Source organism: Zalophus californianus, chromosome 4 (assembly GCF_009762305.2).
Source record: "Zalophus californianus isolate mZalCal1 chromosome 4, mZalCal1.pri.v2, whole genome shotgun sequence".
Lineage (NCBI taxonomy): Eukaryota > Metazoa > Chordata > Mammalia > Carnivora > Otariidae > Zalophus > Zalophus californianus.
In genome coordinates this window covers 190,159,380-190,296,426 of record NC_045598.1, presented here as the reverse complement: position 1 = coordinate 190,296,426, position 137,047 = coordinate 190,159,380, and the positions used below count along the sequence as shown (strand labels likewise).

At 59.2% G+C, this 137,047-nt stretch overlaps 4 protein-coding genes and 2 long non-coding RNA genes across 12 annotated transcripts in view; 2 read left to right on the top strand and 4 right to left on the bottom strand.

Annotated features, from left to right (window-relative positions):
* The window catches only part of LOC113910684, an 11,581-nt gene extending 9,087 nt beyond the window's left edge, over positions 1–2,494 (top strand). The window contains exons 3-5 of one of the 2 annotated variants that reach the window (XR_003516196.2): positions 851–1,050; positions 1,651–1,975; positions 2,348–2,494. This is a non-coding gene — a long non-coding RNA (uncharacterized LOC113910684). Of the gene's footprint in view, positions 1–850; positions 1,051–1,278; positions 1,976–2,347 lie in introns of both variants that reach the window. The other variant, XR_003516190.2, reaches the window with a different exon arrangement.
* Positions 2,495–17,370: 14,876 nt separating this feature from the next.
* Positions 17,371–27,060, bottom strand: RHPN1 (rhophilin Rho GTPase binding protein 1). Of its 3 annotated transcripts, none has more exons than XM_027615806.1 (15): positions 26,790–27,060; positions 23,802–23,917; positions 22,609–22,740; positions 22,255–22,330; positions 21,599–21,676; positions 20,937–21,061; positions 20,660–20,826; positions 20,324–20,517; positions 19,795–19,951; positions 19,602–19,715; positions 19,117–19,311; positions 18,568–18,644; positions 18,254–18,400; positions 17,978–18,139; positions 17,371–17,652 (listed from the first exon to the last, which is right to left on the bottom strand). In XM_027615806.1, the coding sequence occupies exons 1-15, from the start codon at positions 26,868–26,870 to the stop codon at positions 17,503–17,505; spliced, it is 1,971 nt and encodes a 656-aa protein (XP_027471607.1). In that variant the 5' UTR covers positions 26,871–27,060; the 3' UTR covers positions 17,371–17,502. The 3 variants fall into 3 exon arrangements, with proteins under 3 accessions (XP_027471607.1, XP_027471616.1, XP_027471622.1); XM_027615815.1 differs by having other exon boundaries at positions 19,602–19,712; XM_027615821.1 differs by lacking the exon at positions 18,254–18,400.
* A 31,887-nt stretch (positions 27,061–58,947) lies between these two features.
* On the bottom strand, positions 58,948–98,111 carry LOC113916405 (zinc finger protein 345-like). Its single transcript, XM_027582656.2, is given in 3 exon segments — positions 58,948–60,264; positions 78,548–79,131; positions 94,453–98,111. Coding segments are annotated over 3 exon segments (1,953 nt in total). The 5' UTR covers positions 95,047–98,111; the 3' UTR covers positions 58,948–59,489.
* On the bottom strand, positions 60,463–64,546 carry LOC113916412. 2 transcript variants are annotated; one of them, XR_003517928.2, is made up of 3 exons: positions 64,510–64,546; positions 63,120–63,223; positions 60,463–60,871 (listed from the first exon to the last, which is right to left on the bottom strand). It is a non-coding gene; the product is annotated as an uncharacterized LOC113916412 (long non-coding RNA). The 2 variants fall into 2 exon arrangements; XR_003517930.2 differs by having other exon boundaries at positions 63,120–63,226; positions 64,510–64,540.
* Positions 98,112–107,475: 9,364 nt separating the features above from the next.
* On the bottom strand, positions 107,476–109,971 carry GPIHBP1 (glycosylphosphatidylinositol anchored high density lipoprotein binding protein 1). The gene is made up of 5 exons (XM_027620655.2): positions 109,782–109,971; positions 109,288–109,392; positions 108,663–108,770; positions 107,981–108,097; positions 107,476–107,838 (listed from the first exon to the last, which is right to left on the bottom strand). The coding sequence occupies exons 2-5, from the start codon at positions 109,337–109,339 to the stop codon at positions 107,603–107,605; spliced, it is 513 nt and encodes a 170-aa protein (XP_027476456.1). The 5' UTR covers positions 109,340–109,392; positions 109,782–109,971; the 3' UTR covers positions 107,476–107,602.
* A 19,698-nt stretch (positions 109,972–129,669) lies between these two features.
* LOC113916971 (lymphocyte antigen 6H) lies at positions 129,670–132,080 on the top strand. 3 transcript variants are annotated; one of them, XM_027584321.1, is made up of 4 exons: positions 129,670–129,790; positions 130,315–130,441; positions 131,166–131,285; positions 131,571–132,080. In XM_027584321.1, the coding sequence occupies exons 2-4, from the start codon at positions 130,375–130,377 to the stop codon at positions 131,804–131,806; spliced, it is 423 nt and encodes a 140-aa protein (XP_027440122.1). In that variant the 5' UTR covers positions 129,670–129,790; positions 130,315–130,374; the 3' UTR covers positions 131,807–132,080. The 3 variants fall into 3 exon arrangements, with proteins under 3 accessions (XP_027440122.1, XP_027440111.1, XP_027440131.1); XM_027584310.1 differs by having other exon boundaries at positions 129,691–129,838; XM_027584330.1 differs by lacking the exon at positions 129,670–129,790 and adding an exon at positions 129,910–130,054.
* The last annotated feature ends 4,967 nt before the right edge of the window (positions 132,081–137,047 follow it).

The window sequence follows — 137,047 nt, the reverse complement described above, 5'->3', positions numbered from 1 at the left end:
AGGGAATGAGAAAGGGAGGCACCAGAGGACAGCAGAGTGGCCCTTCACGGCCGATTTGCAACCAGAAAGCAGGCAAATTCCCCAAAGGTCTGCCTTCCTTGTGTCTTCTGAGGAAGTGGGTGGACAGGAAAGGTGACCGAAAGCCAGGAAGGAGAAAGACATGGCTTCCAGGAAAAGGGACTCTTGTGCAGGACAGAGGCCCGGGGAAGCAGCCACAGGACAGTGATGGGGTCATCCCAGGACAGGGGACAGATTGCAGATAGTAAGGCTGGGGAAAGCCCACGGGCGCTGCAGGCACCAAGTGTGGGGTGAGCCACTTCCAGCAAGGACCGAGAAGAGTAGGTGCACATCAGGGGTCGGGAGGGGGGCCAGGGTGAGGGGTGGACTTGAGGCCCGGGACCGCGAAGCTGCAGGTGCCGTCGTCCCCGTGATGGCTCACTGGAGATGGTGCTCTGACCACGGATGGAGGGTTAGGGGCTGAGACCCCTATTCTGTGGGAAGAAGGCAACTGGGAATGACCACACCTGGAAAATCAAGAAAGAGCCACAATCACAGACTATTCAGAAATACGGAGAAGACGCCCATGACGCCAGAGGCTGCCGAGGGCGCCGAGCGGCAGGGGCAACAGGGGCGCTCACCCGTGGCTGGTGGGTGTGCAGAACGGCACAGGCACTTTGGAGGACAGTTTGGCAGTTTCTCACAAAACTAAACGTGCTCTTCCCTTAAGATCTAGGAATCATGCCCCCTGGTATTTACCCAAATTGCGCCCACACAAAACCCTGCCCACAGGTGTTTATAGCAGCTCTATGCACAATCGCCTGAACCTGGAAGCAACCGAGATGTCCCTCAGTAGGTGGACAGATACACGACCTGTGGTGCATCCGGACCGCGCGCGGACCAAATGAGCTCTCGTGAGGGGAAAAGACGTGGAGGAGACCTAGCGCGTGTCACTAAGTGAACGAAGCCAATCTGTGTGAAGGGGGTCTCTGAGGGGCTGGGATCCGCTTTCCCCAGAGGGACCCAACACGCCTTCTAGTCCACAAGCCACAGGTGGGGAAACGGGCAGGGGTAAGCCGGGCGGGGCTGGCACCCCCCCCCTCTTCTCGCCCCCCCTCCTGGTCTGTTCTGTCTCTCCACCTCTCCCCACCTGGGCTCCCCTGACCAGCAGGGCAGCTGCTTATTCCTGACTGCAGGAGGTACTAACTCAGGTGCAGGGTCTCATTCAGCAAGGCCGCCAGGCCCACAAATGAGCCCACTGACTGGCCCCCTCTCCCCCAGGTCCAAGGCCTGGCCTGCCGTCTGGTAGCCTCTGAGCAGCTGAGAGAAGGGCCTGGGAAGGACCCAGAAAGGGCTCGAGGGGGTACAGCCCAGGGGAACCCCTCCAGCAGGAGCAGCCCCCCACCCACCCCTTCAGTGCATGTGGGGCCAGCTCCTTGTCTTTGAGGCGCTCAGACCACCACCGCCCCTCCAGCCACCGGACCCGCCTCTCGTACACCCACTTGATCTTCCTTCAAAAGTCGTTGGAATTTGCCTTCCCACCCTCGCCATGCCCCATAAGGGTGCACCCCTCCAGAGCCCAGGCCACGTGCAGGGGGGCAGCCTCCTCCCAGGCCCTGCTTGCATCTGCCCCTAGCCCTTGTTCACCCCTAGCAGTAGCAGGGGCACAGAGCTGGGCCCCGAACACGCTCACGCTGCCCGAGCCTGGCCTGCCTTAGGACTTGCAGCTTCCCTGCCTGGAACACACTTCGCACCCTGTCTGCAACCCTGGAGGAATTTCCACAGATGCAAGGAGGACAGCTGACCACCCTGACGCCCTGGGCTCGGACAAGCCCGGGCTGTGGGGCTGGCCCGGAGGCTCAGGGGTCCCGGAGGCCCGCACGCTCCCCAGCCGGGCTCCACAAGACCTCGGCACACCTCCTCACTGGGGCTGACCACAGGCCTTTCCACCCGCTGTCTCCACAGCCCAGTGTTGGAGGTGGGCAGCCTGGTCCTGGGCTTTCTTTGCCCCCTCCCTGCCCCAGGTGGTGGGGGTGCGGCAGTGTCTCTGCAGGGCCCGAGGCCCCCCTCAACCCTCCTTCCCCTGCACACTAACTGCACTGGGTCCCGGGGAGGTATGCTGCCTCCTCCCCCCAACACTGAGTGGCTCCCAGTGAGCTCATGGTCCGACATCTCCCAGGGCCCCCATCTTCTTGAACCTCTGACCTCCTCTGCCTGAGTCAGACCCCCGGCCTGTGGGCAATGCCACCCCCCAGCTGTGAGCGAGGGCACGGCTGCTTGGCGGGGGCACCGTGATGGTGGGGTGCAGGGGTGAAACCCAGCTGCTCCCTCTCCTCTCCTGTTCCCACAGCCTCTCCTGGGAGACCCCAGCCCCCAACGGACTGGCAGGCCCAAGGTCAGCGGTCTCCACATTGACAGCATCCCTCTACCCCAGGGCTGGTGTAACGGGGAGGGACGGATTCGGCTCGATAAGGCCCATCTTGTGAGACAATAAATTTGGCCATTGACTCAGCAAGCAGACATCGATAAATGAATGGTTAATATAAACATTGTCCTTCTCAGATTAATCTGGGGCCGCAGGGGCGGGGCACAGGGCACGTGGGAGGTGGAAACATGAGGAGGAAGCCGGACAGGTATGTCCACAGAGTTGGGGCTGCTCCTCCATCGCTCCCCAGCAGGGTCCCGGCAGGTGCTGGCCCAGTGCTCTGAGGGCCTCCAGATCTTGCAGATAAAAACCGAAGAGGCCCAGTTACCTTTAGATTTCAGACCAAAAAAAACCTTTATTGTAAATATTTCCCGTGCTCCATGTGGAGAATATGTATACTAACAATTACTCATTGCCCCGGGTGACGTGTGCTTTAGCTGGAGACCCCGACATGAAGGGAGTCTGGCAACTGCAGAGGCTGACAGGGTCCGGGCCGCCCCCGCACCACCCCCTGCCCTACTCGTCCCCAGCACCCTCCCAAAGCGATGGCCAGCAGTCCACCGAGCGCTGGGAGCCAGACCAGGGCATGGGTTCCCAAGAAACGAGGGCCTGGAGGGTCACGTCATCATGCTGGAGCCGCACGGCTGTGACCCGACTCCCCTCCACGGGCCTCATCTGTGTGCCCCTGCTTCCCTGCCCAGACGGAGGAGGGGACGCACTGGGGACCTCTTCCCGGGCTGGTGCTGGACGCTGGCCACCTCTGTGGGGCCCTGAGTATCTCAGGGGCTCGGCACCCACCCCCCTCGCCTCCCTGGCCTGGAGTTCCTAGTCCGAGTCTGGGCACCACCCAGCAAGAGCCCTATAAATAAGTAAACTGTGTCGTATAAATAAACTGCAGCCTGCTGGGCCGCCTGAGCTGGGGGCAGCTGCTGTGCCTGGCCAGACCATCTTTTGTGCCCGCGGCTTGCCCGCAGCCTCCGGCAAGAGGGAACGAGCTGCCAGACACTCTCCCTGGCCCCTTCTCTCTGGCCAGCGCCCCACAGCCAGCGGTGCTGGAGCCCAGGGAGGCCGGGGGCTGGACCCTGTCCCAGGCCTCCCGTGCACCCTCTAGCCCAGCTAATGGGCAAACTGAGGCCCAGAGCCCCAGCAGGGTCAGCCTCAGGGCCCCTCCACTGGGTGGGCCCCGAGGGCTGAGGTTGCCAAGCGGCCTGACCCTGGCTCCCCATGGCCCAGGCACCTGCTCCGGCCGCCAGCCAGGCCGGACTAGCTGTGCTGCTGGGGGATGGCCCTGCTGCCGCCCCTCCTGGCATGTTCCCTGAGTCCTAAATGACGTCCTGCCCAAACAAACAGTCCTCTTGGGGGCCCTTGGAGGGGCTGCCCTCAGAGGCCCCCAGTCCAGACCAAGGTGGAGGAGCCTGCAGACCTCAGGGTCCGTGATTGATGGAGACCTGGGGCGGGGGGCGCAGCCTGCCCTAAGCTGGGCAGATGGAGAAGCAGCTGTCAGCACCTAATGGGCCCTTGACAAATAGGATGGGGGGTGCTGAGGGATCTTCCGATCTGTCCCTGCCCCCCCGCCCTGGCAGGGCCCCAAGGGCAGGGTAGTTCCAGCCTGGCAAGAAGGGGTCATCACGGGGTCTGCACGGGACGGGACACAGGACAGGGCCCTGCACCCCTCTTCCCAGTTCTTTGACGGGCTCTAGTGGCCCCGGGGGGAGGCGGGGGCTGGAAGAAGAGGGCAGAGGTGCCCCCCCCCCCAGCCTCACAGGGGGATGCTGAGCTCAGCGCTGGCTGACCTAGGGCTTTAGGGACCATTAAAAACGCTCTGGGCTGCTGGCCTCCCGGAGACATCAATTTGCTGCTGCTGCCGCTGCATGTAGTTACGGCTGCCAGCCCCTCCCCCGCGCCTCCTCCCGCAAAGCCCCCCTCCTGGGCTCTCCCTCCCCACCTGGCCTGCGCCAGACACCTGCCCCTTCTCAAAGCCTCATGGGTGCGGCCTGGAGGACAGGCCGCTGGGCGGAAGGTGCCAGCCACAGGTCAGATGCTTTTGGGGGCCCCAGGAGCCGAGCCCTGAGAGATGGGGTGGGGGACGGGGGGGTGCCAGGGGCTCCAAAACAAATGTGCTTAGTGCCGCGGAGCTGTGCACTTAAAAAAGGTTAAGATGGAGAATTTTCTGTCACATCTATTTTACACAAGAAAAATTTGTTAAAAATCGAGCTGTCCTGCATCCCACAGCCTGGAGGCCCTCTGCCCGAGGGAGAGGCCCCATGCCCTGTGCCTCCCACATCTGCTCTGCCCTCCCAGCCTGGCCTCCTCCCACGGCTCTCCTGGGCGGGGGGTGGCGGTGCCAGAGGCGTCCTGGGGGCCACGGGGAGGGGGGATGCTCTGGGCCAGGCTGGGACTGGGACTTCCGAAGGCAGCCTTCCTCAGCCCGAGCTCAGGAGGGCGCTCGGGCCTGTCCCAGGACCCGTCAGGCTGGGGGACCCGCGCAGGAGCCCAGGGAAGCAGGGCACTGGGGGTCCAGCAGGAGGGTCTTGCAGACACTGCTCAGAACTGGGGGGGGGGGGGCACAGTGACTTTAGCTGGTTTATTGGAGCTTTCAGCTCTGCACTCAACGCACCCTCTTGCTGCCTCCGTAGGGGCGGATGGCTCCCCCGACCCAGCCCTCGGTGGGTCCCCAGACAGGCCAGGGCTGACCCCACGGGGGGCTCCTCACCTGCCCCGCCTGCGCCCACCAGCTTGGGGCTGCAGGGAAGTCGGGGGTCCTCAGGCCTGGGGAGGGGACCTCGGGCGGGGACTTGAGACTGAGCAGGAGGACACACTCCATCCGGGGCTGGCCACTCTGAAGGGTCACAGCTCTCCGTCCTGACAGCTGACCGAGGGCCCACAGACGCTGTAGACGCGCCCTCGGCCACCGCCCCACGCTCTTCTAGCCTGTATGAAACTGCTTGTTCTGTTCTCCCAGTTCCAACAACGGCCACTTCCGGGGGAATTCATTGATTTTCCTCTTTAGGAATGTTCACAAACACCAGTTCCAAGAACAGGTAAATCCCAGTCCCCACACCGCGTCAGTCATGTGGGGACAGGTGGATGCAGCCCCCACTCAGCCTCCTCCCCGCACAGGGGCGCCATCCGGCCTCTCCTCTCAAGCCCACTGTGCATGTGGGAGTCACCCACGCAGGGGACGTGGAGGCAGAGGCTGAGCCTGCCCTGGGGGGCGGGGGGGTTCCAGCTAAACCCCAACAAATTACCCTAAAATGGCCCAGAGGGGAGTGTCTAAGTCTACCAAGCCCTGCGCAAATGCTGTGGGACCCTGGACAAGTCTCTGAACCTCTCTGGGCCCTCAAGCAGAAACCAAAGTCCAGCACCACAGACCCAGGAGGCCATGTCAAGGCCCCGGGACACCTCCCAGCTGCCCCTCCAACCCACGACCCACACAGTGGCCAAGTGACCTGACGGCAGCTCTGGCCTTACCAGGCCCTCCTCCGTGGCCCCTGTGAACTGGCCCCTCTTTACTGACAGCCGCCCCTGCCCGCTCCCCACACCAGGCTGATTCCAGCCTCTTCATTCAGCCTGGAGAATTTTTTTTTTTTTTTTTTTTTTTTTCCTAGGCTCCACGCCCAACACAGAGCCTAACATGGGACTTGAACCCATGACTCTGAGATCGAGTCCTGGGCTGAGAACAAGACTCAGAGACTCAACCGACTGAGCCACCCTGGCGCCCGGCCTAGAGAAGTCCCGTTCATTCTTCTGAACTCTTCGTCGTCGCCAGGCCGAGTGGGGCCTCCCGTCTGGGTGAGTCCATCCTCCCGCCCCAGCCCAGTCCGACCCTGCCCCTGCGAGCAGGGAGCTTGCTGAGCCGACGGCCGGAAGCCTGGGCTCTCCCGCGGCGGCCCGTAAACCCACCCGCAAGGGTTTAGTTGTTGGCTCGTTTACTGCGTATTAAGTTGGACAGAAGGCTAGATCCCGTGCGTGAAAAGCAGGCCCAGACACTGCACGAGGCGAGCGGGCACGTGTGAGCCCAGCTCTCCTGCCTCGTCCCCATGCTTCCACTTTGGGGTGGCCAGCATGGTCCCCGGGGAGAACTGAAAGGTCAGCTGTGCTCCAGTCTTGGGGCAGACGTGTGGGCTTCCCCATCTGGAATGCCTTGCTCCAGATCCTGGGAAGTACCTGAGATGCCCCCCGGGAAGTGAGGTCAGGCAGGGGGAGGGGGAGGGAGGGGGCTCCTGGATTCTGTTCCCCCACCCCCCAGAGCCTGGACTTTTGACCCAGTGCATGAGAAACCATGGCGGGGCAATGGGGGCTGTTGAGGGCAGAAAGGGCTGAGGGCCAGAGAGGGGGAACGGGAAGCAGGGGTGGGGATCTTGGTGGGGGGGCCTGCCTACCCCCTACACACCCCTGATTGCCCTACTGCCCTGGCCGTGACTCCATTCCTTACTGACTGTCGGCCCTCCAGTGGGCCTGTGGGAAGGCCTGAGGCTGCAGAGTTCTGGCCACAGCACCCCCACCTCACCAGGGCAGCGCCTGGCCCAGCTGCCTGGACCCCGGTGGCAGTCGGGCTGGCCAGTCTCTTCTCAGGGTGCCCCCTGTGATGTGGGCAGGAAGCCCCACCTGCCCGGCCAGGACTGTCACAGGAAGTTGGGGAGGTCGTGGGCATGCTGTGTGCGGAGGTCTGTCCCCGTTTCTTGGGGCCTGTGGGCACCAGCCCCTCGGACCAGGCAGGGCCCTGGCCGTCTGCTATCAGGGCCATTTGGCCTCTTTGTGGACAGCCCCGTCCACAGGGGCCCTCACCCCTCCATGCACCCACATTACCTGGGGCGGCCCTGCCGGTTAGAAAGGTCTCAAACTGCGAGTGATCTGGCCTCGGAACCCCCCCCCCGGGGCCTAGTCGGATGCTGAGGTCTTGCCCGTCCCTCCCACCCCACAGATGATGCCTCCAAGGTTGGCGGTCAGCTGTCCCAAAGGGAAGGCTGGAGTCCTGGGAGTGAGGCCTGTCAGAGGCTCCCAGGCAGCCTTGGGGGTGCCCACCCTGCCGGGCCCTGAAGGCCGCATGCGAGACCGGTGGGGTTGGGAGGCTGGGGAGCCTCCAGCTGACCGCCAGCTTTGCTCTCAGGGTCCTGCCCCCCTGGTGGCTGCAGGGCCCAGCCATTGTCCCGCTGCGGCTCCCCAGGGGGCTGAGAACAGCACGCCGGATGATCCGCTATTGATGAGGCAGGGACAGGATGGGGCAGGCCGGCCCGCCTGGGTCAGCAGATCCGCCCCGGGCTCAGGATGTGCCTGGTCATTGATCGGATGGACGCTGGCCTGGCTGGGACCTGAGGGAGGTGGGGGGCCGCCATGCAGCATTATCGGGGGTGGGGGGGTTACAGGTGTGGAGATGAATGCCCCTCCCTGCCCCCACTGTGTTCCGCTGGGTCCACCCTCGGGGTCCCTGATGCTTCCCTGGCAGGGTCCCAGTGGGGAGAGCCGAGGCCTGCCCAGCACTGGGAGGCTGGCATTCCTCTGGCTCCAGCGGCCCAGCTCCCAGGCCTGGTGGGCACCCCAGGATGCCCCTGGAGCACTGTCTCTGCTGGGCAGAGGGACCCTCACCCCAGCAAGGAATGGACCTGTGACCCCCCATGCCCAGTGGGCACGCAGCTGGCCTCTCCTCTGGGGCTCCCTGACCTGGAAGGCCTGACTCCCTCCTGCACTGACAGCCTTGGGCCCCTGAGACCTTCTTAGGTATGAGGAAGTGCAGACGCCCCCCCACCCTCCGCGGAAGCTGCGAGGGAAGGGGACCCAGCTGCGGGGGTGGCGAACATGTGCACCATGAGACAAAGCTACAGGCCAGGACAGGCAGAATCAGGGAGCAGAGAACCCGTGGAGAGACCCAGAAACAGAGTGGGGAGCAGCAGAGGTGCCAGGACAGAGAAAGTGGGGCTTGTGACCTGGGCCCCCACAGCTCCTAAGTGCCCCTCAGAGGCAGGACCAGGCTCAGGTCACCTTGCGCCAGCCTCCACGCCAGCCACCTCTTGGCCTGCCCTCCGCCAGCCCAAGTGACTCATGGTTGGCGCGAGTTGTCCTCCAGATTGATTATTGGAGGCAGGTTCATTTGGGGGGGTCTGGGAGCCTCTGGAGCCAGGCGGCCAGGCCACCCGGAAAACCGCAGACAGGGCCTCGGCCCCCTGGCCCACACCACCCTCCTGCCCCAACCTATGCCACTAATGAATTGGGATTTGGTCCACAAAACCACAGCCCGCCGCGACCAGACCGTCTGGCTCCAGCAGGACTGGGCGAGCGGTGGGTGCGCAGCGGGGGCCGTGCCGCAGAGCCCCCTGAGTGGGTGGCCCCACCGGCCAGGCCCTGCGGGGCTGGGGAGCAGGGCTACCCCTGTCCTGTGTGCTCATGGCTCAGGGCCCAGTCACAGCCATCCACTGGGAGGACCCCTGAGTGGGCCCCCCTCCTAGTAGCAGGGTTCGGTGCACGTGGCTCTCCTACAGCAAGACCCAGGCTGGCAGGTGGAGTGGGGGGCCTGTGGGGTTCTTCCCGCTGTCTCAGTGTCTCTGGGCTCTACTCTGCCCCAGGACCTGGGGCCTCAAAACTCCCTTCCACCCACATCCCCAGGCCCTACGCCCAGCCTACCACCCCACCTGCTCCAAACCCACCCCCTAGCTGTGGCCCCACTCTGCCTCTCCCGGGCCCCGGACTCCTGCCCTGCCCACAAGGGCCCTGCCTCTTCCTTGCCAGGCCCCAGCAGCCCACCCACTCCTAGGGGGCAGGGGCCGGGACTGAGCCCCATCTGGGCAGCTGACAGCCAGCAGGGCAGGCCCAGGACGGGAGACGGGACGAACGGGTGAATGAATGAGGTGAGAACAGACCCACACGGCAGTGGAGGGCAGCACCCCAGGAGTCTCAGGGAAGAGGACCTCCTTGTAGATTGCAGGGCAGGCTGGGAGCCCGGCAGGTAGACCAGAGGCCACGTGGCTGGGACTGGAGCAAGCTTGGCCAGGGGCCCCGATGAGAGGGACCCAGCTGGGGGGGGCCAGCCGCCCCTCCCTGCCCTGCTGGGCCCTGGGCTTCCCCGGGGGTCACTGCCTGCCTGAGACCCGGCCCAAGGGAGTGGGTGATGGGGGGCAGGAGGGGAGCTAGCCTCGCCTCACTGGGGGGGCTCCGGGGCGCGGGCCACTGACCAATGCCTCTGCGGGCTCCAGGCAGGATTCCAGGAGAAAAAGAGAGAGAGATGCCAGGGGAAAGTCCATCCAGCCTCGGGCCGGTACAGACCCCACACAGGCACAGAGTGTCTCAGCAGCTCAGTCCTGGGCCTGGCCCCTTCCTCTTAGTGGGGAAGGGCCCGCTCCAAGTGCTGAGTTCCAGGGTTAGCCAGAATCTGCGTGCTGCCCCAGCCCCCGGTCCCTGTGGCCTCCAGGCCGCCCCGCACGAGGCTGTGTGTGAGGTCAGAACCCAGGGCCTCCAGCCCAGTTGCCCACCTGGGTGGTGGGAGGAACATGCCCGCCTCCTGCTCTTGTAGGGAGCCTGCCCCTCCTCGCAGACCACCCGCAGCCCAGCGCTCCCCACCACAACCGCGGGCCCTGTGACCACAGCCTGTATCCATGGCCAGCAGCACCGTCACCAGCAACACTGACTCTTGGGGCCACAGACTCCAGGCCACGCACCATCACCGCGGACCCCCTCGCCATCACCCAGCCAGGCCAGCCCCTGCGCCCATGCGGCCAGGTCGGACGCCACCCTCACCAGCGCATCACCACTCAGCATCCCCCATGCCGTCCACACCACCTTCACCACCCAATCTTTGGGGGCCCTGGGTCTGGGTGTTGGGGGAACCCACGCCCGACTCAGCTGGACCGTGTCCAGGGCTGGGGTCTCCGAGGGGCTCTGGGGTCAGGAGCCCCAGACCAGCCAAGATGCAGTGCCTGGGGCGGGGGCGGCAGGTGTCACTCTCAGAAGTAAGCACCGTGGGGTAATGAATGGCCGGTGGGAGGGGGCGCCGCGGTATTTAACAGCGGCCATCGGATTGTGCGGCTCAGCCTGTAACCGGCACATTATGAAGGCTAATGGATTTTTGAGGCCAGATTGATTTTTCATTAATTTGGTAAAAATCTTTTTCCTCTCCCCTATAATTCTGTCTTAAAACGCTCCTCCTGACAGCTCGATAAGTCACTCTCGCCTTAATGCACGTCTGGCTCGTCGTCGGGCGGGGAGGGTAGGGGGTGGGGGAGGCGGGGGAGCTGAGGAGGCTGGGGGGGCTGCCAATCATCTCCAGGTAAATACTGCATTATGTATGGCCCCTGGAGCTGTGGCCACCCCGGAGGGCTCTCTCCCAGGGTGGGCCTGGGCATCAGAGCCGCCGCCGCGGGCTGCTGACAACGAAGCCCACCTGGGGCAGAGCATGTGGGGGACCCCGCTCCCAGAAGGGGCGTCCTGCTGAGGCTCGCCTCCCTGACCCCAGAGGGGCTGATGGCGAGTGGCACCTGCCCAGGACTTCGGTCCGGCCTCCTTCCACCAGCCTGGCCGGGGCACCTCCGTCCTCCAGAGAGGGCCTGCTGGCTGGCCCAGGGGGCACAGCTGACCCCGTCCTACCCCCCCCCGTCCGCCTGCTCTCTCTCCCCACCGTCTCCTCCTCCTCCTCCCCTCAGCCGCACCTGTCTCTGCTCTGGTACGTCGCCCCCTGCTCCCCTCCTCCCCCCAGGTCTCCAGCCCATCCACTGTCCACCGTCTCCCAGAGCTTCAGGTAACCCTCCCGCCCCAGGCCATGCCCCACAGCCCGTGTCCAGGACTAGTGGGTCCTGGCTTGAGCTGACCCCATGTCAAATCTGTGTGACCTCCTGGAATCACGGGAGCCCCACGGCCTCAGCCATGCTCCTGGGGCTGACTCTCGAGGTGTGGGAGGGGAGGGGGAGGCAGTGGGGCAGGTGTTCCTCTAAAGGATCCAGTCTGCCGGCCCCGCCACGGCCCACACGGCTGGGGGAGGACCCGGTGAGTGGCAGTGGTCCCTCCTGCCTCCCTGCAGCGGACCTGGTCCTCCGCGGCTGCACGTGTCCTGCCCGTGGGCACACACGTGCGTGGGCCGGAGCCTGACACAGGGTCTATGGGGCCGTGATGGGTGGGCTGAGCTCCTGAGACACGGGGAGGAACTCGGTCGTGAGCTTGTCTCCTCAGGAGGGATTCAGGACTCTCGGGTGGCACGGTCCTCCTCCGGTAGAGCTCCTGACAGCCTCTTGTCACAGTCTGAGGTCAGGCAGGGAAACTGAGGTCCAGAGACATGTTCCCAGCTGCTTTCTCTGCAGTCTGGGAAAGGGTGCCCTCTGTGTGCCTGGGGTCAGCCCCTCCCAAGCAGAACCCTAGGCTCCAGATGGGCGGCTCTGCCCATCCCTCCCTGCCCCACTCCACTCAGGGCAGGTGAGGAGGATGCCCCCGCCCTCAAGCTCACACTCCTCAGGCAGGGAGGGTCCAGGCTCCCTGGAGGAGAGGCAGGGAAGGAGGAGGGGACGAGATGGGGGAGGAAGCGGGGTTCCCAGCAGTAGGAGTAGCCCATGGAGGGGAGAGGGCTTGGGCCCCTGAACTGGCCCAGCTCGTGGTGGGAGTAGGGAACAGCCTCAGGAGGGGCAGGGCTGGGGCTGGGGGCCCCATCATCACTAGAGGGCATGCTCTGGGTCAGAAGCACAGAACTGATGGCCCCCGGCACCTGCCTGGAAGGCATGTGCTCCCTGGGGGGCAGGTAGGAGCACCCCAGAGGTAAAAGATCTTCCCCAACTGGTCAGAGTGCTGGGTGTGCTTTGGTCAGTGAGAACTCGGGCACGTCACTGTCCTCTCTGCCCTGCCCCCTCCAAGGCACCCTGTGTCCCCAGGTGACTCTCGGCGCCCAGGGCTGGCCGGGTCTGCCCTGCTCCCTCCAAGCAGAGGTGCTTCTATGGAGGCAGATGCAGGCAGGGGCGGGAGGCCTTCTGGGCTGTCCCCAGGGGACTGTGGCTTGCTGGTGGCCCTGATGGTGTGTCTAAAGGCAGTGCCCTGGAGCTCCCTCTCCTCTCCCTCACACCAGGAGGCAGCTGGCCACAGAGAGCCCAGTCTGGGCTGGAGGTCACTCAGGGAAGCTGGAGTCAGCCCTTCACCCTGTCCCCTCCTCGGCCTGGGAAACGGAGGCGCCCAGTGGACAGTAGGGGCAAAACCCAACGCTCTCTGGCCCACGTTCTGCCCTGGCCAGGCCCACCCTCACCCTGCTGGGACGACGGCACTGAGCCGGTGCCTCCCCGGGGGGCCCAAGCCCCTCCTGACGCATCCCCATCCTTCACCCTCCAGCTAGTGGCCACATGGACCAGAGAAAATTCCTATCTGCCCCGGGAAGCCTCTGTACCACCTCCCCCCTGTATCGGAGCACTCTGACCTCGACCTGGGCCACGTGCCCCATTAGCACCGTTAGCACCTCTGCTCCCCTTCCTCAGACGGTCCCAAATGGGTCTGTCTGCCCACATGGGAGTTTGCTGAGGTCGACTCACCTGCATGCCAGGTGAATGCACAGACCCCCTGGCCATGGAGCAAGAAAGTGAAGCTTGAGAGGATGTGGCCACGGGGCTCTGTGCGTGGCAGGGGCACTGGGCTGAACCTGGGCGGCCCCCCAGGCCCCATACCCCTAACACACACAGCCAGGGGGTTGGCTGGGCTGTCCTGAGGCGCTGACGTGGCTTCACACAGGCCCCAAGTGACCGCACAGTCCTGGGCCATGGCCTCAGCAGCCACGGGAGCACCACGCTAAAGACCCGGCTTCTCCCTTGCTCCCCCGCACCATGCCTGTTCCTCGTACCCGCAGCCACCCAGCCCAGGCCCCTCTGTGCCAGCCTCGATCCCCTGACAGGCAGGGTTGGCCCGGGAGCCTCCAGCGGGGCCTGGATCAATGCCTCACCCCAGCCAGACGGAAGCCCGAGAAGCAGTGACCGCTCCCACCCTCTGCCCTCTGAGGACACAGGAAGCGGCACTGCAGGGACCAGGCGGTCTGCAAGGTGGTGAGACAGGCTGAAGCCCCACTGCCTCCCGGGGGCCAGCCACGGAAGGCTGTGGGCCGCGTGCTCTGAGGATGAGGGAGGTGGGCAGTGGGGCAGGGCGGGTCCATGGCTGCCTCCTTCCCTCCGTTTCCACCTGGACAGCCCCAAATGCAGATGTTCGGGCCATTGTGGCTCAGCACCCCGGGGTGGGTGGGCATTCCAGGTGTGGGGTGTGTTTCTCCTGGGCAGAGCCCAGCACCCAACGTGGGTCATGTCCTATCCTACAGAAGGACACACTGAGGCCCGGAAGTGCGAGGCCGTGTGTGAGGTTGCTGTCCCAGCTTCCTGTGGCCGGTCTAATAAACGACCATAACCTGGAGGCTTTACAACAGCAGAAACATGTTCCCCCGCAGTTCTGGAGCCAGAAGCCTGAAGTCAGGGTCTGCGGGCCCCACGGTCCGGTCCCTTCCGGCTTCTGGTGGCCACAGCCTCTGCCCCCAACTCCACAAGGTTCCCCCTTCTGCCTCCTATGGACACAGGCCCCGGGGCTTAGGGCCTGTCTGCGTCATCGGGATGAACTCATCCGCAAATCCTTTACTCAATGACACCGCAAAGACTTTTTCCAAACAAGTTCGCAGGTTCCAGGTGGACGTTTCTCTTGGGGGTCACTCTTGAGTCACTGCGGTCAGGGAGCAAGTTCGGCTGAGGGCAGCTTCTCCAGCAAAGGCCCTGCCTGGGGCAGCACAGCGGCCGTGCGCTCGCTGGGCTCAGGCCTCTAAGGAAGGATGAGCTGACTGTGGCCCGGCCTCCTGGCCTTGGGGCCACCTGCACCACAGACCTCTAACCCAGCCTCCGGGGCAGGGCTGCGTGAGCCTGGCTCTCCTGCTGCTTCTCGCACTTGCTGGTCCCCAGGTAGCTTTCGGGGCATCTCACCACCTTATGAACCGATGGTGGGCTCCCCAAGTGCCGCCTCCCGTGACCTCAGCCCAGGGGCCAGGGTCCAATGGGGCGAGGGTGGGGTGTGGCATTGATCCAGGCCCAGCTTTGGAGGCTCCCGGGCCAACCCCACCTCTGAGGGGATGCGGGGCCCACTCAGGCTGCCACGGAGGCGCCTAAGCTGAGGCGGTGGGGGTGGGGCGAGCTGGGTCATGGAGGAGAGTGAGTGGGGAAGGGACAGGGGAGCGGAGGGAAGGGGTCCCCCACCCTGCGGCCCTCGCCCTCCGCCCCCAGCTCTCTGGTGTGGACGGCGGGGCCCCGCCCCCACCCCGTGCCATCCCGCCTGCACCTCCCACGCAGCCAGGGCTCCCTGCCGCCGTCCCTTTCCTCACATTAATCTCTGTGAGGCTCACTGCTGACCCAAGCGAAACGGAGTTTGCCTTTCCCCCTCTCGGCAGTTTTCTGTTGGCAAAGCAAAAAGGATCACAGCGCGCACTCACCCCCGACCTCCCTGCCCAGGGGGGACCACTCTGGGAAATGAGATGTCCCTGCGTGGGCACACGGGGCCATCCGCGCCCACATGCCCTGCTCTGGGTGCCCGGGAGAGAGGCAGGGTGCTGATACCCGCCCCCCCCAGGGCACACATGTGGGACACTCCCACCAGGTCCCTGAATCTTCCCAGGTATTCATGGAACTTGTAGAAGAGGTGGCGTGGTCCCTGCCTGTGGCCCGTCTGTGACACAGACATGGATGACGTGGTTGAACCAGAAAGCGGGGCTAGAGCCCGCACCATGAGGTGTGGCCATGGCTGAGGAAGGCCAAGAAGGTTCCAGCAGGACCAAGAAGGCCAGAGAGCACAGGCAGGGGCCTGCGTGGGGCAGGTGGGCTCCCCACACACCTCGGAGCAGAGCAGATGGGCAGGGCAGGCACACCCATGGGCACGTGGACAGCCGCTCCGTCTGAGAAAGGCCCTGGTTAAGGAGGGCTCTCCTGCGCGTGACCCCGTCACCAGCAGGCGCCAGACAGCCCCAGGGCCTCGTGTGTTGCTGCTGAGCTGCCACGTGCTCAGGCTTGTGGAGCACTCACTCTCCATGTCCCTGCCAAGGCCACCCGGGTGGGGTGTGGGCCAGGACTGACCACCGCGGCAGAGCTGTGGGTTCTGCTGGGTCCTTGACCTCATTCCCAAGGGTTCCACTTGCTTCCAGCTCAGCTGCCTGGGTGGCCTGGGGAAACGCTGGAGCAGGGTGGGGGGACAGGGTGGTTGGTTCCTGCCTGCCGAGGTGTGGGTGGGCGCAGGGTGACACCCCCTCTCAGAGCCCAGAAAGACAGTGGCAGGCCTCTCAAGTGGCCGGGACATGCGGGCTGGGCCTCCCAGCTGGCCCTGCATAGCTCACCGCATACCTCCCTCTCTGGAAAAGGGGTTTGTCGCAGCCGGGCCGGGGCTGGGGCTGGGGCCGGGCCTGGGGCGGGGAGAGGTGAGACTCCACTGGATGTCCGTCCCTGCCCGGCCTGGAGTGAAGGGTGGGCCCAGCACTGCCTCCTGCAGCCCAGAACTTGACCCTAGGAGCACCCAACCCAGGGGGTAGCGCCTTGGCATTGGGCCTCGGAGACCCCACTGGGGAGCTCTAAGCGCCGGCCGCCCTGACCCCTCTTCAGGAGAGGGAGCCTGGTCCCAGCCGCAGCGGCCCCAGCTGTGAGGAGCCCCAGGCACAGGGGCTGGAGGCCGAGGGCGGGCACCATGCACTGTGGCCCCGGGGGGGGGGGGGGGGGCGCGTGGTCTCAGCCAAGGGCCCCTCCCCACCAGCCAGGTGCAAGAGAGGGGCGGCAGCTTCTGACCCCAGCCCACGTGCCCCTCTTGGGTCCAGACTGGCCGCCAGAGGTACGGGAGTCGAGGCTCCCTCCTGGACGAGACCTGCCAGCCCCGTCATCCCTGATTAGCGGGTAATGGCCTCCGTGACGCACAGTTTAATTAATCGAGTTAGTAAGTGCTGAGGTGACCTTGGCTGGTTCTGCTGCGAGGGGCGTTCTCCCAGGAGGGGCAGGCGGGTCGGAAGGGACGCACCTGGCCGCCCTCGGCCCAGGCTCGGGCAGGCGGGGAGCCCTGCCCTCCTCCAGAAGGCTGCCCTCCCCGGCGTCCGGGGCCCCGCGCCACCCCCACTCAGCCCACCCTGCCGTGAACACCGCGGCGGGACGGCGGGGACCAGCACAGCACTGCTCCCGCAGGGGGGGCGGGACGAGTGTGCAAGGAGAGGTGTCCCCCCCCCTCCCCCCGGCTCGCAGGTGGGCTTCGGCGCTCTCCCGCGCCGGCGGCCGTCCCTCCCCCGCCCCCCATGCTGCCTCCAGCCGCCGCAGGCGCGGGCAGCGGCCGCCCCCTGGTGGCCGCGCGGACTCCCGGCAAACCCGGCCCCCAGACCCGCCCGCCGCTCCCCGGGGCTTCTCCCCTGCCCAGGCCCGCGCCCCCACCCCTCTGCAGACCCAGGGCCCCGCCAGGGCGGACTGAGGGGGGCGCGGGGGGCCAGGCCTGGCGGGAAGCACAGAGGAGGCCTGGACAGCAGCCGCGGGGCTGGGAGTCAGGCAGGATGGGGGGGCCGCAAGAACTGAAGCAGAGGTGACAGCAAAAGGCGTGGCGGGGTGGGCCTAGCTGGGACACTGCCCAGAGGGCAGGCGATGCGGGTGGGGTAGGCACCCCAGAGCCCCGTCTGGCCCCTGGGTGCCGGGTGGGCTGGGCCAGTGGAGGGGTAGTGGAGGGCCCAGAGGCTTGCTTGGGGCCAACCCAGCCCTGAGGGAGGGTGTGGCCAGGGTGTGGTCTGTTCAGGGGCAGGGGGAGGGGGGTGTGAGGAGGATGTGGGCTCCAGGGGCCCACTGCCAACGTACTACCCGACCCTGCCCCTTCAGCTGGGGGGCTGCCCTCCCCAGGTGGGCACATGTGAGGAACAGGCAGCCCCGAGGCAGCATCTGGCATCTGGGACTCCATGCCCAGAGCAGCTGTGACTGTGGGTACAGCGCCCGGCCGCAGCACTGGGCTCACACACACCTCGTGTGACATGGTCTTTAATGGGCAGCTCTAGGCACTGGGTGGGGCAGCCAACTGGCCTGAAAGCGCCTCAGGACGGAGGAGGACATATGGAGGGTGTGGGGGCGCTGGGCTCCCAGAGGGGGAGGGTGGCACACAGCTCAGGGCTGTGGGGACAGCCTCCCTGTGGGCTTGGCCTTGCGGCTCCAGCCAAGGAAGCACCTGGGGCTGGCTCGTGCAGGAGCTGGTGTCCCCCACCCACACTCCTTCTGGATCCTCAGGAGCCCTCCCAGGGCTGGCCGGTGGTGCCCCTGCAGCCGGGATAGAAAGGGGTCAGTCAGCACCTCTTGCCCAGCCCGGGGAGTGACCAGGGAGGTGGTGGCTGGCCTGTCAGGGGCGAGCTGGGGGTCCCATAAGGACTGGGTGCCACGCCGGGGTGGGTGAAGGCCACGAAACAGCTCTTACAGCAGCGCCTCGAGCCCAAGCGTCCAGGGGCGTGGGCACACAGAGGCCCGCAGAGGGCAGGGGCCGCTGCCACCCAGGAAGCCACCCCTGCAGGGGTCGCCCACGTGCATGCAGCCTCCTCTTCCCCACGCGCTCTGGGCATCTGGGGATGTTGGGGCCCCGCGGGCTCACCGTGCCAGGGGGCTCCGCCCTGGGCAGCAGCGTGACCACCTGCAGGCTCACACCCTCGTCACCCACGCCCTTCAGCCTCGCCACCACCTCGGCGTGCCTCCACCACTTGCAGGGCTGCCCATTCAGGGACACAATGTAGTCGCCCTCCTGCAGGCCGGCTGCCTGCAGGGAGACAGGGGAGGTCTGGGAGTCCCGCGCAGGCACCTGCCACCTCTGCCCAGGGGCCCCCGCTGCCCCCTTTATACCAGCTGCCTGGGGGTGGGGCAGGGGCCTTACCGCGGCCGGGCCCCCGGGCATGACAGCGGCAACGAGGACAGGCGCGTCTCCGCGCAGCGTGAGCCCAAAGCCGGCCTCTCCGCGGGTCACGCGCACAGGCCCGGCCAGCCGCCAGTGGTTCTTGGCCGAAAACACTGACAGGGGCCCCTGGGGGGGGGGGGGGGCAAAGGGGGGTCAGCTGCTGCTGGGCGGCCACAGCACCTCCCCGCTGGGTCAGAAACCAGGTGCCGCAAAGGGACTGAGCAGGGCTGGGCCGCCTGCCTCAGCCCGCCTGTGCTGAGGTGGGGAGGGTGACCTGGGCAGGGGCTGCTCACCAGCCGCTGGAAGATATCGGTCACCTTCACCCTGGAGAAGCTGGGCGCCCTGACCTCTGGCTTCTGCTGTGTTTTAGCTGACAGGAGAAAGGTAAAGGGGGGACAGAGCTAAGTCTGAGGCTCACAGATGCTCAGGCCCCCAGATGCGGGCAGGACCTGGGTCAGCCAGAGCAGAGGGCGTAGCCCAGGGAACAGCCTGCTCGATGCATACCGGCCCCCCTGCAGCCCTCTGGGGCCTGGGTGCGCCCCCACCCCGGGGGGGCCCCCCTCTCCAGCCGCTCCTGCCGGCTCCTGCAAAGCAGGGGATGCCGGGTGGCTGGCCTGTGGAAATCTGCCTCCCAGGCCACGGCTGGCAGCCTCCCGGGGCGGGAACCGGCCTCAGGGATGGCGAGACGAGGAACAGCAAGGGAGCAGGCCCACTGGGCTCCTCCCAGGGGCTCGGCTCCTTCAAGGCCCATGGCTCCGTGGGCTTTAAGGGCAGCGACAGGGCCTCAGCCCACGGATGCCTGCAGGCTGGACACACCCGTCCCGAGGGGCCGGGCAGCTCACGCTGGATGTCAGGAGCCTCGGCGGTCTCCAAGAAGTCGTCCTCGCGGTCAAGCTCCGAGTACTTGGCCAGCGAGCGCTGCAGTGCCTGGGCCAGCACAGCCTGTAGCAGGTCCACCCTGCGCAGGGCCCGGCACACGGCGTGCAGCCGCAGCGCCTCCTCCTGGCCCAGGATGCTGCGCTTCAGGTGGGCCTTGCCTGCGTGGGACGGAGCGGGGACATGGCACCCTGTGCTTCGTGGGGCGCAGGGCCCTAAGCCCACCTGGCCCGGACCAAACCCCAGTTTCCCCCACCCCTGGACAGGTGAGGGCTTCTGGGTCCACCCCGAGGGCCTGCTGGCCGCGCTACGAGGAGCGGCCACATGTGGAAGCCTGGGCCAGGGAAGGGCTGTGTCCCGTGAGCGTCCGCACGCGCCCAGGCTACTGCCTTGCGAAGGATGGGGCGCTCCGTCCCCCTCAGCAGGCACCCTCCCCACGAGGCCGCCTCACCCAGATTCCTGCGCTCCTCCTGCTCCTGAGGAAACACAGCGCCCCACGGCTCCGACGTGGCCGGGGGCCCAAGGAAGGCCTGCGGCAGCACTGGGAAGTCCTCCTCGGCTGCTGCTGGGGATCAGAGAGGACTGTGAGCCCCTCCACGCCGGGGCCTGTGCCAGCACGCAGACGGGTGGGCCAGGGCACTCACGGGGGCTGTCGCAGAGGGCCACGGCTGCATGGTAGTGGGCCAGGGCGCAGAAGTACTCCGCCTTGACGTGCACCAGGGTGGTCCAGGGGAAGGGCACATAGTCTCGGACAGGTGGCTGGGTCATGGTCTGGTGCACCTGCCTGTACTCAGCTGCCACCTGCCGGTGCACGTGGTGGGACACTGAGGTCTCCAGGATGAGCCCGGGAGCCTCAGCCCCTGCCCTTCCCCATCCTGGGGCCTGGTCTCTACCTGCCCTGACCCAAGGCCTAGGCATCCCGCCCCACACCCTGCGCTGAGCCAAGCTCAGGGCTCTGGGCCCCAGTTTCTGCTCTGATTGGTGCTGCCCCAGTGGCAAGGACTCAGGACCAGCCCCAGAGACCAGGACAACAGCTGGCTTTGGGAACTACCAGGAGACCCAGCCTCTGCACCCCACCCCTCCCTGCATGGACCTCTGACCCAGGCCCTCCTGCTCATCCAGCCACCACGGCTTGGCCAGGTCTCCCGTGGGACAAGGGCTCCCTTTCCTCACCTGGGCTGCCTCCTGAGCCAGGCGTAGCTGGGCCAGGCAATCCTGGGGGGCTTCAGGAGACGGCAGCAAGAGACCCTCAAAGATGCACTCTTGGGCCTGGGCAGTCATGAGTCCCTCCAGCATGGAGAGCGAGGCTGGGCTCATGTCAGGGCTGGGTGCTCCAGAAAAGTTCTCCCTCAGGAGGCTGAAGGCCCCTGCGGAGGGGCGCTCACAGCAGGTGGGCAGGCTGGCCCGGCAGCACCCCCACAGCCCCGCACCACCCCCGCCCCAGCTCTGGCCCCAGACATGCAGACACATGCACCCTAACTGCGGCTGTGGGGTCTGGGCGGCCCTCACCAGCAGCCTTCTGAAAGGCCTCGACAGCGCGCCTGGTGCCCTCGGGGCAGGAGCGGTCCTGGCGAGCCCCGATCTGGGTGTGGAGGGCCCCAATGTTGAAAAGCACACTGCCCTTCTCGAAGGCCAGGGCCCGCTGCTGGGCCGGGACGCCCGTGAGCGAGTCGTACCTGTGGGTTGGGTTAGGCTGGGTGGCGCTCCCACAGCAAGCAGCCGGGAGTCTCAGGGCTCTGGGGAGCTGTCGGTGCGAACCACGGACACCCACCCACCACAGCCCTACCAGTGGAAGAGTAGCCCGAGGTTCCCGGGAGGGGCGACGAAGCGCGCGTCCAGGAAGCAGAGCTGGTTGTAGTAGGCCATGAGCAGCTCCAGGCCCACCTCACTCCGGTTGGGGGTCCGAATGGCCTGCAGGGTAGGCACCAGCTGGGCCCCAGCACCCCAGGCCCAGCCCATGGCATGCACAAACCCCCCTCGGGGAACCCCCTCGGAGTCAGAGCCCCATGGGAGCGCGCCAGGGTCTGGGGGGGTGGGGAAAAGGTCACGCTGACGCACATCAGCCCTCTCTGGGGCTGTTGTGGGCCCCATCCTGGGCATGGAGCCTGTGAAGAGCACAGGGAGAGGCCCAGGCAGGGCCCCTGGGAAGGGATCGGCACACAGCAGCCATTCCCAAAGGGCCGGCAGAAGGTGGTGAGGACAGAGCTTCCCTAGTGTGCACAGAACCATCGCGTGCCCTGCGTGTGTGCCCGTCTCTCCACTGTCCCCAGAGCTGCCCCAGGTGGGGCCTCCAGCCCTGTGAAGGCCTGCGCTCGGCTCCTTTTTTCTGTTCCTGACTGAGCCTCGGTTGCCCTTATTTGTGAACTGGGAGTGGCTGGTCTCCCAGGTCTGGCAGGGCAGGGAGGGGAGGGGAGGGGAGGGGAGGGGAGGGGAGGGGAGCCCACCCACCTGCCGCAGGTCTCCCAGCTCCTTGATTTCGGCCTCGTAGGAGGCACTGTCCTCTCCAAAGTGCCCAGAGATCAGCTCCTGGTTGGGGGAGGGGCAGGTGCCGGCCTTCTCTGGTCACCCAGCCCCGCGCGGGCAAAAGACAGGTACCAGAAAGGAAGCCCCGGGCCCCTGGAGAAGGGCTAAAGACTGGTGTGGGGGGGGGGGGTCCCTGCCCAGCAGACACGGGGTTCAGAGGTGCAGAAGCCCTCGCTAACCCCTGTAAAGCAGGGGCTCTCTGCCACCTGACAGGCGAGGTGCCTGCTGGGCAGTGGCCAGCCATCCCCAGGCAGCCTAGCTCACGAAACCCGAGGAGATTTCCGCAGCAGAGTCTCTGCCTGGAGGGGCCCCCAGCCGGTGGGGTTCTCAGAGCGAGGGTCAGGGAACCCTGTCGCCATCTCAGGCTTCCACAGGATGACCAGCTCTGCCGTGCCTACCCCATGGTGGGGGGTCTTCTCCAAAGTCCACCCAACCAGAAGCTCCTACAGCCCGGGCAGGCTCTTCCTCCCTCTGGACCTCTTTCCCCATCTGTTCAATGAAATGGCTGGACCGGAAAGCCTCCAAGATCCCTGCAGACCCCAGGGCAGGGTGTGACCCCAGGGCCACAGGTCAGCGCTTACCTTCAGCGGGGTGGACCAGTCCAGCTCCCTGGTCTCCTTCAGCCCCAGGGGGATCAGAGGCACAGTGATTCCTTCACTGGAACCAGAGCCATGGAGCCCAGACTCTGAGGTTGGACCCTGCTGTCCCCAGGGGCCACTCCCTACTTCCCCAGCTGCACGTAACCCCTCTCCTCTGACTCTGATTCACATGTTGCACACACAGCCCACAGCACACAGACGCTGCTCTGGATGGTGTCCTCACACGTATGCACCCACTCAGCCTCTGACCTGGATTCCATGGTCCCCCCCCCACACACGTGCAAGCGCACACGCACCCCTCAGGCCGGCCGTATCCTTGCACGGGCACACACACACCTCTCAGGCCGGTCAGCCTCCACACTGCTGCCGTTGAGCTCCTCCAGTTCCTCCTTCAGCAACTGCAGGCTGGAGTTGACGTAGCTCAGCTCCAGGGCCACTGTCTCCCTGACCCAGGCATTGCTGGTGGCTCTGGGGGAGGCCAAGGTGAGCTGAAGCCCCAGCTCTGCAGGCGGACTGCACGCACCTAGGCCTCGCCACAGCCCTTGCCCTGGCCTGGGCTCCAGAGGCCCCTCCCAGCATGCTGTGCTCACAGGCCCAGCCCCACCCTATGACCTCCCTCTTCTCCCGAGTCCCCCTACAGTTGGTGTCGATTCCTGTCCACGCATACAGACAGTGCCTCTGGCCCAGGGCACATCAACCCAGATCCAGACCTTCCAGGCCACAGGCTCTCGCCTCCCACCACCGCTCTCCCTGGACGCAGGCCTCCACAGCAACACAAAACCAGCCTTCCTGGAAAGGTGGGGGTCAGACCCTCTCTGTGCCTACATCTGGGCACCTGACAGAGGGGCGATGGGTCCCCAGGAAGGCCAGGCTGAGAGCAGGGATGGGCTTGGACAGGGATGCAGGATGACCAAGGAAACGGAGGAGCCCCTTGGGCCCGGCAGACCCCCATCCCAGGACCCTTCGGCTGGCTCTGCACACAGTGGCTGGGGCTCTGACAGGTCGGACCATCTTCCTGGGCCATCACCCACAGAGTGGGCTCATGCAGACATGGGTGAAGGTCTGAGCAGATGCGCGGCTCACTGTTCTAACGGAGAGGCACCCCTTCAGCCCGGAGGACACTTTCCCGGGTCCCCAATCTTGGGACACCTGTCACAGCTCGGCCTAAACGGTGCCTGCAGGTCACCACATACAAACCAGAGGCTCCCACACCGCACACCAGCTCCCTCCAGCCCCACATGGCCCTTGGCTGACCCGGAGCTGACCCCTACCAGTGAGGTCCACCAAGGTAGGAGCCCAGGTGGTCTGTGAGGGTTTCAGATGAACGCTGCCCCGAGCCCGGTGAGAGGCCCAGCCCTTCCTCCTGGGAGTCTGCAATGGCCACTGTCACCCGCTCACACGTCCCTCTCCCAAACCAGACCGTAAGAACGGGCACCAACCCGGGTCACAGCATGGGCCGGGCTTGCAGAGGGCCTCAGGGGACAGTGGCACCGCTCTCTTAATGGATGGGGGCGGTCGCCGGCACTCACCTATAGAGGTTCTCGGCACCCGTTCGCATCCGCAGCTCCTTGGTGATCTGCTGGTGGACCCGGGCCCTGCGGCTCTGAGGGCGGCCACGTGGTATCTGGGCCAGGGGGTCAGAGCCCTGTGGAAAAGCTGCAGGTCACAGGGCCCAGGCCTGGCCTCTGCCAACAGCTCCCAAGTGCCAGGAGACTCTCATGGGTGGGAAAGGCGCAGTCCCCACAGTGGAACCTGAGCTCCACAGAGCAGCGGGGCGGCTCAGGCCTGGCTGGGTGTGTGAGGACAGGGGGGGGTATGGCCAGGAAGAACACAGCAGGTGGGGGACGTGGTGGGGACTGTGGCCCCGTTCTGTGGGGCCGGCACCAGTGCAACGGGGCTCTGGGAGCCCTGGGCAGGAGGTGGCCAACGGTTCACCACGCAACCTTCTGCACTTTTTTTTTTTTTTTAAGATTTATTTATTGGGACGCCTGGGTGGCTCAGTTGGTGAAGCGTCTGCTTTCGGCTCAGGTCACGATCCCAGGGTCCTGGGATCAAGCCCCATGTCGGGCTCCCTGCTCCATGGAGAACCTGCTTCTCCCTCTGCCTCTGCTGCTCCCCCGGCTTGTGCACATGTTCTCCCTCTCAAATAAAATCTTTTAAAAAAATATTTATTTGAGAGAGAGAGAAAGAGAGCGCTTGCACGCACGCATGGTGGGGGGAAGGGGCAGACAGAGGGACAGAGAATCTCAAGCACACTGCCTGCTGAGTGTAGAGCCTGAAGCAGGACTTGATCTCACAACCCTGAGATCATGACCTGAGCTGAAATCGAGAGTCGGACGCTTAAGCAACTGAGTCACCCAGATGCCCCCCTTCTGCACTTTTGAATTTCATTCCATAACCCCCATAATCCACTCAACCCACACAATTCTATCATGAGCTTAGGCATGGCCATGCGGGGATGACCTAGGCCAGCTTTTGCCAAGGTGCTAACGGAAAGGGGCCTGCCTACAGGGTGCCGGAGGCTGGCTTTCCAGCCCACCTGCTCTCTGGGGTGCTCAGCCCACGTTGACCCTGGGATGGGCTCCAGCCCAGCTAGCTATTTACTTGTGGGGTCCCTTTGGGCAAATGCTCAAACCATAGGCCCAGGGCCACTCAGCTCATAGGCAGCAGGTCAGGCCCTCTGGCTGCCCACTGCCCACCTCAGCCATGGTTCCTCATTATATGGGGCAATCCTGCTAGCTGCCCACATCTCGGGGCCCCGGGCTAGGAGAGCCATGTGGCAGTGAATGCAGAGATGTGAGGGCCCCTAGCCACAGTGATGCTGCAGACGGGTGACTGGAGGCTCCAGCCAGGGGAGGTGAGGGGCTTCCATAGGAGCAGGGCCTGGGAGCTGGAGCAGCTCTCGGGCCCCAGGCCACCACGCCTCCTCCTGGCCATTTAGGGACCTTCTGTTTGGGACAGTCACCAGCCCTGGAGCCAGGAAGAACTTCTCAGAATGCACCTTCCCTGGGCAACATCCCCAAAGATGGTCACACGGCCCCTGAGCACAGTGGGGATGAGGCCAGTGCCTCCCTGTCCTGATGCAGGGACAGAAAGTTGTCCTCACGCAGTGCTGAGGCCAGCCTCCTGCAGTGTCCACCATCTTCCACATATTGGAGGAAATGTGGCCTATCTTCCTTGGCGTGCCCCCCCCACCACTCTCAGGCACAGGGAAGTTTCAGACCCTTTGGGGGCTAGATCTTGTCCCAGTTCCTCGAAGAGGGCACCTTAAAGAAGGCCTCACACCCTCCCACAATGAAGGCTCCTGGTGCATGGCCACCTTCGATTATGACTCAACATCTCCCCCACACTCCAGCGTTCTCAAGAGAGATCGGTCAGGGAAGACCTCCCTGGGCAGCGTCCCCTCCAGGAGGCCTGAGAACCTGGGGAGGGAGGAGCAGGCCACAGCCAAAGCTACGTCCCTCCCTTCCGGAGGTCCAACTGCAAAGCTCCAGCAGGCTCTGGGCCAGCAGCCATGTCCATCTGCCTGGGGAGGGGGTGGTCCATGTGCTGGGCAGAGGAGATCAGCTGAGCAGGGCTGTCTTCATCAACACCGTTCATCTGGTCTCCGATGTCCGGTGCTCCTGGAGAGATGTGCTGGAACGGGGAGGCCGGGCAGCCTCCGAGCCAGAAGCTACTCTGAACCCTGTAGCACCCCTCGTGGGCCTGGTATGAACACGGGGTTGGCCTCTTGGTGACCCCCAGGGAACGCCTAAGCTCCAGGCTGCAGAGAGGGGCAGCCCCCTCCTTCCCAGCACAGACTCCCCAGGTCTCCACCTCCACCCGCCCTATGCAGAGCCTCCCCAGTACTCCTGGAAATGGTCCACAGTCCTAGTCAGCGCCCCAGGGTTAGGGACCTCAGAGGGGGAGGAGGTGCGTGGGGAGCGAGAAAAGGACAAACTGCCCAGCTGTGAAGTCCTGCAGCCACTTCCTGTTCCCGGGAGGCTCCGGCTGCCTGCCTGGGGCGGAAAGTTTCATCAATTACAGAGCCAGGTGCCCAGGGCAAAACTGAGCAGCTCTGGGGAGAGGGGGGAAAAGCTGGGAAAGGAGGAATGACGGGCTCCAGGAACGAGCACGAGGGCCACGGGCTGTCACACACCAGAGCCCAACACCTGCCCTAGAACGGGGCCCCGGAGCGCCCCCCGGAGCGGCGGGGAAAACGGAGCTATACTTGCGCTCCCACCCATTCCTGGGCGGCACAGGATGAGCCCCAAACCCGCAAAAGAGAAGCCCAGCACAGGCACGCAACGCGGGGTCGGGCTCTGCACCGAGCCTCAGTTTCCCCAGAGATAAGCCCGGCTTGCCTCTAGGGGCGAGCGAAGCAGGGAGCTGCCACAAGTCTTGCCGCGCGCTTAGACCTGAGAAGCCAGCGCCGACTCCGCAGCCCCGCGCCCGCCGGCGGCAGGTGGCGGGCAAAAGCGGGCTGGGGGTCCCGGACCCCTCCTCCGGAAGACCCCCGCCCCCGCGGACGTGCCCACCTTGCGAACGCTGCCTGCCTCCTCCAGCCTCGCGCTCTCCTCGCCGGCGCCCGGGCCGTCCGGCCTCTCCTCGGGGATCATCGCCGCCCGCCGCTCGGGCCGTGCCCGCCTGGAAGCCGAGGCCGACGCAGGTCCCTCCCGGGCGCCGCGCCGGGTCCCCCGCTGTTCTCTCCTCGCGGGTGGCGGCCGCGGGCCGGCTGAAGGGGCGTAGCGCCGAGCCGAGCGTGCGAAACTTGTCTTTGCCCAATCGGCGGCCGCGACGGCTCCAACGAACAGCAGTCACAACCAACCAGAGCGCGAGGAAGGCGGGCTTGGGTCGGCCAGGCCCCGCCCACGCGACCGCGGAGTCCCAGGGGAATGCGGTCGTCCCTGGCAACCGCCCGGCCCGACGCCGCGCGGCCGGGCGGGGCGCAGACTGCGCATGCGCCCCGGCATCCGCTGTGCGTGCTGAAAAGTTAAGAGAAAAAGGAAAGTTAGAGGAAAAGGAAAAAAGCAACTCCCAAACGCAGCCAGCCCGACCTTCCCGGCGCTTGCGTGCTCGGCTCCGTGAGCCGACTCCACGAGCTTGCACCGCGCCGTTGGGTCCCACCCACCCAGTCAACAGGGCCCGCCCAGGAGCTTGTCCAAAGAAATGTTCGCAACGGGGTTTTTAACGGGAGTGTTAGAGCGAGCGCTGGTGCGAGTCCTTCGTCAATGCCCGCTCTCTTCGCTCGCAGACGCAGGCTCGGCCCTGACCCAGCCCGGGTGTCGTCTGCGCGGTCCACTCTCACGCCGGCGGAACTCGCTTCCAGAATCTTGCTTCGAAACCCTCCCTGGAACCCGACCCTGCAATCTGCTTGCAGAATCGTCTTCCACAAACAACTTGTAGAACCAACTTGGCCTCCAGGACCAGCCTGGCCAGAGGAACTGGCCTGCTTCCAGAATCAGACTCTGTCCAGAGCCTGCACTCCCTGAAGGGCTGTCCCAGCAATGGACCTCCACGCGGGTCCCTCCATAACTTCCCTGGGTCCCGGGTAGCTCCGGCACACACTCAGATTTCCTGTGGGGCTCGCCTCACCAACAACACACCTCTTGTAGGGGCAGAAACACCAGTGCATAAGCAGTAACCAGGCCAGTGTTCATCAGGTTCGTCTGAAGTTCCAGCCTTCCCATCCTAACCACCGGCCTGGGTCCCTGCGGTGTCACGGTGCTGAGCCACGGCCTCGCTCGCCCGCCACATGCACGCGGAGGCCTGCAGCCCAGGGAGCTAAACCCTGTAAGCTAAGCTTCCTGGCCCGCCCTGGACACAACATCTGACACAGCAGTAGTAACAAAACAAGACAGGGAAAATAAAAAGTAATCACAGAATATTACCTGACTCAGCTGTGCATTCCTTTTCATAGCCGTAATAATGTAATCAGATGTCCTCCTGGCATCTTGACCTCAGGTCAATTATCACTTGATTCTATTAGGAGGAGGGGAGAGGTGAAGGTGGAGGGAGACAGGGCAAGTGGAGGGGACAGATGCTGACATTTCATCCTCCTGAGGCTGTCAATGAGTGACCCCGAAATTAGGAAACTGCAGAAGCATGTTGTTCAGAACTGTGGGATTCAATACCACAACTCACCAACTCCAGGGGTCACAAGGGGCTGCCCCTGGGGAGGGGCAGCCGGGCTGGGGGAGGTTGCTGCTTTGCTAAGCAGTTCTTGCAGAACTATGTGGTTGGTGAACCTGGGCACCTTCAATAATAAAGCCATCCCAAAGCTTGCTTTTTAGAGAGTGAATGTTTAGAAATTGGCAACGGAAAATATAACCATTTGGAAGCGAGGAGATATTTCTAGAATAAGGAAAGTTAAAATACAAACTATACCTAAAACATAACTAGGAAGTAAATAACATTATATAAAACGTATGGAATAAACCAAAGGCAATTCTGTAAACTTAGGTGAGTTTATTGCCTATACGTAGGTGTGTGTATACATGTATTTCTATATATGACATAAATTCACCAAATCAAAAAAAAGTGCAAAGAGGAAATTACTAAAGATTAAAAGTTGGCATCAGTCATATAGCAAAAAAGCTGAGTGGGAAAAAACAAAGTTGATAAATCCTTGAGTGGACCCATCAGTGAAAAAAGAGAGTGTAATCAACTAGGACTGGCCTCTGACTGCCTGAGATCCGGACACAGTTGTTTAGCCACGGGGAGTGAGACGTTTATTCTTTGTCCCCAGGCCACCATTCCGAAGTGCCCACTCCCAGGCCCCTGTCCCACCTCGTAATAGAGACCGGTCCCTTCTCCTCAGTGTTCCAGGGAGGAACAAGAGAAAAGAAGTGTCAAAGAGGAAAGCACCGCATTCCCGATTCCTTCCTGTCGGCTGGGAAGACAAGAATGTGTTTGGGGTGACCGAGGGTAGTGGCTGTCTCAGAGAGGAGATACAAATACACCATGCTAAGGCAAAAGAGGATTAAGCAAGCCACGGGGAGATTCTGCAGACTCAGAAAGCATTATGAATGTAACCTGGAATATCTAAAGAAAATGGCTGATTCTGTGTCAAGACTTAAATGATCCAAGTTGACCCAAGAGAGTGGAGAAGATAGGAGCAGACCAGTAGCCGTGGACTGAACGGCTGAAAGCGGCTCCGGACTCTCAAAGGCACGCGGCGGGTTTCTCCAGCTGGCTGGGAACACGTGCTTTCCCCGCTAGTCAAACAGGCCAAGTTACCAAAGGGGTGCTGGTCCCCGACCCAGCTCACCAGGCTAACTTGCCAGGTCTGAGGAAGAGAGGGCCCAAGACGCCATGGATCGCTCCCATCAACAAACATAAGCTGCAGACTTTGTGGGTGGCCTGGCCCCATCTACTTGCCCCACCCCTATCAGTAGAGTCTCGTTTGGCTCCTGGGACCACTTCCTTTGCGAAGCCACATCCTCCAGGGAAGGATGGCCAGGCTCAGCCCCAGAAGGTGTAGACTGCTGCTGCACAACCAGAGGGAGTTGGGGCCATGGGGAGGGGGTGCTGTCAGAGGCCGGGGCCGTTAAGTGGCCTCAATGCCTGGACACAACACACAGACTCACTGCCCGGACGCCTGTAGGACACGGTGATCTACAGAGGTCCCCGCAGGCCTTCTGCCAGTGACTGATCTGCACCCGGAGGCTGAGGATGTAGTGGGTCAAGAGAGGAGTCTTCAGGGTACACTTGGGAGAGCCCCATGGGAGGAGACCATGCCCCCCACCTCTGGATGCTGTCATTACTGGGCGCATCACCAAGAACTGTGTGGTCATCTTGCGACGAGGGGGAAAGCACAGACATACTGAAGGTGGCAAGGAATCCTGGCCCTTCTCCTCCTCTGGTTTCTGGCTTGCTGATATAACCAGTCTCCTCTCCATCCCGGTCACTCCAAGTTGGGCTTTCTGATGCTTGAGCCAAAAGTGTCCCAACACAACACAGGTACACCACTGGAATATAAATAACAGCAAATCAGATCCAGCAGTGTGCTAAATGCATAATTTGCCTGACCAAGTAGGTCTCACATCAGGAACCCACCAGCCAAGGTGATCTCAGATTTACAGAGGGGAAGCCGTGCGGGAATCTCCATAGGCCCCCAGCACATCTGAACAATTCAGCCACTATTCTGTAACAGGTTCTAAGTACAACAGAAATGGAAGGGAACTCCTCAGTTTGATAAAGACAATGTATCAAATGCAGACAATGAGTATATTACATACTGAAATCTTAAAACCACCCACATTTAAATCAGGAACAAGATATGAACGCTGCTACTACCACTATTCTTCTGCGTGGTTTTGTAGTTGTCAGTTAAGGAAATAATAATAATAATGCAGGAAAACAAAATCTTAGGGAAAGGAGACAAAATTTTCTTTATACTCAGGTGACATGATTGCATAAGTTGAAATCCCAAGAATATCAGCCAAAAGAACAATCAGAACTGATTAGAGAATTTGGTAAGGTAGCTAGTTTTACACTAACTGTTAGGGATGGAACTGCGCCCCCCCTTCAAATGCTGAGGCCCTGCCCCCACTGTGACAGTGTTTGGAAGGAAGGCTGGGGGGATGGCTAGCCTTAGGTGAGGCTGGGGGGTGGGGCCCCACAGCAGGATCAGAGCCCTTGCAAGAAGAGAACGCCAGAGCTTGCAGCCCCCAGCAGGCAGGCCCATGGCGGGAAGGCAGGCCCTGCAAACCAGGGGGAGGGCCCTCGCCGGGCCTGAGGCAGCGGGCATCTTGATCTTGGACTTAGCCTCCAGAACTGTGAGCAAATAAATCTCTGTTGTTCTAAGCTGCCCAGCCTGTGGTACCGTGTTATAGCAGCCTGAACAGATTAAGACACTATATAGAGACCAATTACTTAACACACACACACACGACTAGAAATAGAAAAATAGAAGTTGGGAATATTTTCAGCCACAAATGTGACCAGACCATCTGATGTCTAGGAAGAAACTTGACATGAAATGTACATGATCTATGAGATGTATACAATTTTACTCAGCAATTTAAAAGCAGACTTGAACCATGGTTGGACATACCATACACCTTGATGAAATATGTACTTACCATAAAAATGTCAACTCTCCCTAGACGGGCTTAAAGATTTCCATGTAAACAAGCAACCTGCCAACCGTGTGAGAAGAAAAAGGAGACAATTCGAATAACCTCAGGATTGGAGGAACATTTTACATTGAAACAGAAAATCCAGACACCATAGAAGAAAAGACTGTAAAATATCAAGATTTAATGTTTCTATCTAACAAAAGACATCAGGAAAAAGTCAAAAGAAGAAGAGAGAGGAAAAAATTGCAACACATGTGATAAAGGAGTGAGCGCCCCAAATAACAGAGCCCCTAAAACTGGTTCCAAAATAGTCAAAGGTAACCACAGACAAAATGAGGAAGGGTTAGGTGTCAGTCTGCGTCCAGCCAGGAGAGTGGACAGCACCCCGGGACTTCCAGAGGAGACGGAACACGGCACCAGTGTGAGGGTGTGGGACAGTGTGGAGGAGCGGAGGCGGCAGGTGGGGGCCCACAAAGTCCAGGACCGACGCTGCCAACGCTGTTGCTGCAGGAGGCCACAGCCTCCCTTCCCCACCCCGAGTCTCACCGGACCCGCGGGCGGGCGGCAAAGGCAGACGCCAGCTTCGGCCTCCGTGCAGTGGGGGTGGATGGAGGATGGCCGGTGTCAGGCTGGGGACCAATAGGTGACATCCCACCCAGGATACAAACACGAAATCCACATGAAAATGCGCTCTCCTGCACTGGGGGTCAGGGCAAGGCAAAGCCAGGAACAGTGGGACTCTTGGCTTTTGGAAGCTCGCCAGACACTGGAGAGGGGGTGGTCATGAGCCCAAGGGTGCAGGCCGGCCCACGTGTGAAGAGGCAGCGCCTTCTAGTTAAGTCATCTGGACAGAGCTATTAAAATCTAAAATATGCATGCTCTGCTTCCGCGAACCTGCTTTTAGAAGTCACACCTTCTGAAGTAAAAATGTCAGAATTAATACAAAAATAAAACAGAGTAAAAACATGACTGCAAGCCCAATGCTCCCTACCAAAGGTCCGGCCAAATCTAGAATGGCACGTCCATGCCGCAGGATATGATGAAATTGTTTTAAAAGGAGAGCTATACTGGGGGCTCCGGGGTGGCTCAGTCGTTAAGTGTCTGCCTTGGGCTCAGGTCATGATCCCAGGGTCCTGGGATCGAGCCCCGCATCGGGCTCCCTGCTCCGCGGGAAACCTGCTTCTCCCTCTGTCCCTCCCCCTGCTTATACTCGCTCGCTCTCTCTGACAAATAAATAAATAAAATCCCTTTTAAAAAAATAAAATAAGAGCTATATGTAATGACTTCAAAGGAAGCCCACGTCATATCATTAAGTAAATAAAACAAACTGCAAAATAACATCTATGTGGAGGAAAAATCCCACGTATTTTAAAAAGAAAGACAAGGAAGAAGACTGCAAATACGCCTCTTTGCTCCCGTAACCGGCAGCACCGCCAGCCGAGTTTGGCCACACACGCTTCCGTGTTATTGGACTTGTCACAGCAAGAATGCACTACTGTACTTTCGAGGTTTAAAAAAAAATGAGACGGGAAAACGAGAGAATGGAAATGAGGAGGTGGAGAATTTGGGTTAGAAAAGGCAGACGGATGGCTGGTCGGTAGTTGGAGGGGGACGAAGGCCACCAGAGGGGTTTCCACAGACGGAGGCAGCACGGACCGGTGCGTCAGCCTCACACGGGCATACAGATCCATACTTTGCAAATCCGAGCCCAACAGGCTCTTGACGTGAACATGAACACGCGGGCCGCCAAGCCAGGAGGAAACTCAGGCTCCCTTCTGAGCCTCTGTGCATCCCACAGGAGGACGTGGCTGGCCGGCAGTTCAGAGCCTTGCCCACAGGCCGGCGGTCACACAGTGGGGTCCGGAACCTTCTGCCCACACCAGCCCATCTCCTGGCCGTGCGAGACGCTGTCGGAGACCTGGGATCACCAGGTACTGGTCTAGGTAGAGAAACGGGGCGGGGGGGGGGGGGGAAGCAGCCGATTCTAGAAAATCCTCCCCATGCCTGGATTGGGCCACTTCCAGGTCTGTCCCCTGAAAAATTCGGGTTTGGTTTTTTTGGTTCAATCTTGAATGTCAAGCAAGTGGTGGTACTTCCATGACTTACTCTCCGGCCTCAAGTCTCAGTTAGGTGACAGTGTTGACCCTGTTTATTTACATCTGCATTTCTTCAGAACGGGAGGCAGGGGAGGCAGGCTTTGGAGGCACAGGATCGGGGAAAAGCCAGATCATTTAATTACGCATGTATTTGTCCACGTTGTGGCATGCTAAGATTCCGGAGCTTTGGCATGTGCACCTGTACTTAGAGGGTACACGACACAAATTGAAAAACAAATAACAGTGAAGCACGAAGAGAACATGATATACTGCGGCGTGCGAGCCACTTGTCTGTGACAAATGGAGAAGCGGGCTCCGCAGGACCACAGGAAGCCTTAATCAATGGCAGTAATCGCCCCCGATGCATCAGCGGTGGGGGTGTCACCGAGGGACGCCGGAGGAGAATCAACAGAACATGAAAAATGAATTGTTTGTAAATACTCTCAACAATTTTGTGTTTGTGAGAGAGCCATTTATCACTTGGAGACCGCCTCTAGTAAAAGATGCACCTGGCTTCCTGGCAAGACGGCGCCATCAATCCAACCTAAGTCAGGGACCAGCTCGGGGCTGTCAAAGGCCCCAGAGGACAGACACACATATTTATTCTTATTTGAACACAAGGTAAGAGTCATTTGGAGAGAAGTGGGAAGAGCCACTGGGAGGGACGGCTTGCAGGGGGCACAAAAGAAAAAGCCATTTGGGAACAGAGAGAACTCCTTAAAGCTCCCTTCTTCAAGAGGGGGCCTTGCGCAGGGGCCCTGGAGGGAGGGGGCTCTGCGGGCACACACTCTCGACTCTTCCCAGGCCACATTTATGCTCTTTCCCTCCTGGATATAAAGGTGCCAGGTGTGCACATGGGGAGGGAGACGTCCTGCTCTGAACAAGGCAGGTGACCCACCTGCTGGCTTCTGGGGAAATGGCACTTTTCGGCAATGAGGTCCAAGGAAACAGGAAGGGGGGCAAATTGTTGTCCTTGTAAATTTGGTAGAGTGGCCTGGCCCCAAGGGCATTTTTCTGGCCACTGTGGGGAACTCGTTCCATCCTTAGAAGGGTTCCAAGTTAGGGCCCCAGGCTGTCCCTGAGCATGGCTGTCAGGCAGACAGCTGGGAGCACCTGTACGTCTTCCACCACGGAGGCCTCCTCATAACCCGCTGCTGTGCATTCTACAGCTGGAGAAGCACCTGGGGCTGGAGGCTGGCAGGGAGCTCTGGAGGGGCAGCAGACAGGTGAGGAGCAGTCTGCTGAGCTGGAGAAACCTGGGGAGGGCTGAGGTCCAAGGACAGCCAGTGACCGATGCCTCGTGTCATGCTGCCGACGGCTGGAGGGATGGGACCAAGGATGTGGCGCAGAGCAGTGCAGACCTTGCCAGGAGACTTCTCAGGGGGGCACAGACAAATGGCTGCTCTGATCAGAATCAAAAGCAAGCTGGAGAGGAAGTGGACGCAGGAAGTGAACACGTCTGGGGAGTTCTGCTCTGGCTGTGACCCTTGGCCGTGGGGTCAGGGGAGGGCCACAGGGCCAGCTGGCCTTTGGCAAAAGTACCAACAGTCCAACCACAGAACAGAAGGCAGAGGAAAGGGGGACACGGGCATGGCGCATGCGGGGTTGGGAGGCTGCAGAGGCTCCCTGTGGACTGTTTCTATGTGTTGGTGACCAAGGAAGCAAGGACCCCACTGACCGTGGGCTGCCGAGGGGCAGAGGAGGTGGCAGGAGAGTGGGGCTCTGTGTGTGTGTGGGGGGGGGGTTGCAGGGGTGAGAGGGCACTGGCCAGCCAAATGAGGCCTTGAATTAATGATTGTGCCATACTGATAGCTTGTGCTATGTGGGGGAAAAAACCCCTTAATTTCCCAAACTAATTCGTTTGTGACCTAAGCCAGAAAGATTCAGATTCTAGATGGAGGTCACTCTGACATCACCACCGAATACCTTATTGTCAGATAGTCTGGGATATAATTTATAAAATGTTTTTGACATCTGCCCAGCCAGTCACCTGAGAAGAAGGCTTTTACCTCCCATCTGGGACCACCTAGACACAGCTACCCTCAAAAATATATATCATCAGAAAATATGCATCATTCATTTACCAAGCAAAAAAAGGGGGCATTATTCAGTGGAACCAAAGCTTCCTTCTCCCTGAAAACCCGTTTCGATTTTCCACGTATGACTAATTTTTAATCTTAGTGACTGAGCAGTAATGCCATTGTCACTGATGCTGACAAGGGGGTTTTTTAAGAGGCATATGATAGATGTTGCCTTCATGGTACCCCTTTTTGGTTATTGTTCCTGTGGTGTTCTGAATAGAATGAGTTCAGCCTCCATGGGGTTCGAGCAAATCCAGGCACAACTGTAGATTAGATGCCATCTTTATGCAAAGCTTCGGCGGCACGCGCTCCTGGCAGTGGGAGGCCCTCGCCCGACGGAAGGCTGCTGTCCGGCCATTACTCACTCAAGCAGGAAGACAGCTCCTCACTTAACATCCATTTGTTCAGAAGGCAGGAAAACGGCATCTTTAATCATCTTGCACAAAGGCACTAGAACTTATAAAACAATCAGACTGTAATGCAGAGAAACGTGTCCTCCCCTCTGTTCTACTGTCAGGTGGTTTTCCTGCGCCGGGGTTGGGGGGTCAGAAGACAGCCCCACGCCGCCAGCCATGCAGACTGGAACCCTGCAGGCTCCTGGTATCCACCTCCCTCCATCCTCACTTCGGTCTCCCGCTGGATGGAGGCGCTCAGCTTCCTGCAGGCCTCCCTGCCCCAGGAGCCGGCTGCCCTCTAAGGCCCAGTCAGCTCTACAATGCCAGCGGAAGGATGTGGTTATGTTACCTGAGCCGGCGGTGCCCCCGGTACCTGCGCAGCCACATCCACGCCCACCGGGCCTCCCCGCCCCAACAGGCACACACACTCACATGCAGGCTCACAGTTTGGCCGGTTCCTTCCGCAGGCACCTGTGACTTTCAGGAGGGATCCTCCCAGCCAATGAGTCAGTGCTCCCGCGCCCCTTGGCTGGAGGAGCCCTTCCTCACTCCGGAGGCCAGTCTACCTTCCCTCACGGACCCCAGCAGGGCTGAGACCACAGCGCGAGCTTGCACTCCAACACCCGTGAGCCTGACCTCTCCCCCTCTTGTCTCTGGTTCTGCTCCCTTACCCCTGCCTCCCGGGCCCACCTCCCAAATAAACTCTCTGCACAAAGGGTGTGCTGCTGAGGGAACCCAGCGTCAGACACTTGCATCCACGGTGCACGAGGGACCCACAACTGTCACACCATTTGCAGCCACTGGCTGTGGCCTTGCCCACACCCCCCCCGCCCCCCTCCCGTCTGCCTGGAGCCACTCTCCACTTTCCCGACTCAGCTCAGGGTTCGCCTCTCCCGACTGTCTCCCCAGACTCGGTCAACCCTGCTGTGCTTCTGGGGACTGAAGAACACGCTCTCTGCCTCACACCCCCCCAGCCAGCCCAGCGCCCAGCACGCCGGGCTCACGTCGCACACCAGCTGCGCCAGGTGGGCACCGACAATGGCCCTGTGAGCTTCTTGCCAGCATTACCCCATTTAGCGTTCAAACAGCAAAAGCGGCACCATGTCCGCACTCCTCCGCGGCCCGAGACCCAGCACAGCGCGCAGGGGGCCAGGAGTCGCCGTGCGGACCTCTGGCCTCTCCTGTGCGCCCCGCCCCACCAGCACTGGCTGCGCATGCGCCAGCCAGCCTTCCCAGGTGTCCCCCGCGGCAGCCCGGCGCACGCGGTGGCAGCGACTGCGCAGGCGCGGAACTGACCTCGGGGAGGCGGCCTGGCGGGGGGCGTGGGTGCCGTGGGCCCCCGGGGGGTCCAGGGAGCCTGGGAGAGCCGCAGAGAGGATGGCACCCGGCCTGAGGGCCCAAAGGCCGGCGTGGGGCCCAGAGGAGGCCTTACCCTGGGTGACTTGTTCCCGCAGCTGACCTCGTTCCTCTCTGTGACCGGGCTGTGCCCTCGGTGACCCCGGCTATGCCCGCGGCATTGGTGCTTCCGTCGGGGTGCCTCCTGCTCGTGTGCCCTTTCCCTCTCCTCTGCAAGACTGTCCCTGCCCCCCTCCTGCTCCAGACCTTGCCCCTGTGCGGGGAGAGAGGGGCAGGGACCACACCTGCAGCCCAGGGAGAGCACCTGCACCAGCCCCAGGGTTGGGGGAGTCCCGCTCCGTCCCCAGGGTTTCCCCTCCCCAGGGACGCTGACTTACCCACCCCATGCCCCCTTCCTCCACCCTAAGGGGCTTCCTGCCCTGGACCCTGCCTGTCCAACTCCCGCTAACCTTAGGGAGCCGGTCTTCCCGGCCCCTCATTCCTGACTCCCCACGTGCCTTCCTCCTCCTTGTCACCTCGCTAGTAACGCCCTGTAATCTTGTAACACCTTGAGTTTACAGGGTTTTGTCCTTGTTCTTCTGGTCTGACGCTTCTAAAGCTTAAGTACTCAGCTAGAGTTTGCAAACGGGCTCTTTTCGGTGGAGTCCATACCTGCATTCCCAATACCTGGTTGTAGTACTTAATACAAGCATGATGACATATAAAACCCAGGAAAATGCTCAGGACCTGTTACTGGAAACTGTTCCTAGAGAGACTAATAATAGAGTGATAATGGGGTCAAGAATGAATACCATCTGTGGGCCGTCAGGTCCAGCACAGACCTCATGGACAGTGTGCCTTTTCTCTTGGCTGTGGGCTGAGTTAGCTGCTGCTGTGTTTTAGGTGTGGACTCAGCTGGCTGCACCGTCAGCTCCTGGCATGACAGGCTGCCACGTGGGTCGAGGCTCACCTTCAGAGCTGACCTGCTGCTGGCCCCGGGGTCTTCCATGATGCTGCCCAGGCCCCTGTGTTTTCTTAAAATCAGGGATATGCAGTTACAGATAAGGGAGGTGTCGTGGGAGGTGGTCAAGTGTCTGATTTGAAGCAGTTCTTGGTGAAAGATAAAGTTGCCGGGAGCCTGGGTGGCTCAGTTGGTTGGGCAACTGCCTTCGGCTCAGGTCATGATCCTGGAGTCCTGGGATCGAGTCCCGCATCGGGCTCCCTGCTCAGCAGGGAGTCTGCTCCTCCCTCTGACTCCCCCCTCTCGTGCTCTCTCTATCTATCTCATTCTCTCTCTCAAAATAAATAAATAAAATCTTTAAAAAAAAAAGAAAGATAAAGTTGCCCTCATGAGATAATAGGATACTTTTGGGAAGAAGAAGTGGCCTTTGCTGGGTGGGTTGCAATTTTTGTTCAGCACTTGTGCGCTCTTGTAATCGCTTAACCTAACTGAGCCCTGCCGGCAGTGTGGAGAGTGGGATGGGGGGAGTGTGTGTCCGCAGACAGACACCGGTGGTGTGGAGCAAGGACGTGGCCATCAGACTGGAGAAGGAGAGGAAGGGGTGATCTTATCACTTCTCTGTGCAGTTTGTGTTTCTTCCCATCAAAGACATTGTTTCAACGTCGGCTTTGCCTTTCTCCCCTTGGGAGTCACATTGAAACATTTCTTTGATTAAAGGAAGAAGAGAGTACTGAGCCCATGAAGCTAGAAACTCAAAGAAATAGAAAGCGAAGGAACCAAACCAAAAGAAAATCCAAGAAGATGTGGAGAACAGCAGGTTTGAGTCTTTTATGTGCTGTCAGTGTTTCATTTTTAAAGCCACAGTCTTCAGTATGTTGCATTCTATTCTTCATTTTTTTTTAACCCCTGAGCATTTCTTAATTTGCATGTCATCTTGTTAATGTGGAAGTATGTACTTTGTGTTCATGTAAAGTACTTACCGGGTAAGGTTTGTTCTCAGTCCCCATCTCTGTGGAGGAGGGGAGGTAACGGATGGGAGGAAGTGAGGTGAGCGCAGTGGGGTGGTCCGTGGTCTGGCCTTGGCCATGGAGTTGGGACCTGCCCTCCTGTGTTTAGCCAGTCTTTGCTTTGACTCGGGCAGAAGTAAGAATCCAGGCAAACTGGAACGGAGACAGAAGGCTAACGGCCTGATCGCACCCTCTCTTAGCTACCATGGTCCTTTCATTTCTTTTTCCTTTGCTTTGTTTTTGTTTTAAATAAATGATTTTGCCAGAAATAATTGTGAGTTTGGTAACAATCAACGTAACTACATGTCTTTCAAAGACTAAAATCAAACATGGTTGACAAGGCGGGAGGTAGATGGTTGTCCCTGACCCGTCTTTCCCTCTCCCGTTCTGTGCCCCGTTCTTGTATCAGATGATCGTGTGAATAGCTGCCTTTGTCCAGGGCAAGAAAGAAGACACCTGATGGAAAAGACCGTGGTGGGGTCTGCTTTTGAGACGTTTGGCGCTGTGAGTGTCCCAGGTCTCGACCACGGGATTTGCTTTTCACTTCACGGTGACTGGGATGTGAGTTTTAGAATCCGGTAGCTTGGCTTCTGTTCTGAATATATTTCCCCTTTTGAATGAAGTGCCCTGGGATATGTGACTTGTTTCATTTGATGTTTTCTCTGCGCAACATCCAGTGGTGTTTACTAGTTTTCTGTAGTCTCGGGGGAGAGACTGGGGAGCCGGGCTGCTCCCTTCTGTGGCAGGCCACTGGCGGCTTCTGTGTCCCTGCCGTGAGGTGGGCGCTCGCCTCCTCCAGGTAGGCGTGTGCGGACAGAGACCCACACGTTCCAGGTGGCTGATCTGTTCAGGTCGCAGAAACTGGGACTGTTATGATGACGTGACCCAAACGTTAACCGTTGCCGACATTGTGCGGAGCTGCGTGGCCAGCCAGCCGGAAACGTGTGGCGCGGATTCTGGGCCAGCCGTGTTGGCCTCGTGCTGTGCGCCGGGGCAGGGTTTCTCTCTGTGCCTGATGTTCCGTTCCAAATCTTCATTTGCTCTCCTGGAAAATGTCAGAAAGTTACAGAAGCTTTTATATTGTGTTTCTTTTAATTGTGATAAAACTTACATAATAGAAAAGTCATCACTTGAACCACTTTAAAGTACGCAGTTCCGTGGCAAGAAGTGCATTCACAGCCTTGTGCTACCACCACCTGTACCGGCTTCCAGAACCCCATATCACCCCAAAAGGAAAGCCGTACTCCTGTTTCCCTCTCCTCCCAGCTCCTGACAACCTTTGACCAGCTTTCTGTTTCTACGGATTGGCCTGTTCTGGATATTTCATGTAAGGGCATCACTCGATATTTGTCCTTTTGTGTCCCTGTAGCCTATGATGATACTCAGTTCCTTCTTACAGGGGAGCGTATTCCACTGGATGAATATTAGCACCTTCTGCTCGTCCGTTTGTGTGTTGATGGTCTGGATCGTTCCCACCTCCAGCCGGTTGTTCATATTACTGCTGTGAACATTCACGCGCACGTATTTACGGGAACAGCTGTAAGTGGAACCGCTGGGTCCTATGGAAGTCTGTGTCCACCTTATCGGGGAATGGTCGCCCATGTCCCAGAGGGGGACTATGCCTCCCGGCCGCATACTCTGCATCCTTGACGATGCAGGCTGTTTTCTGTCCTTCTCACTGGTCCCCGTACGTGTGATGTGGATTCCCTGTGGGTGTCCAGTGAGCTGTGCGGTGAGCTGAGGAGTGGTGTGCCGGGCTCTGCTAGGCCCCAGTCCTCGTGCCTGGGGCCCGGCTGTCGGGGTGGCTGAGGTGGCAGTCCGCGGCTCCTGCTCAGGCCACTACCTTGGGTCCTGTCTGTTTAGTTTGTGTTTTGTTTCTGTATGTATTTTCTCACCCTGGTAATTTCTTTGTGAAGGACCGTGTTCCTAAAGTGGTGGGAGAAGTGAGAGGGCCGGCTCTGCCGAGGCCGCAGGAGGGCTGCCGCGGTGGCCCCACGTGCTCCCGCGGCTTCCAGCTCTCCGCCTAGACCGGAGCGGTGCGCCCTCGCTGCCCCGCTCGCAGGTTTGCTGTCAGGCATATAGCTATATAGAAAGAGAAAAAAGTCCCTGGAAAGATCGGAGACTTCTACAAGATTTTGAATCTTTCGCTGTTTTTTAAAGTGGCAGGCTTTTTAAGTGAGCAGCAGATTTACATATTTATGTATAAGTTTTTGTTATAGATATGCAGAGGTCACCAGGCCAGTGAAAATGAGTAACCATGAAAAGCCATCCAAGAAGAAGAGGCGTGAATGCATCCGAAAGTGTGATTCTCATGACCCGCTGGGGGCATGATGTTTATTCTTGCAGGGCATGAACCTAGTGCCTAAATTTCTAGTAGGGATTTTTTGTGAAGTAAATGGGTGGAGCCTGGGGGGGGGCTGGTGTTTGGGGCTGGGCTGGGGGAGTCTGGGGGGCGGGGGGGAGACGGAAGCCGGAGGTCTGGCCGCGGGAGCGCTGCCCAGGGTTCCACTCCCGAGAAGGACAAGCCATTTCAGAGGCCGCAGAAACAGCCTGGGGTCCCAGCGGCGGTGCTACAGGCTGGCCTGAGCGTTCTGGACCCTCGCCCCTCCCCGTGAGCTCCAGCGGGTGGCCGCCGCCGCGTCGCGGCCTCTGGTGGTGTGTTCGCTCTGTTCTGGGGACGAGGTGAAGATGGCCCTCAGTGGACGCGAGGTGGTCCCTGAGGACGGGGCCCTCGGAGGGGAGACAACCAGCAAGTGGACGCTACGCAGGGAAAGGACGGGGTGAACATGAAAAGCAAACAGAAGAGAAATAAAGGAAACACATCGGAAAGGAACAGGCCGGAGGGCTCGAGGCGGAGCGTGCCCCAGAGAAGGGCCGGCGCGGAGGGCGGCGTGGAGGAGGCGCGGCCGCGTCGGGCCGCAAGGAGCTGGCTGCGGCCAGAGGCGGGAAGCGTCCGCGGACGGGAGGCCGAGGCGACGCGATCGGGCAGGAGGCGCGTGGATGGAAGGCACTACCGGAGCCGAAGCTGCGGGCCGAGGTGCTGGCGCCGCAGTCGGGGGAAGGCACAGGGTAACGTGCCCCGTTGGGAGTTTCCACGAAAGCCCAGGAAAGGAAGGCGGACGCAGCAGGCGGGAAGGGAGCCGGAGAGTCCGGACGCGGAGGGGACGCGGAGGGGACGCGAAGGAGGCCGTGCGGCGTGGGCGCTGGGAAGCTCGGAACCCGGACGGAGCGGGGGAGGCGGGGCGGGGCGGGGGGCGGGGGAGGAGGGGCAGGGCGGAGCCAGGCGCAGGCGGGGCGGAGGCGGGCGGAGGTGGGGCGGGGCGGGGCGGTGGCGTGGAGGGGCGGGGCGGAGGCGGGCGGAGGTGGGGCGGGGCGGGGCGGTGGAGCGTGGTGGAGGGGCGGGGCGGAGGCGGGCGGAGGTGGGGCGGGGCGGGGCGGTGGAGCGTGGTGGAGGGGCGGGGCGGAGGCGGGCGGAGGTGGGGCGGGGCGGGGCGGTGGAGCGTGGTGGAGGGGCGGGGCGGAGGCGGGCGGAGGTGGGGCGGGGCGGGGCGGTGGAGCGTGGTGGAGGTGGAGGTGGGGGTGGGGCGGGGCGGAGGGGGCAGGGCAGAGGCTGGGAAGGTCTGAGGGGTTGCGGAGGGGCAAGGCGGTGGAGATAGTGTGCCTCCACGGCACCTACCCCCCTCCCCGTCCAGCTCCCCCCGCCCAGGGAGTGGGTGGGGAGGGCTGGGAGATAACTCCAGGATGTTCTGGTGCAGGGGCAGCTTTTGAAATGTGGGTGTTTTTTTGTTGTTTTTTTAAGATTAAAAAAAAATGTATTTTAGAGAGAGAAAGAGTCTGAAGCAGACTCCACGCGGAGCATGAAGCTCGGGCAAGACTTGATCCCCCCACCTTGAGATCATGACCTGAGCAGAAACCGAGAATCGGAATCTCAACCGACTGAGCGCCCCCAGGCGCCCCAAATGTGGGTTTTGTGGGTACAGTGGGCCGTCACCGATGATGCGTGTGTTCTGCGGCTGCACGGCTTCTGGCCCGTCCTCGGAGAGGTGGGTACTGTTGGCCTCTTTCAGAGCCTGAGGAGGCCAGGGTGCGGACAAGTTTAGTGCTTGCTGAAGATCACGTGGCCACTAAGGAGCAGACATCGGCAGACATCCGACGCTCATCTTTATTTTTTTTTAAAGATTTATTTTGGGGGCGCCTGGGTGGCTCAGTCGTTAAGCTTATGCCTTCGGCTCAGGTCATGGTCCCAGGGTCCCAGGATCGAGTCCCGCATCGGGCTCCCTGCTCCGCGGGAAGCCTGCTTCTCCCTCTGCCTCTGCCCCTGCTTGTGTTCCCTCTCTCGCTGTCTCTCTGTCAAATAAATAAATAAAATCTTTAAAAAAATTTAAAAAATAAAGATTTATTTATTTTTTAGAGAGCGTGCTCGTGAGCGAGTGGGGGTGGGGGGAGGGGAGGCAGAGGGAGAGAGAGAATCCTGAGCAGGGCTCCATCTCACCCCTGAGATTATGACCTGAGCAGAAATCAAGAGTTGGTTCTTAACTCACGGAGCCTCGCAGGTGCCCCAAGATGTTGATCTTTACATGTGCTTGCTGGCCCTGTGTTCATCTTCTTCAGAGAAATGTCCGTTTCATTAAAACTTCATTAAAAATTTAAAAATTCATTTAAAAATTTAACTTCACTAAAAATGCCCATTTTTAATTAGGCCATTTGTCATCATTGTTGAGGTGTAATGGTGTTTTATATGTTCTTAAATGATTTGCAAACATTTTGTCTCTTTCTGTGGCTTCTGATGGCATCGTGTGGAGCACAAAGGTTTACGTTTGGAGGAGTGTAATGGAGCTGTTGGATCTTTGATCTTTTGCTGTCATACTTGAAAACTGCTCATGAAGATGTGCACCTGCGTTTTCTTCTACGAGTGCAATCGTTCTAGCTTGAGGACTTTGATGAGTTTTGAGTGAGTTTTGTGAAGGCTGTTCCGCTTCTTCGCAGTGGAGAGTCCACCCGCACTTGTGGAAACGACGCCTTTTCCCTGTGGAGTGCCTTGCCGCCCTGGGGGGAGTCGGCGGCTGTCGCTGCGGGAGCCGATCTCTGGACGGTCAGCTTCGCTCTGTTCCCCTGTGCATGTCCTGGCGCCAGCACCACGCCATCTGGATTACTGAAGCTTGATGAAGCGTTTTTTAATCGGGATGTGTGAGTCCTCCAACTTTGTTTTTCTCTTTCAAGACTATTTTGGCTACTCTGGGTATCTTGTATTTTTTTTTAAGATTTTATTTATTTATTTTGACAAAGAGAGAGAGAACACAAGCAGGGGGAGTGGGAGAGGGAGAAGCAGGCTTCCCGCGAGCAGGGAGTCCGATGCGGGACTCGATCCTGGGACCCTGGGACCATGACCTGAGCCGAAGGCAGATGCTTAATGACTGAGCCACCCAGGCGCCCCGGTATCTTGAATTTTTGTGTGAATTTTAGAATTGAGTTGTCAGTTTCCGCAAGGATTTTGGGATTTTGGTGGGGACGGGGCTTATATCTGCAGATCACTTTGGGGAATACTGCCATCTTGGCGCAATGAAGTCCCCGCCCCACAAACATGGGATGAACTTCCATTTATTTAGATCTTCTTTAATTTCTTTCAGCAGTGTTTTGTAGCTTTCAGTGTGCAAGTCTATCACTTCCTTGGTCAAATGCATTTCTAGATTTTTTTTTTTTTTTTTTTTTTTTTTTTGGTGCTGTTGCAAATGAAGTCGGTTCCTGATTTTCTTCTTGGGTTGTTGTAGGTGTGAAGACACTAAACTGACTTAGTGTGTTGACCTTGTACCTGCAGCTGGGTTGCATTCACTTACTAGCTCTAGTAATTCTGTAGATGTTTTTGGGTTTTCTAGCTACACAATCACACCATCTGGAAAGAGACCGTTTACTTCTCCCTTTCTGGTTTGGATGCCTTTTATCTCATTCTGTTGTGTGTGCTCTTGTGTTTGTTGAGTGTGTTTATTTTTATCATGAGAGGTGTTGGATTTTGTCAGGTCCCTTTTCTGCATCTGTTCGGAGATCTTACAGCCTTTACCTGCCACACTGTCATTTATAAAACCTGTGTAGTCTGAATTTGAAAACACAGTGGCTTCAGGATCCTGATGATGGAACAGGGCCTGAGCTAGAATGCACTTCCTGGTTTTAGAAGGACGACGGGAGAGAGATTGTGCAGACCGTGAACACAGCTGGTACCAGGTCATGTCTAGTGTGCGTCCAGCCAGTGGCTGCATGGCTCACTCTGGACTGGTGACCACCCCACCCCACCCCACCCTCCCACCCCCAGGCCGGGGGTGCCTGGGTCCGGGATCCAGCCGCTGCACCTGCAAGCTGTGTACCACTAGGTGTTAGTGAGACCTGGAGAACTGGTGGCAGGGGTGAGGGTTGCAGGGGGTGTGCGGGCGGGCTTGTGTCCCCGACAACGACAATGAGCCTGGGTGTGCTCTGTGCTGAGCTGCTGGGGAGGTTGCCACATTTTATGGGAAATCACTGGATCATGAATATACAACAAAAGAAGTTTTCCAGGGGCGCCTGGGTGGCTCTGTCAGCTGAGCGTTGGCTTCAGCTCGGGTCATGATCTTGGGGTCCTGGGATCGAGTCCCGTTTTAGGCTCCCTGCTCAGTGGGGGTCTGCTTCTCCTTCTCCCTCTGTCCCTACCCCTGCTTGTGCTCTCTCTCTAATAAATAAAATCTTAAAAAAAAAAAGTTTTCCAAAATAACTTCTTCAGTGACTGGCGGAGGGAGGTGCCACAGGTGGCCGTGGCAGGCGGCTGTGGCAGGTGGCCATGGCAGCTGGCTTGGACGCACCACACCAGGGCTGAGCTGCTGTCGGCTGCTGCCTCTCGTGGCCCGGTTGGGCCCTCAGTGGCCACCCCGTTTTTTCCACATGGCCGAGTGCTCTTTAGACGTTTCCCTGCCCGGTCCCCGGTCTTCCAGGAGTGTTGGAGAAGCAGGGGGAGGGTGTGGAGCTGCCCAGACCGTGCCTCGCGCACCTGCGAGGACCGCATGGCTGCAGGGAGGCGGGTGCGGGAGGCTGGGAGGGGCCTTTGCTGGCCCCCAGGGAACAGCAACGTTAGGTGGCAAGCTCTTTGAACATAAGGTGCTCTGTGAGGTTTTTCTTTCCTTTTTCATGAAAAACACTGAGTTCTGCGAGAGTCTGCACTTACCGTGGCATACGGCTCAGATTTTCCATACGTGTGAACCCACCGGCTCCAGCCCGAGAAGGAGCATTCCCAGGCCTGTCCCCGGCTTGCTGGTCACTGCTGGTGTCTTCTGCTGTGTAAACACACATCTGTTGCCCTGTTGGCTGGCGTTCAGACCGTCACCCTGAACAAGCTCCTTCAGCACTTGCTGTATGGCCTGACTGCCAAAGAGCTCTGTGCCTACAAGGCCAGCATCCCTCTGTGGGAGCAGCTGTGGGCGCAGACCAGAGGTGAGTGTGTCCCCAGCTGTCCGACGAAGAAGATGCCCTGGTTGTGTGCTGCTTGGCTGGGGGGAGGATGCCATGTGGCCAGTGTCCAGGGAAGGAGTGGAGCCTGCTAGCCCAAGGGGACCATCGGGGGAAGGGTCAGGGATGTGCACAGTTCCACTGAGTGGCCTGCTGGACCCCAAGCATGGTCGCCGTGCCTTCCCTGCAGGGCCTGCTGCTCCTGGCTGTGGCCTGGGGCATCCCGGGGCGCCTCTGCTCAGCACCCCCTTCCCCATTGTGTCAGCCTTGCGGCCACACAGCCCCACCTTGTGCCTTGTCCGTCCCTGCCTCTCAGCACAGTTGGTGCACCTGCTATAACAAAAAAAAAAGCGGGAGGGGAGGGAATAAGTGAAGTGTTGGAGAGAACGTGGAGTGCTAGCCTAGTGGGCATGAGGCGGTATTTCACTGTAGGCTTGATTTGCATTTCCCCACTGGCTAATGGGCGTCCTTTCTGTGCTTACGTGTTTGTGTATGTGGTGTGAGGTAGGGGTCCAGCTTCCTTCTTTTGCACGTGGATGTGCAACTGTCCTGGCCCCGTTTGCTGGAAAGACTCTCCTCTCCCCACAGAGGGCTGTGGCCCCCAACCAAGGCCAGTGACTGCTGGTGGCTGGGTTACTTCTGGACTCCCGGTTCTGTTTGTGTTTATCTGTGTGTCTGTCCTCGTGCCAGGGCCACTCAGTCCTAATTCTTCCAAGTTTTGGATCGAGAAGTGCAAGTTCTCCAACTCTGGTTTTCTCTTTAAGGATTCTTTTGGCTATGCAGGGTCCCTTGAAATTTGACCTGAATTTGAGTGTTCAGACAGCTGGGATTCTGATAGGGATTGCACTGAGTCTGTAGATCTGTTTGGGAAGTATTGTCTTCTTAACAAAGTCAAGCCTTCCAGCCTGTGAACACTAGGCTATCTTTCCAGAATTTATTTATTTAAATAAATATTAATTTCTTTCAACAAAGTTTTGGAATACAAGTTTTGTACCTTTTTTGGGTTAGATTTATTTGTAAGTGTTTTATTTTTTGCTGCTGTTGTAAATGGAATTTTCTTGATCTCATTTTTTGGGTTGTTCACTGCTAGCTCTGTTGGGGTCCCCAAGACCACCCCAGTTCAGTGATTCACTAGGAGGCCTCCCAGGACCTGGCGCCCCTAAGCTTGGTTCCAGGCAAAGGGAAAAGGCCTGAAACTCGGAGAAGCCAGGCGTGACCTTCAGGGTCCTCTCCTGGAGCCCTGGGATGGCAGGCCAGTGCAGATAATTCAGGTGCAGCTCACTAGGCACACACCCCCCCCCCCAGCAGCATCTCAGGGTTTTCTTCATTGTCTCAGATTTGGAGCTCACATTCAGTCATCATGACTTTACATTTCTTCATGTGTCCAGAGCTTTCGTCTGGGTTTTGTGCCCAGGGGACAAAAGCATTTCCACAAACATTTCCAGGGATGGGGTAGGACAGAGTGCTGAATCTCCACAGAAGTTCTAAATGGCTTTATATCTAAATATGTGTGGGTCTCTTTTCTTCTGATGACCCAGCGAGCAGCGGAGCCAAGCTCGGCTGTGTGGGACAGTCACCCGCCCCCTGGGCGTGTGCCACAGGGGCCTCCAAGAGATGGAGGGGTGAGGTGCTCCCTCCACCCCTGCAGATCGCTCTTACCTGGAAAGTGTTAGGTCAAGGGCTGAGCCTCACGCACGCGCGCGCGTGTGTGTGTGTGTGTGTGTGTGTATTGGGGGGGTGATGAGCCCACCTGCAGATGTGCAAGACTCACACATGGGAGGGACGCCTGGGTGGCTCAGATGGTTGAGCGTCTGCCTTCAGCTCAGGTCATGATCCTGGGGTCCTGGGATTGAGTCCCGTGTCGGGCTCCTGGCTCAGCAGGGAACCTGCTTCTCCCTCTTCTCCTCCCCCCTGCTTGTGCTCTCTCTCTCAAATAAATGAAATCTTAAAAAAAATGCAATTGGTTGGGGAACCTTGGGGGCTCAGTTGGTTAAGTGACTGCCTTCAGCTCAGGTCATGATCCCAGGGTCCTGGGATCGAGCCCCGCATTGGGCTCCGGGCTCAGTGGGGAGCCTGCTTCTCCCTCTCCCTCTGCCTCCGTGCTCTCTCTCTCTCTCTCTTTCTCTCTATCTCTGTCAAATAAATAAGTAAATAAAAGAAATCTTAAAAAAAAAGACTCACGCGGGAATGCATTCAGTGTGTCACACACACACACACGCACACTTGATTTCTGTCGGCCGCTCCGGAACTTTCCCCGTGGGCTCCTGCAGGTAACCTTGCTGGTCCAGCTGGCAGCCCTGATGTTTGTGCAGTTTAGCACCCCTGGAGGCGTGTCCAAGCTGTGCCTTCAGGATTCCACGCAGACCGAGGCTTCCTTCCGCAGCAGCATGGTGCTCCCCAGCCCTGAGGAGTGCCTCTGTCCGAAGCTCAGAACCTGACCTGCTCAAAGTCACCACTGAGAGCTCGTTAGTTGCTCCAGCAGCATGTCAGACTCCAGGGCGCGTCCCTATCTGAGGGCAGTGCCTGCTTTCCCAGAGACTCCAGTAGGCGACATCACGGTAAAAAGCCATCATTTAGGGACTCTGGTGTTTCCAGGATTCAGAGTTTAAATTCTGACCCTCCCACTGGCTGCACAAGGCAAGGCTCCCGTGGTCCACTAATGCGTTTTCTTGGCGCTTTTTCTGATTGGGATGATCCCTCTAGCGTTTATGAAATTATAAGCATTTAACATTTTGAATCAATTTTTTTACTATACGTGTGGATGCAGTAGCCACAATAGAAACTCATCACAGAAATTCCATGTTTACTTGCTGCGAGTTTGCTCTCAGCCCCGATGGTGACAGTCCTCCCAGGCTAACGTCTGGCTTCTGGGAAGATCGAGCTGGAATAGGAAGTTGGGAGCGCACAGCAGCTGTGAATCTGCCACTTGGTTCCAGGCCAGGGAACTAATCTGACATTTTCCCCTCCCACCTGGAGGGGAGAGCAATGTGAACTTTTAACATTTTTGCCCCATCCAAAACTCACTCTTGGGAATTTGGGGGCTGCTGCTCCCACCTGTAGAAGAGAAGCCCCGAGCATCACCTGTGCTGCATGTCTCCCTCCCGTGAGACGGTGTGGCCAGAGCAGCCCGAGGATCCAAGCCCACTGTCTTGGGATTGGATCTGTCATTTCCAGATCCCCGGGTAACTCACAACAGATGGCGGTTCCGCTGGTCTTTCACACTGTGGACGACTTGATGGCCATCCGGGCACCAACACTGTGTCCTGCCCCACCCCACATCCTTCCTTTTCAGAATAATGCTCTGGCCACCAGCCGGTGAGTCTGAGTGCTGGGGAATCCCACTCTTAACAGCAACCCTGTCGAGGGTCCCCAAGACCACCCCTAAGTTTAGTGATTCTGTGGGACCCAAGGACTTGGCACAGAATCACCCCTCTGACTTTGTACAGCAAAAGGGTACAGAGTAAAATGAGCGAAGGGAAAAGATGCATGGGCTTGCGGAGCCATGCAGGACATGCTGAATTCCCCTCCCCAGTGATCTGTGGCACCCACGAGGCACGTCGTCCGCAGGACACTCCTTGGAGATTCGGGGCCCAGGGAGATCAGGGGCTGGGCACATAGGCGCCCTCTGCCTGGCACACACCTACCCTCTGGACAACCAGAAGGAAAGCAGGTGTTCTGCATACACTCGATGCTTTTTCTGCATCTCTTGAGATGAACGTGTGTTTCTGTCTTTTTCCTACTGATAGAGTATATTCCATTAATTGTTGGGTGGTGAGCCATTCTTGCGTCCCTGGGATGCATCCTACCTGGTCATGGTGTAGAACCTTTTTTGCATATTGTTGGATTGTTTTACTAGTGCTGTGTGGAGGATTTCTGCTTCTGTATTTACAGTGGAGACCTGTCTGTGGTCTTCTTGTGATGTCTTTAGTTTCAGTATCAGAGTAATGCTCTTCTCAGAGTTGGGAAGTGTTCCCTCCTTTTCTGTTTTGTGAAAATTTGTGAAGAATTGATGTTCATTTTCTTCTTTGGTGGGATTCACCAGTGAAGTCCTTTGGGCCTGCGTTTTTCTTGTGGGAAGTTTGAACTTACTGGTTCACGTTCTGTACTTGTTACAGGCCTATTCACATTTTCCACTTTCCTGGGTCAGGGTGGTGGTTCGCATCTTCCCAGGAGCTTGTCCATCTCACCTGGGTCACCTGACTTGTCAGCACAGTTGTCCCGGTTCGCTGGCCTCACCCTTCCTGTACTGGAGAATTCCCTTTATGCTTCATTGCTGTGGCTGTGGTCCTGGAAGCTTCCTCATTGTGACGGGTGTCCTCAGGCGCAGAGGAGAGTTTTTATTATTTTTTATTTTTTCAAGGTTTATTTCTTTATTTTGGGGGTGGACAGCAGAGGGAGAGAGAATCTCAAGCAGACTGCCCGCTGAGCGTGGAGCCCAACGCGGGGCTCAATCCCACAACCCCGAGATCACGACCTGAGCTGGAACCAAGAGTCGGACGCCTAACCGACAGAGCCCCCCAGGCGCCCCAGAGGGGAGTTTTTAGTAGTGGGGTGTGTGTATGAGGAAAGTCAAACATTTAGATCAAAGAATATTCCCCTTCAGTGAAGAACAAGGCTGCACCTCCCGACCCTGAATCCCCAGAGGCAGCTGCTGGGGAGCTTCTGGTGTGTGTCCCCCACCTGCTCTCCCCGCTCCCCTCCTCTTCTCCAGAAGCAGCGGCCCAGCATCTTCTGTCCTCCCTCTGCCCTCAGGCCCCTGGCGTCTTCGCTGCAGCTGTTCCCAGCGGCCCCTGCACACGGAGCTCATGCCTCTTGACCCCTGGGGATAGATGCCTGCTTTTCCAGCCGAGCGGCCGCAGCAGCTCTTGGGGTTGCTCTGGCCGGTGCAGCAGCACGTGCGCCTGCGCCCGTGTGCGGGTGGAGCTGGGGCCTGCGTTCCTGGAGGAGGACGGGGGCTGCAGCCCACGTGCACTGCTGTCGTCTGCCCCGAGCCGTCCCGGGCCCTCGGTCCGCCCAGCGTCACCAAGGCCTGTGGAGGCAGGAAAGCAGGCCTCGGTTTTGATGCATTTGATTTTCTTTTAAAAGGTGAATAGACGGGGCGCCTGGGTGGCTCAGATGGTTGGGCGTCTGACTTCGGCTCAGGTCATGATCCCAGGGTCCTGGGATCGAGTCCCGCATCGGGCTCCCTGCTCAGCAGGGGGTCTGCTTCTCTCTCTCCCTCTGATCCTCCCCCTGCTCATCCTCTCTGTCATTCTCTCAAATAAATAAAATCCTAAAAAATAATAAATTAAAAAAAATAAAAGGTGAACAGAGGGCAACCCTCTTGGGTCCCCTTCCCTTCTGGAGCTTTGTACTATCCCTTTACTATCATTCAATAAACTTGCTTTGCTGCCCACCAAAAAAAAAAAAAAAGAAGAAGAAGAAGAAAAAAGTGGAACAGAGCTGAGCATCTTCTCGGGCATGGAAAGGCTCTTCTGTTTGCTCCTTTTCTCTCTGGCTATGGCCTTTGCCTGTCGCGTTTCAGATGTCCACACTTCCCCTTTCTGTGAAGTCTGGGCCAGAATGACTCTGCCTTCATCCTGCTGTGGGCTCTTCAGTGGCGCAGGCAGGGTTCCTGCCTCCTGGGGCTTCTCCCTCCTCTCTGGGGTGGGCAGGTGGGGGCCAGGTCAGGAAGTGTGGCCCTCCCCTACTTTGCCAGACTGCTGAGAAGAGGGGGGAGCTGCTGAAGAAGCTGAAGGAACAGCTCATGATACTGAGCATGCAGGCTCCAGACGGGGAGGAGAGCTCAGCTGCCTGGACCCCCAGATCAGTGTCACCTGCTTCGTGGGCCCCAGCTTGGCCCCCTGTGCCTCCGTGGTCATCATAGGTCCTTCCTAGGACTGTCTGATGCCAAGTCCCCTGGCATGTGTCCTACCTCCCCAAGAGCTCTGGGAAATGGAGCCCAGTGTCATAGGGTGACCGTGAGCATGAAGCTGCCTGCATCCACCCAGCCAGGGGGCACTCAGCCTGCTTGCTGGGTGTGAACATGGCCGGGTCGCCTGTGAGCCCCACATGCTGGCTGCCTAGGGCTACACTGGGGAAGCTGGCCCCAGCAGGTCCCTCTGCACCCGTGGAGGGGTAGCTATGCTGTGGGGCAGGAGGAGCAGGTCCTGGGGGCCCTGGTGTCCTGACCCGTGTCCTGGGCTCTTCCTGAGAACCCTGGTCTTCTCTGCAGGTTTGAGAGGCTCGGCAGTCTGCGGAGAAGATCCACAAGATGTGCAGGGAGCAGTTTGCGTGGGCTCCTGACTCGGCAAGTGAAGACTTTGAATTCTGAGTACACGTCTCTGCCTCATTGCGACTTACTTTGTGTTTTTTTCACTATTAAAGCAATATTGGGCATTTTGTGCAATGAAATGCTTGTGCAAGCATTTGTTGCCATTATACAGAAGGTCGCCGACACCCATGGCCCGTCCTTTGAGGCGTGTCCCCTCCACCAGCTGCTGAGTCTTGAGCTGCCTCTCACGCTTTCTTCAGAGAGATGGGTGGGGGGCTATGCCACCTGGCTGCCTGCCCAGGAGCCAGGCCGTGCTGTGTTCCCCTCTGTGCCCCGCTGTGGAACCTGCCTAAGGGTGTGCAGGGTGTTGGCACCGGCAGAGGGGGGCCCTAAAGAGGGTGGACTCCAAGCCCTGACTCAGGGAAGGGTCTGATCGTCTGTGAGAGACCTGTGTGCCACACCCACGTCCACACTCTGTCCCCTCTGGGCAGGGACCCATCAGACATGCTGAACAGACAGGACAGCAGGGCTGCCAAGTGCCCATGGCCAGGCTCTCCCTCCAGGTTCTGTAGCTCGAGGGGGCCATGGGATGGGAGGGGTCTTAAAATTCTCTTGCGAGGGGTCAGATAATTTTTCTTTTTCATTGACAGGTCTCTGGCTCAAGAGGCCTCGCCTCTACTTCCAGACCTGATGAAAATCATGAGATGTTGATTAGGCTTTGTGCCTGCTATGGCAGTTGGTTGAGACTTTTGGGAGCCATAAAAGGGGTAAGTGTATTTTGTGTGTGGAAAGACAGTAAATAATTGTGCCACAGGGTGTGCTGTGGGAAACTAAAACTGGTCACAGACCTCTGCATCTCCTCCCAAGAGACAGAGACTGTCTGCGCATCCTGGGCGGGTCTTTGGTGTCCTGGTGTGGACCCCTGTCTACTGGAGTCTTCTTGTTCCTCTTTCTCAGTTACTCACTTGTTTAGATCTCCTCTCTGCGTCTCCTGAAGAACACTTCCACAAGAAGTCATGAAACATTTTTGGTGAACTTGCATATCTGAAAATACCATTCTACTACTGCCATCACGCCTGATGATTTGAATATGTGCCAACTTTTAGGCTGCAAATTACCTTCTCGTGTAACTGTTAGTTTCGTTCCACTGTCTTCTATGTGTGACACGGCTGTGAAGAAGTCTTCCCCAGGCCTCCTCACCCCTGTGTGGTCCGCCACGCGGGCGCTTGCTGGGCCTCCCCGTGGCCAGGGGCACCACGCAGCGTCGTGCGTGCTGTCACTGTGGGGAGCTGACAGGTGCTTCCACTGCGGCGATGTGGGTCTGTCAGGCCTGGGGAGCCTCAGATGGGGTCTCTGGCCGTCCCACTCCCACCACGTTCTGGTTTTTCCTGGAATGCCTGCTGGTCCTAATCTGTCTCCCACCTCACCTGCCTCTTTCCCTTTTCCTCTTTTAAAAAAAGATTTCCTCACTTCACCTCTCAACCAACTTGCTAATTTGTTTTTAATTGTGGCTATCCCATTTAACTTCTAGGGTTTGCTTTGAATTTTTCCTTTTAAAATACTATTTGTTCTTTTTTAATGGGCGCAGTTCCTTTTCGATCTCGGGTCACTAGTCATCATTTTGTTCACCGTTTCTGCATTTCCTGCACCATCTCTTTTTCCTTTGGTTTGATTTCTCGCTTGCACATCAGAAACGTTCCTCAGGCGCCTGGTAATGACTAGCTTCCCACCACGTAGGGGTGACGAAGGCCCGTGGGCACAGGCGAGGCTCACTGGCACTCGAGCCCTTGAGCACACTGGCTTTTGAGGGTTTGTAGTGCACGTCAGTTCCTTGTCGTGTCTCGGAGGTGGCTCGCTAGCTCCTGGGACGGACCCAAGACTCCCGGCGGCTCATTAGCGGCTGCCCGCATCTCAGTGCACACTGGCTTCTCATCTCTACGGCTGCCTACATGGGACTCCACTCCCTTGGCGGGCTCATGCCTCCACCTACTCCTGTCTTCATTCACATTGTGGTTCTGAGTAACAGACTCTTCTTACCCACCTTAATTTTTTAACTGGAAGTTTCCTCTCGTTAAGACGTATTGTGCTCATGGACATTCTGCCATCTCGCTCTGTGATGATTTGCCCAGTCCTTCTCTTATCTTTCTCTTTACCAACTCATGCTTTTAACTGATAGTAGTTGTTCACTTTAAATGATTGCATTTTTCTATCGGACTGGAAATGTATACAGCTTATATTTACTAATCAACATTAAATTATACTACACATATTTATCAATGTCTAAAATTAAGGTCTTATGCCCCTTCCCACCTGTAGGAGGATCTTAGAACATTTACACCCCCTTCTAGCGGACATGCTATTGTCTGGTACTTCAGTCGACATTATTCTTTTATACAGTGTTTGGACCTCATTCATATTGGTCATTTTGTTTGCTCACCACTCTGTGTCATATCTAAGGCCATCATTCTGCAATCATTTTCCTTCTCTTTGCAATATAAACTTCAGAGGTTGTTTTAGTGAAAGTTCCTTAGTGATAAATGATCTTATATTAAAAGTCTTTTTTCACCTTCTTTATGAAAAATAATTTTGTTGGGCATGCAATTCTCGGGTGACAGGTGTTTCCTCCCAGCACATCGAAGAGGCTAAGCCAGCTGCCACCTCTGTGTTCCTTTGAGAAGTCTGCCGATGGTGTGACAGTGGCTACTTTGTGGGTGATTGAGCCTTTCTCTCGGACGATGTGAAGATCTCTCTTGCTGGTCTGTGCTTTCACTGTGTTGTATCTAGGTGTGGATTTCTCTTTATTTATGCTGCTTCATATACATTATGCTTCCCAGATGTGTGGATTTATGCTTTTCATTAAATAAAGAAAAGCTTGTAGGGACACTATAAACAGGGGGTCCAAAAAAATTCAGTCCCGTAAAGTGCAGAATCTCGTCCTTGTGAAGAATGAAAGGAGCCTGCACGGATGCCAGGCCCCTCCAGGTGTCTCAGCTGTTGATGGGCACGACTTTACAGTTGTCCTTTGTGGCTTACGTGTTGAAGGTGATGGTTCTGGGTCTTGAGGATGGCTGGAACTTCCAGTGTATTGGTAATGAATTCAGTGTCCTCTCTTTTCATTGATTATTTTGTTAGCCTGATTAAGGGGAGATTGGGCCAGTTAAAATTGGGGATGCAAATACTCATCTTCCCCAGGTGGGGTTGGCTGCTCTCTCCCTGACTGACCTCACCTTCACCTCCATTCTCAACCCTGCACAAGATGAGAGCTTGGGCCTGGCTGGAGAGTAGGGATTGGGTGGGCTGTGGCAGCCAGCTGCTGATAAAGTTGGAATTTGCATAATCATGGGGCGTGTCATCGCAGGGCCTCACTGGGTGTCCTCTCCTTCACCCTTTCTTCTCCTGGGGCTCCCATCAGGCCCATGCTAGACCGTCTTATTCTGCTTTACAAATCCTTTCACATTTCCTTTAGATTTTTCATCTCCTTGTCTGGGTGGTATCCGATTTCCTTGGATGTATCTTCCACTACATTAATGCTCTCTTCAGCAGTGTCTAATCTGCTATTTAACCTACCCACTGAGTTCTATTTCAACAATTCTATTTTTCATTTCTAAAAGTTCTTTAAAAACCCTGCCTGTCTATGCCTGATAGTCCTTTATTGCTTTCTCATTGCTATGATTTGTCTTATTTCTGTACATACTTCATACATAACTATTCCCTTGCCTGCATTATCTGGCGATTTCATTATCTGCAGTTCTTTGAGGTTTATGTCTACTGTTTGCTGTTTTTGTTGACCCTCATTCAGTGAGACCTTCCTATATGGTTGGTGATGTCAGCTCATTGCTTGACCTTATAAACAGGAATACTACAGGTCTAAGTAGGGGAAGATTTCCTCCAAAGATTGATTGCTTTGGCTTCTCCTGGTATCTGAGAGGGACCACGAACCTGGGACCCTTCAGCCTATCTGAGGATTTGGGCTCAGCTTGGGAATCCTGGGCTCAGTTTTCCACCTCACCATTGGCCCAAGAGCTGTGGTACCACTGAGTGCACTCTGAGGGCAACTCTGCCCCTACAGGCTGCACAACCCTTGGCCTAAACTCACATCAGAAAAGAAATAGGTGCCCACAAGAGCCCTAGACTTGTACTGCTGTTTTGGAGGTCCCAGCAAGTTATAGGACCCAAAATAACTCACAATCAGTAGTTAAGCTAGAGCAGATGATAACCATGAAATGGCATCAAACCACAGCCTGACCAGCACAGATCTGGATCATGAAGCTGGACCCTAGGACTCATGGCCAGGTGACTGCTCAGATTTATCTTAGTCATTACAGTAAACTTTCAACAAGATGACCTCACTCAATTCATTATGGCAGAGTTCTAGGATGTGCAACAAAGATACTTCGCCACTCCTACCTGGCAAATAAAACATATCTGTATCCATGACACTGTCATGATGTGATGTAAAATGTTAAGTTATGAATAGTGAATTCACTTAAATTTTACTTTCTGCCTTCTCTGACTGCAGATTCCAAGGTTCCATGAGTGAACACATTTCTCATACCCTTTCACACCCCCTAGTGCACCCTGACCTCTGCTTTGTACACAACATTTAGCCCATCTGTTGATTAAATCTTTTGAAGAACCGGCTTAGGAATCACCACTCCTGGGATCTCTTTCCAATTTTTCCCTTGCCCTGATCATCTGTGTGTGCCTCTCTCCTGTGCTCTTAGTTCCCTGGAGGTACTTCTGTTACTGGGCTTTTTATTGGGCACACACAGATGGCTTTCCTTGCTTGTCTCACTCTCTAACCTGTAAAGTCTCTGAGTGCTCACATCATGCTGGTTTTGTCTCTCCCAGATCAGTGGCAGAGAGCCTGGACAAGTAAGTGCTTAGGAAACATTTGTTGAAAGTACAAATACCTTTCTTTTTTCCTTTTTTAAAAGAGAGAGCACCCTAGCGGGGTGGGGCAGAGGGAGAGGGAGAGGGAGAGGGAGAGAATCCCAAGCAGACTGTGCTAAGCACAGAGCTCAACACGGGGCCCAATCTCATGACCCTGAGATCATACCTGAGCCCAATTAAAAGTCAGATGCTCAACCAACTGAGCCACCCAGGTGCCCCAAGAATATAAATATCTTGAATCACTGAATTCTACTCCAAAAACCAATACTGCACTGTATGTTGACCAAGTAAAATTTAAATTAAAAAAAAAGAAAGTACAAGATCTTATACTTCCTTTTCTTGTACTGCCTTTATGAGGCTGAGCAGAGTTCTGCAAGCTGCATATTCTGAAATGGGTGTGAAAACACAGATCTGTATTCTCTCCTCTGGCTGAGCCTGTGGTCTCCTCTGTAAACCATTTTTCACACACTCCCCTACATATTTCACGGACACTCTTTGGTGGAGTATATTCTGCTTTGGCATACTCTGTATCGAGGGCTGTGGTAAAACAATTCTGGCTACAGGAGCTCCTACTTGGATGGAGACACAGATATAAACACAGAGCTTTGATACAAAATAGAGAGTGACTCTTTCCTTTTAAAAAGTGCTATGGAGGGCGCCTGGGTGGCTCAGTTGGTTAAGCGACTGCCTTCAGCTCAGGTCATGATCCTGGAGTCCCAGGATGGAGTCCCACATTGGGCTCCCTGCTCAGCAGGGAGCCTGCTTCTCCCTCTGACCTTTCTCTCTCTCTCATTCTCTCTCTCAAATAAATAAATAAAATCTTTAAAAAAAAAAGTGCTATGGAGGGTCGCCTGGGTGGCTCAGTCGTTATGCGTCTGCCTTTGGCTTAGGTCATGATCCCAGGGTCCTGGGATCGAGTCCCACATTGGGCTCCCTGCTCAGTGGGAAGCCTGCTTCTCCCTCTCCCACTCCCCCTGTTTGTGTTCCCTCTCTCGCTGTGTCTCTCTCTGTCAAATAAATAAATAAAATCTTTAAAAAAAAAAGTGCTATGGAACTAAGAAAACAACAACAATAAAAAGCGAAACAAAGAAATACTGATAAATCTCAAAAACATTAAGCAGAGGGAAAGAAGTCAGACATAAAAAGTATATGTTAAATCATTCTATTTACATAAAGTTCTAGAACAAGCAAAACTATAGTGACAGAAACGAGATCACTGGTTGCCTCTGAGGCTAAGGGGGCGATGGAGATAGTCTATTATCTTGATACCTTGGTGGTTCTAAAGGTCAAAGCAGGTTATATTTGTCAAATCTCATAAAACCCAGCCCTTAAGATCATGCACTTCACCATATGTAAATTATACATCAACAAAGTGTTAGGAATATGAAATTAGTTTCAGTGGATACACGTCCTCCTCAGATCTCCCTCCTTTGGGGAAGTCTGCATTCCCCACTATAAAGCAGCCTTCCCTCGGACTCATCCTTCTCTTCTGACTTCTGGGCAGGGGGGCCGCGGAGGCACTGGGGGCTTCCCCATGGCAAGAACTTAAAGCACCAGGCTGCTTCCTCATCCTCCTCATGCAGGTGGGATGAAGTACACAGCCCTCCAGGTGCAGCCAGTTTCACGGGTGCTGTACCCACCGCGCCCTGGCCCGTTCACCCACGGGGGGCTCAGTCTGTGCCATGGACGCGCTGGTGCTGGATCAGGTGAGAGCTCAGGCGGAAGGTGCGGCCGCACTCAGTGCAGCGGAAAGGCTTCTCCCCGGTGTGGACCCGCCGGTGCCGGAAGAAGCCCGACAGCGCCCTGAAGGCACGGCCACACTCCCCGCATGCGTAGGGCTTCTCCCCGGTGTGGATGCGCCGGTGCTCGCTGAGGAAGGAGCTGCGGCTGAAGGCGCGGCCACACTCGGGGCAGGCGTAGGGCTTCTCGCCCGTGTGCACTCGCCGGTGCTGGAGGAGGTTGGAGCTCTGGCTGAAGGCCTGGCCGCACTCTTGACATTCGTAGGGGCTCTCCCCGTGGTGGGTGCGCTGGTGCCGGGCCACATTGGAGCTGTGGAGGAAGGCCTTCCCGCACTCGCTGCACGCATATGGCCTCTCGCCCGTGTGTGTCCTCTGGTGCTTGGTGGCATCTGACCGCTGACCGAAGGACTTGCCACACTCAGCACATCCATACGGCTTCTCTCCCGTGTGAATTCGCTGGTGCCTGACAAGGTTGAAGCTCTGGCTGAAGGCTCTCCCGCACTCCTTGCACACGTAGGGCTTCTCCCCGTGGTGGGTGCGCTGGTGCCGGACCACGTGCGAGCTGTGGATGAAGGCCTTCCCGCAGTCACTGCACGCGTATGGCTTCTCCCCGGAGTGAATGCTCTGATGCTTTGCCACGTCCGAATAGCATTTGAAGCTCCGGTCGCAGGTGTCACACTGATAAGGCCGCCCTTTGCGGGGGCCTCTCCCACCCTCGGCAGAGCGAGTGTTCAGGGTGGTGTCTGACCGGGACCCACTGCTCTCTAGGCCATTCTGCCCTCCAGGTTTCTCAGAAAAAACTGGTACCCTAGGGGAATCTCTGGGCCTGTCTCCAGCCTCCTCATTCCCACAGCCGTCTGGAAGCCCCAGTGCCCAGGGAGGCCCCTGTAACGGGCCCAGCACTCTCTCTCCATGGCATGCCCCTTCTTCTTCCAAAGCCTCCTGCTTTGGCGTTGGCTTCGTGCTCTGAGCCCCTCGCTCTGCCACTGAAGCAGCACAGCCAGAAGCCTGGCTGCCGCCTGATGCCTGTGCCAGGGGGGCTGGAAAAGAGGGTCAGAGACGTGTGACTGGAGGCCTAAGGAAGCTTGGATGGTACACAGCCGCATGAGAGTGGACAGGGTGGTGGCCGGCGGGGTCACGGCAGCGCTGACAGTAACAGCCTGCAGCAGACACCTGTGCCGCTCCTGCCCAGCTCTCCCCAGCACCCGGCGCCTCTGGTCCTTCTGCTGGGACTCCGGGGTAGCCTGAGCCTCTACCCTCAGGCTCAGGAGAGCGGGAGACAGAAGCCCGGGCTCTGGGTGCCCCCGTGTGGCCTGGAAGGCAAAGAACACGGGCAGCAAACCAGAGCCAGAGGAACACCAAAGCAGAGGTACTGGGAGGCACAGGGTAAGAGAGCCCCGGCGGCACATGCCGTGGTCCCAGCTCACTTCTCCAACCCTGGACTCCCCAAGACAACTCTGTCCTTGACACCTCACCACAACCCACCAAACCCAAAGGGCCTCTGGTCCAGGCAAGTAAAAGAATCCTTCCTCAGACAGAAATCAGTGCCAAGAGTAAGCAACAGCCAGTGACTGGAGCCAGCCGGCTGGACTGAGGGGCCTCCCAGTCCCGGCTGCTCGGTGGTGAGACTGCCGGTGGCCCCGGGCACAGACAACACACCGATTTAGGCAAATGGCTTTAGGGATGTGGTCACAAAACAGAACGCCAGGCAGTTCTTGCCACGTTCAACCTCAAGAGTAGCTTTCTGAGGGGCCGAGCCTGTGGTACTGGAGCACCTCCCAAGAACTGAGCCAGCCCAGGTGATAAAGGCCCCTGCACGGGGCGGGGGCAACGGGGGCAAGGCCAGTATTCCCCGGGGCAGGAGAGAGCAGGCAGGCACCCACAGCCACTGTCCATCGATTCCCTAACAAGGGCGCTGTCCAATTGAGCAACTGGAGATGGGGAGAGGCCCCAGGCACAGGGCTAAGAAACAGGAGGCCCTCTGCGGAGGCCCAGTCTGGTCTTGTGGTTTGGTAGATGTAGAAGTTCAATCAACTCATAGGCACTGGTTTTTGAAGCAAGAGTTTTCAAAATTAAAATGGGGGGGGCACATACACCCTTTCCAGTTCCAGTGGGTCAGGCTTCAGGTCCTGTGAACTGCTTGCCTCCTGAGGCCATCCCAGGCACCAGCAGGCAGCACCGTGTGCGTGGGGGGGGTCCTCTCAGTGATAACTGCCAAGGGCTCCCTGCGGAGCCCTAAACATGGAGCCCTTGTTCTCGACTGGGGCAGTTTTGCCCGCACGGCACATTTGGCTATGTGGGAAAACAGGTTTGGTTGTCTCAACTGGGAGGGGCGGTACTGGCGTCTTGTGGGTGGAGGCTGGGGATGCTGAATATTCTAGAATGCCCAGGACACCCTTACAACGAGGAGTCTTCCATCCCAGAATGTCCAGTGCTAGGGCTGAGAAACCCTGACGGAGGGAAGTCTTCCTAAAAGGTTAGAACTCGGCTTCTAACCAAGAAATTCAGCCCCCTGGCAAAAATGCTGGTCTCCCAACTGAAGGGCCCCATCAGGCCCACCACTGGTCTCACGCTCGCCTGTATCCCGCTGTCAGGCCACAGATCCCCTGACACGTGCTCGGGACCAGCAACCAAGAGACGGTGCTCTTTATTCCCTTTAAAATGTGTGTTTTGTTGTGACCTGTTTCTCTTCTACCACTCTGGGTATGTTGACATTTGCTAAAATTATTACTTAGTCCAAGACTGTGGGACTGTGAAGAACCCCGTCTGGACCAGATCTGCCAGGATTAAGGTCAGTGGAGGGAGGGAGAGGCACGTCCGGGACTTGAAGGGCAGCTTCACGGCAGGGCCCAAAGAAGGGATGAGTGTTTGTTTGTGGACTCGGGGTAGCTGAATCACCTGACACAGGGGCTCTCTGACTCCAAGGGAGAACAGGTGCAGGTGTGGAGGGCATGCAGTATGTCCTGGCAGCATGGCCATACTCCACCCAGGCTCCCGCTGCCGAACATGCCGCATCAGAGTAGCATGGTGGAAGAGCCTGAGGCAGTGCGAGCGTCCCTGTGAGGGGAAGGCGGCGTTGTCCTGAGCACTGCTTGTCTCACATGGAAGTAACAGCAACAACACTAAGCTGGATAGGAGTCCTCAGCTTCAACAGCCCACAAGCATGGCCTTAAATCTTCAGAATAGAGGGGGGCCCAGAGCCTGGGGGGGCAGTGGGTGGAAGGCTAGCCAGACTTCCACTCCTCATACTCTTCCGGGTCACCTAGTCTAAGCCCAGGCTAGCCGGGGTCCTGAGAAGTCTCCAGACTGGGGCGGGGCGGGGGGGCGGGGAGAGAGGGGGGAAGGGAGGCAAGAAAGAGACAGGGGTGCAGAGTTTGGCCATGAGAGCAAAGGTGAGGACAGCAGGCAGTAGGGGTGGGAGCTGTGTTAGGCAAAGAAGGGGACGGGGCAGTGCTGCCCGAGTCCAGCTACATCCCCTAGCAGCCAGGCAGGTGGGCTCTGGGAGCCCTGATTCCTAAGCTGTCCCCTCCTCCCTAACCCCACTGGCTGTCCACCCCTCACCTGTGTGTGTGTCCATCAGGGTAGCCCTCTCCATGGTGTTCTGGAGACCCAGGCCTGGGGGCTCTCCTTGCTGTGCCTTGCAGAAGCACCAGGAGTGGGGACACCTGCTTGAGTAAGAAAGAAAACAAGGGGAGAAAGTGACAGGGAAGGTGGGGGTGACCCCAGAGCCACTCCTGGGGACTCCACGGGCCTGTGTCTGCCGCTAGAAATCAAAGTCATGACTGAACAGACAAACCAGTAACTAGTGTTCCAGAGAGTACCCCTGGGAATGTTGTCTGGACCATGCTGGCTCCCCTGAGGCCTGCCCCCACCCCCTGGCAGGCTGAGGACAGAGCTGGCTGTGGTAGCACCTGCCAGCAGCCTGTCGTGGGCTTGCTCTGTGATGAACAAGCCCAGCATCACTGGTCAGGCCTCAACTGTCTGGAGACACATCTAGGGACGTAACATTTTTCTTGATAATTATGAAGATCTGATTATAAAAGTATGAAACCAAAAAAATAAAAAATTATTTGAGTGATGCAGTTTTGGATTGAGGAATGATTTTGCTATGCTTAACACCAAAGGTAAAGTCTAGCAGATTTAACTACACATGGAAATTTAGTGTAAAAAGGAAAGAAATGAAAAAAAAAAAAAACCAAAAAACCCTGGGGGGCTTGGTGGTATGTTTATAACATGAATTCATACCCTTAAAACATAAAGACCACTACACGTTAACGACAAAACATGACAAACTGGCAAAGGTCACCAAGTAACCCACAAAAGAACGCTGACAGGTGGCCAGTGTATTTTTTAATATAAGTTCCTCATTTGTCCCGCCTCGTTTGCAATTAAAGATAATGCCGAAGATCAGTTTTTACGCTTCAGGATGGTAACACCCTCCGGGCAAGGAGGTCGGGGAGGCCGCTCAGGCCGCGGGCAACGGGTGGATCCACGGGCAGCGGGACGGCCCACAGCCTCCAGGCACCGTCTCCCCTGCGGGGAGCCACCCGACACTGAGATCACGGTGTTGGCAGAGAGCTACCTGCACGGACACTGCGCCTCCAACTTGTTTAAGAGCGAACCTCGGAAACCACGTCATCGCAACTAAAAACACGGCCTGTTAAAGTGAATGAAGCGACCCCTGGCGACCGTCAGTGACCAGGGGCGGCTGTCCCGAGGCCGTCACACGCTCAGGGAGGCTGTTCCCTGGCCGTCACACCGGGGTCGGGGGGGAACTGTCCCCAAGGCCTTCTCACTGCTCAGGGGGAGACTCCCCTGAGGCTGTCACTCCCCACGGCGCACGAGCAGCTCTTTCGAAGCGAGAGCCCCGCATAAGCACACGTACCCGCGCCCAGACCCGGGCCCCACGTGGCCGCTCGCGCACGGCCCGCAGCAGGCCGTCACCACTCACCTGCAGTCCCGCCATTCGCCGGAAGCGCCGCGGTCCCCAGTGCGGGGGCGCGGCACTTCCGGCGACGCTCTAGGCTGCGGGAGGACTGTGCACCTGGCTGCCCAGGCGGCGGCGGCGCGGGCGCTTCCGGTGACGCTCTAGGCCGCGGGAGAGCTGTGCGCTCAGCTGCTCCTCCGGTCGGCTCCCCAGCCTGAAGCTCCAGGCGCTCGTTCCGGTCGCGGCGTCTTCACGGACCCTTCCTGCTCCGGCTCGCCGGCCTCCCAGAGCCGCGACCCTCCCAAGTCTTTGCTCCTTCGCCTGCAGCCAGGCCCGGGTGGGGTCAGGGGCCGCGGGAGGAAGAACACGCGGACTAAGGCCGTGCAGGTGGAGAAAGGTGGGGGCGCCCCGGGGGAGGAGGTGGGCCGAATCCGGGGAACCGTGGGCAGAGGGGACCGGGGGAGGGATGTGGGGAAACCTCCTTCAGCGACAGGGGCCGCGAGCGTCCGCGCCGGGAGGGAGCCCCGCAGCTGCCCGCTTCCCGGCGAGTCCTGATGCGGCGCGCACCTCGCGGCCCTCCCTCCCGGCGCGCGGCCCCCCGCTCGGCTGCACCACCTGCGCCCGGGCTCTCTCACCGCTGGTTTCCAGTGCCCGCCCACTTAGGGGCCCGAGGACCCGGGGGAGGCCCCGAGCACCAGCCGTGCGGGCTCTAGGCTGCGTGCGAGGCCGCAATGAGACGCGAGCCAGAGAAGGTGGGTGTGTGAGTGGAGCGGTGTGAGTGACGGACAATAGCAGCCGCCGCGACTGGGGGGTGGGGAGCGTGAGTGTCATCGTCCCTTGGGGTTGGGTCCTGCTCTTTGGGGAATCCAGGGTACGGTCCTGCCAAAGGCGAGTGCGGGGTGAACAACAGGTGTTATTCCGTAAATCATCAAAGGCCGGGGTTGGTTTGAAGCTCATTTCCTGGGGCGTGGTTGGGGTCCGGCTCGTCTCAGGTGTTAGCCAGGCGTTGGGGCCCTAGGACAGAACTCAGAGAATGATTAACTTTCCCGCTTCCCGCTTGGAGTGGGAACCGAGCTTCTTTGGCTTATTCAGGGGCAAATATGGACCATGGGCCTAGCAGAAAAATAGCAGAGATGTAGCCTTTTAAAAAATGATGTCCCTTGGCGCCTGGGTGGCTCAGTCGTTGAGCGTCTGCCTTCGGCTCAGGTCATGATCCCGGAGTCCCGGGATGGAGTCCCGCATCCGGCTCCCTGCTCCGCGGGGCGTCTGCTTCTCCCTCGGACCCTCCTCCCTCTCGTGCTCTCTCTCAAATAAATAGATAAAATCTTTTAAAATAAATAAATAAATAATTTTTAAAATGGTGTCCCTTTAGCTTCCCCACCTTTATGATCTCAGTTTGTTTGGGTCAGGAGTCTGGGCACAGCCTAGTCACGTCTGTGTTTGGGTCTCTCCCAGGGTACGGTGAAGGTGTGGGTGGGGACTGGGGTCTCTCCTGAGGCTCCAAGGGGGAGCATCTCCTCCCAAGCTCACTTGGTTGTTGGCAGGATTCAGTTCCTGAGGGTGGGACTTAGTAGGAGTTCTCTGGCGTCTCTCCACACATTAGCTAGGGATGCGGGCTTTCCCACATGCACTGCATTCTTGGGTTTCTCGACAGAATGGATGCTCTCATGTTTCATCGCTGCCGAGAAACCTTTACGGCATCTGTGACAGGCATGCGTCATGGGGCTTGGGTCTTGAACGGCATGTCCCCAAGGCACGTACAATTGTCTCTCCGTGCCCCAGGTGCTTTTTCCTATCAATGACTTCCGTGGCCTCTCTTCAGCCTCCTCGTTCAGACATGCTTACAGAAACCCCAGAGCTCAGAGGGCCCCTTGAAACGTGCACCTGCTCCCTGACAGTGCCTCTCTCTACAAGATGCTCTTACAAAAGTCTCTTGCTCTGGTATCCGCCCTGTGTCCTGAACCCCACTCACCAAACAGAAGCACAGGTGGTGAGTGGCCCCTGATGCTGGGCAGGAAGCGGGGCATCATCATAGCTGGGCCGGGCCATCAGTGGTGGACATGGAGGATGCTGGCTATCCAGAAGCTAGGAACTCCGTGCCATCAGCTGCGCCCAGTGCGCCCTCACCCTGATCAACCCAGTGCTGGCCTGTCACCCCACCGCCAACTGTGGGACCTGTTGTCATTCCCCGAACATGCCAGGCCTGCTCCTGCCGCTCTCTCAGCCTTGGCTCCTGCTGCTGCCCAGCCTGGAAAGCTCCAGCTGTGCTGTCCACACACTGGCTCCCTTTCCTCGTCACTGGACACGGGTCTTACATCTCCACAGGGAATACTGCAATGAGGTGTCCACCGTGTCCATCGGCTTGTCGCTGGCTGGGGATAATTTTGATCACGTGGTCAGAGTGTCCATCTGGGTTTCCCACTGTGTGGTTGCGCTTTTCCCTTTGCAACTAATAAAGCCATCCTTGAGGAGAATGATCACACTGCGAAGCTGTGAGGACACGTGGCTGCTGGGGGCGGGATGCGGCCGCTGGACTGGGGGGTGGGGAAGCACTGCAGTGACAACCATGGACACACGCAGAGCTGGAGGCGGTGACTGTCCCTTGGCTTCGTAAGAGAATGCACCAGTGTAGGAAGCACACAGCAAGGCATTGGGAGACCAAGGGACTTGATGTTTGCAAACCATCTAAGAAGGTCTGGGCAGAAGGGATTTGTATAGATATAAAGAAATTCGAAGAGTGCACTGCTGCCATGTGAGAACTAGTGTGACATCTTTCTATTTGTCTCCGTTTCCCAAATTTTCTACAAGACAGTTTGCTTATATAATAGGAGAAAAGGGTTTGGGTCCACCTCCTGTCTTGTATGAACTGCTCTGACAACCGGGAGCCGGAAGAGGGCTCTTTCATTGCCGGCTAGAGCGGTGACTCCATCTGGGCAGCGCATTATTTTTCTTTTCCAGCAGGTTCTGGGGTGCATCTGAGGGGGCCTATTGTTCACTTCTGCTCGGGACCCCTTCCCTCATGCATTCCCGCAAGAGCACGCCTTTCCTTCTGGGAAGTGCTCCTCTCCCTCTGTTCTCCTACATCATTTTGGAGCCCGAGGCCACACGGGGCCCTGCAGAGATGAGAGGTGGAAAGGTGACAGGAAGACCTGGTCACTGCAAGGTTCTGGTCCCCACCAGGAAACCTGGATTCCCTGGGTTGCTGAAGCAGCGCTTGACCCTGTGGGCTGCCCCTGGTCCTTCCAAGCCTCTGTGAGCCCCAGACGGGGCTGAGGAGTTCCTGTTGCTCACACTGTTGCTTTGGCGGTGGTTCCCTTGACTTCAACGGTCCAGGCCCTGGGCCCCCAAGGCTGGGCAAGTGCCTGGAGGAGCGGAGGGGCGTCAGTCGGGCGAGGCAGGGGCGGAGGGGATGAGGGCCAGAGTCACACCGACTGGCCTGCAGCCCTGACCATGCGTGTGGTCTGTCCCTCCACGAATGCAGCCTGTCTGTAGCGCCTCACTGTGTCTGTCACCTCCTCTAGCAGTAAGGACCCCGAGAGACAGAGACTACTCTGCCGAGGAGGAAGTGGGAGTTTCCTGAGGACGGAGCTGGCACGTGGAAAAAGGAAGTGACACGCCTCACTGGGTCAGGATAAGCCTGCCTACTTCTGTGCTGACAGACCAGCACCGGTCGCTGTGGCTGGAAACCACACACGTCCAGTTCACTGCCAGTTGGCGGTCTCTGCTCCACTGGCCTTCCTCATTCCGGGGCTGGGCTGAGAGAACACTGCTGCTCACTAGGCAGAGGGCAGAAAATTCGGAGAAAGCCTGCTGGCTCTTCATGGTTCCCTTTTATTGCAAGACGTAGGCACAGCCTGAGGAAAAAGATGAGGGTCAGGACCACAGAGGGCAGGCCTGGCTGGTGGTCAGCAGTGGGCGGGGAGGGGATGAGCCCAGGCCGCCTGAATCCCCCGCTCCCCCCCCACCTCCGCCAGAACAGTTCGGGCCCCAAAGGAGCTTCAGAATGCAAGTGAGGGCGGGAGGGAGAGCACAGGCCGCTCGCCCCAGAAGCTTCCTCAGTACCCAGCAGCCCACCCCCTTCCCGCCTCTGGCCTCCCGCATGCCCTCCAGGCCCCGGCCCCCTCTGGAGCCGTCACTCCCCAAGGGCAGCCTGCCAGCCCACCCGCCGCATCCTGTGTGCTGGGGCTTTTTCACAGCATCTGGCATCCGTCTTTAACACCCACCACATACTGCGTTACTTATTTCTAATTATAAAAAACACGTAAAAGTTAAAACATTTTAAAAGGATGATCTCGAAGGAGAAACAGAGTTTCCCCTCCGCATTCCAGGGGGATACCTCGGATATTCTGGAGGACTGCCCCTCCCACAAGCGACATTCCCAACAGCAAGTCCGGCCCCCCGCTCGCGAGCCTTGGTTCCCACGGCCTGGGGCACAGTCCATCCCCGCCCCCCTCGATCCTGCTGGACAGTCCACCCCCCGCCCCCCTCGATCCTGCTGGACAGTCCACCCCCCCCACCTCCCCAGGCCACATGCGCTGCCCCCCACCCCCGGCCCCGCGCGCCCCCGCGATCCGAGCACTGCGACGGGAACGGGCTGCGCGACCCTGCCCTTGCTCCCGCGCTCCCCACGGCCCGGGGCGAGCTGCCAAGGAGCCGATGAGTCTGTGTCGGGGGCCAAGGACCCGGACCAGAAGCCCGCAGACTTTATGTAAGGGGCCGGACAGTACAGACGATTTGCGTAATAACCTTTCGGAAGAATCCGTCGTTAATGTAAAGACCGTGGGCGTCCGACGGCTGCACGAAAGCCGGGGGCGCGAGCTGCGGTCTGGGGCTCGGCCCGGGGCTGCCGTGGGGGTGTCCGCACCGCCCTCGGACCCTGCGCTTCCCCGCGTGTCTGTCCACGGCAGGCCGCCGGGTCTCCCGCCGGAAGGCCCGGGGTGAGGGCGCACCCCCGCGTCCGGCGCGGCCGCCGGGGCTCCCTGGGCGCTGTGGACGCGCTGGCGGCCGGGTCAGGGACGGGCTGCGGCGGGAGGCGCGTCCGCGCTCCGGGCACGCACCGGGCGGCTCGCCGCTGCGGGACCACGGGCGCTGCGTGAAGAGCGAGCTGTGCACGAAGGCTTTCCCGCGCTCGCACGGCTTCGCGCCGGTGCTTCACCACGTCCGGCCTGCGGCCAAAAACCCTCCCGCCCTCAGCACCCTCAGGAGCCTCGGGAGGCCGCTCCCCGCGGGGAGGCTTCCAGGGCTGGAGCGCGAGGGCCCCGCTCCGGGCGGCCTTGCCGGACTCGGCCTGGCGGATTGCTGGCTTGCCCAGCTGGGTCTCCCCACACCTAATGGATTCCAAGTGACACCCCCCCCCAGCTGGGGTCACAGCTACGGCGTCTCCCGCCTGTCCAGTCTTCCTGGTGGGTCACCGGGCTCACGGCGAGGCTGCCTTTGCCTTTGGGCTCGTGTTCAGGGTTCCTGTCCTCCCTGGGGGCAGCCCCACCAGCCTCTGGGCACCCCCATGGCTTCTGCAGGACCCAGCAAGTCCTTGGCCCAGTGGCCCGGCCTTGGGAGCTCTGCCCGGCCACCCCGCAGACACCTGGGGCTGGGTCTCCTCCAGGGTTTCCTGCAGGAGAATCTGCTTCTCGTTCTGGGGTGCATGCAAATGTCACCAGACTCTGAGCCACAGCATGGAGAGACTTTGGGGACAGCAACATTGTCTCCTTAGAGCCAGTGGTAAGGGAAAAAGGAAGCAAGGACAGATGCCCGGGGTGGGAAGGGGTGTGTGTGTTGGGGAGGCCAGGCCAGAGGCAGGCTGTGAGAAGGGCCCAGGGCCGGGTGGCAGGGCAGCCGCGACGCCACGGGGACACGGGAAAGGGCTGGCGATGTGCACCTGGAACGTCCTCACGCCCACGTGTAAGCCAGAGCAACTTTAGCGCCCTGGGGTTTGGCCTCCTCACGGATGCGCCTCGCCTGGGAGGCTCAGGAGCTGCAAGCGTGGGTTCCCACAGGGCTGTGGTGAGAAGAACCGGCAAGTTGCAAGTTAGCAGGTATAGCGTTCTCTCCCCGAAAAGCTGCGCGAAGCAGAAAGGAGAGCCGGCTCCCACGACTGCGCTAAGGCTGCTCTGGACGCTGGCCTCCCCGCAGAAGGACCGCGGCACCCTGCGTAGGACCAGAAAGACGCGCCCTGCAGCTTGTGTTTGGAGTGCCTCTCGCCCTCCCGGTGCTGGTGCGACAGAGCAGTATCACTGAAAATATCTCAGATCTGCTTACTTTTCCTCAAAACAAACCAGGACTTCTGGTCAAAGATAACTGCGTAGGGGCCTGTTACTTACTTCTTTCCCCCAAACTACTGAAAACAGAGAGAGAATGGAGAATGGCAAGCGGCCAGGTGAGCCCCGCCGCAAGGCCTGGGCGGCCCCACCTCCGACCGCTCTGGCTGCACCGCCCACGGACCGAACACTAACCCGGAGCTGCGGCCTCTGCACCCGGGGCCCCATCTGAGGCCGCGCGCGCGGCCGGCCAGCACTTGGACCGCTGCCGGGAGAGGCCCCAGGCATTCCCACCCACCCAGGTTTCTGCCCACCCCCTCCAACCGCATCGCAGACGACACATGCGCCGAGAGAGGACTGGCGGGGAGACACCCCGGTGGCCCTCCAGTGGGAAATCCCAGTTTTTTTTTTTTAAGATTTTATTTATTTATTTGAGAGAGAGAGAATGAGAGATAGAGAGCACAAGAGGGAAGAGGGTCAGAGGGAGAAGCAGACTCCCTGCTGAGCAGGGAGCCCGATGCGGGACTCGATCCCGGGACTCCAGGATCATGACCTGAGCCGAAGGCAGTCGCTTAACCAACTGAGCCACCCAGGAGCCCGGGAAATCCCAGTTTCAACGGGGGGAAGTCTCAGCACAGTGAGACCCAGCAGCTGCCCGGGCTGGTCTCAACCCGCAGGGTGCTGTGGAACCCAGGAGAACCCACCGGAGGGCCTGTCCCTGCTGTGCCTGATGCTGGGGATGCACATGTGCAGGACAGGGCACCATAGTGCCTGCCCCCACCGGAGGGGCACTCCCGGAAAAGGGACACACTCAGAGGCCTGGCGGTGTGGGGTGGCCGGCGCCCAGCAGCGGTACATGGAGGCAGGGCAGCGGCTGACTCTGCTGGGAGAGAGGCCGCGGGCACTGCCCCAGCGGGTTCTGAAGTGTGAGCAGGAGTGTGGGAAGGGGTTCTGCGGCAGAAGAGAGCAGAGGGAAAGGCAGGCGGCCAGGGGCCTAGCTGTACTGACCTCTCTGGAGCCACCAGTGGGTTCTAGCTAATAACCTCGAGAAGTAAAAATGGGGGTCAAAGCAAAGAGGTTCATGTTGAGAAGCTATTTAGAATTTTTAAAGTCCTCTTTGAAGCACAAGATAGAATAGTTTACTAGGATTTCATTGTACATCGTTAATTTCTTGGTAATTCTTGTGAAAAAAGAAAACGTATTTGAATACTTAATGTTTACTCCTATAAGACGAAGAGGCATTATCAGAAGTAAAAGCCACTTTAGAAGCAACAGGAAGTTGAGTTCACACGACAGAAAGCCAAGTCGGGGAGGCAAAAGATAGATGGGTCTAAGGGAGCTTCACAAAATAAAATGGAACAGTTAAAGGAAGACATGAAGATGTGGAAGGCAGAGGAAGACAAGCAGGACGCTTCCAGATGGCTCTTCTGCAGAAGAGGACCAGTCCTTCGACTATGGAAAGGAGTCAAGCTGTCCATCAGGAGCACAGAAGGGCAAGCCTCAGAAACACTCTGCTGAACAAAGAAATCGGGCACAAAGCTCTGCACAGGTCACCGTTCCGTGTTATCTGAAGTTCAAGCTAGAACAGCGGTCACCTTGGGAGTACTGAGAGAGAAGGTTCTGGAAAGTTCTATGTCTTTTTTTAAAGATTTTTATTTATTTGAGACAGAGAGAATGAGAGAGAGAACGCGCACATGAGAGCGGGGAGGGTCAGAGGGAGAAGCAGACTCTCCGCCGAGCAGGGAGCCCGATGCGGGACTCGATCCAGGGACTCCTGGATCATGACCTGAGCCAAAGGCAGCCGCCCAACCAACTGAGCCACCCAGGCGCCCTGGAAAGTTCTATGTCTTGACCTGGGTGGTTTTACAGGAAACATGTAAAAAGTCAAGGAGGACACTTAAGATGTGGGAGTTTTAAATAGGTTAAGTTATGCCCTAATAAAAAAATTAGAAATATTAACCACTCCATCTCAGGAAAAATCAATGTACAGTGTCCCACAGCAGCCATGTATCTTGGTGAAGCTCTTCAAGTTCAGGGGCAAGGAAAGAATGATGAGGCCCCACAGTGACAACATGGGACAGACTCAGGAGAGGCCTGCAAGGGAAAACCCCAAACCCCACACACCCCAAGAATGTTACAGGCCCCTGAGCTGCCCTTTACCTTAAGGATTATGGAGAGTGTTCTAGAGCTTTCAGAGGCAGAAGAAACGCCATCCCTGGGGTGCCCTCTCCCAGGCAGGGGCTGGCAGAGGGGTGCTGCTGGGTGGACAAGCGGATTGGGTCCAGGGGAGCAATCTGCCCCTTGTGCCTACAGGTCATTCAATCTGTCCCAGGTGTGGCTCACCGTCCACCATTCACTGGCTGGTTGCTGCCCTGTGAACCAGGGGGTGCCCCTCCCATGGGGCAGCCTGAGGCTCAGGTGCACTGAGAGGGGGACAGCAGCCTGGCAGTGGTGCTGCACACAGAATGCAGGGTGGCCGGATGGGAAGCCCTGAACCAGGGGTCAGGAACACCTGCGTCAGATGCCGGCATTGGCTGCATAACTTGGGCAAATGACGGCATCTGCCTGAGACCTAAGAAAGGGCTGGAAATCCACAGGCACATATGGACACCTGTCCCCTCTTAGCTCCCCTGTGCGGTGGGAACTGTGTGGCTCGTCCAGGTCAGAGACCACAGCTTTCCATCTGGGCACCTGGGGCCTGGCACACGGTGCTGAGCAGGTAGATGGCCCGTCCACCAGTGGTCACAGCAAACCGTGTGTGTGGGTGTGGGGGCGTCGGCCTCAGAGTCCCAAGTCTGGGTTCACAGTGAGGCTGTGGTAAGTCTTCTCTGAGCCTTGGTTTCCTGCCTGTAAATTAGGGGTGTTGGAGCCCCCCACGAAATGGGGGCGATAAGGTGCCCAGGGCTTCTAGCACCGCTCCCGTCAAGGCTGAGCCCTTCGGGACATGAATGTTATTTTAAGGCGCGGTTAAGCACCGGGTCCATTGTTTAAACTGCAGCAACAGTCCGTCAAGCCCCAGAGCGCGGACGGTGGGATGCGTGCCAACGCCCCCGGCAGCCGCTGAGTGAGTTCTTGCGGGGCGGGGGCGTGTTCCATTCTCCCCACACTTTCCAAACTGTCTTTAAAGAGCGCGACTGCCTCTCCCGGTGAAACAAACTCCCAGACGCTATTTCAGCGTCTGTTAAAACCTGCGCCCCTTCCAGACCGGCCTTCAGTTCCGCTCAGACATGGGGCCCGACGGTCAGCATCTGCGGCCCGAGGGACGACGACTGGGGCGGGAGCGGGCAGCGCGGCGTCCCCGCAGCCCAGGCTGCGGAGGGAGGGCCTGGCCCCTCGGCGGGCGCTGCGGCCGCTGCGGACCAGGGCCCACCGGCGGCTCTGCGCCAACACCCGCCGTCCGATCGCTCTCCCGGGGGCCGCCGCCTGCGGAGTTTCAAGACTGGGAACCGGCCCGCCCCGCGCTGCAGCTGCGCCGACGCCCGGCCCCGGTTCCTTCCCGCAGCTCCGACCGGCCGGGCTCGGCCGCATCGGACGGCGACGGCAGGACGGAAGGCCCAAAGACGCCGCGCAACCTGTCCCCCGCCGCCCGCTGGACCCCGACCCCGCGGAGGCGCAGGCGCGCGCCCCGCCCACAGGAAGTCCCGCCCCGCGCCACCGGCACTTCCGGGCGCTCTAGGAAGCTCGGAGGACTTTCCGGGGGGACACGCGCGGGGGCGCCGGAGAGCCTGAGGGCGGGTGCGAGTGCCTGGAGCTGTCCGAGGTGCGCGGTTGCTCGGAGCGATGGAGCCTCTGAGAAGTGGTCGGGGAGGCAGAGACCGGAAGGGGATGAGCAAGGGGACCTGGCCTGTCGGGCCCTGAAGGCCGTAGTAAGGGTTTTGGCAAGCAAGCGAGGGACCCCACCCAGCGTCTGACTCGAGAAGACCCCCTGGTCTGTGGGTGGTTGGAGTGGTCCAGGGGAAGAATGGCGGAGGGCAGCAGGCAAGGCCCACGGAGGCCGTGCTCGCTGCAGCCTGGACTCGGACTGGGGTGCGGGCATCGCCGTCCACCGCTATGGCCAGTCCAAGAACCCTGCAGCCAGCTGAAGGAGTCGAGTGCTTAGAAGAGAGGCCTGGCCTGGAACAGCTGGACGTGCCAGCAGTCCCAGTGGCCTGGCCAGGTGGAGTCTGAGCTGAACCTGCCCGCGCAGGTGCTCCTCCTTTGAGGGCAGGTGAGACCAGAGGTTCCCAACCTGGAGCGCTGTCATTGTCACTGGGCTTACTGGAAATAAACCCAGATTCCCTGCTTTACCCCAGGCCTACTTCGTCTGTCTCCCCGGGGATGGGCCTGGGAAGCTGTGTTTTCCAGCAGGTTCCCCAGGTGATGTAACCGCGTGGCCCCTCAGTGGGTGCTCACACCCCGTGAAATAAGATCCTAGAAAACGCAAGGCAAGGGGTCTTATGGGAGGCCAGTGCCTCATGAGAATTCGCTGAGCTCAGCGTGAGACCTCCGACGCCAAGACAGGGGGTGTGTGAAGCCACTCCCAGGAGGAGATACAACTTGAACAAAAGGGAGGGCAAGGCTCGGAAAAATGGTTGAAATGTATCCACTGTCTGAAAAGACTGTAGAGAAGCCTCCTTCTCCTGGGCTTCTTGATGGGGCCTGTAGCGGCGACAGGAGACAGCGCTCTGCTTCTTGCGACCAAGGGTGGCTGGACTCAGCATGGGGGTGAGGCACACAGCCCTTTGGAGCTAGTGCCCTGGCGTGGCATCGGCGAACATGAGGGAAGGAGAGTTTCACCTCCTGCTGCTTCCCTGGTGACGGTGCTGGTGTTTTGGGGCATGAGATCTTTGCCTGAAGGCTTTGCTGTGACCCTGCGCTGCGGGGTGGGTGCGGATCCTCTCACTGACATTTCTCAGATGCTAAAAGTGTTCACTGATGGTTATATCCCGCATGGCGACGGTGACAAGGTTCTCTAGTGCAGACCACCGATGCCTGTCCACGAGCCCTGCATCCGCGGTGCCCTCCCTGACTCCGCTATGAGCCAGCATGCTTGTCCACATTCACTACATTCAGAAGCTCTCTCTCCTCATGAACTCTGATCCCCCGACAGCCTGACCCTCTACCAAAGGCTTCGCCATGTCTAGTCCACTCACTGGGTTCTTTCCAGTGTGAATCTCTGATGTTGGACCTAGCCTGAGCTCGTGCTTAACCCCTCGCACGTTCGTGGCGTTCTTGAGGTCTTCGCCCCCGACTCCAGCGTGCAGAGCTCCAGCCCCTGCGGTCCCTGGACACCACACCTACCTTGTCTCTGAGCACACTGCGGTTTCCAGCCCTGACTGAGGGCCGGTCTGCACCTGTGGTCGCGTGTCTGAGGCTCACAAACACCGGCGTGACTTCTGGAGTGCCAGCTGCATGTGGGTGAGGATTTCCAGCAAAATCTCGCTTGAGGCCATCTATCTGAACACTGACTAAATTGTGGCTTTTAGCATTTATCTTGTTAATAACACTCAAATGCAAGTGGCACCAGACATTAAATTTTGTCCCTCACCTCCACCCGCGCTCCCAGGTCGGCCTGCACCCCCCCCCCCCCCCCCCCCCCCCGCCACCCCGCACCGCCTGCCACTCCCAGGCCGGCGGGGCGGACCCGCTTCCCCCAGCCGGTGCCGCCATGCGAGGCTCCGCCGCTAGGGGCGCCAGACAGAGCGGGCGGCGCTGCGAGGAGGGACGGACCTGCTCCTTCCGCGGCACTTCCAGCCTGGCTGCCCCGGGGCTCTCTCCTCTCCGCCGCCGTCCAACCCGCTGCCGGTTTTTTCAGCGTGCAAAGCTTCGTCGCGCAGGGTGTGGGTCCAGCCCGGCCCTCCTCCAGCCCCGAGACCCCGCCCGGATTCACCCCTCCGCGGAGATCCCAGTCAGAGACACTCCTTCACGGGGGTCTCTGAGAAGAAGAGTTTGCCTGGTTTTCACTAGCGTTGGGAAAAGTCTGCCGGATCTGGTTTAGTGGACAACCTTGGGTTTAAAAGATAAAGCGGGGGGATTGATCACTGATACACTTGGGTGACTCCTAGTGACTGCTCAGTCGTGCTGCAGATGCGCAGAGCCACCACCCAGCTGCACGCTGAGGACAGAGTCGGATGAGACTTGCTGTGTGGGATGCCGTCTCCTGGGTGGGGAACGCCCAGCACAGTGCAGGTGCTCAAGAAAGGCTTACTGAGGGGCGCCTGGGTAGCTCAAGCGGTGAAGCCTCCGCCTTCGGCTCAGGTCATAATCTGGGGGTCCTGGGATAGAGCCCGGCATGGGGCTCCCTGCTCAGTGGGGAGCCTGCTTGTCCCTCTGCCTCTGCCTGTCCCCCTGCTTGTGCTCGCTCTCACTCTCTCAAATAAAATCTTAAAAAAAAAAAAAGTTTACTGAGTGTATGAGACAGGAATGCACAAACGTAATAAATTATCATGGGAAAGGGTGTAATTATTTTCCGGATGGTAGGCCGTGTGGGTTTGGAACTCCTACTTGTTAACCTCCGACTCTGGCCTGTGCTCTGCTGGTCCTCTGCGTGTGTGTGTGAGCACATCTGTAGCAGGAGGAATTAGGCCAATCCTATGGCAGAAGTACAATTCTTATCCTTGCTTGTGGTGGTTAATTGTATGTGTCAACTTGACTAAGCCATGGGGTGCTTGGCTATTTGGTCAAACATTATTCTGGGTTTGTCTGTGAAGCCGTTTCTGGATGAGATGAACATTTCAATTAGCAGACTGAGTGAAACGGGCCGCCCTCTCCTTCAGGCAGTTGACCGGCTGACAGAACAAAACGGCCCGGTCTGACCAGTGCAGGCCCCACCCCACCCAGTCCTTGTCGACAGGTGCGTGGGGGCACAGGGGTCTGTGGCCGCCTGCCAGGACCGGTCTCGGTGCTGGCATCCGAGTGCAGCCTCCACGCAGAGGTGGCAGGATGACCCTGCAGCGCACAGCCGCCGCCCCCGCTCCCCGTGAAGCCCCGGGGGGTGGGGGCTGTGCGTGCAGGATGCTGGAGCGCTGAGGCCCCACATTACCCCTGCGGTGTTAGACGGAGGAAAGAGTTGGGAGAAGGCGGCTTTCCCTTCTCTTTCAGACCACAGCGCACCAGCAAAGGCGACTAAGGAGGTGCCCTGAGCCCTGAAGCCGATGTCCAGAGACTGCCTGACTTCTACTCCTCTCCCCTACATATGCTCTCCCCCTGAGGTGGAGGGGGGCGCATGGCGAGGCAGTCCGAAGTGCTTGATGGCCACAGGGCCCTGGGAGTGTGGCCCAGAGAGGTGAGGCCGCCCAGCCACAGGCCTTTGGGCTTGGAACTGGGGAAGTGAGGCTCAAGAGTTGCAGCCACGGGAGGGACCGGGACAGGCCAAGGCCTGGCCACAGCTGCAGAGGGCTAGGCCTGTCAGGGGCGAACATCCTGGGACCCCTCTTCTGAGGGCTGGAGGCAGCTGTGAAGCCTGGGCCACTTCACCTACGGCTCAGGATAACGGACAGGAGGCACCTTGCCTCGGGCAGCCACCCCCTAACCTCGCCTGCCCCACTTCGGCTTTCCACACCTGCAAACACGCGGTTGTGGCTCCGGGTTCAGTCAGGCCTCAGGTCGGCGTCAGTGCCCCCCCCCCCCCCCCCCCCCCGAGACCAAACGCCAGCCACGCCTCTCCGGAGACAGGCAGGAGCGACTCCCATTTCCATCCGTTAAAAAGAATTTATTTGGGCCACTGGGCGTGCGGGGCTCGCTGTGCGGATCAGGAAGAGGGGGAGGCAGGAGCCCTCGCCCCGGAATCTCCCCCTGGTCCCTCCCGCGCCCGGCCTCCCGCCCGCTACTCCCGGTAGTGGACCCTCTGGTGCTGGATGAGCTGGGAGCTCTGGCCGAAGGCCTTGCCGCACGCGCCGCAGGCAAAGGGCTTCTCGCCCGTGTGGGTCCGCAGGTGGCGGAAGAAGTGGGAGCGGCCGCGGAAGGCCTTCCCGCACTGCCCGCACTCGTAGGGCTTCTCGCCGGTGTGGATGCGCTGGTGCTCGATGAGCACGGAGCTCCAGATGAAGGCCTTGCCGCACTGGCTGCAGGCGTACGGCTTCTCGCCCGTGTGCAGCCGCTGGTGCCGCACCAGGTTGGAGCTCTGGCTGAAGGCCTGGCCGCACTCGCCGCACTCGTACGGCTTCTCGCCGTTGTGGACGCGCAGGTGCTGCGTGAAGTGCGAGCTGTGGCTGAAGGCGCGGCCGCACTGGCCGCACTCGTACGGCTTCTCGCCCGTGTGGATGCGGTGGTGCTGGATGAAGCCCGACCAGCCGCGGAAGCGCTTCCCGCACTCGTGGCACGCGTACGGCTTCTCGCCCGTGTGGATGCGCTGGTGCTTGAGCAGCAGCGACTTGTACCTGAAGCTCTTGCCGCAGGCCTCACAGCGGTGCGGCTTCCCGCCCCGCGGGCCACCCTGCCGGGCCCCGGGCCCCGCCCCGCGGCCGCCCTCCGGCTCGCCGGCCCGCTCGGGCTCCCCCGCCGGCCCAGAGGCTCCCTGGGGCAGCAGCGTCAGGCGCCACGGGCCCCTCTTCTGGGAGCAAGGCGCCGTCCCCGCCAGCTGGCCCGTGGGTCGCTCCAAGCCGGGTTCCTGCCCAAAGCGGTCCCCACACCTGGGTCTGCGGGGAAGGTTCCTCAGAAGGGTCCTCAGTGCCCCCCCGGCCGGGTCCACCTCGTCTTCGGGATGGTGGGGATGGGGAGATGACGGAGCCTGCTCCGGCTCTGCCTCCGAGTCTGAAAGGAGACATGGAGGGGCCGATGGCACCCACCCCGGCATCGGCCTCCCCCTCCGCCGGACCCCGGCTCTGCCGATCTAGCTGATGGTACCAGCACGGAGCGCGGCAGTGCTGGGGGCCAGAGTGAGGGCAGACCTGGGGGACAACGCCCCCACAGATTTAGCCCCAGAGCCCAGTGGCAGAGCCCCCTGCGTCGGGTGCTGGCCAGGCTCCCGGCAGGGATGTGGCCGCCCCCCTGCGGCACTGCCAAGAACCGGATGGAGTCTAGGTGGCAACTGTCTCCTGGCCTGCCCCCCTGTGAAGCTCCTGACACCTCCAGGACCTCCCAGGAAGGGGGGACAGAGACCCCAAGGGGGCATCCCAAGGGCTTCCATGAGGCGGGGGATGTGGCAAGGGGCTGAGGGCCGGAATTAGTGCTGCCCCAGCCAGGCTGTGGGGAGAAGGGGATGGGGACCAGAGCTTAATTTAGGGGACCTAGTGGAGGTCCAGGGCACTACACGGTGGGAAGGAGGGGACCCAGGATGACTCCCTGGCCGCTGGCCTGGTGGCGGACTGCTGCTGAGTGGGAGATGCTGACTGGTTACAGCTCTGGGGCTCAGGGAAGGGGTCGGGGCCATCGAGGACAGAAGTGAGCACTGAGGCAGAGACAAGTGAGATGCAGTGGTGCGGGGAGCACGGTGCCCGAAGCGGTGGGTGCTGCAGAGAGCCCGGCACGTGGCAGCCATGGGTAAGTGCACTCGGGCAGGGACCGGATGGGGGTTCTGCTCACTCACCTGGCCAGCAGGTGTCTCTGCCAATCTGGACCTCCTCCACATCTTGGAGATCCAGGTCGGACAGCTGCTCCTCCTGCAGTGGCCGGGAGAGCGCCTCAGGGCTGCAGCCAGGGGAGTCTGGGGGTACAGGGGGATGGGGGCTCATCTCCCCCTCCTCTCCAGTCTAGCCCAGGCCTCACCCAGCTGCCTGTACAATGCCACTGCTCCTCACACAACATACCTCCTTGCCCTCCTGGGGGTCCCGTGGGGCCGGTGCTCCCCAGGAGCCACAAAGGGAGACGGGCGCAGCCACATGACACTCCTTCCCAGAGTGAGGGGCCTTAGGCACTCCCTGCCTGCTCTGGAGTGGGGGGCAGTTCTGGGAACGCGGGCCTTTCTGGGCTACAACCTTCACAGTCCCCTCCCCCAGCCCTCCAGCCGCTCACCACCACCTCTGAAGGCCGGGGCCCTGGCTGGGCTGTGTCCCCCAACCCCGGGCACCTCCAGGGAGGCTGTGACACAGCCCCTGCTCTGCCTCAGTGGAGGCCCCAGGCCTGGGGCTCTCGTGGACACCACAGGGGAAGGCATTAGGGGCCAGGAGGGCAGGGGGAACTTTTCTGGCTGGAAGGGACGCTCCTTGTTTGTAAAATGGCACAGAAAGTCCATGCTTGGATGTGGACATGGGGAGAAGAGAGTCGGGGCAGGTGACAGCCAGAGTTCAGGTCTCAAGTGCCAAGGCCAGGCACCCTATCTGGAAGGCCTGCCCCTGGTCGGGGGTAGCGCTGCCCTGGCCACATGGCCCCTCCCCACCTCTGGGCAGCTGGTATGTCCTTCTCGTCCCGTTCCTGCCCACAGCCTGCCCCTCCTGCCACAGGGCTCCAGACCATACCTTCCGGAACGAGTTCTGGAAGCCTGTGCTCTGGCAGGGACAGCCTTATGCCAGGCCCCTTGGCCAGCCCAGCACAGCCCTGATTCCCAATGTCTCTGCCCCGTTCCACACCCCACCCGCCTAACTCCCTGCTCTGGAGGCTCGGGGAGGAGGGGCCGCCAGCTCTTTGCACCAGTTTCATGCCCACCCCACCCCCAGGGACCAGGCCGGGTGCCCTGTGCCCATGCTGCTCCCTTCACCCGCTCTAGCTGACAGATGGGTCCCCGCTCAAGGATGCCCTCTGCCCCCCTCCAGCATTGTGCCCTACCAGAGATGTGAAACTGGCTCTTGTGTGAGGTGACGTGGGAGACTGGTAGGACCCAGCCCCGAGGCAGGCAGGAGGGACCCCGGGTTTTGCAGGGCGGGCCCCACCCACTCTGGTCTGGGAGTGGAGAGGCTGGGGCTCCAGAAGTCCTGGCCTCACTGGCCGGAGGGCCCTGGGTAGGTTCCGGAGATGCTGGGGTCTTTCCTCTGAGGGCACGTGTGGCCCCTGGGGCACCGAGGAACTCACCAGCAAAGGAAACGAGGTCGACCGTGAGGGGCAGCCTCTGCCCTGGACAGCAGCTTGGTCATGGGGCCCAGCTCTCTCTGCTGGGCTGCTCTCCGCGAGGAGGGGACGAAGGCAACCCCTCTCCTCCCTCTGGGCCCTTGGACCTCCCTGAGTTCCATCACCCTCCAGCCATGCCTCCTCCTTCAGAGCCTGCTGGAGGCCCCGCCCCCCCTCTTCTTTAGGGTCAATCTTGGTTGTTTTCCTTTGCAGGCAGGCCACCCCCCTCTCCCCCCCCCCCCCCGCCCCGTTTCTGAATAGAACAGAGAGTGCTGAAGCTGCTGGCTGCAGCCCACACTCCCTCTCACTGGGCAAGGCCCCTTGTGCTCAAGGCACTTGAGCGCACTTGGCTGTGGCTCAGGGGACCCAGCCCGGCCTTCCAAGCTCTTGCTGGATCAGGGGCAGCCCCACTCTGCGTGGGCAGGAGGACCTGCATCTTGGGCACCAGTCTTCTCATCCAGCAGAACTGGCTAGGTCTGCATGTCTTTGGGGACGGCCCCTCTCCAGTCCTACATCCTGCCAGTTAGAAGCCATGAGCCCCAGCTTGCTGGGCCCAGTGGGGGGAGGCGGGCTTGAGGGCCCGGCTTGAGTCACATTGATGTATTCTAAATCCTACCGGCCTCCACCGGCTCATGTCTGGGCTTCCATGTCCCCGTCAGAAACATGGGGACAGGAGGCCCTACCTTGCCAGGCTGTTTTGAGAGGTGGCACGAGAAACTGGAGGTGGAGAGTGGGCCCCGGAATCCTGACTGCATGGGGACAGGGGGCACAACCACAGGGGGTGGGGGGCCCTGGGGGAGGCCCTCAAACCACCCTGTAGGGAGAGGCGCCTGTACCAGCAAGGCCTGCAGAGTATGTGCTCCTTCCCGGCAGCACCCAGCTCCATACCCCCCACACCCCCAGCCTGGCCTCCACGGGGACGGGCAGGAGGCCGGGAGAGATCCCCAAGCCAGGCACAGCACAGGGCGTGGCTCGCTGCTCCCGCTCCAATCCTGGACTGAACTGGGGGGTGAATCCCAGGTTCCCTAGCTCCGTGTGACCTCTGTGGGCCTCGCTGTCCTCACTGTTAATGTGGCCACCGGGCTTTAAGACAGCCCGCACAGAGCCCTAGGCACAGAGCGGGCGCAGCTCAGCCGTCATCATGTCACTCCCTGTAATGCCGGGACTCGCCAAGAGTGAAAGCCCTGGACACAGAGCGAGCCCCACCCCCTGAGCCCAGGGCCAGCTCTTTAGGACACAGGTGAAATGAAACACACCCAGGTCCTTGACCTGGTGGTCGTCAGCTCATTTGTGTCCTCAGCTGTGAGGAGCGAGGCCAGGCCTCCTGTGGCACATGGGGCATGGACAGAGCCCCTGCGACTTTCTGATGGCTGAGTGTGAGCAAGACCCTGGGGCACCACATGCCATGGGCTTAGACACCTCTCTGCCCCTGGCACCCCGCCAGTCATGGGCTACTTCCATGCCTTTGACATCCTGAGATCCTGCCAGGAGGCTGAGACAGGCTGGAAGCTCCATCCCTGCAGGTCCCGGGGGCCCCCAACCCAAACCAGCCTGCCCAGAACTCTGGATGCTATTTTCCTGGGGTGGGAGCAAAGGCTCCTAAAGGGAGATGGCAGGACAAAGGGCCCTACCACTGAAGCTGCTCTTCCCCCACGCCCCAAACACAGTCCCAGGGGGCTGTGGAGAGCCATCGCTCACAAGGCTCGGCCTCCGGCTTCAACCACGGCTGCCCCGTCCCGACCCAAGCGCGAGGGTGCAGGAGCCCCAGCACCCAGGGAGCTGCCTTGTTTCCAGCCTGCAGCCAGTGGTGCGGGGCAGGCGAGTGGTGTAGGGAGGCGGAGGGAGTGCAGGGTGAGTACCGTGTTGATGACCGTGGAGGTGAAGCCGGGCCTCGCGGTGGTGGGTTCCAGGTGTCCCTGGTGACGCAAGATTGACAGGGGACGGGACACGAGGGGGCTCCTGACCGTCCCCCAGGGTCGCCATCTTCCCCAAGGCCTGCTGAAGGTATGCACACCTGGGACCTGGGGAAATGAAAACCATGGCAGGATGAGGGGGGTCAGAGGGATGAGTGGAGGGCGGGGGCAATGCCAGCTGCTGGTCAGCCACAGGGGAGCTGGGGGGGCGGCTAGGCAAGGATGCCAGGAGGGGCCATGTGGGGCCTGGGGTGAGAGCAGCTGGACCCCTGGTATGTTTATTCCGCCACGCGGACAGCACCAGCACACCCGCAGGGACCAAGCCCAGGCGCTCATCTGAGCAATGGTCTGGCCTGGAATGTTCTCCCAACCCAGATCCTAAAGCAGGTGGGATCTCCCTGAAGAACCTCCCGCAGCACAGCTGTGGGCTGCTGGCTCTGGAGAAGGGTGAGAAACCGCACTATGCCTGCTGGAGCATGAACGTTCTAGATTAAATCTTAACAAGACAATTCCTGAGAGAAAAACCGCCTTCCTCTGCCGCTGCAGAGCCCCAGAAGCTGCAGGCTAGAAACCGTATGAGCAGCCCACCATGCTCTGAGCCTCCTCTGGGGCCGAAGGTACGGCTTTAATTTGGTTTGCAAGTATGGTTTGATCCAGTGTGAGAAGAATTTTTCTTTTGCACCGTGGTGAAGCAGGATTCCTCATTAGGGTGTGAAGGGGGGAACGCAGTAAGGACAAATGTTAAAGTACATTAAGCAACGGTTGCAAACAGTATCTGCTTCAAGGTGGGGAGGCAGCCTCCACAGGGCTCCTCGCCAGCGCCTGGGCCATCTTGGCACACCGCATTCCCTAATGATGGGAAGGGTCACGGACACTCAGGGAAGTGGACACAAGTGGACGCAGGGTGGGGCTGCTGTCATGACGTCTGGGTGCGGGCCCTCAACCTCCTAAGTCTCAGCTCAAGTTACTCGGTTCGCTTCCCGGGACTTATCAGGGAAGGTGCACGCTCCCCCACCCTGGTTCGCACAGGTAGCGCGCGCACGGCCGCCCACCGGGCCACCGGGCCACCGGCACAAGATCCGAGCGCAGGCTCCACGCCCACACTGCTGCAAACGGCTGCAGGCGAAGGGGACGGAGACGCCACGGCCAGGAGCAGACCTTCCCGCCCCCTCTCCTCCCGGCCTGGAGCCTGAACCCCGCGGGGAACGGCCCGATCTCGGGGCGCTGGGCGGCAGGGCGCAGCCTGCCCGGCCGAGGTCCGGCGCTCACGCCCCCGGCCTCGGACTTCTCTGAGCCTCCGTGCCCCACCTGTGAGGTGGGCACAGCGCCGGCTCCGTCCCCGCGGTTCCGGGCGCGTGGGGAGGCGGCCCGCACACGGCCCCCGCGCTCGCCGGGGGCTGGTGCGCCCGCTGCGGCCCGCCACGCCGCGGAGGCCTCCTCTGCGCCCCAGGGCGCCCATCTGCGCCCCCCGGCCGAGGTCACGGCGGCGCGGGGTGAGGCCAGGGCGGGGCCCGCGGGGACGACGCGCGAGCGCGGGCGGGCCGGACATCCCCGCAGCCGCCGCAGCCGCCCGGCGCCCACTCACCTTCCGAGCGGGAGGCGGCCGCCCGCGCGCCGGCCGGAAGTGCGCCCGCGCCCCGCCCCGGCCCGCCCGCGCGCACTTCCGGGACGCTCTGGGCGCCGGAGGACCGCCGCTCTCTGCGCGGCGCGGCGAGGGGCTGGGCGGCCGCCAGCTTCGCTCCGCCCGGGGCGGTGCCGGGCTCCCGCAGTCCGCCCCCGAGTTCTCGGCAGCTGGCTGTAGAGGCAATTAATTGAAAAGTTGCGCCCAAAGCATCGTCCGTACCGCCTTTCTTCCCTCGCGGTGTTTCTGCTGGACGGCCATCAGTCGCTGGGGAGCTAGCTGAGAACAAATTCTCTTCTTTTTGGGGGTGTCTCAAACGCCCCTCTAAACTGCCCTACCACCAAAATTGTTCCCAAACTCTAGGGCCTGAGGAGTGGCTGTTACAAAATTTCCCAAACCTTATCATGGAATTCCTCCTGATGTGAACCCGAAGTCTCGTTTTTAGTCCTGTTCTTACAACCCCAGAAAGAGAGAAGTCAGCATCACTCCTTGTTAGGAAAAGCAGACAGCCGGAATAGGCTTCCGTGAACTAGTCCAGCAGGAAGGACGTCCAGGGGCTGGTTTGCCCACGCTGGCCCTGAGCCCAGCCAGGTGGACAGCACGAGGACAGCAAGGCAGGACCCACGCCCAGCCAGGGAGCCCCCGGGCTGCAGGGATGCCCAGGGCGGAGGGAGGGGAGCCCAAGCCCAAGAATCCCAGCATCTGGTTCCAGGGCGGGTGCCAGGCAGGAGAGAAGCTGCATGATCAGGGACAAGTGGACTCCGTGACTGTGTGGTGAGACGGGATGAGAGCTGGGAAACCGGCAGAAGCCAGCCTGGAGCCTCCCATCCCTGCCGAGGATTAGTGCAGCCATCTGCTGCAGCGGCCTCACTCACCCCACACTGCAGGCTTCTAGCCCTGCAGGTTCTGTAGGAATCCCCCGCCGCTCCCCTCTGCCTGACCTAATGCCCGCCTGCCTCTGTCCCACTTTCAGGGGACCTGGCCTGGCCCTGCGGCGCCGCCAGGCTCCTCAGCCTCCACAGGCCTCCTGTCAGGCGTCTGGGTTTCTGCAGAGCTGCCTGGCCTCCCCCTCGCCGACAGCTCGCCTCTTCTCTGTCCTGCCCGTGAGTGTCCCCCGCCCATCACCTGACTCTGGGGCTAACCTGGAGCTCCATCCTTGGCCAGGTCCTTTGCCATCAGGCATTCTGTGCTCTGCAGGGCACTGAGCAGCTTCCCCGCTCCCACCAACCAGATGTCAGTAGCACCTCCCCTCAGTTGCGACAAGCAAAAATGTCTCCAGGTATTACCACGTCTTCTTCTGGGGGGCAGGACTGCCCTCAGGAGAACAGGTCTTCTGTGGAAGGCAAAGTAAGCAAGGGGAGGGGAGGGTGGGCCGACCCGGGCTCTTCAGAACACAGGGCAGCAGGCGAGGGGCCTCCCAGATCCCCTCCAGGGTTATGACTACAGGCATCAGCAACCAAGGAACCCCTAGTTTTCCAGAATCTGGGGCCAGGAAGACCGTGTCCCTGGAGGGACATAGTATTTTGTCCCATGAGGGCTCACTTTCATCCTAAGTCAGCAGATTCTTTTCTGGTTTATATCATTCTCTTACAAGTTTGGTTAATGTGAGGCAGCCCCCAAGAGACGCATCTGGAGGCAGTGACCAGTTGGATCTCTGGCTCTGCAGGCCCTGGGGAGTCCCGACTGCACCCCCAAACTGCAGGGAGATGAGCGGGACCCAGTGAATGGGTCAGAACAGATGTTTATTACAGGAGAAAACATATTATCCACAAGCAGCAGGACAAAGACGTGTTCAGGGTAAATGCTAGGGAGGCGGCAGGAAAGTACCCGGCACTGGTGCAACATCCGCTGGGATGGAGACAGCACCACGTGGAAAGTAAACCACAGAACTCAGATAAGAGAAAACAGAATGTGTCCCCCAGATGCAGAACACATTCACTGAGGACTGAAGGAACTGAAGAGATTATAGAGTCCACGTTCATCAGACCGGACTGTTTGGAAAGTCCCATTTCCCGCACCACGACCAGCAGCTGTGAAAGAGCTCTGATAGCCCAGGGACGCGCACTGCACTGGGGGTGAGGACAACCCCAGTAGCCGAGTGCTCGAGTCATCAGGAAACACGCAATTGTTAAAACCAGAATGCCAGAGGGACCTGGGAAGCCTATGTCTACAGAGACCGCAGACAACCACGGGCAGCAGCGTCCACTGGCCCCCATAGCCCCGTCTGGGTCCTAGCAGGACTCTGGTCAAGGCGAGGACCCTGTGGTTCGTGGAACAGGCAGCTGGAGTTTGTGAGGAGGACACCAGGAGACCACCAACTCTACACTCAGCACACAGAGGTCCCTGGAGGCACGGGCTGCTGCTCAGAGCAGAGCTATGTCCTTGGGTAGGAGACACGCAGTCTGCCCCATCATCTTCGCGGCCACTCCCATCCTGAACTCGCCCTCAGCCCATTCCCTTTCTGGCTCCTTGGGCCTGGGGGACATGGCTTCCTTGGGCCTTGGGGACACCCCCTTTACCCCTACGTCCTGGCTGAGAACCCTGCCCTCGCTGATACTGCTCCAGAGCAAATGTCCCAGTGTCCCCCGTGCCACAGGCTTCTGCCACGAGCACCAGGACTGGGGAGCCCCAGGCTTTGCTCCCTGTAGCCGAGGCTGCAGGGCTGCCTTCGGACCTGCATACTCTGCGGCATGCCTTGGGGCCTACGTCACTTGCAGGGGAAAGGAATATCACAGCTTGGTGTCCAGATTGGGGATGGACACAAGAGGTCACTGGAAATCAAGCCCAGGTAACACCCTGGTGCCTACAGCCTCCGCTAGGAGTGCAGCGGACCCAGTCACAGGTGAGTCCCCCAGTCTGTGGGGAGAGGAGGAAGCCGAGCTCTGCGTGCTCTGTGGCCCTCACTGCCCACTCTCCCACAGCGCTGGCTCCCACCTTCCCTCAGATCAAGGCCGGCAGGAGCCCCGTAGGGACAGATGCTGCTGGATGATCGACGTCATGTCCCTGGGACATCTGCAGGTGTCCTCCGTGGCCCCCGCCATCCCAGCGCCCTCCACACTGGGCCAGGCGCCGAGGTGCTGCTCTGGGTGCTCTCCGGCAAGAGAACCATGATCAGCGGGGCGTCCTAAAGGTTTCCCATTTGGAAAAGGCATTTCTCTGGGACATCCCCAGGACGCTGGGAAAGTTGTTGATGTCGCCTGTGGGGTTTCAGCCTGCAGCACATTCCTAGAAGGCTGGGTGGTGTCAGCACTGCCTTCCTGGGTGGGCGGGGGCCAGAGGTGTGAATTCTGTGGCCTTTGGAGACATTGGGGAAGGCCCCACCAGGAGTTCGAGTTCGGGAGTTTGGGGAGTTTGCTGCCTTCACGGGGCTCTGGGAGGAGACAAGGAGAAGGGAGGCGCTGCTCACCTGCGGCATCACTCAGCCCACCTGCGGCACCCCCCCAACCCCCCCCAGCTCGGATTTCCTGCCTGGGCCCCGTGCCCCCACCCGTCCCTCAGATGGTTCCTCTCTGCTCACCCAGGGGCCTCCTCACCTCCTCCTTGGGGCTCAGGACTGGGGCAGTTTGGTTAGTTTGGAGGTTCACTTCTATGCACATTTCATCAGGAACTTCTTGACTGGGGTGATCTGCTCTCACACCAGAAAAGGACAAGAATTACCTTTTGAACAAAGAAATGCAATTATTACCCGGCTGGCTGCTGGGAAGCTACAAGTACACAGGTGAGGACATGCGTATCTCCCCCCCGCCCCCCCCCCCCACCGTGGAAGCCGGACTGGCCAGCGCTGGCGGCAGGGGTTCGAGCCATGCACCCCAGACCTGGACGGCAACAGAACCAGGGGGAAAGTGCTCATGTCCCCCAAAAGTTCAGAAAGTTAGAAAATGTAACATTTCAAACGCATGTAAACCTCGGGTGAATATGATGTGATGCAAGAGCAGCTCAAAGCCCCGCTCACGGTCCATGTGGTTTAGGACCCAGACACCCGCCTGCCTGCCCTCTGCCCGAGGGGGGCCAGGCTCCTCTCTCCCTCCGCCCCACTTCACTGTTGATTCACATTTGGGTTATTTCCAATTTTTCTGACATTCCACATGCACTATATTAGTGCGTATGTAAAAAAGCTCACTACGGTATTTTAATGAGTGAAATTTCTGGGCTAGCACGGTATAGCACATCTTTAACTTGCTAGGAAATGCTATTTTTGTTGCTAGCTTTTTAAAACTGCATTTTGTTATAGCACAGCAAATTCAACGGACTTTTTTCACTGTGGGGAAATATACATGGTGTTTATTATTTCAACTGTTTGTGTACAATTAGTGGCATTAAATACTCACCACGCTATGTACCTGTCCCCACGCCCTACACCCAAAGCCTTCTTACCATTCCCAGCAGCAACCCTGCCCCTGTTACACTCCCCTGTCCTGGCCCCGGAGGACCTCTACCACGCAGCTGTGTGTGTGTTGGGGGGGGGCACCGCCTCTGGCCCCTCCCGAGAATGGGTCACACAGCAGTGTCCCCGGCCGGCTTCTGGCGCTCAACCCCGGGCTTCGGAGGCTCAGGCTCGTGCGCCACAGCCTGGGTCTTCATTCCCTCAGGGCTGGCGGCGGTGCCCAAGTCTGGCAGCGCCACGTGTCCTGTGTCTGTTCGTCTGGTGAGGGACACTCAAGCTGCATCCACGACGGCCACCGCGAGTGCCCGCTACAACCCTTCCCTGATGAGCCCCTGCTTCCCCTTCTGCACCTGGGCCTCCGGGGATCCTGACCCTGACCCTCTCGCAACACCTTGCTCAGCCCTTCCGTTTCAGTGCATGCGTCCATGCAGATTCTGCGTAGACAGTGGTACCAGCTGCTGAGAAACACGCTCAGGGTTTTCCACTGTAATCCTACGTGTGTCTTCCTTCTGGTCTGGCTCTGGGCGCAGGGGGAGCTGTGAGGCTGGCCCTCTTGTGCTCTGCGGGCGGAGGGGACACCAGCTACACGGGACCCTAGGCCGAAGTGCTGCTCCAGGTGCTGGGAGATGTTCTGTACGGGTTTAGACAATTCTGTTACATTCCTGATTTATGAAGGTCTATTATCATGAATGGATGGTGCATTCTGGCACATAGGTAACTATTCAGATGATAATATGCCCCCCCCCATCTGTTGATGTGAGAAATCACATCAGTTTTGAGCCAAATTGGCCTTCCTGAAAGAGGCCTCATCTGGCCGGGTCCCCGCTCCGCTCCTGCCCTGTGGGCGAGGCTTGCCCGCCCCGTGCTCGGAGCCTCTGCCGCCGAGAGCACGGACATCCTGGCCGTCCCAGCTCATAAAACAAGGTGAGGTGTTTCCTCTTTTCAATCTCTGAGTCTGTAGAGGACCGGAATGGGTTCTTGAACTCACTTGTGCACCATCTGGTCTTGCATTCTTTGGGGAAGACTCTAGACTCCGGACACACTCTGTGCGGCGGGCACGGGGTCTTGGGCCGGCTTCCCTACCTCATCTGTGCTCACGTTCCCTGGCTCTGAGTTTTGTCTTTCCTGATCTCTGACGTACCTGCTGTCACATCCCCTTTGCATTCGTGATGGTTTGGTGGCTCCTGCTCTCTTCCTGGACGCTGCTGCTGGGCAATGTCAGCTTGAACAGTCCTTGTGAGCAACCAACGTCCACCGGTCTCCTGCCCCAGACAGCCTCCGTTCCCACGGGCCGTGCTACTCTGCCACTTGTTATTTCCTCTCTGCCACTTTGCATTTGTTTTTTTTTTTTAATGTTTTTATTTATTTATTTATTCATGAGAGTCAGAGAGAGAGAGAGAGAGAGAGAGAGGCAGAGGCAGAGGGAGAAGCAGGCTCCCTGCCTAGCAGGGAGCCCGATGCGGGACTCGATCCCAGGACCCTGGGATCATGACCTGAGCCGAAGGCAGACGCTTAACCATCTGAGCCACCCAGGCGCCCTGCCACTTTGCATTTGTTACGCTGTTGTTTTTATAACTTCTGATTTCTAGCTCGTCCGTTGACGGGACTGAAGCTCTTAGGGCTACACGTCCCCGTGTGGCTTCAGTGGCCCAGAGAAGCTCTGACAAGTCCTATTTTCAGTGTCAGTGAGGTCTGAGTGTTTTATAGCTCTCATCATGTTTGTTTTTTTTTTTAATTTGAGTCAGGTTATTGAGAAGGTTTTCTTTTTCCTAGGACAGGAGTTTTATTTGAAGAACAACAGAAATCCCTCAAAGCTGCCTGAGCGACAGGAGGCAGAAAAGGCCACTCACTGATTTGAGTTTGATTTTGTGATTCTTCTCATGACTGTAAACTATATTCAAAAAAGAATTTCCAAGTCTTAATTTTTAAAAAAGTATTTTTCTGTGGCTCTTTTCCGGGCTGATGCAGCCTTCCTGGGAGAGGCACTGAGGGCTGTCAGCCTGCACGGCCGCCTCCCATGCCTACAAGCAAATGTCCGCCTTGCTAAGAACACAAACACATGGCAAGAAGCTCCACACCCGACGCAGGGCTCGAACTCACGACCCGGAGATCGAGAGTTCCAAGTTCCATCCACTGAGTTGGCCAGGTGCCCCCAGAGCTGACATTCCTAAAACACTTGGGGGGAGCCAGCCCTGCACCTAGGACTTCACGTGCTGACTCACTGAGTCAGGTTAAGCATCCCCATGTCACGCCTGAGGAAATGGAGGCAGCACAAGGAGGTTAAGGGACATGCCCCAAGTCCCACATCGCCAAAAGGCACTGGCTCAAGTCGCTAAGCCCTGGCCCAAGAGCCTGTGTTCTTCACCACCCATCTCCTCTCTAGAAACCAAAGCCATGGGGTCAGAGTGCGTTTCCCTCTCTTCTAACAAACTGGCAATGATGAAGACCCACCTGCCTGCTGCCGGAGAGGCCAGGGCAAGCCTGCCGTCCGTGTGCCGCTGGGGCACCCGGTCCACACAGCTCCGAGGATCTCCACCTGGCATTCCGTGTCTGGGGACCCATCCTCTCGGCCTGAAATGCAGAAAAGGTATTTATCTCAGCGTTATTTATAACATCCGAAACCAGAAATAGCCCCATGCCCGTTAGGGCACAGTCAGGCTCTGCTCACCACACCTATAGGCAGCGGTGTAGACCATGCATGTCTAGGGATGGGGAAACGGGCTGTAACACGTGATACAGATCACACAGCGAATGCGACACGGGAACACACACGTCCTAGTGTGTCAGAGGGCCGTAGTAAAGACAAACCAAGCCACGCTGAAGAGGACGCAGACACCCCTGGACGTGCGTGCCGTGTCCACAGCCCACGCTCTGGCACCCAAGATGGGCACCAGGGCGCACTGCTCGGAGCCCGTCCGCGGCCCTCCCAGGGTGTCCTTCGGCTTTCTGCGCCTGGCTTCGCCCCCCAGCAGACAGTCCTGGAGGACTCGAGCGCACATGGGTCGGGCTGACCCTCACGCACCCTCCATCTACAGCAGGCCCAACACGGCCGCCGCTGGTCTCTGTAAATACAGCTTTGGTGGCACACGGCCAGGCTCATTCACGGTGTGTTCACTGCTGTCGCATGTCACAGCGGAGCTGAGCGGGGACAGAGGCCTTAGGGCCGCAAGGCCAAGAACAGCTACTATCTGGCCCTTTACAGAAAATGTCTGCCAACCTCGCTCCGGGTTCAATTTGCTTCATCACTCAGTGCGGATACATGTCTTGTTACTCTGTTTCTCTGCTGAACATTTGACAGTAAAGTGCAGACATCATGACCCTGTGTCCCTGAAAACCTTAGGGAGCATCTTTCACAAGGACGAGGTCTGGGAGGGCCACAGGCCGCAAGCCAAGCAGGAACTTGGAAACTGATGCAGCTCTGCCACCCAGTGGACAGTGTGGACACAAGGTTTGCGGAATGTCCCAGTAATGTCCTTTACCGTACACTGTGCGTCCCCCTGGATCTCCTGCCACACCTAGGGCGAGCTGCGTCAGGTGGGAGGGCCCGCTGCGCTGGGGAGGGGGGCAGGGGTGCCCAGCTCACGTGTCATAACATCACAGCTTTTAGAAAGGATAGGAGCAAACACTTGCCAACCTGGAAAAGCATTTCCACTGGGAGCATCTGCCCTGTGGTGTCTGTGACCCCCTGATTGAGAAACGTGTCTCCCCCGATTCAGGACCTTCTTGCAGGATGGAATCCCCAAAGAGTAAGGCTATCTTGGGGGTCCAAACAGCTGAAAGTGTAGGCATCAACATTTTCCTAGTACAAAGCCCCATTACCTCCTGGTTGATGGTCACCGGGTCCCCCTTACGCTGTCAGAAGTTCTGGGACACACTGCACCACTCTGAGGGCACAGGGCCCCATCCAGACCACTCCAGGGGGAAACCAGGGCTGGGCATAGCATGTGGCCTTCCCCGGGGGATAAGATGGAACTTGGGGGCCAGGCATGAGGAAGTGAAACTAACCTGGAGAGCCGATCCCCGGGGGGCAGAGCGCACTGCCTCATGTCTGAAGACCCCTGTGGCAGATGCAGGCTGGCTCGAAGCTGCCCTCACATCCTTGGGGCCTCCATCACATGTCCAGGGCGGGAATCTCCCACGGTGGCAGTATGTAGGTCCTGAGCGATCCACCTGGGTGAGTCAGGCCGCTCACCTGGGACGGGGGCTAGGCCAGGGGGATGCACAAAGGGTGCAGTTCCTGGGGATGGGGTGGGGGATGGTGGTGGCACCGCAGCCCGAGGAGGGAAACCAGAGCACAAACCACTGTCACCATGGCCAGCCGAGTGGGGACAGCAGGTGTCTGGTGCAGCGCCGTGGGCACAACCGCAGAGCACTGCTACCTAGCTCAGGGCCATGGGCCTCCTGCCAGGCTGCGCAGGAATGACCCGGCAGGTCAAGAGTCTGCAGACTCAAGTCTTCAAAGGAGCAGGTGAGAGGGCTGAAACCACAGTGGACACCACAGGCAGAGGCCACAGAGGGAGGTGCTGGGCTGCTCACAAGCAGCTGCTGCCTCGCGAGCCCCACAGACAGCTGCTGATACCCCCAGAGTCTCCCGTGCCGCAAGCCCCTCCCACATTATCACGGTGTCTTGATCCAGAGATGCTCTGGACCACAAAGGTCTTTACCATGCTCAAGCACTTGCTTACTGCACTGGGTGGATTTTCCTGATGATGAGGGGGATGCCCGGGCACAGGTGCGCTGAGCTCACGGACCCCCAGCATCGATCAGATGCTGAAGGAGGAACGGCTCCCATCAGCACAAACACCGCGTCTCGGGTGGCAGACAGCTTCCCCTCACTCAGTGCTTCTTCCGTGGGTGACGCTTCCGATGGCGAATGAGACATGAGCTGTAGGCAAAGGTTTTCCCACATTCCTCGCACTCATACGGCTTCTCTCCAGTGTGCGTCTTCTGATGTTTTAGGAGATTGGAGCCACAGTTAAAGGCCTTCCCGCACTCGCTGCATTTAAAGGGCTTCTCTCCAGTGTGGATTCTCTGGTGTTTGGTGACATCGGAGCTGTGTCTGAACATCTTCCCACACTCCTCACACCTGAAGGGTTTCTCTCCCGTGTGAACCCTCTGGTGGCGAAGGTGGTCTGTCTTGTGCTTGAAGATGCGTCCACACTCGCTGCACTCATAGGGCTTCTTTCTCTGAAAAGGAATGAACACGGGAACCCCCTCAAAGTCATCTTTAAACGAAGCGTCAAAGGCATCAAATACGTGTCCTTCTTCCTCAGGACTCAGGCTGGCTTCCTTGCTGTGCTTTTTCGCCAAAGTGGACCTCTTGTTTGCCTTTTTCTCCCCAGATGCTTTCTCTGCTTTGGGAGTGTTCTTTAGCCCATCTCCTTCTTCTTTTGGGGTCTGTGCCTTCTTTTTGCCCGAGGGCTTTTCCATCTTTCTTTGTTCCCAAGAGAGAGGAAGGGCCACTGGAATCCAGAAAGGGCTAAGGAGAAAGGCCAGGGGCCAGACTCTCCTATTCTTCCGAAAGCTCTCACTTTAGTCACAGCTCTTCATTTTTCTGAGCTTGTAACGAGACCTCTGGAGCAGGAAGCCTACACCAGAGAGGACACCACCAATCCTCGTGCTGCCGGAGAAGCCAGACCACGAAGGTTAGATCACAGAGGTGTGCGGGAGGAACAGAGCTGTGGTGCAGCGGCTAAGGCACGGATGGGGGGGGTGCGGACAAGGGAACGTGGCCCCTTCCCTGCTTGTGTGCTCCCCTTGGACACCTCAAGAGCCTCTCAATGAGGCTCAACAAACAGCGTGTTCTGTTTGGACATGACCAAACAGAACACTTGCTCTAACCCTCTCCCAGGGATGGGGTCTCCAGGCCTGTGTCCAGCGGGGTCTGATACAGACCATGGACCAACAACTCCGTGTGGTCCCCACATTGAGGTTTTTTTCCCCCCACCATTTTCTCCCTCCTTCTCCACTTCCTGTATTTGAGACCAGAGGATGTGCTTTTGGAGCTGCAGGACCCACATGTACCCCTTTGGGAGTTACGCTCCTGTCACCTAGAGCCTGGATCTGAGATGGATCAAACTTGGGGCACCCCAGCCCTCCTCCCATGGTCCACCTCCATATGGCAGCCAGCAAACCCCTATCATGTACCTGCCCTGACCCCCAGTGGCTCCCCTCATTACTTATGAGCCCTATACATGCCTGACCTGGCCCACTCCTCACTCCCCTCCAGCTTCCGTTAGGCTCCTCAAACATACCCAGTCTTTCCTGCCTCAGTGCCTGGCTGATTCCAGAAATTGGCCAAGAGCAGGTGTTCATGGGGCTGGCTGCTTACTTCAGAGCTCTGAATGGGCCCTTCGCAGGGAGGCCTCCCTGACTCACCAAACACTGCCCCCACTCCCTGTTCCCTAACCGGGCTCTAGTCTTCCCTGGGGCCCTTAACCAGAGCCAACTCCTCCATCAACTAGATCTTGTGTACACCCTCTGAAACACCTGATGTTCCCTGTCCCTAACTCCACCTAACAGCACCCAATTCTGCCACAAATTCGAACAGGACCCAACAGTCGCCGGTGTCTGTAGGAGCATCACCCACACAGCTCCTAGTTCTTCATTGAGATCCCTCTTCTATTTCGTTTCTGTATTATTCCTGAGCTTCCTTGCCCTGTATTCTCTCACTGCTAACTAATGGAATTCCAGCAACAAGCCTGGAGCAACTTCAGACTCTAACTGCTAGTGAGGGAGATCTCCACAACACTGAGAAGCCTTCTTTTTTTAAAGAGAAAGCTCCAAAGGCAGGTCCTGTTCTGATCTTCCAACATTCCCTGCAAACAGCACTCTTAGCAAAGGTATCTTGTGGCCTGTGACGGCTACCCTGATCTACTAGGAGGCCCATAACCCTGACAGGCTGTCTCACCCCAAAATGTGATGCCCTAGGTGGTAATATTCCCAGTGATGTATTTTTCTTTGAATCTTCTTTTCCATCCCATTTATTTACCATCAACATTTTAATCTGGGTGTCTTTATGACTCTTGTACATGACAACACTGTAGCTTTTTTCTTTTTTTTTTTAAGTAAGCTCTATGCCCAACTTGGGGCTTGACTCAAGACTCCCAAGATCAAGAGTCGCAGGCTCCATGGACTGAGCCAGCCAGGCACCCCCAAGTGGTTTTAAGGTATAAATACTTTGAACTCTCTTAAAGTCAAAAGGGTACACTTGGTCTTTCCTCTTCTCCCCCATGCAGAGGCAATAATAAAATGACTGTCGAGATTTCCCATCCTGACAAGGAGTTTGAGAGTCTGGCTTCTAAATAAAAAGGTTTAGGTACACTTGGTCTGGATTCAGGCCGATGTCGCCCCGAAGGCTCTACTTGAGGCAGGTTCTGCGAGGAGGCCGCTCTCAGCATCAGGTGGGAGCCTGAACTGAGGGTAAAGGAAGCTCATCTGGGCTGAGAGGAGCATGCAGGGCCCTCTGCTGGGGAGGGCAGAGGATCACGGCACCAGGCAAGTACACTGGAGTCAGAGGCTGGTGTCTAGTTTCGGGAGTAAACCGAGGAAAAACAAGAACTTCTATGAAGGCACCCTCAACCCTGTACCCACCCCCACTGGAGGGCGTGCGTGGGGTTCCTCTGCGCTTCCTGCCGGGACCGGCACTGAGGGCAAGGACCACGGCTATTTCATCCCTGCATCCCTAGCTACGAGGCCAGAGCCAGCACGAACTGGTGCTCAGGAATCATTCTAGATCTTCGTCTCATCTACCCAATTCAAGCTGGCAGGTGCTTGACGGCAGAGAGCACACCAAGTTACAACAGTCAAAAACGGAGTAGACCCGAGGTCCTGGTCCCCCACTTCACAGGCCCGTAGACGGGAGTGCCTGCCGCAGCACACAGGCGCTCAAGCGACCTGCCCCAAGAGCTGGGGTGCTGTGCCCGCGGTGCAACTTCGGAGTAGCTCCTTTCCTCTCTGGGCCAGGCCTCCTGAACTCCAAGCTCTGCGTAGCCCCCGCAGCCGGGGTCCCTGGAAACCCCACTCAGGCTGGCCCGTCCCCCCGCCTTCAGAAGCCTGGGTCTCGGGGAGCCTGGATTACTAGCGGGTTTGGATCCAAAGGCACACATGCACCCCAACAGTCCGCCGGGCCCCCCGCCTGCCAGCAACCACGAGCTGTGTCGAGGCCGAGGAAAGGGGCCCCGACGGGCAGCACGATGCGCCCCCGCCAACGACAGGGCCTCGTCGGCCAAGCGTGCAGGGCCCCGGGGCGCCGCCTTCACCTCGATCTGCTCCGAGCTGCTCCTCGCCCTCCTCCCCGCAGCGCCCGGGAGGCGAAGGCGGGGAGGCCGCTGCCCTGGGCTGCGGCGCGGGTCCAAGCGACGCCGGAGGGAACCGGCGAGTCCCTAGCTGGAGGTCGGGGGCCCGGAAACAGACGGACCCTCGCCCAACCCCGCCGCAGCCTCCCCGCGCCAGGGTTCCGCAGCCGCCCAGCCGAGCAGCCGGGTCGCGGCGCCCGCCGGGAGGCCCGCCCCTTCCGGCGCCGCTCTAGGAGGAGGGGCCCCGGGCCTCTCAGTGGTATGCCGGCGGACGGCTCCGCCCGGCTCGGCTTTCGTTTCCATTTCTGCAAGGGCCTCCTTGCAGCGCCGCCCCCGCCGGAAGGCCCGCCCCTCAGGCCCCGTCCCTCAGCTCTGCGTCCGCTCCCTCGCCCCGCCCGCCCCGTCCTCCCCTCCCTCGCGCCTGCGCCGTCACCCCTGCGCCTCTTCCTCTCCCCTGCGCCCCCTCCCTCGCCCTGTCCTCCTTCCTTCACCCCTGCGTACCCTCCTTCTCCCCATCCCGCCTCCCTCCTGCCTTTGTCCCCCTCCTTCGCCCCTGCCACCCCTCCCTCGCTCCTGCCCCCTCCCTCACTCCTCTCCAGCCCCGGACTGCTCCTCACACACGGCACGTGCACTCGGCCTGTGTCCGGTTGCACTGGTGCCCCCTCGTCTGGGACGCTCCTCCCTGGCTGTCTGCCTGGCGCACTCCCACTTCCTGCCCACTGAGAGCTCAGCAACTCGGTGGAGCCCACCTGCCTTCCTATGTGTATTCAGTTCCTGCTTCCCACAAACGTAGCTGCTTAAAACAACACCTGTTTGTTACCTGAGTTCCTGTGGGACAGGCATCCCGGCGTCCAGACACGGCTCAGCTGTCCTCTGCCTGGTCGTGCCAGGCTGCAGTCAGGTATCAGCCGGCTGCGTTCTCAGCTGGAGGCTCAGCTGTGGAAGAATCCGCTTCCACACTCCCCTGCTTGTTGGCAGGATGCATTTCCTGGGGCCTGTGCTATCGAGGGCCTACTTCTTATTGGCTGTTGGCTAGAGGCTGGCCTTGGGCCCTAGTCGCCCCCCCATTCCCTGCCACGTGGCCCCCTCCATGGGCAGTTCCCAACATGGCTGCTTGCTTCTTCAGGGCCAGCAAGAGAGCCTCTCTCCCCGGTCTGCTCAGATGGAGTCTCATAGAAGGCAGCCTAACCATGGGAGTGACCTCCTGTCACCAACATACAACGTGACCCAACTGCAGGACTGACATCCTGTCACCTCTGCCATATTGTGGTTTTGAAACAAGTCACAGGTGCCGCCTGCATTTGGGGAGGGCAGCAGTCTCTCTAATACCACAATTGGTCTCTTCCCCCACCTCTGGACTCCCCCGCTCTGCCCTGCAATTTTTTTCATAGCACATTCCAGTCTCTGACATACTATGTCATCTCCTTATTAGTATGTTTATCAGGCACAGGCACGCCTGGGAGGGTGAGGGCAGCGGGGCTCCAGACCGACGCAATGAGGTGAGTCAAATGAACGTTTGGTTTCCCAGTGGCAATCAGAGTTATGCTTAACACCACGCTCTAGTCGATTAAGCCTGCAGCAGCATTATGTCTAAAATACAATGTACATGCCTTTGTTACAAAAAAATACTCTCTTGCTAAAAATGCTAACAGTCACCTGAGCTTTCAGCGAGTCCATCTTTCTGCCCGATGTTGGTGGCTACTGACTCATCCGGGTGGTGGCTGCTGAAGCTGAGGGGCGGGGGGGGGGGGGGGCGCGGCACTGGCAAGTTCTTAAGACAACAATGAAGTTTGCCACAGTGACTGACTCTTCTTTTCATGAACAATATCTCTGGAGCATGTGATGCTGTTTGACCACCATAAAACGGTCAATTAGAATCACCTTAGGATCCTTAAAAAAATTATTTTCCAGGTGCCACCCAAGAGCTGGTGAAGCAATATGTGGGGCTGAGCCTAGTGACGCATAATTGTAGAGGCTTCCCTGTGATCCTAATGGTCACTCAGGTTTCTGGGGCAGCAGATGGCAGTGGCGCTCAGCCCAAGCTGTTCATCTGAAACACCGAAGAGCTTAAGAGACTGCTACCCGGACCCCACCTCGTGGCAGGGGGGTGTGGACACCTAACATTGGTATGATTTAAAAGTGCCCCTAGATGATTCTTCTGGGCATCCGGGGTCGAGAACCGCTGCTCCAGAGCACAGGCGTGGGGACTCACACAGAGGCTCAGTGAAGCTTCAGACGCAGAGCAAGGAGGAGACCCAAGAGTCAGGCCATCACGTTTCGTATTCTTCCAAGAAACATTGATTCCTTACCTGTGGGCATGTTCCTCAATTACGGGTCACACCCATTTACCTGGAAAAGCTAACCTCTGGCCCCTTGAGCCTACAGTTTGTGACAAGGTAGGCGGTAAGTAGGCTCCTTCCCCAGGCTCATCTGCTGGCAGGCACGGAGCCCAACCCGGGGCCTGAACTCACGACCTGAGCTGAGATCAAGAGTTGGATGCCCACCGACTGCACCATGCAGGTGCCCCACTGCCAGGCTTCTGGGAGGTGAATTATCAGGGGTTGCATAGGTGGCAACAGGCCGGGGAAGCTCGACCCCCAGGTCGTCCCCCTGCTTCCCTGCAGCGTAAGTTCACTGTCAGGCCCGGCCTGGGCCCAGAGGCTGTGCGGTGCCTGCGAGGCTTCACTTGGTGACTATAGGGTTGTGTGACCGCATGGATGGAAGGCTTTCCTGCAGCTGTCACCTTCAAGGCTTGCTCATCAATGAATGCTCCCAGATCAGGGCTTCTGGGATTGGGCCCCCCAGGTGGCGTCCTCTGCAGCCGGAAGAGAACTGAGTCCTGGCACAGGCACCTCCACACTCACTGCTCAGCTCAGGCTCTTTCTGGGAGGAATGAGGACATGGGGGAAGGGGGAGCCATGTGGAGGCTTTCCCGTGTTTCTCCATTCCCGCCCCCCTGCCCCCCATTCTCTGGGACCCTGCGGCCAGGCACCCCCCCCTAGAAGCCCCACCACAGAGCCCAGCCGCTCCCCTGGTGCATCCTCAGGCAGGACACGCCTCTGTGCCAGGAGCGTCCTCTGAGGCTGAGGCCTGAGTGTCAGGCAACATTGAACCACATGGGACCCCTCACCTGCTCTCAGGTGGGAGCCCATGACTCCTCTCCTTCTGGAAGGTTCCAGGTGGGTCCTGGGTCCATCAGCTTCTGCAGACCCAGCAGTCCCTAGAGGGCCAGGGTTTAGCGAGCTCCATCCTCAGGAACATCCTGCTTTTGGGTCAATGCCTCACCCTTGGTTCCCACAGAGAGACCAAGGACAGGGAATATGCACCACGGCCACCTGCTTCCTGTTTTGGGAGAGAGGAAGTCCTGAAACCACCCCAGGACTCAATCTTGGAGGGGGAGCGTGGACAATGGCAGCTGACCCAGGGGGGCCATGGTGGGCAGGAGACCGGGAAAAGTCCCAGCGCCATGGGGCGGATGGAGGCTGCAGGGGCGGGATGCCCAGGGAGTGTCTGCGTGCGTCCTCCCCCCAGGCCCCTTGTTCCAGCTGGCAGGTCCTGTGGGCCCAGAAGACGGAGCAGAGCATTCTTCCTGAGCTTGTCCCCAGTGCTAGGACTGGGTGGGGACGCACAGGGCCCTGAGGTGGCGCCAGGGGCTGGTTTCGAGGTGGGGGTGGTGAGACAGCTTGGGTAGGAGTCCCCCAGCCTGTTTGTACTCTCCATGTCAGGGGTCAGTTGTGGGGGAGGAGAAGGGAGCTGGGTGAGTGGGCAGACTCAATGCTGGGAGGGGGAAGAGAGCTTGAGAGAGCCTGGACCCCGCGCCCCGCCCCCCCGGAACAGCTCCGAGAGTCCAAGCAGGCACCGCCACCATAACCCCTGTCACTAGAGCACCAGCACCTGGCAGCCAGTACCCGTCGGCCTCCACACGGAGCCTAGGAGACGGATTCTGCTTTTCTCTGGCTTTGTGGGCCAGGGGACTGCGCACAGAGAGGGCATGTGGCTTGCTAAGATCACACAGATGGGAAGCGGCCCATTCAGCCTTGAGGCCTGGCCAGGGGCCAGCCCGGGGGCTGCATGGGCTCCTTGTCCTCTTAGCAGCTCCCAAGCACATTGACAAAGGCCAGGGAGACTCTCGACAGCATCCAAGCGGCAGGGCCACCAGCTCCAGAAGTTTCCAGCATTAGGCTCTTGAGGAGGACCCTCTGGGGGTTCGAGTACCTGCAGTGCCCTGGGGTGAGGACCGCTGAAGTCTGAACAAGGCCCGGAGGCTGGTCTATCAACTGCAGCCTCTCCCTGTCCTAAGCTACTGGCCTCTGGGACAGACGTGTCCTTCCTTGTCCATGGGCGAGCCCGGCTCTTGGAAGCCTCATGCCCCCTGCTTTCAGTCTAGAAGAGGGGACCTCACCCAAGTGCCTACTGCCACCCACTGGTGGCACCAGCAGAGCCGATGCACTGCCCAGGAGGCCTGTCCAGAGGAGCGGCTCTGGCGTCTGTAGGACAGACTTCTTTGGGGGAACCACGGGGTCTAAGGGTGTGCTGGCTTCGGCCCCCCGCCCCCATGCCGCTAACAGCCTCTCCCAAACGCCATGCGGACTTGTATGCCCACTTCTAGATTCCTGCGGAGGCTGAACATTTTTGCTGCTTTGATGATGGACAGCTGTGTCAGGCTCCAGCACGCATAACCTCCCAAGGGCGGGGGTGGGGGGGATGGGTGCCATGATCCCGATTCCAGTGCAAAAGTGGGGCTTCTGCATGTGTTAACCTTGAAAATAAAACTTCTAGTCATTTTACCAGCCAAAATGGGTTTACTGAGGAAGGGCGGAGAATTGCAAGCTGGGGCAAGCAAAACACCGCAGGTTTGCAGAGCGAAGGACAGCAAAGCGCTTTCCCAGAGGAGGGGGGAGCTGGGAGGGGCTGTTGTCAACTGAAAGCCCATTGGGCTAAACTGGGAGCTGGAAGTGTACTGGCTTCTCATTGGCTGGGCTGTTGCCAGGGCTGGAGGAAAGCTCCCCTCTTCCAGCCCAGCAGGGAGTGAGGGAGTAGGGAAAGCACTAGGGCCGGGGAGGCTCCTCTCTTCCCGTCGCATTTGTACATGATGAGAGTAGGAGGGGGTGAGAGCTCCCGCTGCCCAAGCTCCTCACTGGTGTTCTAGTGAGGTTTCCTTTGATTAATTTTCTCATTTGGGTGGGCCTGGGCTGCGAATCTGCCAGCAGGCTGCGGTGGGAAAGACCCCTGTGTGGCCCCCAGACCCTCACGTCGGGAGGGGCCCTCCGTGGGGCTTGCAGGGGGGATCTGCCCACACACCGAGCAGCACAGCCTCCTGAGGCTGGCTCAAGCCGAATCACCGTAGAAACCACCAACTCTGCGGGACAAGGGACACCCTGGGGAATCGGGGTGGTGCGGGGTTTGCTCAGGGTTTGCAGTGGGCAGGGAGAGGCCTGCCTCCATTTACAGAGGTCTGTGTGCGGAACGCGGCACTTCTGGGCTGGCTGGCTGCTGCCGCTGCAGACCTCATGGGGACACAGGCAACACAAGTGGCCCTGACCGGTCACTGAGCACCCTGATGGACAGATGGACAGAGGACCGAGGAGGCCAGCAGGACCTGGCTACCAGATGCGCTCATAAGGGCCACAGGCTGGGGAGCCCCTTCCTGCTTTGGCTGCTGTGCCCATGCTCCCCAGGCCGTGGTGATGCGCCCAAAGCCAAGTCTTTTTTCTAGGTACAGTTAGATGGATTTTCTGTTCCTTGCCGCTGAATACACTGCAGACTGATCCAGACAAAGTGAGCAAAGGTCTCTTCTTGGGAGAACACAGAGCTTGGCCTTGAGGAGGTCCTTGCTGGAGTCTGGACATCCAGGAGGGGACTGCAGCACCCCACATTGGAGCCTTGGGGAGTGTGGGCTCGGCAGGGTGACACCGTGGGGAGGGCGGTCATGGGGCAGGGTGATGCTGTGGGGAATGTGGGCATGGGTGAGGTGACACCATGGAGAGGGCGGGCACGGGCATGGGAAGGGCAGGCATGGGCATGGGTGCGGTGACACCATGGAGAGGGCGGGCACGGGCGGGGTGATGCCGTGGGGAGGGTGGGCACGGGAGGGGTGACACCAGCAGGTGTTTGCTTCTTCCTTCATCTTGCTTCTCAGCTGGAATGTGGAGCTGGGCACGCAGCCCCCTCTAGGTAGGGGTTGATTTATTGCTCCCCAGAGCAGGGCCCTCCAGCCAAGGTCCGAAAGACAGAAGCTTTGGAGGAGCGAGATTTGAGGAGGGGCACGTGGCTCTTTCCACCAGGCTCCTGAGCCCCCTGGCTTAATAGAGGACTCAGCAAGCCTGAGGTCCTGCAAAGTCTGGGGTGCTGCGTGTGGCTGCGTGATGGTCTTTGCTTCATGGGAGTGGGCTGCACACCCTCTGGGGGCAGTAGGGAGACGGAGAGGGGGAGGGAGTGAGCTTTGCCAGGGTGCGGCTGGGCTGGCAGTGGGTCTCACAGCCCTGGGGGAGGAGATGGCAGAGCACAGAGGCAGGGATGGGGGGCTCAGGAGGGCGAGGCTTTGACTTGCCTCCTGTGTGCTTAGGTCAGCCCATTGAGTTCAGGGGGTTAAGAGACAACTAGTCCGGTCCGTACCAGGGAGGAGCCCCATTCCCCAGACACCTGCTTCCAAGGGAGGTTGAGCGACCTTTCCAGGGGGAGTGGCTTCTGGGGAGGCCTGTCACCCTCTGGCTCTGCCTCTGTCTCTCCTGCAGTTCCTGGGATCTGCCTGCACCATCCCCCACCCTCACCCCCCAGCCTGGGGCCCTGCATCCTCAGTTGCATCTTCCTTGGGAGGTCTTAGATCCCCATGTGTCTGTGTGCCTGTGTCCCCAGCTGGTCAGAGCTTGGAGGGAGGGAGGTATGGTTAGAATTTGTCCCATGAGTTGGAATCAGGCACCACGTCCAGCTCTGCGACAGCCGGGGGACCACAGGGCGCCGGGCACAGTGGTGTGTGGGCACTGGTGCATTGGGTAGAAGGAAGGGTGTGTGTGACTTGGGGGACTGCCTGCCTCGAGGCACTTCAGCCCAGGCAACTCTGCCACCACAGGCTGAGGGTGACCATAGCTTCCAGGCACAGGGAGGCCATGCCCATGGAGGCAGCGTGGGGGAGCCCGTCCATTCACCGGATGGGTTGTCTTTCTCCCCTCCCCCACCCACCCATCACAGATTCCATCTTAAAAATCCCAGCTCTCTAGGAAGCTGAATCTAGTAGTGGCAAAGGCAAGGGCATCTGAATTGTGTCTGGATGGCAGGAGCATTGCTAGAGGCCACGCGGGGGCTGAGAGCCGCGCCTGACTTCTGGGCTGTGGCCCCTGTGACCAGTGAGCTTACCCTCCTTGGGTCCAAGACCCGGCACACGGCCAGATGTGCTACGGCTGGGGTCTCTGACGTTGGGTGGTGGGCGACGCCCAGTAATGACTGGCTAACATCCAGGTCCTAATCCCTGGAGCCTGGAGATGTGTGGCCTCATGTGGCAAAGGGGTGATGTGATGGGGTTGAAGGTCTTGGGATGAGAGATTGTCCTCGATTTGGTGGTGGCCCCATGTCACCACAAAGGCCTTAATAAGAGGGAGGTGGCGGGAGATTTGAGGCAGATGGTGGTGAGGGGCCAGAGTTCCAGAGACGCGGAGCCAGGCGGATGTACAGCGGGCTCTGTGAGTGCAAGCACAGGGATTGGCTCACGTGGCTGTGGAGGCCGAGAGGTCCTGTACCTGCCGTCCGCAAGCTGGAGCCCCAGGAAGGCCGGGGGTGGGATTCACTGGAGTCTGAAGGCTTCAGAACGAGGAGCTCCAGCGTCTCAGGGCAGGAGAGGATGGAGGTCCAGCTCCAGAGGGTGAATTTGCCCTTTCTGCCTTGTTGTTCCGTTTGGGCCCTCAGTGGTTGGGGTGCAGCCCCCCACGTTGGCAGGGGCCATCTTTGTCATCTTTGTACCCGAATGCTAATGTCTTTGGAAACCCCCTCCCAGACACACCCAGAAATCATCTGGGCCTCTCTCGACCCAGTCAGGCTGACACAGAAAACGCACCATCACAGGCTCCGGAAGGAACAAAGCCCTTCATTTCAGACTTCTGAGCTTCGGGACCGTTTGAGCTGTTGTGAGTCACGTGTCATGGCAGTCATGAGACATGGAGGCAGGGATCCCGCTGGACACACGCCCTGGCCCGCTGTACAGGTGGGTGCAGAGGTGCTGCCCAGGCTGGATGAGAGGGAGCAGCCCTGAGGTACCACCTCCTGATTTCCGGCAGTTCCTTCCCGGGACTGGCCTAGAACATCCTGACCGTCCCTGGTACATCAGACTGGCCTTGGCCTGGTGGTCCAGCTGGGTCTTGGTCCTCATCCGGCCTCTCCCAACCTCTGGCTCAGGCCTGGTGCTCTTCCCCTGCAGCGCTTGTCAGTCTTCACTGAGGCTGGTCCTCCCAGGAGGGCCCCCCTACCCTGCCACATGGCAGACAAGGAAACCCACTTGGGGCGGGCGTTGCAGGGGAGGTGAAGAGGTCCGTCTGGGTCACGGAGCTGGTGGGGCATGGCGTTCATGCGGGTCGTGGAGCTGGGGCAAGGGCTTAACTAACATTTTAACCCAGACAGGGTGAGCCCCGAGCTCGGCTTTTATCTATGTGGGAGAGCGTGTGTGACCACAAGTGCGTGCACCGGCGGGAGTAACATGAGAGCGTATGTACCTGCAGGAGCGTGTGTGTGTGACAGTGTGTGAAGAAGAAGGGACAGAGAAATGACTCACTTCAACTCTGCAGCCATTTATTTCCCTCCCAAGGAAAGGGGTACCGAGGCAGGCAGTGTGGGCCTGGTATAATGGCTCCTGGTCACCATGATCTCTGCCCTTCCTCCTTGCTGCCCTGCCATCCCAGTGTGCTGCCTCATGGTGCGAAGTGGCTGCTGAGCCGCAGACATCACTGCAGCCGGCAGGAAGGAGGAAGGAGAAGAAGACAGACCTGTCTCTACCCCAGGGATTTGCCCCCCAGCTAGGCCTTGAGGTTTTCTTTACTAAGGAAAGAAGGAAGCAGAGAGTGGGAGGCTACCCCACCTGCTGCAGCTGCTTGACAGGCAGCGTAGGACTCTGGGCTTCCCTACCCAGGGGCTGCTGGGCTGGTGGGGATTGAGGGGTCCTCTGAGCCTTGTTCCCTGCTGCTCTGATGGGGAACCTGAGGCCCAGACCCAGGCCTCCTTCCTCCTATCCCAGGGCTCTGTCTTGTCACCAGCCAGGAAGGCGGAGAGCCCCCAGCACCCAGTGGTGCCGGCCTGACCAGAGTGGGCCCTGGGCACCCCTGGGTTCCCTTCCCCAAGCCCTCCCACTGCCCAGTCCTCTTCTCAGGAACCCAGGCAACAGTCTTGGGGGGAGGGGAGGTGAGAGAATGTGGCTGACTCCGCCTGGCATAGGATGCGTGTTTTCTCTACCCAGCTGTGTGGACCCGCCCTCTGAGCAGTCGCGGCCTGGACCTGGGGTCAATGTGCTGACACAGGCGGTGGGGAGAGGAGGCCAAAGATGCCAGACAGCCAGGAAATAGGAAATGCAGACGGGGCAGTGTTGGCCGGATCACTAAAGGTGTTCCAAGTTTATTCATCAGAGCTGGGGTGGGGAGCCAGGTGGGTAAGGCACTGGACAGAGTGCTGGCCATCCAGGGTGTGAGTGGGGTGGGGGTGGGACCACCCATTCAGGACCCCATGGCCTGAAGGCCGGGAAGGAGGCTGAGCAGGAGAGTGGCGGCCACCATCGCGGGGCTGCCCTGGGGGCTACCGGCTCCGCTGCCTGGGGGCTCCTGCCAGGGTGGGATGTTGCAGAGGGTGGACTGGCAACAGGTCAGGGTCATCAGGGTCCCCTCCAGTGTCTTGGTGATGGGCTGACACGTGTCTGCACACCATGCAGAGTAGGTGGTCAGAGGACCCGACTCTGGGAGGGAGGAGGGGCGGGGGAGAAAGGCTTTGTCACGCTGGACAGGCTGGCGCAGGGAGGAGGCCCCTCACGGGGGTGCACGCCTTTCTGCATGGGAGATGGGGCACCTCCTGCCCTGGCCACTGCGGGGTCTGCTCACCCGTGTTCCCGTGGGACATGATGGCTTTGCAGAAGCTGTGGCCGTGGACGCAGTTCTGAACTTGCTTGCAGCGCTCCCCCCTGTACAGGGACTGGCAGGCATAACACTGCAGCAGCCCTGGGAGGCAAGAGGGCTCAGGCCAAGGGGCCTCCCCCTGCAGCCCAGTGCCTCCCCCTGCAGCCCAGAGCCTCCCCCTACAGACTTGTGCTCTGTTCCCAGCTGATCCCTCCATAAGCCTCTGCCCAAGCCTCCCTGCACCCCTCCTCAGGACTGGTCAGCTCTGCCCTGCCCTGCCAGCGCCCAACCGTCCTGTCTGGCTGAGCTGGACTCCATGCCCAGGGCCTCTACACTTGCTGGTCTATCCAGGCAGGGACTCCGCTGCACCCCTCTCTGCCTAGTGAACTCCTATTCAGCCTCCCTGCCCGGGAGTGGTTCCTTCTCTAGGCTCCCTACTCCGGATGGCCATCGAGGGTCACAGCCAGGGTGAGGTGAGCGGGGGTGCTGAGTGTCAGGGCCCTTTCTCTCCCCTCCCCTGCCCCCTGGAAGGCTTTGCCTGTTGTTCTGCATCATGCCAGCCCCGCACTGAGCCTGGCGCTCAGCGGAGCCCCCACACAGTGTTGCGAGAGAGGGATGGGTGCCTGTGCCCTCGGGTGGGGTGGACGGTCCCCTCTGCCCTTGCCACCTGCAGCCACACTGGCCTCCTGCCCCTCCTCGTCGTCGTCGTCATCATAGCCCTCCGGGCCGACGTCCGCGTGCTCCTCCTCCTCCTCGTCCTGCGCCCGCCCGGTGCCTGGCCACGCAGGGATGCCTGTAACCCCCCAGTTCCCGGGCACGGAGCACACATACTCCAGACCCAGTGCTGGGCCCCACCCCTTCCATCTGTCCTTCGACACTCCTCCATCCCCTTCCTCCCCACTCGGTCCTCCCCGTGGGCCCCCAGCTGCTGGCGCTGCTTGCTTCCCAGCACCATCAGCTGCTGTGGGGGCCCCTTTGCAGTAGCTGCCTCCCCCCGCCACCGCCCCAGTAAACCCTCAGGATGGCCCGCCTGTTTGACAGAAGAGGACACGGAGGCCGGGACAGAAGAGGTAACCCGAAGCCTGCATTTCAAAGAGGTGGGGCCTGTCGCTGGGGAGGGGTAGGTTTGGGAACCTGCGGGAGCCCAGGACAGCCCACGTCCACGTCCCTCCAGCCTGACCCCCCTGCACCCCATGCCGTGTCCTGCCCCCAGGCTGGGTGTCCCGAGGGTCCCCGTGGGCCCAGACTGTGCTGTCCCCTCTCGCTGCAGGGGTGCCCCCTTGCCCGGGTACCTGGCTGCCCACAAAGCAGCAGGGCCAGCAGGAGAGCCGCGGGTGCCTTCATCCTGCTGGGGGCTGCCGGGTCTGCTCGCTCCGGTTCTTGCTCAGGCTCTGGATCTGTGGGAAGTGGGACAGAGGGCATTCCGGGGGCTTCCTGGAGGCCCCTGGGCCCCAGCTCCCCCCACCCCAGCTCCAGCCTCAAACAATGGGCCTCATACCGGCCCCCAGTGCCAGGCATCAGGCCAGGGACGGCCCTTTCCCTCCCTGACTTCAGGGGCCTGGGGGACAGGAAGTCATTGTGGGGGCCTCCTGTCCACCTGTGCCGCTCCGCCCTGGCCCGGCTTGCAGGCGCGAGCACTGCGGCCAGCGAACCTGGGCCCGGGCTGGGGCAGCGCCGGACAAGTCTCTCACCCGCCCGTCCGCCTCTGGAGCCTGTGGGAACCAGGCCCAGGCCACTTGGCCACAGGAGCTTGTCGTCCTGGATCCTTCAGCTGCCCGTCGCTCACCTGTCACCTGCAGCCCCGAGTCAGCCTCACTGTCCTTCCAGAGCTCGTTCCCACTTCAGGCTGTTGTCCTGGTCATGCCCTCTGCCTGGAGCGTGCTCTTCCTGCCTGCATCCGCGTGGCTCCTCCCCTCACCTCAGAGCTCCTTCCAGCCACCACCCAGCCCGGGCCCTATCTTCCCTGACTTGGGCGTACCCCTGCCCGGGGAACAGGCCGGTGGAGGAGTGGGGAAGCTTCCTGTGACTGAGCCTCTGGGGCCTGGCTTCCTGGCTCCTACCCTCTAGCCAGCTTGGCAGCCCCCCAGCTCTCTCTCTGGGGACACCCCTCCTCCTCTGCAGGCCACAGGCCTGAAGGAGTATTGAGAGCCCCTTCCCCCTTCCCGGGGGCAATGGGAAAGTGGGGGCGGGGGCAGGGGGCTGGGTTGGACCTGGAGCCCGGAGTGCAAGCCCGACTGCTACTTGTGCGCGTGCCTCAGTGCCTGGGCCCCTCCCTTGGCGTGCCGGGGGTCATTTCCCTGACTGTCAGCAGGTGCGTGGGACATTCTCTGGGGCCACCTGTAGCAGAGGTGAGAGGTGGCTCTGGGGTGAGACTGGCTGGGCCTGGTGCCTGGCTCCTTTTCCCCCTCTGCGTCCGGGACCAGCCCCCTCTTGGGCCTCTGGGCCTCAGGATCCTCACACGATGTCTTGGCCATCAGGAGCCAGTGCCTGCCAGCCTTTAGGATGGTACCTGGCTCGGTCCCCTCAGGGCTGGCTGTGAGGACACTTCTCTGAAGCCTCAGCCACCAAGAGGTGCTGTCCCGCCTGAATTCCTAGGGAGCCGTGCACCCTCGCCTACCCCAGAGCCACCCTCAGTTTCCCGAGGAGGCTGCCCCCAGCCCTTCCCCACAGCCCTTCCCCACAAAGGGCCAAAGTCACTTTTCAGACCGGCTCCATCTGTTGGGTGCTCATGGCCCTGGACGCCCCCACCCCCGCCGCGCCCCAGCCACCGCAGCAGACCCAGAGCTGCTCCCAGGAGGGCCCCGGGGGCGGTCCCAGAACTATTAGGGAGCAGGGGTGCCCCCTGCCACCTGCGCCTCCCCCCCCCCCCCCCCCCCCGCCCCTGCAGGCCAGAGCTTGTTGTGAGAAGCCTCTGGGGATAATAACAGCCCCATTTACTTCACTGATTGAAACATTGTTGCCCCTCAGCAGTCCCCCAGGGCGATGTTAGAGCCCTGCCCTACGGACCAGGAGCTACTGCCCAGCTTCAGCCCTGCCGGCCATCCCTCCCCTCTGCTGCAGGCACTTGCGCTGCCCCCTGCCCCGTCTAGGGAAGGAGCGGGTCCAGTCCTGACCCTGCAGATGCAGCGCACAGCCAGCCCAGGGCTGGTGGCCGACTCGTGTACATGAGGACTGTCGATGCTGGGGGAGCTTGGCCCCTTCCCCAACACCTTGTTGGCAGACACCTGCATCCCTGGGACCCCCCAGCCCTCAGGTCGGGGTGTGTGTGTGCACTCAGCCTTCTCCCCACCCAGGCCTTTTCAAACGTTCTGGTCCCAAAACATGCCCATTAGCGGCACTTCCTTGACCCCAGGCTTCCAGGACAGGGGTGCCTCCTGCAGACCCCAGTGCAGGGACTTGGCTCCCTTAGACACCCCCAGGGCCAGGGCCAGGGCTCAGGGCTGCCGGCCCCATGGCAGCTGAGGCCCATGTTGGAGCTTGCATGCTAAATGGCCTGTGCCCTGGGCTCAGAGCCCTCCCCCTTGGCCATGCCCATATCCAGAGGCAGGCCCGGGGCCCCCTACTCCCAACCCGCAGACCCCTGCATAGCAAGGACCCAGTCCTGCCTGTGCTGCCCAGTGCGGCTGGGCTGGTTCCAGTGGGTGGCCCTGTGGCCGTGGCTGGTCTGGAGTTCCCCCACCCCCAGGCCTGGCCTCCCTCCAGCCAAGTGAATCTAGTGGGTCACCTTGCTCTTCCTGGCAGGAGCAGCCTTGGGCTCAGACCTCATGCCAGTCGTGGACAGGGCACCCCGGCCATCCGTATTTGCTCTCACGCTGGCAGAGGAGGAGATGGTGGGGGTGGGGCAGGGCCCTGCTTTCCCTGGGTAACTGTGCTCTTCTGTCCCGAGCTTTGAGTTCCTGTTCTGTACCCCCTCATCCTCCCCACGTGGGCCTCTGGGGTCACCAAGTTGAATCAGATCCAGACCTGGGGAAAGGTGAACAATGTTTCTGAGGGGCAAAGGTCTAGCATCTGTGGGGACAGGAAGGGCATCTGTCCCCACCTGCAGTACACAGACCTGGGGAAATGGGGCTTTTGGGGGCAGATGTGGGCTGTACCCATGCTGGTCCTCACGTGCATCTCTCTGCTCTGGGCTCTTTCCCACTCTCTCTGCAGCTGACCCTCTCGGTCTCTGGGAGCAGAGGAAGGGGCTTCCTTCTTAGAGCAGAGTCCAGACCCTGTCACCCCTGTGGGCAGGAGTCATGAGGGGGTCCCTCCTGGGGTCTCTCTCTCCCTGCTGCTCTCTTGCCCAGGCAGGCTGTTCCTGGGGCTTGCCAGGGGCACAAGCCCCGTTCTTCCCTGGAATCCAGCACTGAGAAACAAGCAGACATGGGGGGCTGGCCACTGGGAGCAGGCTCCGGGTGGTCTTGGGGGGTACACTGCCCTGCACCCCCACTCACACCAGGAACCTGTGAGGAAACTCAGGGTCTCAGAAGCTCATCCATTAGTCCCTTCAGGGACTATGCAGGCACGCATTGTTCATTCGGTCAGCCTGCTCCCCCCCACTCCCTGACACACATCTGCACCCCAGGCACCCCTGGCCTTCATTTTCTCTAGTCCTCGGACACCCTTGCCTCCATCCACATCAACCCTGGAGAGTCTCATCCTCCCTTTCCCTGGAAGCCCCACGGTGGAGGGTGACCGAGGGTCCCTGGTAGCTGGCACAGTTCTGGCAGATGTGCCGCCCACCCCCCGCGCCTCTGTTGTGACGCCTTCCCCACCATCCACCTCCAGAACTTTTCCACCTTTCCTAACTGACGCTCTGCCCACGAAACACTAGCTTCCGTCCCCCAGCCCCTGGCGCCAGCATTCCACCTGCTGTCTCTGAACCTGATGACCCTTGGGACCTCACAGAAGTGAAACACAGATGTGCCCTCTTGTGACTGGCTTATTTCACTCACATAACGCCTTCAGGCGCACCCATGCTGTGGCGTGTGACGGATCTCCCCTCCTTTTTAAGGCGGAATAACATTCCATTTTGTGGATCCGCTACGTTTTGTTTCTCCGCTCGCCTGTGGACGGACGCTGGGACGGCTGGTGCCGGTGCCTTCGGGCTGCGGCGACTTGCGGTGTGAACCACCTGCGCGGATCCGTTCAAGTCCCTGCCTGCACTTCTGCGGGGACGCGCTCAGGAGTGGGGTTGCTGGAGCAGATGGCGCGTCTGTGTCTAATTGGTTCCTCTCCTTCTGCACGTAAACACCTGTGTGTCTCATTAAACTGCCACTAAGCTCGGGCTTCCACGTGCACGCGCAGGTCAGGGCATCTGGGAGGCTGAGGCTCCAGTCCCGCCACGCACCCCGCCCACCTGGCCGCGCCCCCTCCGCCTGGGGCCCTGGAGGGTCCCTGGGCGCTGCCTCCCAGACACCTACTCCCACCCCGTGCCCCTGCTGAGGGGTTCCTTGGTTGGACCTCCAGATGTCTGGGGCGCCAGTGTTACACTGGGGCTCCCCTTGGGAGAACCACGGGGAGGGGGGTACATGGTACGTGTCATTTATTATCTCATTAGAAATCTATCTCCCTCCCCAAACTGAAAATAATTTTGCAGGGGTGCTCTGCAGCCATATAAAAGGATGAAGAAGCTCTTTGTGTCCCGAATCAGAAAAAGATGACCCGGATAAAGCCAGGGATTGCAGAGCATGCGCACACGCTACTTTTTGAATGACTAGGGAGGATACAGGTCTCCGAAGTACCATCTTCCATTCAAATTTGCCCCCCTGGGACTGTCCACCCCCTTGCAAAGGAAGGAGTGCGTGTGTGCGTGTGTGTGTGTAAGCCCTGGGGGCCTGGACGGAAAGACACCGATGGCTGAGCTCGAGATAGGGGTCCACACTTGTGGGGGGGGAGTTCCCTTAAGTCCCGCATGACCGCAGGGAAGACCCAGGGCAGCCTGGGGCCCCAGGGTGAGCATGAGCCCCCTCACTGGGTTATGGGCTGGGTCCAGCCCCAGGCCTCCTGGCAGCAGTGCGTCTCACACCCATCAGAGCAGGGGACCCGTGTCCTGGAGAGGTCCCCTTGGATTCCTGACAGGGTGGCAGATCTTCAGATACAGGGTGTGGACATGAATAAAAGCAGACCTCACTTAGATGGAGTCTGGAGGCCTGCAGGGGTTGCTCTCACCCCCTCCCACTCCCGCTCCGCTGCAGGCCCAACAAGGAGAGACGCACCTTGCAGGAGGGTACTACCGAACTAGCCCCGCAGGAGGAAGGAAAGTTTCCTCCTCCCCCAGCCAATGAGGGGTTGTCAGAGCTCAGCCAATGAAAAGCCACTACGCTTCCAGCTCCCGTTTTCCTCCAATGAACTTTCATTTTAAATACAACCCCCTCTTTCTTACACCCCACCGCTCTTTCTGTAAAAGAGCCTCCCCTCTGTTCTGCAGAGGGGCCTACCTGCTTGTCCAACGTTGTCTCTGCTGTTCCCTAATAAATCCACTTCTGCTGGTAAAAGAACTGGCGGTTTTATTTTTAAGTGTTAAAGAACAAAAATTGATGGAGTAAATGTGAAGATCTAGCTGACTTTATTTATTATAAAGACTTTATGTATTTATTCATGAGAGAGAGAGAGAGAGAGGCAGAGGCAGAGGGAGAAGCAGTCTCCTCGCGGAGCAGGGAGCCTGATGTGGGACTTGATCCCAGGACTCTGGGACCACGACCTGAGTCGAAGGCAGACGCTAAACCGTCTGAGCCACCCAGGCGCCCCCTCTAGCTGACTTTATTAAACGATTCGTGAATCAGGCACATAGAATCTCCTGTCTAGCACGGAGAGGGGAGCTCGGAGAAGTTGTGCAAGATGGAAAGTTTTTGTAGGAAGGAGGGGTGAGGCGAGAAGGTTATACGCTGTTAACCTTAAAAAGTAAGGTTTGGGGGCGCCTGGGTGCTTGTGCTCCCGCTCTCGCTGTGTCTCTCTCTGTCAAATAAATAAATAAAATCTTAAAAAAAAAAAGTAAGGTTTAACTGAAACCTGTTTATGTAATTAGAGTCGGACTTTCGTCCTCTTCTGTCTGGACTCTGACTCCTGTTAGGGGGAGCCTATGAGGTCCGCCTGTACTGTGGGGGTTCGACGTCCTCGGTCTCCTTCAGTGCCGTGCAGTATTGTGTTGTGGGAACACACCCCACAGTTGTTTTATCCATCACACAGCTCGTGGGCTGTGGGTAGTTTCAGCGTGTGGCTGTGAACATTCTTGCACGTCTTTTTGTTTCATGAAAAAGATGGCGATAGAATTTACAGCCAGCTAAGGATGCAAATTGTACACTTATGTGTACGGATTGATGAAAATATAGAGAGAGAGAGAGTAGAAGCTCATATCAATCAAGATGCAGAGCATTCTAGAAACCCAGAAGGCTCTCTTGGGTTCCTCTCAGTCAGCATCCGTCCCCTGAAGGTCACCACTATTCTGACTCCTACTCCAACACATTGGTGTTCTGTTGTTAGACTTTGTGTAAATGGCATCATGCAGTATCAGCTGCTTTGTGTGTGACTACTTCTCTCCAGCTGCAGGGCTCGTGAGAACTCTCCCTGGCCGTGAGTGTTGGTATTTCTGCTGCCGTGTAGTGTTACACGGTGTGGGGATTCCAGAGCGGGCGCCTCATCCAATGGGGTAGCGTTTGGATCGTGTCCAGTCTGGGTTTTTTGAGGAAGGCTGCTCTGCACATTCCTTCCACCGGCTTTGGTGCAGACAAGCCTTCATGTCCACGGGGAGGACAGCAGGCGTGGGAGTCATGTGTGACCAGCTTCGGTGGGTACTGCCATTTTCCGCGGGCGTTGTGAGAGTGTTCTTACACACTGTCTCCACCTGGTGGTGGGAGTCTCCCAGAGCTCCACAACCTCACCAACACTCGGTGTTGTCAGTCTTTTAGATTGCAGCCGTCCCAGTGGGTGTAGTAGTGCTCACTGTGCTTTTAACTTTTTGTGTGTGGAAATTGATAAGCGGATTCCAAAATGATATGAGATCAACCATACATTAGAGTTCTCCCAACTCTCCAGTTCTGCTTGCTCGTTTCTCTGTCCCCCCACCCCCCCAGGGCGGCCTCTGCCTTGACCACAGTCAAATTCTCAGGCTCTCAGCAATCTCAAGGCGCCACGCACTCTGAAGACTGGCGGTGAGTTGTTCGAGGGCAGGTCTGCCAGTTTCCCACCTCTGGAATTTTAGTCCCTCTTGTCTCTGTTGCTTCCCCAGCTCTCCAGAGTGTAAACAGGACAGTTTCTGTGACTTATCGGCTCTTTTGTTTGTCGGTGGGAGCATTAGGCCACTGCAAACGACTTTACCCTGAGACAGAAGTCAGCCGTTAGGGAAGGGGGTGGTGTGGTGCTCGTTGTCAGTGTTCAGTCAGAAGGATCCAGCATCCAGACCTCTAGGGCGAGGTTGGGGGTGCAGTTCCATGCCAGGCGTTGGGGGTGTAGGGGAAGTCATAGAAGTGTCGATGAAGCCAGGTGTTTTACCAAGATTTCTACCTGCACCTGCTCCGTTAGTGCAGGTGCTGACCCTGTGCACCGGGGACCCCCATCTTCACATGGGAAAACCAAGGGGAGCAGGGAATTGCTCAAGATCACACAGCTGGTAAGCAGCACAACTGGGACCTGAACACGGGTTTTCTGCGTCAGTTTTATAAAATGTAAACGTTCTTCTGATGGTGGGACACAGCAGGATGACCCTGGGAAAGATGGAAGTCAGACTCTGTGACTTGTGGTGGGACCATGGGGCTGCCCCCGCCTGGGGTCTGCAGGAGCGGCCAGAGGACGGCCAGAGGGGCTGGGCAGCTGGGTTGTACAGGCTCCCTGCAGATTCACTTGTTTGAATACTTTTGGCATCTCTAGACACAGGGGCTGTCTCTAGTTGTCTGGTACCCAACCCTGGGGCAGGTAGGGTGGGTGTTCCAGGGTCTGGAGTATGGGAGCCTGATAAGAGACACCATCAGCTGCCCACGAGAGGCAGCTGACTGGCCTTCAGCCAGGACTCAACACTGGGTCAAGACCGCATAATCAACACTGTTTGACAGCAGAGCAGGGGCCTGGGCTCAAGCCCTTCTGTGCCCCAAATTCCTGTTTCCCCATGACTGGTCCCAGCATTCCCCTTCCTGGTGTCTGGGATTCTGAGATTCTGCACCAACTTAAAAGAAGACAAATTCAGGGACGCCTGGGTGGCTCAGTTGGTGAAGCGTCTGCCTTCGGCTCAGGTCATGACCCCAGGGTCCCAGGATCAAGTCCTGTATCGGGCTCCCTGCTCAGTGGGGAGTCTGCTTCTCCCTCTGCCCCTCCCCCTCCTTATGACTCTCCCCCTCTCTCAAATAAATAAATAAAATAAAATAAAGAAGACAAATTCAAGTAGTGACAGAAGTTTGGGTAACTTTTTTTTTTTTATTATTATCCTCATGCAGTCAAGGAAACGCATGGGGACAGGGTCTGGCCCCTCTCCACATGTAGACGTTTCATTATGAACACTTCAAAGCGTTCACACTAGTAGAACACTGTGATACCGTGATCTGTAATGAGGAATACCCACCGGCACAACTTGTTTTATTGGGCTTTGCAGATACTGTGTTTTTTGCAATGGAGAGTTTGTGGCAACCCCACAAGCAAGTTTACCCACACCGTTTCTCCAACAGCATTCGCTCACTTCATGCTTCTGTGTCATGTTTTGGTAATTCTTTCAATATTTCAAACATTTTAATTATTATTAATTTACTATGGTTGTCTGTGATCCGTGATGTTACTGTTGTAACTGTTTTAGGGCGCTACAAACCACACTCAGAGAAGATGGTGAACTTAATAAACGTTGTCTGTGTGCTGGCCGCTCCAGCAACTGGCCGTTCCCCCATCTCTCTCCCTCTCCTCGGGCAGCCCTATTCCCTAAGACACAACACTATTGAAATCAGGTCAGCTAATAACCCTGCAGTGACCCCTCGGTGCTCAGGTGAAAGGAAAAGTCACACATCTCACTTTAAATCGAAAGCTAGAAATGATCAAGCGTAGTGAGAAGACATGTCAAAAGCCCAGACAGGCAGAAAGCCAGGCCTCTGGCACCCCACAGCCACTCTGTGAACACGAGGGAGAAGTTCTGGAAGGAAATCATACATGCTTGTCCAGGGAACACACGAATGGTAAGAAAGCGAAACAGCCTTGTTGCCGACACGGAGAACGTTTCACTGGTCTGGAATAGAAGATCACACCAGCCCCAGCATCCTCTTAAACCGACGCCTCACCCAGAGCAAGGCCCGCACTCTCTTCAATTCCGTGAAGGCTGGGAGAGGTGGGGAAGCTGCAGGAGACCAGCTGTAAGCCAACAGCGGTTCGTGAGGTTGAAGGAAGGACGTCTCCATACCATGCAAGTGCTGACGTAGGAGCTGCCTCGAGTTCTCCAGAAGATCGAGCTCAGATCATTCACGAAGGCGGCTGCACTAAGCAACAGACTTTCAGTGTAGGTGAAACGGCCTTCTACTGGAAGGAGACGCCATCTAGGACTTTCACAGCTGGAGAGGAGAGGTCAGTGCCTGGCTTTAAAGCTGCAGAGGACAGGCTGACTCCCTTGATAGGGGCTCGTGCAGCTGGTGCCTGTCAGATGAAGCCAGTGCTCAGTGGCCATTCTGGAAGTCCTAGGGCCCTTGGGAATCATGCTTAATCTACTCTGCCTCAGCTCCATCAGTGGGACGGGAAAGCCTGGACGACCATCCTCTGTTTACAACATGACTTACTAGAGAGTGGTGTAAACATGGCTTTGATAGCCGCCGGAAAACCAAACGTTCATTTGACTCGCCACACTGCAGGGTCTGCCTCACTGTAGGGTCTGCTTACCACGGGGTCTGGAGCCCCGCCCACAGTGCTCTTAGATGGACCTATACTTTTACCTGCAGTTGTTTGCAAGGGAGACTGGCCCCCAGAATCCTGGTGTAAGGGGTAAAGGATGCAGTGTTTGGGGGACCCCAGCTCCCAGCCAGTGTGCTCACGACTGTTACTGGTGGGGAAACAACTTTCTTAGCTTGCAAGAGGCTTTACTGACAGCCGATGTCAGAGTCACAGCACTCAAAGGAAAGCATTCTGGTTTTGTTTCTATTTTTGTTTTGTTAGGGCATCAGTCCTGGTCAGGGTGTGCTTTGGGTGGGGTCTTCATCTGTTTGGGGTGCTAGTGTTTGACAGGTTGGTATATCACTTTATTTGTGGCTCATCCCAGGATTCAACGCGTTTTCCTGAGTCTGATGCTTGGTCATGTTGGCCCCTGGGCAAGGGGCCCAGGGTCCCCTGGGCTGGCCATGGACAATGTCTCCTGAATGCACATGTAAGAACAGACCGCCTAACGGGGAGACGGGTGCACAGGATACCCAGGAGTGTCCTGTGGGATGGACACCCTGTGACTTGGGGTGTTTGCCCGCAAGGACAAGCTGAGGGGCTCAGCCTCCCTGGCATGAGTTGGATCCCAGGGTGGGACTGGGGTGGGGACCCCAAAGGGGGTGGGCTGGGCCCTGGTCCAGGCCAGGCTGTTGGGCTGGAGCCTGATCCCAGAGCTGATGCAACCGTCCACATGTTTCCTTTTTGGGGCCTGGGACCTGAGTGCAGGAAGCAGAGGTGTCTCCCAGATGCCCCTGAACGCTGAGGTCTGGCCCCAGCAAAGACTGCGCTCAGGGAGCACTGGACCATAGGCTACCTAGGGAGAGGGTTGGATGAGGAGTGGGGGGCCTTGCTGTCCAGAAGCTCAGGTGTGGCATGGGAGCATGGGGGCAGATACGCACACAAATGTTCTCTGGAACCTGCTGTGTGGGACCTTGAGCTGGGAACTAGGGACAGAGAAATGGGGGGTAGGTGGAGATAGGAAAAGAAGGAATACTGTGTTAAGGGCTCCTCATGAGGTGGGAGTAGTTGGTGGGGATCTACCAGGGAGGGCTTCCTGGAGGAGGTGGCTTTTGAGCTTGGTCAAGAAGAGACCCTCAGGTGGAGTGAGTGAAAGATGGAGAGGGCTGGACTGGGTGTGACAGAGCCATCAAAGGCTGGGGAGGAGTCAGTCTAAATAACTAAGGCCTACTGGTGTAGATGTTTCAAACCCCCACAGTTATGGACCCCAGGATGTCTCCCACCCACACTTCATGAGCATTGGCTGCTGTGTCCCAGTCCCTTACATGAGCACACACACCTCACTCAGGGATGAGAGAGTCTGAGCACTGACAACTGGGTGTGGGGAGCACAGTGTGAACGAGGCAGACACACTCAGGGGGGTGAGATCTAACGGAGACTACTACCAGGCCAGCAAGTCTGCAAGCAATTGTTTAATATGGGGGTATGGTGGTTGGTTCTACAGAAAACAAACCCGTGTAAGTGCTGTGAGAGCATGCAGCCTGAGGAACAGTGTGGGAGGGCTTCCTGGGGGAAGTGACATTTAAGATGGGACCTCAGAGCTGCATAGGAGTTGGTCAGGTGCAGGAGAAGGGGTAAAATGGTTCCAGTTTCAGTGAGCAGCAGGTGCAAATGTCCTGAGGCAGGAGGAGTCTGGCAAGCCCAAGGAGCTGAAAGAAGGACAATGATTGGAGCTAAGGCAGTGGGAGAAGAGGTGGGAGGGGCTGGGGTCAAACCTGCAGCCCTGTGGGCCCCGCAGGGACTCTGGACTTTATTTTGAGAACTATTGGGAAGCCCTGCAACGTTTAAACGGGGATGTTTGCCAAAGCCTCTCTGGCCTCCTCTGGAGAATGGGTCGGGGTAGGTGGGAGTGGATGCAAGGAGCCCAGGTGAGGCTCCGGTGGGGGTCCAGGTGAGAGGTGGTTGGGCCCAGACCAGGTGGGGCCTGAGGAGGATGACAGATGGACAGAGAACTCCCAGAATACCGCTGGCTCCGTTGCGGGGGGCGGGGGGGAGGTTGGGGGGGGGCAGGGGCAGGAAAAGGTCAGGCCTGGTGGGCCCAGTGGGAAAGTCAGGGGGGTAAAGCTGGGGCAGGGTGGGGGCAGCCTGAGCCCCCCAGTGGGGCGGAGGGGGTCTGAGAGACGCCCCACCTTCTCCCTTGGATGCCGAGGTGGGTGCTGGTTTTGCAGAAGACTGCAGGTGGTGGTAGCCCCTGCAGAGCTGATTTGGCGGGGTCTTGCCCTCGGGGTGTGTCCTGCGCGAGGGTGAGCCGTAGCCGCACACAGGGGCCCTCCATCCTGTCCAGGTCCTGCTGGGCCTGGGGGGAGTCCCTTCCCCTTCCCTTCTGCTTCTCTCCAACGCGGAGGCTCCGCTGCCTGCCCCTCCTCCCTAGGCTCCGCCCCTCCTCCCTAGGCTCCGCCCCCCCGCCTCCGCAGACCCGTCGGAGCGTGACGGTGAGTGGGCGCCCCGCGGCGTTCTGCTGCCTTCCCCGGGCCCAGGACGGGTCCCTGGGTCTTCAGAGCACGGGAGCCCCTTCCGGCTTCTCGCACACGGGCAGCTGGCCAGGGCTGGGGAGCAACTTCCCCCCGCCCAGCGCCGATGACACCCTGTGTTTGTTTCCTGCAGCAGATCACAAACTTGGTGGGTCCTTCCCGCTCCTGCTGGCTCCTTCCGCGTCTGGTGGCTGCAGGAGGGCGGTGGCCTGTGGCCGCCCCCCCACCCAGGGTGGGCCTCTGCTGCCACGTGACCTTTCTCCTTGCTTTTGTGCCTCAAACCTCTCTTTTGACTAAGGACGCCAGATGGGGGGTGGAGGGCCCATCCTAAATCCAGGATGACCTCATCTTCAGATCCTTAACTTTATCTCCAAATAAGGTCACATTCTGGGGGTCAGGACTTGGACATCTTGTTGGGGGCCACCATTCGGCCCAGGACACATCCTGCCTCCACTATTCTGGGGGGTTGTCCCTGGGGGTCAGAAGCTTTCTCCCTCTCTGAGTTTGGCAGCCCTTCCGAAAATGTTTGACATGTGAGTGACAGCGTCCACCGTTGGCTGAGAAGCTGGCCCTCTCTAGGAGGCAGGGCAGTCTTTGGGGAAAAACTCCTTTGTAGCCCTGGCCGGCAACCACACCCACAGTCTTGGACGGCTTGGAGGGGTTCTGACAGTGTTGGCCAAGAAACAAGGCAGGAAGCTCTGGGAGCGGATCTCAGGCAGGACCCCAACCTTGGCCTGTCCTCTCGGTTTCTGTGGGCTTAGGGGCTCAGGATGCTTAGCTGCCTAGTGCAATGGCTTTTGACGCTGTCCCTGGTTCTGACCACCTGAGTTCCGCCTCTGCGGTGGGGAAGGCCCACCCGCCAATCATCCTGGGCACTGAGCACAGCTGCCATCTAGCCGTTCTGGCTGCAGAGTGCCCACCGGGCAGGGCGGGATCCCTGCGCTCCCTCACCAGGATCTGGGCATCTGGGTCAGGGCAGGCTGGGAGGATGGAGAGCAAGGCCAGCGGTCACCAGCTCGGTGCAGGAGCTGTCCAGACTGCAAGGGCCCGGGACACACATGGCCTCAGTTCTTCTCTCACTGCTTTAAAGAAAGCCCTTTCTTCTGCTAATCATGACTGATTGTTATTCTTTGTTTGCAAAAATCCTGATAGGGTGAAACTGACCCACATGCTTTGGGAGGAGGCAGAGTGGCTTGGAAACTGGGTTAGGAATCACTATCTCCCTGGCAACCAAGCCCACCCAGCCCCGGAGAGCGCAGTCTGCTCTCCGAGGAGCGGACCCAGAACTACATGCCCCAAGGGGTTGGCGCCAGACTCCTAGGACATTACTCTTCCGACACCTGACATCTGTTCCCTCACATCATGCCCACGTCAGGCCCGATCCACCTGTGTTCTCTTTTACTGCAAAACAAATCACCCCCAAATTAAGGTGCTTAAAACAACACAGTTTATGCTCTCCCGGTGTCTGTGGGCCAGAATTCCAGGCGTGGCCTTGCTGGGGCCCCTCAGGAGGTTGTTGTGAGCTGTGGTCCAGGGCTGTGGTCTCTTCCGAAGGGGGCCTGGGTGGGACAGTCTGCATCCAAGCTCCCTTCTGTGGTCGTCCGCAGGCCTCACTGCCCCCTCAGGGCAGCTGGCTTCCCCGGGGTGAGGGGATGAATGGTCTGGTGGGGTGGGAGGGAGCGTGCTCAGAAGCCACTGTCTTTTTATGACCTTGTCTCAGAGTGACGTCCTGCCCTCTGCCCCCTTCCCCTCACTAGAAGCAGATGGCTAAGTCCAGCCCATGCCCAAGGAGCGCGCTCCGCGAAGACCAGATTAGCAGGGGGGTGCACGGCTCGAGGGCTCTGACAGCCCGCCCACCACGACACCAATTCCAGATGTTGGGGCTCGGCTGCCTCGCCCTGGACCTGGCAGGGACCTTCTTCGTCTCTGGGCAGAGATTTGGCCGAGATTCCTATTCCTGGAGTGGACTGACTGTGGTCGGCAGGGACCCCCATCAAGTGCACCCTACAACCACCCCATGCATCCGGCATGCAGCTGACCAGAAGGGACAGAGGCTGGCCTCGTGGCAGATACCCAGGAACATCTGTCCACCCCGCACCCCAGTCCCACGGAGAAGGCAGTGTGAATCTGAAATGAGTGTGTCAGTTCTGAGGAGGATGACGGGGTCTGGGCACAACCAGCCTCAAAACTTCCTTGGGCCCCACGGCTTTTAGAAAAAATTCCAACTCTTTTCTGCACACAGCCTTCCTACACCCTCCTCCTTCCCTCTCTCCCCTTCTGCCTGCCCCTCCCCTCCTCCCTTCCCCCTTCCCTTCTCTCTCCTCCCCCTCCCCTCCCCTTCCCTTTCCCCCCCTCTCCTCCCCCTCCTCCTCCCTCTTCCTGCTCTTCCCTCCTCCTCCCTCCCCTTACATCACTTGGCTCCTCTCCCAAACACTCTTGCTCTCTCCCATCTCTGGGACTTGAAGCTTCTGGCAGCCTCATCCTCCAGGCCTTGGCTCAATGTCCCCTTCGAAGAGGCCTTGTCCCCGCCTCCAGATTGCTCTCAGAGCTGCTCACATCACTCCACAGCCACCTTTCTGTTTGCGCAGTCATCCCTGCTGCCTGCCTTCACGGGGCAGCACCCAACTGTCCCTCTGGCACGGCGGGCTGAACGGACGACTGTGTCGTGATGGCACCCTCCCAGGCGCCTGGGCCAGATGCTCAGCGAGCACTTCACTGGCGGCATCGAGTGGGATTCCCACGATGCTCTTGCAAGGTAACTAGCCCTGCCCCATTCTACAGACGAGGGACTGAGGCTCGGGAGGTCACACAGCACGCCCAGATCCACGCGCCCTGGGGGTGACTCACGCTGTCTGCGCCCAGAGCCCGGATCTCACCACTGTGCCACTCGGCCCCAGACATGCAAACGCCCACAAGAGCACAGAACAGAGCCCTGTGCAGTGTTGGGAGCGACAGCGCTGACCCACTGGGCCTGGGGTCTCAGTGAGTGTGTGAGTGAGCGTGTCAGTGTGTGCAAGTGTGCAGGGGTGGCAGAGGAAATGCATCGGTATGAATGTGATGTGTGTGGGTGAGTGTGCATGAGTGTAGGCAGCTGGGGGCTGGGGGTGAGGGACCTTGAGTGCACCCGCCTTCCCTGCCACAGCCTTTCCCCTCCTGGCCCCCACGGCGAGCGTGGTTCCCAGGCCCGAGGGTTTCTTGCAGGGGTTCCCTCAGTGCGGCTGCCCCGGGGAGCTTCTCACACTGGGGTGGGAAGGGGTTCTTTGGAGTAGACCTGAGCATCCAGAAAGGTCAGGTGTCTTTAAGGAGACCCTGCATGCTGAGATTTGGTCTCGGGCAAAGGCAGATGCAGGCACATGGGCCACAGAGTCCTGGCACCGCAGGTGGGGTCAGGTAGCTGCTCTGTGCCAGGTGCGGGGCCATGGGGGTTTCCCAGAGGCAGTGCCTTCAGGGGAGGGGATGGGAGGGTCTAAGATTGGATCCTGGGCTTCAGGTCCAGGGCCACCAGAGGGTCCGTTTGGGGGAGGTGCCCAGGACCGTTTACTGCAAAAAGAAAGTACAGGGTGGGAGGGTTTTCGTGTGCCTGGTGTGAGGTGTGGGATGGGTGTTCCGGGCCCAGGAGCGTGCAAGCAAAGGCTGAGAGGAAGGAAAGTGCAGGGAGCACGGTGTGTCTGAGGCTGTGGCTTGACCTGGTGCAACTTCCTCTGCAGGGATCTTCCTTTGATTGCCTGGATCGTTGGCACAGGGAGGGTGGAGAGGGAGGTGGCAGGTGGGAGTGGTGCAGGCGCTGAAGGCTGGTGGCAGAAATGCCCTCAGGACGCCAGCCTGGAAGGGGTTGACCGTCCCATGTGAGACGGGGATAACCACCCCTGTGCTAGACACAGACTCAGACCTGGGCGGGGGGGGTCTTGGGGGCACATTTCAGCTGAGAGGAATTAGGGGGGTGGGTTGGGGCAGAGGAGGAGTCTCCCAGAGCTGGGAGAACACTGGGGCTTTGCCGGGGAGTCCTGTGGGCGCAGCTGGGGCACAGGCGGCTCTGGGAGACTTGGAGGTGGCGGGTGTAGTCTAGGGAGGGGTGGGTCTGCAGAACAGCGGGACCAGAGAGGGGAAGGGCCCTCTGTGTGAACCCTTTTGTTGGCACCTGAGCCAAAGTGGGCCCAATGGCCTTGAGAGGAGGACAGATGGACAGACAGCTCCTGGACTCGGGGTTGCGAGGGGGCGGGCAACAGTGACGTGCTGTGAGGCCCTCATCCGCCTGCGGAATGCCAGGCGCCTATGCCAAGACTTGGTTTGTAGCTTAGCTGCTTGGGGCCTCGAGCTCTCTCCACCTTCTCAGCTGGTAAGTCCATCTGTTCCTTTGTGCCAACCAGGACCACATTTATGTCTCCACCCCAGAACCTCCTCTGAGCCCCGCAGGGACCTTAGCTCTCCTGTTGGTGCTGTCCAGGCACGTCCAACGAAGGAAAATGCTTTAACACCTCTCACGTCCGATGTGCTCGCCGTCCTGCCCTCGACCCATCTGCTTCCCAAGCCAGAGCCCTGAAGGTAAGCATCCTGGACACACAGCTCCAAATCTTGTGAACCACGTCTACTGCTGCCCCTGCGTCTGGGCCCCATCCTCCTCGCCGACCCCCTTCTTCTGTTCTAGAAATTCCAGGCCATTCTCTACTCAGCAGCCATGGGGATCATCTGAAATGTCAGCCGGTGATGTGTGTGCCCTGCCTCAGCTCCTTCCACCCCTGCTTCCGCAGACAGTGCTGACCACCGAGCTCGAAGCCATCCCCGTCCCCTTTCCCTGTGTGTGTTCCTTTGATATCGATGGGAAGGCTGGGAGGCTCAGGGGAAAGGGACAGAGCCCCCGGTGAGCTTTGAGCCCCACCAGCCCTGACTCCTGTGACAGTCAGGGTTCTCCTGAGAAGCAGAACCAATGGGGCGTATATATTTGTACAGAAAGATTTATGTTAAGGAATTGGCTCATGTGATTTCCAGAGTCTGGCAGGAGGGTCGGTAAGAGCCAGTGCTCCTTCAAGTTCAAAGGCCGGTTGCGGGCAGAACTCCCTCTTGCTCAGAGCAAGTCAGTTTTTTGTTCTATCCAGGCCTTCAACTGATTGGATGAGGGCCACCCACACCATGGAGAGAAATTTGTTTCACTCAAAGTCTGCTGATATAAATGTTACAGGACCACCCAGAACAATGTTTGACTAAATATCTGGGCGCTGTGAACCAACCAGGTTGACACACAGCATTAACCATCACACTCATGGATAGGGTATTTTGACTTGTAATTCAAAGACTTCCCAACTAGTACACTAAAGTGCTTGGGACACAGTCCATGATCTGTAATAGGACTTCAAAGCCACGGAGGGTCTGACATTTGCCCTCTTTTCTGATTTCACCTTCCTCCACCCCCCACCCCCCAGTCACCGAGTGCCAGACACACCGACCTTTCCATTCCCAGCCTGTGCACAGGTAGGGTTCCCACACGAGGGGCTGGTTACCTCGAAACCTTCCCTGCAACCTTAACGTCTGAACACAGTCTAACGTTCATGGTGAGCGGCGCTGCCTCTCAAACAGTGCAAGGGTCTGGGGACCCTCTCACTCAGTCACCTCCTCCCGTTCCACATGCTGCAGCTCAAACTCCACCTATCGCACGCTCCTACTGTCTTAGACGACAAAGCCAACTGCCATTTCCCTCTCGTCAGCCAGTCTCTCCACACAGTTCCTTCTCATATCTAGCCCTTCCCTCCTGAAGCACATTCTTTAAAAATGCCTGCTAGAGGTAAGCTCTCTCAGCGTCTCCAAAATGTCATCTGAAGACATTTATTTGTCTAAACCTTGAATTTTCTGAAACATTTATTTTGCACTGATTTTTGGAAAACAGCGTGTAAAGTTCTTAGCTGACAGTTCTTTTTGTCTGAGCACACTTCCTGGGTACTTCTTCCCTGTCTTGGCGCCCCTGCTGCTGCCGAAGCTGCCAGCCTAGCTGCTGTTCCTTTGGAGCTCGGGTCCCTTTCTTGTTGGCTACCGAAGCATCTTCTTTTGCCTTCAGTGGTCTGCAGCTTCACGACGCCGTACTAGGTGCGAATTTCCTGCTTATTGATTCTATTTTGCACACATGGTGCTTCTCTGTAAATGCTTCTTTCATCAGTTTTTTTTTTTTTTAAGAGAGAGAAGGGGAGCGGGAGGGGGAGCGGGAGAGAGAGAGACTCTCCAGCAGGCCCCCCACCCCTGCCCAGCGCAGAGCCCGACACGTGGGGCTGGATCTGGAGCCGAAATCAAGAGCTGGACGCAGGCGCGTCTCCATCACTGGTTCTGACGCATCGTGTCTTCCAACACTGGCTCTCTTCCCTTTGGGGCTCTGCCCAGACTTCCCCCAGCGCTCTGCACGTGACCCGTTGGGTGTCCTGACCTTCCCTTCCATCTTCTAGCTCCTCACCCCTTGCACACATTCTTGATCATTTCTGGAGGCTCAAATTCCGGTTCGCGAACTCCTTCTTCACTTGTGTCTCCTGTGTGTCCTCGTGCATTTGCTGTTGCTTTTACACAACAGCTTGACCGAGACGCAACTCGCATACTGTAAACTTCACCTTTTAAAGTCTCTGATTCAGTGGGTTTTAGTACATTCACAGTGTGGTGCAACTATCATCACTATCTTTTTAAAACATTTTCGTCACTTGAAAAGAAACCCCTTGACCTTTAGCAGAAACTCTCCATTCCTCCCTCCTCCCAGCCTGAGGCAACCGCGAATCTCCGTTCCCTCTTTTTTGGATTTTTCCGTTCTGGAAGTCTCATAGAAGTGAAACCATACCATGTATGTTTTTAGTGACCTTATTTTCATTTGGCATACATCTCTCAACGTTTCTGATAACCTTTTAATTTCAGTGGAAAGTTGTTTATTTCTAGAGGCTCTCCTTTTTTTTTTCAGCTAAGCACAGTCAGTTTTGATAGTGCCTTGTTCTTTCCTTTAAGTATATCTTAAACCCACAAGATAGGTTAATTTTATATTCTATATCTACCACTTTCAGTTTAGAAAGTTTGTAGAGATTGGAATCTGTTCCTCTTCACTGCTTCTGCTGTGTCTCTGTTGGCCTGTTTTCTTTGGACGTTCGCTGATTTTTGACTTTGAACTCCTGTTTGAATTGAATCTGTGGGAGCCCCAGTCCCCAGGCTGGGGTTGCTTGTCTGCGTCCTCTGCCGTCAGTCCTCCAGAGCGCTGAGCACTGAGGTGTACAGGTCCTGCCGCCACGCTGCTTAGGTTCCAATACTGGCAGTGTCACCTGGTCACCCTTGGGTGTGACCTTGGGCAGGGAGCTCAAGCTCTCTGTGCTTGGGCTTCCTCATTGTAAGATGGGGATGTCAAGAATACTTCCACAGCAGGTGGGGGTGAAGCTATGACATACGTGCCTGGAACAGCACACACACTAGGTGCTCAGTCAAGGCTAACTGTGGTTGGCTCCTCTCACAAGGGCATACCAGTGATGATCCTTTGTCTGATGCAAGACTGGGTGAACCTTCTCATTGTGTTGTCCCAGGCCCAGGGCAGCGATCGGCTAACCGTGGGTACTCCATGAATATTTGTTGGCGAAATGAAGGCAGGGCAAAAAGGAAGGACCCCCAACTCCTGCGCAGTAGCTGGGGCTTACTCAGTGCTCAGCAGAGATGGATTCCAGGCACAGGGGACAGCAAGTGCAAAGGCACAGCACTCAAAAGCTTTGTGGGACGGGAAGGCGAGAGACAAAGCTGAGAAACTGGCCAAGCAGGCGGCGGACGGCCTTGAATGCCGCGACCAGCCCTTGGGACTCGGCCCTCCGACGGGGGCGTGGTTGGAGCCCTCAGTCCCTGGGGCAGCGGTGGCTGGCGGGGGTCGTCGCGGGTGCTCTGGGTCGGGGTTGGGGTGGGGGAGCGCAGCCTCAAACCATCGAAGCCGCGACGACGGAGCTGGGGAGGGGAGGGCTCCAGGTACGGGAGCCTGCGAACCAGGACCTGCGCGAATCACCTTCGCTGTTACCTCCCCCACTCTCTGCGTCTTTGTGCGTTTCGCTCGCTTCCTTTCGCCGTAAACGTTCTTCCGAGAAATTCCGAGGGGATCTCGGCCAAGCAGAGGGGGAAGGGATCTTGCCCACGCCGGGGGAGGGGTGCGCGGGGCGGCCGCGGAGGGAGCCGGCACCGGAGGGGGCGGACGCGCGGGCCGGGCGCTGCCTGTCGAGGGGCGCGGACGGCCCAGGACAGCCACCCGCCGCGGCACCGAGCCCCGGGCGCCCCGCCCGCGCTTCTCCCGCCGCCCCCGCCCCCCGCGCGCCCCCGCCCGGCTCCGCTCCGCCCCTCGCGCGGGGTCCGCGTCTGCGGCTGCGTTCCCCGAAAGACAAGGCTGCGCCCGGGTTCCGGTCCGCAGGGAGACCGAAGGGCACCGCTCCTCGCGCTTCCCGGAGCCCCGGAGTGCCGACCCCCCAGGGATGTGAGTGCGCCCCCGACCCGAGGCCCGCGCTCCACGCCCCGACCTGCGGTGAGCGCCCGGGCACGCGCAGGAGGCGACGGGAGGGAACTCAGCGCGGGGTTCCCGGGCCCCCAGCCCAGGGGTGGGGGTGGGGACGTGGCTCGCGCCCCTCCTCCATCGGCAGGTACCGCCTGCTCGCACCTTGTCTAGCGCTCTTCTCTCCGGACGCACCTACCGCTCCCCAGGGAGGAGAAGACGCGCTCTCCCTGACCCCCCACCCCACAGGTGCCAGGAGCGGGTTGGGGCGTTTCGAGCTGTCACCCTGCCCGAGACGGCAGACCTATTCTCCCTGGAGGGGATGCTGTGATGGTGGACGCTCTGGGGGATGGGCTGGGGGTGGGGCTTTGCGAGCTTGCGAACAACCCCCCCACCCCAGCTCTGAGATTCCGAGGAGGGGGGACGTTGCGATCCCGTGCCAGAAGAGGGGAGGGGGCTTCGGGCTTGGCAGGAGGCTGGGGCTCCTGACCGAGGCTTCTCCTTGCCAGGCCCGCGCCCGGAGGACCTCCGCCCACAACCCCCGCGCCTTCCCGAGGCCCGCCTGGAGCATGCTGCCCGCAGCCATGAACGGCCTCGGCCTGGTGCTGCTGGCCGCCCTGCTGTGCTCTGCGCCCGGTGAGTCTGGGGTGGCCCCGCGGGGCTGGGCCAGGTCGCCGGAGGAGCCCGAGGCGGCTCCGGAGAGAGCCGGGCTGCAGGGCCGCCATCCTCCGACGGTGCTGGTCACATCCACACCCTCTCCCGGACCCTGGCGACGCCAGCCGGCCCTCGCGCCTGTCGCCTTCACTCACGGCACTCCAGCTCCAGCCCCAGCCACGCGGGGCCCTCCTGGCTCCTGAGGGCACCGAGCGGTTTTCCTCCCGGTTTTCCGCACCGGCGGGCTAGTCCTGCGCGGACGCCCCTCGCTCAGGGCGCGGTTCTCGCGTTCCATCGCTTCTCAGAGCCCCACCTGGCCTCCCATCAAGTCTGTGTGGTCCTTCCTTCCTTGGAGCAAGTGAAGTCTGCGGGGAGGCGCGGGAGGGGTAGGAGCGTGCCGGAGAGCAGCAGAGGGGTGAGAGATGTGGGGCTGGCTGTGCACGCTTGTGCCTGCCGCCACGGAGGGCGCCCAGGGGCTGCCAGAGTTGCAGTGGTGGGGCCCTCCCCCCAGGTTGCCGGGAAGGCACACAGGTTCTCCCAGGGCCTGACCTCCAGGTGCCTGCTCCCTCCTGGCAGGGGGCGCTCGGCCTCCTACAGTGGCCTGGTTCTCCTAGCAGGGCCTGCAGCAGGCGGGAGGGAGGGGCAGGGGGACGGCTGGCTTGGCGCCCGGTTCCTCTGGTCATCGGAGTCCTTGTGCCCTGCCCAGCTCATGGCCTGTGGTGCCAGGACTGCACCCTGACCACCAACTCGAGCCACTGCACCCCAAAGCAGTGCCAGCCGTCGGATACAGTGTGCGCCAGCGTCCGGATCACCGACCCCAGTAGCAGTGAGTCAGGACCAGGGCCTGGGTGGGGAGCGGTTGGGGGTGTCATCTGAGCCCCTCTGTCCTCGACTAAAGGCGCAGGGCTGTGGGTGGCCTGCTGTGTGAGGCTGAGCAGGTGCCCTGTGTGGCCGTCTCCAGGTCGCTGAGACAGGGTGGGTGGGTTGAAAAGCTCAGCTCTGCTGTCTGGGGGTCCCGAGCTGCGTCCCGGGCTGGGTCCTGGGCCTGGGCGTGACGCAGAGAGGGCCCAGGTGCCGCCTCCTGTCCCAGGCTCTCCTACCTCTTCCCCAGGCAGGAAGGATCATTCCGTGAACAAGATGTGCGCCTCATCCTGTGACTTCGTGAAGCGACACTTCTTCTCAGACTATCTGATGGGCTTCATTAACTCTGGGATCTTAAAAGTGGACGTGGACTGTTGCGGGGGAGACCTGTGCAATGGGGGGCCGGGGGCGGGGGGCAGCCCCTGGGCCCTGGCGGGGGGCCTCCTGCTCAGCCTCGGGCCTGCCCTCCTCGGGGCTGGGCCCTGAGGCCCTCTCCCTCCTGCAGGGCTCTGAGCTTCCTCCCTGGAACCTGGCCCTCGCCCCTCCCTGAGCCATGAGGCTTCCCTCTCTTCACCAGCTCTGAGTCCGGGCCAGCAGGACGCCTCTAGGAAACCCGGTGTCTGCAGGAGGCCCCGGGGGGTGTGGGCTGGGGACTGGGACCCCCAGGTCTCCGAGGGGAAGCCAGGCAGAACCAGGCCCAGCCCAACCGATGGCTGCGAGGGCATCTTCCGCAGAGAAATAAACTCACTTCTGGTCCAGAGACCTGGGTCTGAGCCTGGGTGTGGGGGTCAGGCTGGCAGAGCAGGGAGAGGGGCTCCAAGGACGTGGGGCACCGGGACTGGGGGTTTGTGGGTGTGCTGGGCAGCCTGGGGCACCTGGGGCCTGGTAGCAGATGGGAGCAGAGGTTAGAGTGGACAGAGTCTCGGGACAGGGACACGAAGGTAAGGCCTTGTAAGCGTGTGTGAGTGCACGTGACACCAGACGTGCAGGCATGCGCACATCCATGCCTGCAGAGGTGTGCTCCGCGTCCACGCCCACTCGCACAGATGCACGCGCGAGCCCCCGCAGACGTCCACAGGTGTGCACGCTGAAACACGGATGTCACACCAGCGCCTGGACTGGTGTGCCCCAGCCCCCACACACGCACGTCTGTGCACACACGCTTCTTGGCCCTCAGGGTCTAGGGACACGAAGACACACATGCCCTGCGTGTCCCTTCCTCTTGCCCTTTCTCTCACTTGCTCTTTCGTGGAGCCTTGGGGTGATCAGACTCTGGGGCCCGCTCCCCAAAGAGCTGTTGGGAGCACTCTTGCACCCAGACTCGGCCTCTCAACCAGAGACCCTTTGCCCCCACCTAGGGCACCTCCTTGGGCAGGGTCACGAAGGCTAGCCCCTGAGCAGGGGCTGAGGCGGCCCCACGTGGGATGGCGCAGAGGCACTGGGTGCTTCGGGAGGGAGGAGGCAGGGGAGCACCTGCAGGTAGATCTTAGGGACCACTTCTGGCCCTTCCTGCTCCGATGGTGGGTCTCTGGTTTTGTCCCTGCACCCCTGGGTTCAGCCCAATCTCCCACGCTCCCAGGCCACGTGGGTCACCCCATGGCCCAGGCTCACCACGTGATGTCAGTAGTCACTCCGGGCTTCTCTGGAGTCTGGTCTTCAGTCAGTTCTTCCTCATCCTTCTGTGGCCGACCCAGGCTGTGGGTGCTCCTGGGTCCTGGACCCCTTGGCAAGAACCGTGGTTTCACTAAGAGCTGGCCGTGGCATTCCCCCCGGGGCTCCTGCGTGTGGTTGAGGGAGAGGGACCTGGGAGTCCGGGGTGAACACGACAGGAGAGGAGTCACTGGAGACTGTGTCCACCTCCTGCTGGTAGGACTGGCCAGGGACGTGTGTCCCGCTCTGTTTTAAGTTTGCTTTGCTGCCCTGCAATGCACCTGTTCCCATCCTGCCCAAACCTCAGTAAAGTGTGCTGCCCACTGCTGTGTCTGGTGTTTGGGGGCGTGTAGGGACTGGGCACTCTCACTTAGGGCAAGTGTGAGGAGCAGCTTGAGGATTCAGAGGCCGGAAGCTGGTGCCACCCAGGATGCGGTTCCATGGGGGCCCCGGAGGTTCCCAGAGGACGAGATGCCGCCCCATGGGTTCAAACCAACTTTCAGGTCAATCTCTGTGTGAGAATTTATTACCTGAGGGATGTATTTAAAACACAAAAAGTGGGGAGATCCTTCCAGCTGTGCGATTCAAGGTGAAGTGGGGCGCGGGGGCAGTGTGGCCCAGAGAGCCCGCTCTCCGCTCTCCGCTCCCGAGCTGCCCCATCCAGGGCTGGGTCCCCGCGCCTGAGAGCGAGCGAGCCGTCGCCACCGTGATGAGTTGTCATGGCAGGCTTGAACCCCGCCGTCTGTGAGGCGTGCTGGGTCCGCCTGGGCACATGGACAGCGCTGTGTGTGCAACTTGATAATTCTTCTGAAGAATCCACCAAGGTCATCCTTGCCGGATCTACGTGGACCTTTCGTTTTCACTGTCTGCTTAGTACTCCCCTGCACGAGCAAACGGCGCTTTTCTTAGCCACCCCTCACCTGAGGGCAGAGGGCTCCGCTCTCAGTCCCTGATCAGCGCTGTCGTGACCACCCTCACCCTCATGTCCTTATGGGATCCAGTGACTCTCCGTCTCAGGGGGATTCAGGAAGTGTGTGGCTGAGCCCGAAAAACATCTCCTTGGAAGGAGTAGATCTCCCCGAAGGAAGGCTGTGCCCGTCCCTCCTCCCGGGCCCCTCCACCCTTACCGCATGGATCCCCCGGGAGCTCCCGTCAGCCTGGGGGACGAAGAGTAGGGTCTTATCCTGATTTCCACTGGAGAACTTAGTAGTGAGATTGAACGTCTTATGAGTTTGTCCCGACTTACGAGCGTTTCCTCTGTAATTGCCGGTCGCACCTTTGGTCCACTTTGGGCTTTTGTCTTTTCTTACAGAAGTATGAGGCCCTCTTGTGAGCGAGGTACCATCTTTCCCGTGGTCTGTGTTTTCCCAGTATCTTCGTTTTTGGTGTTTTCCCAGTACATGCGTGCACATCCTCAAGTTCCGTGTGGTTGAATCTAATTGTTCTTTTATTGTTTCTGGCTTTCAGATCATAGGAGAGCCTCCTCTGTCCTTATCCTAGGTAAACAGTCTTTATATTCTGCTATTGTTACGGATTTGGCTACTTCCTTCAGATACCCGATGCACCCGGAGTTTGTTTACCATGCAGCAGGAGGCAGGACCTCTTTGAAATACATGGCCGGTGTTTGTCAATGCCGTTCATGAACACACATGTCTTTCCCCGTGACTCCAAGTGCCACCTTGGTCATAGCGTGCATGGCACCCGTGGTGTGTGTTCCGGCCACTGAGCGTGGGCCCCACCGGGCGTGGCAGCTTCAAGTCACATTCACCAGCTGGTGAGGCGAGTCCCCTCCTTGCTCCTCTTTTGAAAAGAAGATTGTCACTTCTTGCGATTTATTCTTACAGGTGAATGCCGGAGTCCGTTTGTGCAGTTCCAGAATAACACTCAGGATGTTGACTGCAGTTGCACCGGTTTGTGTGCCGCCGGGGCCGGAGGCTGTCTCCACGGCATGAGGACTCCCCACGTGGGAGTGCGCAGCTCCTGCCCCTCCGGCGGCGACCTGCTCGCGCCTCTGTTCTGGCTCATTCGCCCTGTGGGTCTTGTACCTCCCTCGGCGTCTAAGCTAGGTAACCTGTAGTTTTGGTGGTTGTAACTGGGGCTTCCTCCTTTTCTTTAAACCACAGTGGTCATTTTCGGTGTGGTGAGCTGGTTATTCATTTCCTTTCATGCCGTTCTTTCTACAAGTACCCACCCCGCCACCTGGCCTTCATTTAAGCAGGACGGCTGAGGGCTTGGGGGATCAACAGGGCAGACAACTGGTGGAGCCCGTGAATCACTGGCCTCCATGTTTCCAAGAGCTCCCCCCGCTACGGTGCCACGGGCCTCTCTGAGTCAGAGGGAGTAAGTCTGCAGAGAAGCCCGTGGAAACGCTTCCAGACGGGGAGGGAGAGCGCGGGACCTTCCTCAAACTAGGCGGAGATGCCCCTGGGCTGAGCCAGCAGAGGGGCGGGAAGGAGCGGAGGATGGGGTGCGTCCCAGAGAGAGGCTCCCGAGTGGCAGGACCTCTGAGCGGTACCTGCCGGCGGAGGTCTGGGTCGGGGGTCTGCAGACAGCCCGGGGCCTCCACGCTGTGGTGGGGCCTGGGAACCAGGGTCAGGGCGAGGCCACAGTGACCCAACTGAGGGCACAGCCTGTGTGTCCCAGGTGCTGTGCATGGACCAGGCAGGGCAGGGGTGAGGCAGTGGATCTGCCTGTCGTCCCTCATTGCACGCAGCCCTGGGAGGGAAGAGCCCAAGACACCGGGCTTCCGCCTCCTGGTGAGATGGGTCTGGAGAGAAAAACTGCGACAGAAAGAGTAAAGTTCCGCTCCTCGCTCAGGCTGTGCTCACACGTGTGAGTGCGACAGCCGAGGCCGCGGGAGTCAGTGGAGGGCTTTCAGGAGGGGCTCTCCGGGCAGGTGGAGCGCGGCCCCTCGCCCCTCCTCAGCCCTCCTCCGTGGTGTGGTCTGGATGCATCTCCCCGGCAGAGCCAAAGTCATGTAGGGATGCCCTCGGCGCTGGGAGGCTGCTGAGTGCACTCCTGAATTCCGGAAGCGCGCGGCTTACACGCAGGGGCGTCCACAAGGTGCAGAGGGTGTGGGCATGACGTGGGGCGGCCACCGACAGCGCTGAACCCACGCAAGGAAAAGCTACTCATTTTCCAACACCGAGCTCCGCACATTCCACTGTTGGTGTCGTCTCTTAGATGTTCAAGGTATACCACCAGGCAGTGTACAAGTGAAGATGCAACTCTGCTTTCCCAACATTTTTATTGTGTGTTCAATTTTTGTGCCTGTTGCATTAGCGGGGCCTGTGAAGCCGGCTGACTGATGACACAGCCCCGGGCGTGTCTGTTCACCGAAGGACTTCCCTGTGGCACCCTGAGTCGATGTTTGCTTTTGGAGTTGAAATCAGTCTTTATTCAGCTTACACTATTTATTCATATTTCAATTAGATTTTTTTATGAGGGACGGCTGATGAGTTTAAGAGAAATACCCTTTCACCATTTATTGATACGAGGACATGTCCCCTCGTTTAATTAGTAGTTTCTGCAGTGGGTTCTATTGCTCGGTGTCCTGGTGGTGAGGCTCCTTGGCGTTCGCGACAGGTAAACCCCGGGGGGTCACGCCAGACTCCCATTGCCAGCGCCTGGTTAGGATCACTGCATCAGAGGACTTGTGCACCGGCTCCAGGATTGAGATGGGTCTCTAGTCCTTCGGGTGTCCTCATCGGAGGTGAGCTCAGGATTTTGGCAGCCTCACAGAGGAGATAGGGCACCCACGCTCTGGAGCAGTCTGGTTCCTGGGGGGTCTCGAGGGCCTCTGGTGCGGGCCCAGGGAAGCTGCGGGACCGCTGGGGCGGGGGCCTGTCCCTCTCAGAGCAGCTGTCCATCTCCTTTTTTGCACCTGACCTCAGCCTGGTTAGAGGTCTTGTTATGCCCACTTGACGCCGAGGAAACAGATCTGGAAGAGGTAGGACCTGACACATCGAAATCTTCACCACGTTTGCAGGAAATGCCTGGACTCAGATGTCTCTTGCTGTTTGATCTTGACCAAGCCCTGCATCCCCTCTGAGCCTTGCTTCTGTCTGTGAGGTGGGG

What these genes read in the sequence shown, in the direction of transcription:
- GPIHBP1 (XM_027620655.2), bottom strand. Translation starts at nt 109,339, where the DNA reads ATGAAGGCACCCGCGGCTCTCCTGCTGGCCCTGCTGCTTTGTGGGCAG. An exon ending in GCTGCTTTGTGGGCAGCCAG is followed by an intron (nt 108,771 to 109,287) that starts GTACCCGGGCAA and finishes CTGCGTGGCCAG; the next exon opens with GCACCGGGCGGGCGCAGGAC. An exon ending in GGAGGCCAGTGTGGCTGCAG is followed by an intron (nt 108,098 to 108,662) that starts GTGGCAAGGGCA and finishes CTTGCCTCCCAG; the next exon opens with GGCTGCTGCAGTGTTATGCC.
- LOC113916971 (XM_027584321.1), top strand. Translation starts at nt 130,375, where the DNA reads ATGCTGCCCGCAGCCATGAACGGCCTCGGCCTGGTGCTGCTGGCCGCC. An exon ending in CCTGCTGTGCTCTGCGCCCG is followed by an intron (nt 130,442 to 131,165) that starts GTGAGTCTGGGG and finishes TGCCCTGCCCAG; the next exon opens with CTCATGGCCTGTGGTGCCAG. An exon ending in GATCACCGACCCCAGTAGCA is followed by an intron (nt 131,286 to 131,570) that starts GTGAGTCAGGAC and finishes CCTCTTCCCCAG; the next exon opens with GCAGGAAGGATCATTCCGTG.
- RHPN1 (XM_027615806.1), bottom strand. Translation starts at nt 26,870, where the DNA reads ATGATCCCCGAGGAGAGGCCGGACGGCCCGGGCGCCGGCGAGGAGAGC. An exon ending in GGCCTTTCAGAAGGCTGCTG is followed by an intron (nt 20,518 to 20,659) that starts GTGAGGGCCGCC and finishes GCCCCTCCGCAG; the next exon opens with GGGCCTTCAGCCTCCTGAGG. An exon ending in GGAGGAGCGCAGGAATCTGG is followed by an intron (nt 19,312 to 19,601) that starts GTGAGGCGGCCT and finishes CGTCCCACGCAG; the next exon opens with GCAAGGCCCACCTGAAGCGC.